Genomic DNA, 144,179 nt, shown 5'->3' on the forward strand with positions numbered 1-144,179 from the left:
GTCTTTAAGAAGTGGCTTGATGCCTACCTGACTGGGGTCAATTGAGCCCAGTTTTCCTTCTGCCTATGCAGGGGGTTGGACTTGAAGATCTACAAGGTCCCTTCCGACCCTACTTCAATGATTCTATGAAGAGGTCCTAAGAGTAGCCATCATCAGCCACAGTGGGGCTGCCTTTGGCAGATTTGGCAAACTAGGCAATGAGTCTAGGCTGGGCTGCCTGGTAGGGTCCCTGAGAGTATCTCTATCCCTCTCCACCCCACAACCCCATGGGACTGTTTCAGCTGGCTTCATACTTCCCATACTCCAAATATTTTGCTCTCTTTCTGTGGGACATGAAACTTTCTTCTCCTTCTGTAAGCTTCTGTAGGCAGGGCATAGAAAATTTCTGTAGCTTGCCAGAAAGGATAGAGAGAGGCCTGAGGGGCTGGAAGGATGTAGCCAGGAGCAGGAGTTGCCTTGAAGGCCTTTGGGGACAAACCTACGTTGAGATGGAGCAGGAGTGGGCCTGAGGGCCTCCAATGAGGAAGGCAGGGCCAGAGCCAAGACAGAAGGAGGAACTGGGTCTGGGCCAGAGCCAGCAAGACAGGTCTGGTCTGCACTGAAAAGGGCTTGTCAGTCAAACTGTAACAGTAACTCCCCCAGTCAAGAAATAGCTTACACTGGTAAAAAGAGATCTTGCTGGCTTTGCTTGTACAAGTTCCATTTATGGGATCAGATTCTTTTGCCAGTAAAACTGCAACTATTTTAGGGCTTATGCTGGCACAGCTGCCATAGGTGACAAAAAAAATCAGCCCCCTGATCTATACAGCTTTGGCAGCAAAATTTTTAAGTGTAGAAAAGGCCACAGTTAAAGTCCTGAAAGGAGGATAGTGTAGTGGCTCTGTGGACAAGTTGAAGGACAGAAGTCCAAACATAAGGGGCAAAATGGAAGAAAGGGATAAAAACACTTAGGACAGGTGTATGCAGTTTTTTAAATATATATTTTGGAAAATTTTTCGTGTACCAGGTCAAATTAGCCAAATCAGTTCCGAATCCTTTAATCGTTCAAAAACCTTACGTGGCCCTACAACTGGCAAGTATCCTGCACCCCAGACTTTTCAGCCTGGGGCTTCAGATACTTCCAAAACCTTTGGCAGAATCTTACATGCAGTCCCAAGCCTGGAGGCTTGGGCTTTGGATGCCTCCGACTTTGTTTGCCCTCAGCCGTATGGCTGCAGGAGCAAGCTAGGGAGGAGTCTCCCATTTCCATAAAATCAGCATGTAGCCAAGATCCTCCCACTGGCCAATGGGAAGCTGCCTGTGAGGGTCTCGTACCAAGTCCTGTCCACATGCAGACAAGGGTGCACCCTCCACTACACAGTGCCATTTTAACTGCATCTTGGCTCAGGCAGGGGCGACGCGTAGGGGGTGTGCAGGGGTGCATGTGCACCCCCTAAGAGCACCGGTGTACCCCCTGTCAGGCCGTACTCCCTGTTTAGCTGGTGGGCAGGGGGGCAGGCAGGAGCACCAGTGCCCCCACTGCAAGTGCCGTCCACAGAGTGGGGCCGCCAGCAAAAGCAGCCATGCTGCTTCCAGAAGTGGCCGCAGGAGTTCTGGAAGTGGCATGGCCACTTTTACGGTGAGTGAGATTGGCCACGGGATTGGCTGCCTGGGGACCCCTGCCCTGGTTGCTGACTGGTGTTGGGGGGCACATGCCCCCCCCCCCCCGGCTCAAGAGGCACCAGACACCCAAGAGCTCAACTACACTTGATCTTAGCCCACAAGAGGCTGAGAAGTGATGTATGCAAATATAGCATCAAGTAGGGTGCAGCTGAGTTGAGAAGGAAATGACACCCCTCTGAATGGCAGCCTGACCATATTAATGATCTTGAACCTCACCTATCAACCATTACTTTGTCTTTATAGGGTACTAAAATTCTGCAAGTGACTTCACAGAGGCTCTTAAAGAGAGAGGGCTAATGGTTCTTTAGGCAGGGAGGGTGTGTGCATTTTTTAAATTTCAAGTCAGGCTCTTTTTAGATTGCTCTGCGGCTGTTGCTTTTAGCATTCATCTTATTAGCCAGTGATTATCAGGTTGTCTTCAGCCACTTACTCGCCAGAGACATTTGCTTTGTGTGCAACTAAGTGGTGCATTAAAGTAACAATGGTAACCTGAATAAAAGAGTCCCAAATAGCAAATTTTGTTACCCTGGTTTGTTTTTAATCAAACTGATAAACTATTCTAGGTTGAGCTGGGGTTTCTGTCATCAGATTTAAAGTTATTAGTGCTAGAAACCAGAGTGATCATCACTAGAGAAGTCTCTTTCCACAACTGGTGGTAAGTAGAGCTGGTTAGTCGCACACGGACCTCATGGCTCTTCATTAGCAATTGACATGTTGCTTTCCCACTCAGTAATGTTTTAGTGAAAGCTACAATGAAGTTCAAAGGAACCTTCTTCCAGTTTCTTTTACACCATAAAAATATGCCTCGACTACCTTGCGACCAAAAGTTATTTACAGATAGTTTGAATAAATGTGGGCTGGGCCCTGTTCACACCAGCCGGAACTGTATTTGCAGACGTTCTTTACCTTTCGTTTTAAAAACAATTCTTGAGGGGTAGATAAGGTTTAAATTATAATAATTCATTTACATGCTAGATGCTGGGACTTCTACACACAAAGGATTTTATTTATTTTTCTGTTTGTGACAATTGAAGTCTCTGTGGCAGACAGACAAAGTTAGTGCTGTGAGTTCTGCTTGTAGTGAATTGAGCTGTTACCAAGAGGCAGTATGAATTGTATCTGATTTGATCTGATCTGAGCAAGCAGCGACTAAGCACTGCTCAGAAATGCATGATGGGAAAAACAAAGCAAAGGAAGTTTCTGTTCTCATCTGATGTTGTTCCAGTTTCAAGTGTTTGGGGAACAGCTTGTACTTACTGCTGTAAACAGCAGGGCTGGACTTGAACTGAATATTTTTAAGAGGCAAATAAGAACACGGGACTAGTTTGTTTTTCCCCCCTTAATTTTTTCCCTGTCCTAGGCTTGCATTTAAGCAGTATCTCAGGTCATAGTCACATCAGAGGCTGTAACAATTAAGCATGGTTGAGTCTGGCACTTATTTGGACAGGAGATAAGGCAGATGTGTTGGTGGCTGACTAAGTTCACTCTTCCCTGTGAGTCTCACTCCACTAAGAAAAGGTCCAGGTTAGTTGAGTCAACTACCAGGGCTCACAGCATGCTTTCAAGCCAGACTCAGGAATCAACTGGCAAGCTCTTGCCAGAAGGAAGCTTCTTGCTTTCCACAGTGCCTACCAGAAGGCAGTCCTGTGATCATAATGCCAGCTAGCCTGAAGGCAGGCTACAGCCTAGAACACTTGAACACACACACCAGTCCCACTGCCACTTTCCACAACCCCTCCAACTGTGTCACACACAGTGCACCTCAAGGAGGCAACCTTGACTAACCCTGACCAACTCTTGCCCCCACTATCCCATCCCAGCATCAACCCCTCACCCAGGGGCTGACTAACCCCCAGCCCACCCCCATAATGAGTGGGGTGCTGGCCCCAAAAGGGCAGCTGCTGCCCATGCCAAAGGAAAGGCTCAGACACAACTCACTCCCTTCAATGCAGAAGATGCTACCCAAGATCTGATATTGAGGTAACCCTAGCACCTCTCAGGTGGTACAGGGAAACCCACCCTCAAGGAAAATCAAGAGGGTAGAGACTCTTTTCTCAGATATTTGGCTAGTTTCACACATACTAGGTATATATCTCTGTCGATTAACAACATGGGCCACATGCAACTTAAAGCCAATACACACTGTTTGAGAGAGAGAGACCTTTACTGAAAGGCTATTTGGAAGCACTGAATATTATCCCTGGGCAGTAGCTATTTGGTCTTGTATACTTTCACATTTTGTGAAAAATCAAACTGTCAATAAAAAGAAATACTCACTGCTAAAATGATCCATGCCTCTTCTGGACTAAACTGAATGCTGCTTTCAATAAAGCTGAACATTTACAATCTGATCTACTGAAGAGGTATTTAATCTCTCTGGCCCATGTGTCGCCACACAGATCCAAAAATTTGGCAGCAAATTTGGCAGAAACACCCAAGTTATTTCTCACTTGCTGTGCTGGGTCAGTGTGCAATGCATAGGTAAGAAAATGTTTTTGAAAGACTTCTTCACCAGTTTTATTAGAGGGACACCAGTAAATTAGAGTTGCACTGATAAAGATTTTCTTAGCTGATACTGATACCTGATTATTCACAAGGTATATCAGCAAATACTGATCCAATAACCAATTTAAAGCCAAACAGCTTGGAGAGCAACTCCCTGCAGGTAAGTGTGTGTGTGGTGGGGAAGGGGTGTGTGGCGGTAGATCGAGGCCCCCCCCCCCCCATAGGGAGGGAGTGGGACAGGCTGGGGGCGCTGCCCAGCCAGGGCAGTGAATGGGACCCTGGGGCACAGCTGAGGGAATCAGCGTCCTGGTGCTTAAAAATGGTGGCAGCCTCTTGAACTAAAGATCATCAAATGAGTTCTAATTCAAGCACCACTGGCACCATTTTTAAGTGTAGGGATGCTTTTAGAAGTGGAGACAATCAGGGCAAGGGCAGAGACGGGCTGTGGGCTTGGGGCTGTCCACTCTGCTGCCTTTACTCTGGGAGCCACGCGCTGATTGTGTGCCCCCTGCCCACCTGGCAGCGGGAGGCACAGCTTGCAGGGTGGGCAGGGGATTCGTGGCCAGCTCATGGCTCCCGGGGCAAAGGCAGCAGAGCACAGAGCCCTGAGCCCACAGTGGGCAGCCTGCCTCCGCTCTGCACACAAATTGGGAGGGGCCATATGCCCCCCATGCTTCCCTCAAGGGTGCACGCAGTGGTGGGGAGCCGCCTACCCACCCCACACTTCCTGGACAAGCTGCCTATGGATCCGTCCCACCCTGCCCTGGCCCTGGGTCCTATTTATCGCCCTGACTGGGCAGCGCCCCCCCCACCCCTGCCCCTCTCCCTACATCACTCTGGATGCCTCCATATGCCTCCCCTGCACCCCTTCCCCTCCACAGACTTACCTGCAGGGCACTGCTCTCCATGCTGCCTGGCTACATTAGTTCAATTCATGCTACAGCATTCCTGGACACATGCATGTGTTCTGCTGTGTGCATGCATGCAATGTCCAGGCAGAGGCGACCCAAGCAGGGTGCGGGGCCTGGGGCAAATCAGCCCATGCAGGGCCCCGCCCCTGCTCTGATCCCACGCACCCCAGACCTGAAGAAGCTGCCGCCACTGTTGGTACCGGTGGCGGGGAGGGGTAACCAGCAGCTGGATGCGGAGCTGCTGCTGCGCCCAGCTCCATGCTGCTGCTGCTCTGCCCAACTCCACAGGGCCCCCTCAAAGTGCGGGGCCTGGGGCGGTCATCCCGATTTCCCCCCCCCCCCCCCCCCAGCCCGGGACGGCCCTGCGTCCAGGGGCCCCGGTCAGAAGGCTTATTATATTTATCGTGACATTATCGGCAACACTGGGCAAGAGAAGCTGATAGCTGATAATGTTTATTTTCCTCTTATATGGTGCCAATCCGATATGCAACCAATATATCAGTGCACATCTACAGTAAATGTTATTTCAGGCACAGCCCCTGCTGACTTGATACTAATTTTAGTATTTAATTCTTTATACTAATCAGTCCTGAGAAGCAAGGCATGATTTGTCCTAAAAAATTAATAAAAATCATGGATTGAAACTTTTTTTTTTCTATTGTTAGATCTCCTGGGAAGGGTTGGAAGAATGCAAAGTTAATCACACACTTATTATTAGTCACAGTGAGACAATAGCTGGCTGAGAAGTGGAAAAAGACAGACAGACATGCCTGTTTTAGGAGGCTTAGGACTATATTAAGAACAGAAAAAGCTTACTAGTGATTTAAAAACAGCATAGGCCTCTTCTTAACATCCTGAGCAAAATGATGCCATCAACACTTCTACAAGATTCAATAATTTGACATGGATTTGTAAAGGCTAAATGAAGGCCAAGTGGTTTATTTTTGTTTGTTTCTTTTTTTTTTGTTTTGCTTTGCTTTTGTATCATCTTCCACATAGGAGTGAAATAGTGTTTATGCTAGAAATTGGTTGAATGACCACCAAAATCACTGCTGTTCTGTGTTAATCCAATAGTAGAAAATCTGGCAATTCCCTTTGTTGTACTTTTTATACGAGTATTGTTCAAGCAATGATTACCTCAGACTTTGGGTAAACTTGGGTAAGGAGGCCATAGAGGTCATGACCTAAGGGATCGTGCTCTGTTAGCTATAGGACAAGACATTCAACCATCATAAAAAACAACCTTTCTATGCCTTGAAATTCTGGAGGTAATGAAATGTAAATACATTAAAAAATTTCTGACAATTGTTCAAATGCCATTCTCTGTGTAAGCACCTGAACCTTGATCTACCTGCTTTGGAAGGATAACAAGCTTGTCTTGAAAATCTAAGTGGTTGCACAAAATACCCAGACTTAATTATCACTGGAATCTTTACAAGATCTTCTTGTTGTTGAAACACAGTTTATACAGTGGACAAGTCCAGACAGCTGCCTGCCACTTGTGTGTATAAGCTAGTTGTCACAGACAATTAGTTCTTGTGATTATTGCTTATTCTAATACAGTAAATCTTTAAACACTAACTGAAAGAGATTTGTGTCCTATAATAAAAATTTTCTCAGTATCCAAAACCTCAGTGCATAAGACTTACTCTCTGGTTTCCATGGTGTTCTAATAATCAAGGTTTTACCATACACTATGTCCATTCAAATTAATAACATTAAAAACTTGCAGTTCTTACCTTTAATCCCTACTCACTCCCATACAAATCAGGTATGCCTTTTGGTTCCTTATAGGTCTTACTAATGATTTCTTACAAAAATCTTTAGTTCTTCCAACTTTTCAGAATTCTCTGAAGAATTTGCTGACTATCTTTCTCCTAACTCCCTGTTATTGTGTTTGTTACAGGTCCATAATAAGTTTCAAACCCCTGCCTCCTAAAGTCAGTATTGCATTGTAACATGCAGCGTCACCAAAGCACAGAACAAGCCTGAGGTCCTGAGACATGTTTCAGATTCTTGCATTGAAATTCTGCTCCAGTTGCATATATTTACTTTTGATTTAAATACAGTATTGCCAATTGTACTGTTGCCTGCTGCCTTTGTTTCTGCTCAGATTGTTAACTTTATATTTACAGAATAAAAACCTCACCCTTCAGTGGAAAAAAATTGTATCAATTAAGGAGTTATAGTTTTATTGATTTTTTTTTTTTTTTTTTAAATACTCATGAAAAGTGATCATCTCATTTATCCATGAAGCAGATTAATTAGAGGTAGCTACCCTGATGAGACATTTCAAACCTGAACTGAAATGTCAGTTTCCAGGAATAAGAGGATGGAAGAGTCTACATGCCCATGCATGTTCAGCCTTCTTCCTGAGACCATCAGCAGATTAGAGTGGACATGAATATAAGAATTGCCATTTACTGGATCAGACCATAGATCCATCTTGCCCAGTATCAGGACCAGAAAGGAGGCTCTAGTTGTGGGGACCTAGGTGAGGGTGGGTCTTCCTCTCACTCTTCCTCTTCTTCTCACTCCTCCACTCGCATCTTCAGGCAGAGTTTCACTGGTCGGCATCCACAAGCTCCCTTGCCTTGTTCAGAGGGCAGTGGGTGCTGGCCAGTGGGCTCTGCTTGGTATTCCCTTTGGATGCCTTATTAACCCGTGGCCCTCACTCATTTCCCTGTTTTCTTGTGATCTGTCCCAAGAAACTTGTTACGGTGTCTTTAGTGGTCACCCTTTTTAAGGGAAACTTCTACTTACTGGTTGGGCATTGGCCCACATTCCCTGTGCCATGGCAAAAAGGGTTGTCACACTGACAGAGAATGAACATTGATTGAAAACAAAAAAAATGGGAAAAACCTCTCAAAGTTGTTTCTATTTCACAGGATTGCATTAAAATAATTATGGAAGTCCTTTTCAATGAAGCCTCCTCCCCACCCTCTGTCCCCCCCCCCCCCCCCAGTTTTAAATTGCAGCTCCAACATTAGAAGAGATACTTGCCTCTATCCTTCAGTGTAGATAAGTGTAAAGTGATGCATCTGGGCAAAAATTACCCCAACTACACTTGCTCTGTGATGGGCTCTGCGTTAGCTGTTACCACCCAGGAAAGAGATCTGGGAGTCATTGTGGACAGTTCAGTAAAAACATCATCTCAGTGCTCACCAGCTGCCAAGTGGCAAACAAAATGTTAGGGATGATTAAGGAGGGAATTGTGAACAAAATGGAAAATGTCGTTATGCCCCATTAAATCCATGGCAGGTTTCCACCTTGAATATTATGCCCAGTGCTGATCCCCACACCTCAAAAAGGGTAAAGAAGAACTAGAGAAGGGCAATAAGGATGATTAGTGGTATGGAGGGGCTTCTGTATGAGGAAAACCTTAAGAGGCTAGGCCTATTCAGTTTAGAAAAGAGATGTTTGGGGGGAGGGGACACGCATGAAAAAGTTTACAAAATATTATATGCAAAAAGAAAGTAAAGAGAAATTTATTTTTTACTCTCTCGCTCAAGAATTAGGAGTCACAAAATGGAACTGGTAGACAGTAAATTTAAAACAAATGCAAGGAAGTTGTTTTTCACACAGCGTGCCACTGAAGTGTGGAACTCATTGCCACCAGACGTTGCGCAAGCTGACAGTTTAGCCAGGTTCAAAATGAGATTGGACAAATTCTTGGAGAAAAGGGGGCAGAGCCGACCCTAGTGGTATGCAGGGCCTGGGGCATATCAGCCTGTGCGGAGGGGGGCTGGTGAGCGGTGGTGCCCTCGTCATGTGCCAGCGGCGCTGTCCACAGGGCCCCCAAAAGCCTTGCCCCAATTCACCCCCCCCCCGCCAAGGGATGGCTCTGAAAAGGGGTACCGGTAGCAATGGAGCATGGGAGTTAGGGGTGTAGCCTCTGATTCAGAACTGCCTTCACCTTAACTGCTGGAGGCTGCAAGTAAGAGGAAGGGGGAGACCTGGCCATACATCGTTCACTCTGCCCTGCAGCATCCGCTCTCTGCCCCTGACACAGGCCTAGTGGACACACAAAGTGGTGTCACGGTCCTTAGGCCCTTGGAGCAAGTTAGTCCCCCAGTTAATGAAGGGGGAACCAGGGCGAGCGCAGTGCGGTCTTCCTCGGTGCCCACTGATTACTCGGGCACCAAAAGAAGGAAGCGGGGATGGCAGCGAAGGTCGTGGGTTCCCGAGCGTGCTGGGGGGGACAAGGAGCAGGGTGCCCACGGCCCCTCAGACAAGTCCAAGGAGCCAGCAGACGCTGCCCAGTGAAACTGCGCAGAGACGTGATCGGACAAGGAACGGGAGATGTCCTTGCACTGCCCCGGGGCCTCCCGGCCAGAGCCGCCTCCCCGGTCACACAGAGCTTGAGCTGAGCCGGGGCGGGGGCCAGGAGGCCTGGGGCCTTGGCCAGACGGGCCGGGGCAGGCTTCACGGCGATGCTGTGAGGCAAACCACTGCTAGGGCAAGCGGGTGGCGCTAACATGGAGCCGCCTGGCAGCGATGGATGAAGGCCGGGGAGGGGGAAGAGGTCCTCAGCCCCCGCCTCTCCCCTCCGAACCCACGGGCCGGTGCGGAGGCGGCGGGAGCGGACAGCCCGGTGCTCCCGCCTGCGGCTGAAGGGACTGAGCGGGGCCGGGCCGGGCAGGCCGACGCGCCGTAACTGCTCCCGCCCTGGCCCGCCCGCCCGCTAGGGGGCGCCGGGGCTGCGCGAGATGGCGGCGCGGGGCGCCGAGCCGGAAGCGGGGCGCGGGCCGGGCCGGGCCGGGCCGGGCGGGGCGGGTGAGTCAGCGGCCGCCGCTGGGTCATGCTCGGACATGCCGCGGCCGAGCTAAGCCCCGACTTGCCCCGAGCGGCGCCGTTTAAAAGCCGGCGGCGGCGCTCGCTGCCCGCGTCTGTCGCCTGCAGGCGGATGCGCAGCGCCAGCCCCGCGCCGCCATGTCCGCCGCCGCGGAGCGCCCGGACTCCGCCGCCGCTGCCGAGCAGGAGGCGCTGGTCAGTGCCGGGGGCGGGGCCGGGGGCGCTGGGGGTCCCCGGGGCTTGTGCCGGCCTCGGGGCATGGGGCTGGCGGCCTGGCTCCAGGCCCGCGCGCCCCTCCTGCCCCGCACTGCCCGGGGCAGGCCTGGGGACCTGGCGAGGCCGCCTAGCCCGTGTCCTGCTCAGGGGAGGATCAGGATCCCGCGGCTGCACCACACAGCAGAGCGGCCTTCACCTGCTCTTGACAGCTGGGAAGAATGGGGATCCCGGCTTGTCCCCTGCCTGTCCGCCCACCTAGTCGGAAGCTGTCTCCTGGCCCCCGCCTGCTTCCCGGGACAAACCCGGGGTCTCACGCAGGCCCATGCAGCGGGAGAGCCTTCTGCCCCGGTTGCTTTCGGAGCCACCAGATAACCAAAAGCCACAAAAAAAGAGTCAAGCTGCACTGTTTTCCCCAGGCTGCCTGAGTCTGAAAGGCTGGTGCGCTGCTGAGCTTGCGCTTTGCCCAGTATTTACTACAAGGAGTAGTATTGCCAGCTCTCGTGACTGTTGGCATTGTTCTTAAAGTCTACGCTTTGGGAATGTGAAAAACTTGGCTCTTTTATATACCTATATAAAAGAAAGAGCTAAGTTTTTTCACATTCCCTACGTGTTGACTTTAGGAACAACGCCAAAAATCACAAGTTGGCAACACTGAAGGAGCAATGTCTCAAGTCGCAGCAAGTGAAGTTTAGGTTGGATAGTGGGACAAACCCACCTGGACAAAGCCCTGGCTGGGATGATCTGGTTGGGGCTGGTCCTGTTTTGAGCAGGGGGTTGGACTCGGTGCAGTATTGCCAATCCCACTGCATCAAAAATCATGAGGCAAACGCTTAAAAATCAAGGAATTTAGAATGTAAATCATGAAATGCTGTTTTTAAAGTGTGTATATGTGTGTGGTGGGGGTTTTTTGTGAAGGTGTGGGGTTTGGAGCCTGGAGAGGGAGGTTTCTGTACTGTGGGTCAAGAGCGAGGGGCAGCAGCAGGGCTGGGGGGGGCTGTGGCCCTTTCTCTGTTCCCCCTGCCTCTTCTCCTGCACAGACTTACCAGCTTGGCACTTTCTAAACACGCCAGAAGAAAAAAAATCCCAAGACTTGATTTGTCTATCAGGAGATCATACAACAGAGTTAATTTGACTTGGAAATCAGGAGTCTCATGATTATTTTTTTTTTTTCATGATTTTTTTTTTTTCCATTGTAGGCAACCTCCTGAGGTCCTTTCCAGCCCTAACTTTTTATGGTTCTAGCTCTTATTGGAGCTACCGCATGATTGATACAGGCACAAGCCAGCTTTCAGTTGTGGCAGGCCTCGGTGGTAAAGTGTTAGCAAATTGCAAGAGAGTAAAAAACATTCATGAAAGAATAGCAAGTGGAGTAGGATCAAAAAGCTACTTTTTAAAAAGAAGGGGAAATAGAAACTTTTAGGCTTCCTCATGGAACTTATCATCAGTGTAAAGCCCAGTCTGCAATCATACCTGAATGAACGGACCCTTGTGTTAGAGCCCCGAGATTGGCAGACTCCTTGCGGACACAGAGGGTATAGCTGTGTGGCACTGGGCAGTACCATCCTGAAGCATGTTGCAGAGGGTTTTGGTCAGTGTGGCTCTAATGTGGCTGTGCTGCTGCTAATTCGGACATTAGTGCAGCATGTCTATAGGCATACTCAGGAATCATGAAGCATAGGCCTAGTTGCAGGGCTTTGTAAACTCCTGTGTACACGTGGTATGTTTTTTCCACTTTTGGTGGGAAGTTCACTTTTTACAGAACTTGTGTGTTGCAGACAGCTCTTGCACGAAAGTAGTTGATGAAAATATGTGTGTATTGGGGTGTCTAATATCAACCCAGTATTTAGGTTAATTCTTTCCTACATTAAAAAGGTTCTTTTAGCTATTTTGAAGAAGCTCAGATACCTTTTGCTGTTTACAGCAGGCCTTTGAAATGTGGGTACAGATGAAGTCATTGGGCTAAAAAGGTTGTGGAATCTCCATCCGTGGAGGTTTTTATTGGGTAGGCAGAGCCTTGCTTGGGATGTGATATAGTTGGGAATGATCTTGCTTTGAGCAGGGGGTTGAACTAGATGACCTCCCTGAGGTTTCTTCCAAACCTAATTTTCTGTGATTCCAAGTGTCTGGGGTTTTGGGGCCTATGCAATTCTTTTTAGGCTGTGCTTCGAGAGCCTATTGAAAATTACTGTTTTCCTTCTGTCATCTGAGAACTTTAGAAAAAAATGTTGGCTGTGTACACGTAAGTATACATAAAGTTTTAAAACTAGATGTGTGCTGCCACTGAGGCAGCAGTGCTACCATTGGTGTTGGGAGCACTTAGAGGCAGGTCAGAACAGGTGTACTTGGTGGAGGGATGGAGGGAGGAGAGACTGACTGGGTTTATCTCCATCAGTGCCCAAGTCTATCATCTAGCATCAAGCAGACTGTAACTGTTACACACCTGGTTGTGATACCAGTAGAAAGATTGAGGATTAGGATAACCGTAATGGCATGTCTTGTGCCCCTCTTTGGACATTATTTCCTATAGAAATTCTTTTGTTTCTGGGAGAGGGTCAGAGAGGTAGTCTGAGCTCCCTTAACCCAGTATCCCCCTATTCCTATGGGATGATAGCCTTCTACTGCGACCAGCTACTGTAGTTGTTCCCGTAGCTCCAGTGAAGGCAGTCTGTGGCTTCATTGCGTTTCAGGGTTCATGGAGGGATGGTTATAGTTGCATGTCATAGGGGGCTTGTATTTACTTTTTTTTAAAGAAAAGAATTAATTTTTTACGTGGTAATTTTCAAATGTTTGACTTTGCAACCTGAGTAACTTTTGTTTTAACATAGCTTTGTATACGTGTCATACGGTTTTTTTAAAATGCTTTAGATGTTTTAGGAAGCATTTATAACTTTAAATTAAATGTTTTTTTTCTTCTATTTATTCAGGTTAGACCAAAACCTTTGTTGCTGAAGTTGTTGAAGTTTGCTGGGGCAGAAAAGGATATTTTTACTATGAGGGAGGTAAGTGAGCAAAACATCCCATTAATCAAGGTGCATAACAGTAAATTGCCTTCTTACAAGTTCTCCTTTATTTATGAGTAAAAACGTGTCTGGTAGTGTAGTTCACTCACTGGATTGGGCATAGGTGTGGCAATCAGGAAACAGTTCTGTTCCTGACTGCAGTTGTCTTGCTTTGTAACCTTGAACAAGTCACTTAACATGTAAACTACAGCTTGCTCACCTGCAAAATGGGGAACTGTACAGAACTATGAGAACTGTGGATGGAAATTGCTGTGTAAGAGAAGTTGCAGACTTCTCAGTGGGTTTGATAATAGGGGATATTGGTTAGTTCTGTGCTACAAAGTTAAACATGTTTAATGTCAATATGTTTGATTTATAGGTAATGTTCTATCTTGGCCAATATATTATGACCAAACAATTGTATGATGAAAGAGAGCAGCATATTGTCCACTGTGAAAATGATCATCTTGGAGATCTCTTTGGAGTACCAAGCTTTTCAGTAAAAGAGCACAGGTAACATTTTTGTATTCCTCATGAATGATCAGTACTGAAGTTAAAGTAATGTGAAGTGAACTTTATGCTGTGCTCTGTAATTTGTTGCATTTTTTTTTTTTCATTAAACCATTTTTATAATTGCATACCACCTTGTCCAAGTCTTCCTCTGAAAACCCAGCTCATCCTAGGTTTATTTCCATAGTTGCCGCACCTCAGAAGATCTACAAACTTCAGAAGTATGCAGTAGGTTTAGACTGCTCTCTGTTCTGAAGAATTTTTAATTTGTCCACTCAACCATTGAGTATAACAGCAACATAATTACAGCATACAGACACTAAACTGTCCATTTAAAAACAATTTGAACCATGACTAGATTCATCAAACTAATGGTTTGGTGAGAGGGCATTTCTAGACAAAACCAAAACTTACAAAATACTTCCCATAATATATATATTTTTAAATTTTAAAAACAAAGAACTTTTGTTTTGGTGAGTAAAATTTGCTGCTGCTTTGCCTTTTCCTATTCTTTAAAAAGTGGGGAAGGCAAAGGTTAAAGTAAGGTTTGTTTGCACCTATTAAATAGGTACTTTGCGTCAGTCTTTCATCAGCCCCATGGGACGCCCATGCCCGCTACTGGGCTGGGAAGTCCGGGTGAGGGTGATCCCCTGCCCTCCATTAATGCTGACTTCGTGAAGGAACATCTTGAGAAGCTGGATACCTTCAAGTCAGCCAGCCCTGACAATCTTCACCCCAGGGTACTCAAGGAGCTGGCGAGCATCATAGCCCAGCCTCTAGCACGGATCTTTGAAAACTCTTGGCGGTCTTGTGTAGTGCCCGAAGACTGGAAGAAGGCCAATGTGGTTCCTATCTTCAAGAAAGGGAGGAAAGTGGATCCGGCTAACTATAGGCCCATCAGCCTGACTTCTATCCCGGGGAAGATCTTAGAAAAGTTTATTAAGGAGGCCATCCTCAATGGACTGGCCGACGCCAACATCTTAAGGGATAGCCAGCATGGGTTTGTTGCAGGTAGGTCTTGCTTGACCAATCTAATTTCCTTCTACGACCAGGTGACCTATCACTGGACAAGGGAGATGAGATTGATGTCATATATCTTGACTTCAAAAAAGCCTTCGATCTGGTGTCCCATGATCGTCTCTTGGAGAAACTGGCCAATTGTTGCCTTGGGTCCTCCACGATCCACTGGCTGGAAAATTGGCTCTGGGGTCGGACCCAGAGGGTAGTAATTGATGGAAGTCACTCATCGTGGTGTCCTGTGACCAGTGGGGTCCCCCAGGGCTCTGTCCTTGGACCCATACTGTTCAACATCTTCATTAATGATGTGGACACTGGAGTCAGAAGTGGACTGGCCAAGTTTGCCGATGACACCAAACTTTGGGGCAAAGCATCCACTCCAGAAGACAGGCGGGTGATCCAGGCTGACCTGGACAGGCTCAGCAAGTGGGCGGATGAGAATCTGATGGTGTTCAACGCCGATAAATGCAAGGTTCTCCACCTTGGGGAAAAAAAACCCACAGCATCCTTATAGGCTCGGCAGTACTATGTTGGCTAGCACTATGCAAGAAAGAGACTTGGGGGTCATCATTGACCACAAGATGAACATGAGCCTGCAATGCGATGCTGCGGCTAGTAAAGCGACCAAAACGCTGGCTTGCATCCATAGATGCTTCTCAAGCAAATCCCGGGACGTCATTCTCTCCCTGTACTCGGCCTTAGTGAGGCCGCAGCTGGAGTACTGCGTCCAGTTTTGGGCTCCACAATTCAAAAAGGATGTGGAGAAGCTTGAGAGAGTCCAGAGAAGAGCCACGCGCATGGTCAGAGGTCAGGGAAGCAGACCCTACGATGACAGGCTGAGAGCCCTGGGGCTCTTTAGCCTGGAAAAGTGCAGGCTCAGGGGTGATCTGATGGCCACCTACAAGTTTATCAGGGGTGACCACCAGTATCTGGGGGAACGTTTGTTCACCAGAGCGCCCCAAGGGATGACGAGGTCGAATGGTCACAAACTACTACAAGATCGTTTCAGGCTGGACATAAGGAAGAATTTCTTTACTGTCCGAGCTTCCAAGGTCTGGAACAGCCTGCCACCGGAGGTTGTTCAAGCTCCTTCATTGAACACCTTCAAGATGAAACTGGATGCTGATCTTGCTGGGATCCTATGACCCCAGCTGACTTCCTGCCCTTTGGGCGGGGGGCTGGACTCGATGATCTTCCGAAGTCCCTTCCAGCCCTAATGTCTATGAAATATCTATGAAACAAAATGAAACGGGTAGCTTCCAAACATTAAAAAATAATCGAGCAAGAGACAACTTTTCCATTTCTATTGTATGTATTCACAGAAACCCCCCTTTTTTTTTTCTGACCAGCTTTGATCATTGGTCACAAAAAATGTTTCAGCATAGATAAATTTAAAACATTATATATGAACTGGTGTACTATACGTCTGATTTACAAATTGTTTATCTTGTTCTCCTCCAAGGAAAGTATATTCAATGATTTCCAGAAACTTGGTAGCAGTTGGTCCACAAGGTAAGATCATTTAGAATGGTTGGTTGTAGTCTTTTATTGTCATGCCTTGCAGAACAGACAGTATTCAATTAACTTCTGTTTTTGGTTGGAGAGTTTTTTGTTATACCAGCACTGGAGGTACTTGCTGTAATGGATTCTCCTTGGGGAAATGCTTGCTTATGACTCTAACCTCCTTTGGTTTCTTTGAGTACACCCTGAAGTTAGCCAAGGTGTTGCTTCTGGCATGGGGTGGGGAGCCTTGCTTCCATCCAACTTTTAGATCCCAGCTGTTGGATCCCTGACCCTCCTTGGCTATCCATGGCCCTGCTTCAAGGAACTACCTTCTAGTTCAGCTCCAGAGAAAGGGACTTAATTATTTCAAAGGGAGGAATGCACCCTGAATGCCCAAGCAGCAAAGCTTAAAGCTATTCAGTAAAGACATTTATTGGGGGGCTAAGGCTACAGAACAAAAAGACCATACCCCTCCAAAGAGTTGAGGAGTCCCTCTGTCATCAACCCAGTCTGCACAGCCTTGGGCACCCCAGAGTTAGCTTGGCTATTCTCCAGTCTGTGCAGCCCTTATTACTCTAAGGTAGCTTCCCTATTCCCTTTCTAGACTCTAACTCACACTGTCCTTCAGATTATTTTTGTCTCTGGAGGGCTGCCTCCTGTTTAGACCTCTTCCATCTATTAAGATGCTTATCTCCAGCTCTTTCTATCTATTACCTCCAAGGGATGTTTTTCAATCCCACCTGAAGGGTCAACATAATTACTCAATTCCTTGTTGAGGGCTTTGTCATGTAGGCCGGGCAACTCTAGTCTTTTAATTCCTCCCTGTAAGGGTTAGGAAAACTGAGACACGTAACATTATTACAGCATGAACACATTTAAACCATAAATATGGCAACAGTCCCATAGTTTGTCATGCTTGCAAAGCATTTATTCTAAAATAAAATCCTTGAGGTTCTGAAGGGCGGAAAATGGGCATGAGCCTATTCGTAGCAAGGTTAGTAGCAACACTTCCACTGACTTCATTGGAGGCAGAATGAGACATCTGAGGCACAGGCTTTCTCTCTGACCGTACTCTCTTTGAATGCTCAAAAATCATAATGAGAAGTGCATGTAAAATGGAATACTTTTTCTAACTGCCTTGACTAATTTGAGATATAACTTGAATAAGTTAAAGAGCTGGAAAAAATTGGCCAAGATTTTTTTTTTTTAATTGGTTAAATCAGCGTTCAGCCAGTGGATGTACCTAGTTTTTCTAAATGCTTGGTGCTCTAGAGCTTAACTTTTAAGCTTATGATTTTGGGAAAAAAAACAAAAAAACCTTGGCCAGAACAGCAAAGTAGAAGGTAAGAAGTGATGGAGATACTCTTTTAACAAAGTTTTATCTTTGATGTGTGCTTGCTGTGCTGGTGGTTTTGTCACAAAAATAATTGGTGGCATCCTCTACCATCCTCTTCTTCCACGCTGACAGCAAAAGAAATGTCTTAAGTATATGTTCTTAGCAATTTTTTTGAAGTGTTTAAAGTGGGGTACTCAACCCCCCAGCCTGCAGGCCAAATTTGGCTTGCAGAGCTGGCAGGGCTCCCAACATGTTGGGAAATTTGGCAGTGGGAAAGCAGTGGCAATTAATACTGCCACCCTGGGTCTGAGGTGGGCCACACCTCCTCCCCAATGAAGCCAGGTTGGGGTGGGTTGCCTCTCACCTTCCTTGCGCCTAGATTGGGCCCTGCTATGCCTGTCACTTGCACTGAATCAGGCCCGTCGGCCAGATCTGATCCATGGATGGACCAGGCACTACCAATCCAGGCCATAGGGCAAAAAGTTTGAACACCAGTAATTCAGTACGATTCCTAATGAGTAGTATAGTACAGTTACGTTGATATAAGTTTAAAAAAATGTTTTATTTTTAATATTCAGCATTAATATTGCACCAGTTATTATTTATACGTTATTGTGTAATACTTTTACTTCTCTCAATATTTTTTTCATCTGTGGAAAATCCCAAAACACGAACCAGACAGGACTGTTATTTTGAACACATTAAAAAGAAGCTTATAATAAGGGTGTGACCTTTAAAACGAGATTTTTATCTTTTTCTCATTTGCAGTGTTACAGAAAAGCCTTGAACACTTCTTAAGAGCATAAACTGATTTATTTTCCCATTGTTTCAAAATTATAGGTTTGTGAAATTTAAGCACTTGCTACATCAGGGCCTACAATTATTTTGTTTTATTTCACTTTTCAGCTTGTACTTTGAGCCTAAAGTATGCACTGCATTATGTATTTTTCTTTTTCAGAATCTACAGCTTCTAACACATCAGAGAATGATGCCAGCTCTACTCTTGAAAAAGGAAATGTTCTAAAGGTGATCTAACTGCTTGATGTGTTTTAACCCCGTGATTTTTAAGTTAATAAGATTATTAGCTTTGGCACTGAGATTTGGATGCAATTGGAAGATTAACAGTAGTATCTTATGCTGTTTTAGTTAACACTTTTGTTATTTGTTTTTCTTTTTTTTAATAGGAAGGCATTCAGGACTTAGAAGAGAAACAGCCCTCCCCACATTCAAGTGTTAGACCCACTACCTCTTCTAGAAGAACCCGCAGTGAATCTGGTATGTGCAGATGTTGAACACTGGATTTTCAATACTTTATATCTGTAATAACATTTAACTTGGGGCACACCTCTGCATGTCACTGGCTGATAGGTTTTTTTTCTTTTTTGGAAATGCCCTTTTTCATGTTAAATTCATTGCTGTAAAAGGTATTGATTGACAGCCCTAGAAACTAAGTTCCTTTGCTCATCTGCAAAATAGGTACAAGATGGCACCACAAGCCACCCAACCAGAATGCTAGTCTTCATCTTCAAGAAATACCATTAGGGTCAGAGAGTAACTCAGTTTTAGTGCCCATTTAATCCACCTTTTTTTCCTAATGCCACTGCCAGTTGTGTAGTAGTTATAGCCTGATATGAACATCTTTTTGCACAGAGGCTGACACCATTATGCTTATTTCTTGTAACTTTGTAAGCAGCCACCAGGAGATAAATTATGCTGTTTGTAAGCTGCTGTGTGTTCAATTTAAGTCAGTGACATAGAGGTGAAAAGCTCTATTGTATCTAGTTATGAAGGGGCACATTTTCACAGTATCTTCACAGATACTTTGAAAATCCGGTCCTTTGAGTCTCTTCATTCCCTTTCATCACTAGCATGAGAACTTGACATTTATTGGCAAATGCATCCTGGAAATGTGATGTTATATCTAATATTTAATGGCTGACTAGCTGGTATGTTTGGAGTTGGGTATAATTTTCAACCTTTTGGTGGTGGTGCTCCATAACTTCTTGTTGTAACTGAAAATGTTTTAGAATCCCCCCCACCAAACTACCTTCCATCACTTACCTGCTTTCTATTGATAATTGTAATTAACTGACTAATAGTAGCCCAAAATCACTGCATGGTGTTTATTTTTTTTCTATGTTGCTCAGGAACATTGTTTGGTTGCTAGTTCTCTAAGGTATCATGTTTGTTTTTTAGTTTGTAGGCACTTATATTAGCCTATTCTAAAACTATACCGCATTGATAAGCATTTCACACTAAATTAAAAGAACATCTTAATGTTGTAACTCAAACTAGTAAAAGGATGGAATTTCACAGTTAAGGATCATGACTGGTGATACTTAGCACAACTTTGCAATAAGGTGCTACTTACTGCAGGCTTGATCATTAACTCTGTTTTTGCATCCATTTATTAGTTTGTTACAGCCTTAAAAGGTCTTTTAATATAGTGTGTTTATGTACAATTTTTTTTAATTTATAGGAAACCTTCCCCTTAAACCGCTATACTTCTTACAGTGGGATGGTAGTGGCTCCTTTGGAGCCGCTGATATTTCCCTGTAGTATTTAGAACCCTTGTGGTGTGGTATGCTATCGGTACATCACGGAGAGATGACAACTTTAATGCGGACAACGATGGACAGGAGCAACGGTTGGGCCTGGGGGCACCTAATTTTGAATGTTGGGGCTCTCAGGGCAAGAAAAGAAAAGAAAGGGACTGAGCCAAGAAGGACCAAGGGAAAGTAAGAGGAGTCACAAAGTATGTACAAGTGTTCTGTTCTCTTTTCTTTTAAAGAAGCCAGTTTTAGAAATCTGTGGAGTTTTCAACTTTTTTTACCATGTAAAGTAAGCCGTTGGCAATAGAGGGTATGTGCAGTAGGCACCAGTAGGGGACAGCAAGCTCTTTTGAAGGATTATTAAGCCAGTTACACAATGCTGGTTGAGAATTTCACTCCACGTTTACACATTGACTTCGCAATTGATCTTATGAGGGATTTTGACAGACACTTAAGTGCCACTTCTCGAAGTCAGTGGAGTTGAACTTTGACTCATTTACCCTGTCCCCAAATGCTGTTCCCCATCTCCTTTATGCTACTGGAAAGCATTTGAAACATGTGAAACACCCAAAAAGCATTGGTTTGCTGCCTTCAAATCAAACGTTTTTATGGGTCCAGTTTAAAACAGTGACCTATGGTTGATATCTTGTACATCATGCATTACCCCAAAGGAGCATTGAGCACGGAATTATTAACTCTTACAAATGAGGGATTATAGCAGAAAATCTGCTATCTATAAATGTACGGTTATATGCCATGTACTTATAAAATGCAGAGCTTTCACAGGTGTCTAAAAATGGTGAAAGCATATAAGATTCTTGAATTATTTCTACTGCCTGTAGAAATTACTGTTCATATGTTTTAATGATGGGGCAGCAGAAACATCAGTCCCAAGCATTTTTCATATTGTTTCTGTTTTAGGAGTAGTCCATTCTCTTTTTGAAATGTTGCATTCCTTTGATTTCCCCCCCCCCATCCCCCCTTGTAAAATGCTGAATGACTTTTCACATTGAATTTCATAAGTAATTTCATTTTAACTGACTCAGCTGCATGCAAATGGTAGACTACATTATATGCCTTTGTCTTACTATGCTTCCTCTATCACACACATGCAGAAGATGATTCCTCGGATGAATGGCCTAGCGAAAGAAGAAAACGGCACAAGTCAGACAGCATTTCGCTGACTTTTGATGAAAGCCTGTCATGGTGTGTAGTAAGTGGGCTATGCAGAGAAAGAAGCAACAGCAGCGATTCAACGGACTCTCCTTCAATTCCTGTAAGTAGGGATTTGTTGCAGTGATATTAAGTTTTCAAATTTCATAATTTGGCATGCATTTATGATTTGAAATATGCACATTAACCAGTAGTATTTGAGGACTTCAGTAATTCTAGTGTTGTATCTTCTTTACATGTATTCAGAAAGAGAAAGTAAAAATGCATTTATTTTCTTCTTGGTACAGGATCAAGAAACTGCTGGATCTGACTATCCATGTGTTATGAGATTGATAGAAGCAAAATCACAAATAGTTAGTTTTGTCTCAGCTGCCATTTTAAGTTCCTTTCAGTTCCCTGTTATTCAGTTGGTGCATATTACCCCATCAGTGACCTGGACTCTGCTGGTGCTCTATTTTCACTGAATGCCAAATTGATTACTGGGTATCATGCTGAATATTAAATACTTGGAGTTGCTGCCTCCCTAATCAGATGTTACGTCGGCTCTGGTGTTTAAAGTTCATGGCTATTTTGAAACAGTTATAGCAAACAGACTGATTTTTTTTTTTCTATTGTATACTTGCCTTCCTTTTAACAGCCATCTCCTTGTTTAATTTAAGGCAAAGACCCATGGTCTTGTATACGTACTTCAAGGTGGACAACAGTTTAAGATTAAACTAAGCTTAACCTCTTTTATCCCTAGTTTCCCATCTTTAAAATGTGAGTTAATGTTTACATAACTTTACATGTTTATAGCAGAGAAGTATTACCCAATCCAAGAAAACTTCTCTTTTAAGGCAACCCTCCTTTCCCCCTCAGTAATTAGATTCTAATACATGGAAAATTAGAAATGTGTTAGAATTTTGCATGTATAGAATCTAATTATTGTGGGGGTTTCTTTTAAATTAATCTGCCCCACCACTGCAACAGGAAAAGCAGTGATGGGGGGCAGGCAGCCAGAACTCTGCCATTTGTCTCCTCCTGATACCTGCTTCTTCCCCACTCCTCCCCTAGTTACCCAGTGTGTCTGTGACAGTTCTGGTCTGGGGCAGGACCAGAGCCAGAGCAGCTCCCCTGCACCCCCTTCATGCTGCAGTCTTGCCCCCTCCCCCTGCTGTACAAGCCACCTTGAGCTACCCTGGGTAGGGGCAGGTAGCAACTCCTGCCCTGGTCCCAGGCTGGTGCTCAAATTCAAGACTAGGCTTTTTCTCCCCCCGTGGTTTTACAGTCTAGCACGGGGGAGGGGGGGCTCAACTCACCAAATTTCTGGACCAAGCCCTGGGCCTTGCACCTGATTCTAGTATACAGGGCTGACACCAGGCTTCAAGATCCAGTCCCAGCAAGCAGGGAACTGGCAGGGGGCAGCACTGGGCCTGAAGGCCCAATCTTAGTGCTCTGGGACAGCAGGCAGTGGTACCAGGCCTCCAAGGACCAGTCCCAGTGGGAGGGAGGCAGCGCTAGGGCCCCAGGGATCAAATATGGTATGCAGGGGCACACTGGGGTGATGCTGAGCCCCCAGAGGCCTATCCCAGTGCACAGGCGTGATGCCCCACCCCCCATCAGGGCCAGTTCCAGCATAGGGGGCTTGATCTGGCCCACAGACTGACCCTGCCTCATTCATCTGGCCTATGGGGCCAAAAGGTTGAGCACCAAAGGTCTAGTTAGTAGGTGGATGTGAAATATTTTTGTTTAATTTACTTAAAAAACATATATTTTTCTTTAATATTTTATATTTTGAAATATATGCTTACATTTCACTTTTCTCATTCTGACTTCCTGGTTCTGAAGAATGGTTTGAATATTAAAATTAAACATTTTTTAAGGATAATATTTATGAATCCATAGAATCATAGAAAATGAGGGTTGGAAGGGACCTCAGGAGGTCATCTAGTCCAACTCCCTGCTCAAAGTAGGACCATCCCCAACTAGGTCATTACAGCTAGGGCTTTGTTGAGCCAGGCCTTTAAAACCTCCAAGGATGGAGATTCTACTACCTGTGTAGGTAACCTGTTCCAGTGCTTCACCACCCTCCTAGTGAGAGTTTTTCCTAATATCCAACCCAAACCTTCCTTGCTACAACTTTGGGTAGTTAAAGGTTGCTATCAGATCCTCCCCCTCCTCGGTCTTCTCTTCTGCAGACTAAATAAGCCCAGTTCCCTCAGCCTCTCCTCAGAAGTTGTGTGCCCCAGCCCCTTAACTAGAGGTGCACCGGTATCAGTCCAATATCAGATCAATACCAATATAAAGATTTTCTAGAGCTGATATCAGCCCAATGGGGCTGATAATTTGGCTGATTAAATGCTGCATGGAGCAGAGCCAGCAGCATGGAGAGCTGCCTCCTGCTGGTAAGTCAGAAGGGGAGGGAAGAGGTGTGGGGGGGGGCAGATCAGTGCCCCCCACAGTGAGGAGGGGGCAGGAGCTGCCCAGCTGGGGGTGGGGCCACAGGACGGGGGTGCGGCTCATGGGGTGGGGGCAGCTCCTGCTGCTGCTTGCACCCAGAGAGGTGAGGGTTTTGTGTCCCCAGATCTGGATGGTACGGGGCCAGCTACAGCTGCAGGGTGGAGCTGGCACTGTGCAGGGCTTTTCTCTGCAAAGGCTGGGCTCAGAGCGGGCTCTGGCAGTGCTGGGAGGAAGCTGCAGCCACCCCAGATTTCACCACAGCTCTGCTCCCAGCCCTATGCCACCGCCCAATGCAGCCTTGGCTGAATGCCCCACCTCCACCCAAGCACTGGGAAAAGCTGGGGCTGCAGTGGTGCGGGGCTGGGAGTGAAGCTATGGAGAAATTTGGGGTGGCTGCAGCCTCCCCCCAGTGCTGCCGGAGCCCGCTCTGAGCCCAGTCCCCACTGAGAAAAGCCCTGCGCAGCACCAGCTCCAGTTCCACCCCACAGCTGCAGCTGGCCCCGCACTGCACAGATCTGGGGGCACACGCTTTTCCCCCTAACTCTCCCAGGGTGCAAGCAGCGGTGGGAGCTGCCCCCACCCCATGAGTCACGCCTCCATCCTACAGCTCCCCTGTCCCTGCTGGGCAGCACCTGCCCTTGCCCCCTCCCTCATCGCAGGGAGTGTTGATTGATTTACCGCCCCCCCACGCTCCTCCCCTCCCCTTCCACTATAATGGACTTACCAGCTGATGGCAGCTGTGTCGGATATTGGTATCAGCTGGTATGCCTCCTTAAATATTGGCTCTTGGTATTGGCACCCCAAAATCTCTGTTGGTGCAGCCCTAGTCCTAACCATTTTCATTGCCCTCCACTGCACTCTGCAACTTGGCCATGTCCTTTCTATAGTGGGGGGCCCAAAACTGGATACATTACTCCAGATGTGGCCTCTCCAGTGCAGAATAGAGGGGAATAATTACTTCCCTCAATCTGCTAGTAACGCTCTTACTAATGCAGTTTAGCCATCTTGGCAACAAGGGCACACTGCTGAATCAGATCCATCTTTTTGTCCACTATAACGTGCAGGTCCTTTTCTGCAGAGCTGCTTAGCCAGTTGGTCCCAAGCCTGTAGCAGTGCATGGGCTTGTTCCATCCTAAGTGCAGAACTTTGCACCTGTCCCTGTTGAACCCCATGAGATTTCTTTTGGCCTTTCCTCTAAGTTGTCTAGGTCACTCTGGATCCTAGCCCTATCCTTCAGCATATCTATTATACCCCCCAGCTTGGTGTCATCTGCTAACTTGCTGAGGGTGCAGTCAATGTGGGTCACTCCACTTGATACTGGCTGCCAGCTAGACATTGAGCCACTGATTACTACACATTGAGCCCGACCGTCCAGCCAGTTTTCTATCCATGTTATAGTCCAGGGGTCAGCAACCCCCGGCACGTGTGCCAAGCATGGCACGCAAGGCTATTTTGCTTGGCATGCCGTGGCCAGCCACAGCTCTGGGTAGCTGCTGCCAGCAACCAAAGCTGGGCAGCTCCCAACAGGGCTTGCAGCGTCCCAGCTGCCTGCTGGGAGCAGCCCAGGTGCCACAGCTCTGGCATCAGCTTCATGCTGACGGCGACTGCACAGGCACCTTAGGGCAGGCTGCGCTGCCCTGCTGTCCACCCCGAGGTGCCCGTGCAGTCGCTGCCAGCACAGAGCTGATGCCAGATCAGCATGGCTGGGGGCAAGGGTCAGTAGGGCTGAGGGACAGGGCCTTTGGGTGGGGGGCAAGGGGCAGTAGGGGTGGGGGGCCAGGGGGTTTGGGTGGGAGGCAAGGGGCACAAGCAGGGCATCGTGCCATGTACCCCTTGCCCTTACTTCGTTTTTCTGCCATGCCGGCACTCCGGCACCTTCTGAGGTAGGCATTGTGGTGTTTTTCGGCACTCTGGCCAAAAAACGTTGCCTACCCCTGTTACAGTCCATTCATCCAGCCTGTCCTTCCTCAGCTTGCTTGCAAGAATGCTGTGGGGGATTGTATTCAAATCCTTGCTAAGGTCAAGGTATATCATATCCACTGCTTTCCCCGCATCCACAGAGCCAGTTATTTCATCATAGAATTGTGTGGTTGCATCCAAGATCCTTGAAAGCATTTGACTGCGATAATTCAAATTGCTTTCAATGCGGCAGCTGAAGTTTCACTTCACTATTATTTCTCTATGTACACATCAAGCAGTCATATTTATCAGAATAAATTAATGAAGTTAAATTTATTTTCTCTCTTTCTCTGTTCAGGATCTTGATGCTCGTTCAGTAAGTGAAAACTCTGATTGGCTTGATCATAGTTCTGTCTCAGACCAATTCAGTGTTGAGTTTGAAGTAGAGTCTATTTATTCAGAAGATTATAGCCACAATGAAGAAGGTCAGGAACTCACAGATGAAGATGATGAGGCATGTATAGTTGTTTTTATTTGGAAAAAAAAAAAGAAATGTAATTTTGTTTTAAAACTCATCCCAGATCATTTGCATAATTGTCTTTGCATCGTTGTCTTTCAGGACTGTGAATTTTTTGTGTATGAGATTAGGTTCTGATTCTGTGTGAAGCTGCAATGTGAGCAGGAGCCCACTGATATCCTGCCCAAAAGTTTGAGAGGAGAAATAGGTTGATAGAAAGGAGTTTTTTGATTATGCTTTACTTTAAAATAGTTTTTAACTCCATGAAGGTAACCTTAAAATTAGGAATACAGACCTTTATAGACATCTAGATTTTGTATTTTTAACATTTTAAATATACACTAGATTACAGCAGTCTCTTTCATTCCTGCTGTAGTGATGAGTGAAATGTTTTCTTATTGCTAAAAATGTCATTCACAGTGGACATTGAGCATTTGAGGATGTGTGTGCATTGCACACCTCTCAGTTAGTTTACATTTGAGAGCAAAAGCTTCCAAAACTTGGACTAACTAGTCTCTAACCATGAAAAAGCAGTGCTTATCCTAAATTCAGTTCACAGAGGAAATATGTGCAGCATCTGCTCATGTATACATCAAGTTTAATTTTCCTGTCTTAAAAATATGTTTTTGTTTTAAATATTCTTAGGTATGCTGAACTACCTGCTTTAAGTTTAGTGGGAAATAAAATACTGAGCAAAATGAAGCTAAAATATACATTCTTTCATCAGGTATATCAAGTAACTATATATCAGACTGAAGAGAGTGATGCCGATTCATTTGATGAAGATCCTGAAATTTCACTAGCTGTAAGTAAAGTCTTAATTCACAAATCTTGGGAGTTAAAAGACCAGGTCCAAAAATGGTTATGAATTTTTGTTTTTGAAGCCTTTGGTGGGTGTGATGATGGATGCCTCGAGTCTGGTACTACCCGTCATCTAGGTAGCCCCTCCCCTCGTCCCGCCTGCCACGACTTTGCTGTTATGATTGATCTGTGAGAGGGTTTCAGTGGAGCTCTTTAGTTGAGGGGTTCCCCGGTGCGGGTATACTCACGGTTGATGCCTCTGTTGTTCCACGGGGCTCTGCCACCCCTACACCCCGTCCACTCACCAACCAATCACGTGCTGGTGGTATGGCAGCCTACGGTGCACTGCAGGCCTGCGTTGGTTTTCCTCCGACTATGTGTACCCAGGCCTAGCGATATCACTGGGCCAGCCTGTCTTCTACTCTCGCTGGCTCCTCCGCTAGCTCTGGCAGTCCTTCTTCTTCCCCTTTTCCTCTAGAAATAATATTCTGCCTGGGTGGGGAGACTTCCCATACTGATGTCAGGTACCCAGCAATCCCTAGGGAGGGCTCCACCTATCTCTGCCCCTATTTTCCTTAGGGTACCTGCTCCGTGCAGGGAGCCTCGGTGCTCCCCCTGATTCCCTCCTCCCGAGAGGGATCCTGGAGCTTCTCTGCTCCCTACTTGGGGTAGGACAAGGAGCTTCCTGCCCCCTGCCTCCGATAGAGGCTTCGAGCCTTCTCCTGCCTCTGTCAGGGGCTCCCAACCTTGCCTCCGCTGCAGCGTGGATCCGTTGCAGCCTTGCTGCTGCCTTTCCAACGGGGGAGCTGCAGCACATTGGTCGTGCTGCCCACCTTCTCTCTCTCGCTCCCCCTGCCCGCGGGTGCTGCTGGGGCTTTTGAACTCTCCTGTGGTGGCTGTGGCAGCCGCCGCGATTGGCTCAGCTGTTTCCCTCACCGGGAACAGCTGCTTAAATAACCGGCGTAATGCCGGCTCATGCGGCTGTAATTGCGGCTGCTGCTGTGGTCTTGGCTCCGCCACCGCCGTCTCTCCCGGAGGTAAGTACCCCCGCCTGGGGCTCTGTCTCGGGGTTGTATCCGCCCCACAACCCTTCCTGCCCTTAGCCTGTGCCCATGATGGCGGCACGCCGCCGTCACAGTGGGGAACCTTTTTTGAAAGCTTTTTGAAAACCCAGATATATTATGTCAACTGGAAGCCCTTTGTCCATCTGCTTACTTACACGCTCAAAGAACTCCCAGCAGATTGTGTGGGGCAGGATTTCCTTTTACGAAAGCCATGTTGACTTTTCCCTGGCAGCTTGTATTTGTCCATGTGACTGCTGATTTTTATTTTTCATAGATTCTGTCAAATAGTCAGTAATGCAAGTGAGACTCACTGGTTGGTAGTTCCCAAACTCACCTCTGGAGCTCTCTTTGAAGATGGGTGTTAAATTGGCAACCTGCCAGTCCTCTGGCACAGAGGCTGTTTGCAACCATAGGTTAAATAAAGGTTGTCTAACTATTCCAACAGGTCTGCAGTTCACCTTTTGAGTTCTTATTTAATCTATTGATTTGTTCTAAAATTTATTCTGTTGTCAATTTAATACGCTTCAGCTCTTCAGACCAATCTACTAGGAAGGTTTGAGAATCCTCCCCTTCTTCCCTCCAATATTTTCAGTAAAAACTCATGCAAATAATTTATTTAGCTTCTGTAGTATAGCCTTATCATCCCTGGGGGGCACTTTTTACATGCTAGAAGCTCCTCAGATTATTTTTGGCCTGTCTAATTTTACTTTTACATTTGACCTTTCAAAGTTTGTGAGCTTTCCCGTTTTCCTCATTTGGGCATACCTGCCTCTTTTTTTGAAGGATGCCTTTTTGCCTTATATGGCCTCCTAACTCTGCTGTTAAACCATTCAGGGGTTTAATTGGACTGCGTGGTACCTCTTTTGATGTATAGCGTACACTTTTTTCCTGAGCCTCTAATACAGATTTTTTTTTTTTTTTAAACAGCTTCCAGGTTGTCGACAGGTGTCTTACATTTTTAACTGCTCCATTTAACTTCTTTCCATCTTTCTCATTTTTGTGTAAGTTCCCTTCCTACAGTTTCAGGGTTCTTTTTAAATGTGAGACTTAAAATATTTTAAGTTATTTTAGAATGAAAAAACAAATGTACTTTCTATTTATAATTCCTCTCCACAGCTCAAATCTGAGTAAGAGATAACATCCAAAATAGTTTGAAGCCCTCTCATTGTGGTGTAGCCACTTGCAGCTCTATAAGGCTGAGGGTGAGATTTGAGTGCAAGGGAGAGTTTCAGCCTTCATTATGTATGCAAAGTGCAGGGCAAACCCCTCTCTACAATGCAGTACTTTCTCTTGGACTATAGAGAGAAGTATTTTATCAATATGTATATCAGTTGAAGTGGGTCCTTTAGGAAATTCTAGCATTTGGTGTCAGATTGTTTTGTGTTGGGTCCTGAATAATAGCCATCCCATAGGACTTAGTTATTCATCCTCTGTGTTGGGTCACTTCTTTGAAAAATTTCTTATGAAATTAAAGGTCACTTTCAGGTTTTCATGAAAAGAGCCTCTCCTTCAGACTAAAGAATAAGGTTTTACAACAGAGTGCTACAGAAAACTACACTCTTAAAATGGCTGCTGTCACTGGTTTGCAGTGGAACTGAAGTCACAGACTGCTCTCTGCTGGTCATTTCGGAGAAGAGCATCTATATTCCATGGTCTTGAGCAGTGGTGTTAACCTAGCCCGATGGGGCCTGTCCATGATGAGAGTCCATAGGTCTGATCCAGTCCAGCATGGTGTCAGTCCATGGGTGCAGTCTGATGCGCCAGCCCAGCACTGGAGGCTGTAGCAATTAATACTGCCACTGTTCCCCTGCTGCCAAATTTCTGGAAATGTGGGGAGCCCCGTGGGCAGATTCAGCCCATGGGCCAGAGGTTGAGCACCACTCGTCTTGAGTAACCAGTGTTCTCCATCTCGTGACAATATAGAGATGTTAACTTGTTCTCTCTGTACTTGGGAACAGTGGGAGACATCAGTTGCTGATTTAGGACCTTGTGTCCATTGGGAGTAATAGAGAGAGCAGCTGTTTTGTAGGCATTCACAAATTTCTCTAAGGAGGGTATTTGTCTTTTGGTTTTTTTTGTATTAATTTATTTTTGTAGCTAAACTGTCAATTAAGAAAAATAATGGTAGAAAATGAATGTTAATCCCAAATATTTATTAATACTGTTAGGGAGAAATAAAAGCTTGCTAGATTACTCTGAGCCACAAACACTAAAATGCATTCATTAGAAAATGGAGTTAAATTAATTCATAAAAATAGTGGTGATTATTGCTAAGTGCAAGCACCTGCCTGATGCAGCACGTGCTGTCAGTTGTGCAGATGTTCAGAATAGGATCTCGCATGCTTCTGGTCTCAGTCCCACTCTGAGAGGTATGCCTGCCTTCTCTGAGTTTGAGAACTCCTATACCCTGCTGGGTTGGGCTCAGCTTCTCCTGAAGTCTAAATTGTGGCACACCTCCCAAAAAGTATGACCCTTACTAGTTTCAACAGTAAGGCCATGTCTTTGCTACAGAGTTACTGCATAGTGACATCCAGAGCATTAAAATATGCCATTTTTGGCTGACAGCTGTCCTGGAAAAAACCACAGTGTAATATCTTGAGATTGCATACATGTTTTGCCTTTTACTAAAGTTTTCCGTGGAGAGAAACAGTTATACTGCAAAACTGCTTGTACTGGTATAGCTTGTTTTGCTTGGTGCGTGTGTTTGCAGAATAAGCTGTATCCGTAAAAGTCTACCTTTGCCAGCGTAAGCCAAATCTGCACTTGCAAAACTCTGCTGGCATTGTCTAACAACTTTACCAGAATAAGTAAAAATACTCTTAATGTACTCAGAACAAAGTTGACATTTTTAATGCTACAGCCTGATGAGTGAATTGGCATGTACTAAGAGGAGTGAGTCAGTTCATGCCCTTAGTTGTTGTTTTGGGTGTTGCGAATACAGATGGTCATCACTGCATCAGTTACATTAGCTTTGAAAGTGTAAACCCATCTCAGTAATTCTACCAGCCAGAGATTTTATTTTATTTTTTTTTAAGTAACTAGATGCTGTGAATTTGAAGAATAGGAAAAGGGTTCCAGTCTTACCTACTGCAGCCTACCAGCTGAAATGGAGCCACAATCTGTTGTTAAGCTAGTTAAAATAGAATCATTACAAGACAGAGCTGAGGTTGGTTGGATACCTTGTGTATTTTCTTACCTTAATGTGTATTCATTTTTTTTTCAAATTTAACCAACACTCATATATGCTTGGTCTTAGCATAATTATATCATAATTTTAACTTCCTCAGAAACGCTTGCAGCTTTTAATTCCATTTGTGAATAGTTTCCCCCACAACACACTCATCCTCCAGTCCCCTTTGGGAATATAGACAGATGAGAGTTTTTGAACAGTGCGCAAATTTGCATTTGAGTGGTAAAAGATGAGGTTTTTGGAGCTTTTTAAGTATATAGGATAGATTTGAGTCTTGTGTCTATGATAGTTATTTTTGGCGCACTGCCTGCATAATGGTATTTTTCAGTGTTGTCATTCCCATTTACTTTAAAAGGGGAGACTTTTTGTCTCTTTCCTCCTACATGGCAAATTGGAAGTAAAGATGATTTCTTGCCTATTTCTGCAGCCTTTAAAAATAGAATCTCGGTATAATTTATTTAAACTTTGATCTAGCCAAAGCTCTTGCCAAACATTTGAAAGCAGTTAGTGACCTTTGTGTTTACAACAGTTTATGAATAAATATTTTCTTAGTAGCAGTTTCTCTAATCTATAAATGTTCTAATGGTAGGAATGCCAGAAGACTTAACTATTTTTTCCTTTCAATTTGCTGAAGGATTATTGGAAGTGCCCTAAGTGTAGTGAAATGAACCCTCCTCTCCCACGGCATTGCCACAGATGCTGGGCTCTTCGTGAGGACTGGCTTCCTGATGAAAAGAACTACATATCAGAAAAGAGCGAATTAAAAAGTTCCACTCAGCTTGAACCTGAAGAAGGTTTTGATGTTCCAGACTGTAAGAAGGTGAAGATGGATGAAGGTAAAGAGCCAGATGTTGAAGAAAGTGATGACACTGCAGTACAAGCCTCTGAATCTCAGGAAAGTGAGTACTCTCAGCCATCTACATCTAGCAATATCTTTTGTAGCAGTCAAGAAGACAAAGAGTCACAAGAGAAAGAGGAGAATACAGAATCCAGTCTACCTATTACCAGCATAGAGCCCTGTGTTATATGTCAAAGTAGACCAAAAAATGGCTGCATAGTACATGGCAAGACAGGGCATCTCATGTCATGTTTTACATGTGCACGGAAACTAAAAAAGCGGAATAAGCCCTGTCCTGTCTGTAGGCAGCCAATTGAGATGATTGTGTTAACTTATTTTGGTTAGGAGGATGTTGAACAGAACAAGTGCAGTAAAGCAAAAACGTTGCAAGATTTCATGGACCAAAACCATTACTTTAATAAAGCCACAAGCTATTTTTGTATGTTTGAAGACTTATTTTGGAGGTTTGCTTCTGAAACGAATAATATTTGCACTGGATTTATAGCTGAACACACTCTACATTTAATCATTTTGGAGGTTCTCTTAAATGGAAATAAGTTTTGTTTCAAGATTTGAGCAAGATTTTCTACCAAGAGTCACATCCCATATGCAAATAGTAATGACACTTGTGTAAGTGGGTAACATACATGTTGTAAAAACAGGAATTCAAGGCTCATCAGAAGAGACTTCTTGTAGAAGTTTTATTCTTGGAAGTCCTACCTCTATTTAATCGCTATATATAACATTTGTAATGAGATAGGGAAGTAAAAGCAATATATTCTAGTCTATTTCTTAGTGAAGACACAATAGAAGATTAGAACTCCAGAGAAATGACTTTTTGGAAAAATAACAGTTTGACTAATTCATCCTTACAATGTAAATTGATATGGATAGGTAAATTAAGGGGAAGTACGTCTGCTGACTTAAAGTAACTTCAAAAAATGTGAAAATTAGTAAAGCATTTCGAATAGTCATCTGTTTCCGTTAAAAAAAGGAATGGAAAGGAGTGATTGGGATGCGGGGGCCGTTATCTTTACAAAAACAAAACTACATTTTAGTCACTATATAACTTGTGGTTTTGACACCATCTGTGGTTGAAAATAGTACATTTCTTGAGCCTAACTTCAAAGTTAGTTTTTCTAATGAGCATAACTAAAATGCATTCATTAGAGTTCTAATGAGCCTAACTTCAGCCAAGACAAAATAGGAGTTAAGGTTTTAAAGGCATAAGCATTTTTAAAGTCAGTAATTTTCCTGTTGTTTATGCCTATGCTGTAAGGTGGTTGTATTTTTCTTGGCTTATTTCTGATAATTGAAGAATTTTGAGGTACTAGACTAGCCAGTTACTTGGTGAAGTAAGACTTTAAAAACCAATTTGTTATGACATTATAGGGAAAATTGTAATGTGTTTAAAACGATGAGTTACAATTTTTTAACTCTTACAATCTTATTAGTTACATTTAAAAAAAATCAGTATACTTTACGAAAAAGGGAAAAATAAAACTAACTACACCTTATGACATGTCTAGGAAGCATTGCATAATTTCTGTAGGATATTTACAAATTGAACTGATGGCATATTTTTGTGCTGAATTCCTAGAGGTAGCAAAAGTGCATTTATATACTAAATAATTTTTATGCAATTAAGTTATTCGGTTTGCTTTGAATAGCTACTTCTGTATAATATCCTTATTGGGAGTTTCTCCTTTCTTTTGCCTGGTGTGGTGCTCCTGAAGAAAGTAAGATTAGAGGAGCAGATTTTTGGGGCCTGTCTAACTTTGAGAGGCAGTGTTCCCATACAGTCCACCGAATAAAGAATGGTGAAAATATAAATGTTTTTGACTTCAGATACTGAGATCCTGTGTGATCACAAAGATTGTACTGCTTATTTATACTACAGCTCTCTTAGCTTGGAAGCTCCAAAACTGGTCTAAAAATGCTTGTTCATTATAAATTATTCTTGTATGGGAAGGGGGTGTCACTGTGTAGATTCTATTTAGGTTTAAAAAAAATAGCACCTCTGACTACAGTAGTCATACAGAATCGGTGTAGACCAAGTCCAAGATGTATAGACGACCAGGAAGTGGGCAAGTAGATGACGTAGAAACGAAGAGCTAGAAACTACACAGTAGAATCTTACTGAAGTTGTTGATTTTAATTTGCACATAAAGAATTTTTTCTTGCCTCAGTTTTTAACAGAGACTGAATTGCCTAGAATGGCTGTAAGGTTTTTTGTTGTTTATTTTTGCAAAATACAGCTCAGAATGTTTGTCTAGAATGTTTTTGAAGTAGGGACATACTGTGATTCAGTTTTTCCTTGCTACTGTTTATCAGAAAACATATTGGATATTTTTTCAGTTTTGCTCATTTGTAAATCCTTACTTTTCAGCATTGCAATGCAATTTTTGTCATTGGTTGGAGGCTCTTCATATTGGTTAGTAGTAACCTTTTCCTCCTGAGTTTTGGCAAGAAATGTTTCCCTTCTTAACAACTTTTATTCTTCTGGTCAGAGTGTTTTTAAAAGTGACGTTTCTCATTACAGTAAAAGATGTTTACCGGCGCACCCCCCCCCCGCCAATTCCCCACTCTTGCCAGATATCTAACGGGGGGAGGCCAGCGGCTGGATGCCGAGCAGGAGCAGCACACGGTGGTGGGTGGCAGCAGTGGCGTGCAACGTCCCCTCTCCCCCCCTTGCATCTGGTCAGCCGGCCAGTAATTCCAGTTAGTAGTGTGCCAGTTATTAAAATGCTGGTTCACACAGCTTTTACTATTTTTGATATGTATAGTTCCTTTTGGCTCTCCGACTTATTAGTCACCCAAGGAATGAATCATAAATACTCCTACAAGAAAACAGCTTGTTCCCCTTTCTTAGAAATATTTGTGGTGTCTGATACACGCCTCCTTTTTCTCATCTGCATATGTTGAAAAGAGCTCACCAAACTTTAGTGGCATGGAGGAAATGTATTCAGGCCACAACAGTAGTTCCAGACTCATCCTTTTGTAATGGATGAGCATCTTTTGATCTTCATCAAGTGATGTTTTCTGAGGGTTAAAGTATATGTTCAGCCTTCAAGAGCTCTTTAAAAGCACAGCTTCTATTTTTTCTATGCTGTTAATAAATAAAGGTGATGAAACTTTCAGCAGCTCCTCTAGAGAAAACCAAGAGGTTGGGGGTTGTAGGTAGTACGGGAAGATAAATGCAGAGTTGTATGTAGTTTAAGGGACATGATTAAGCAGCCACATTGACCATATCAAAAACTGTAATTTTGTATACAACAATCATGACTTTTCAGCAGCTGAATTTTTTATGGGAATTGGGGTGCACATTTATAATTGATGAAATATGGTAGTTTCTTCTACTTAAGCCTCTGCCCTGGAAAGTGAAAGTAAAGCTGCACCAATGCTGCATGTAGGGCCCTAGCTACTGGTTGTAGACACAGTCTTTCTCTACAGCTCCCTTCCTTCCCCGCCCCACCCCGCCCAAGGGGGTTTTCAAGGAAATATTTCCCCACCCTTCATTCTGCCATTCAAAAACAAGGTGCATACTCTGTTCAGGGGTACATTGTACATGAGAAAATACAGTAGAACTTATTTTTGATTGTCTCCTTGATGCCATCCCAATCCTATGCTTCAGTGTAAGAGTTTTATAGTGGCTGCAGGGGAAGTCACAGGACAAGGCAAAAGGATAAATCCAGTATTCCAAATTTGAAACTTTTTGAAGCCAAAGGTCTCTCTTTCTCATTAATTTCAGTTGGAAACAGTTGCTGTGACATTGCACGTTTATTCTTTACTTCCCTTCTCCTTCACCCTATGGCATTTGAATTATAACAAAGTTGCAGCTTTATTCTAAAAAAAACCCAGCAGGTTTAGCCACTGCGTTGAGTCCCTAATCGACTAGGGACTTTTCTTCAGTAAGGTTTAAAATATAGTCCAGAAAAGTATGTGCTTTACCTAAAAGAAAAAAAACTGTCAGTTGGCACAACAACCCACATTATTTGTTACAGGTGTTCAATCCCATTCTTTTCTCTAGTCTTGTGAATTCTTTCTGAATTCAAAGATTAGAAAGAAAATAGACAGTCCCATTTGACCAAATTAAAAAAAGAGAGAGAGAGAAAAAAGTAATTACTTTGTTTTAAAGCACAGTTGGGGAAGCCTTCAAAAACATGTCTTAAAACAAGGAGGAAGTCCACAGTCCCAATCCACAAATGTATTTAGATGCCTGATTCCTCTTGAAGTCAACGGGAGTTAAATGCCTAAATACCTTGGTGGAGGTGGGCCCCAAGAGTTCACTGAGTTCTGTTCCAGTTTCTATAAAACTGGGTAAATTAAGTGAAATCAAGGCAGGTTGGTGGTAACCAATCTTCAGACCATCTCCATTTCTTAATGTTTAAATTATTGGTAGGTAGATTAATGAACTGGGTGTAATAGAACAGGAATAGAAAAACAGTGATAAAGAAACTTCACGGGCTCTGTACTTGCATAGCTCTAAAATTCAACACATTTAATGTTGTAATTCAGTTGTTCATTTATTATTGCCTCTAAGTGGTCAGGTATGTCTGTTTTATCAGTGCTTGCTAGCTTTAATTTATTATTCACATGGATATAATTTATTGTGTACATAAACCTAAAAGCAGGCTTTTTTTGAGATCAAATAGGTTTGCTTTCTGTTTTTGTTTGTTTGGGTTTTTTTATGGAGCTGAAAATTTATGAGAGTAAATGCTATGTATAATATGGAGTGGGCTTGCTTCTTCCATCATCTTTCCTAGGATCCTATGTACTTCATTAACAGAGTTTTCTGTTAATGAAACTGGTAAGTTAAAACTGCAAAATTAGTAAACAAAAAAAAAAAAAAAGAGGAGGAGCTGGAGTCCTCTGAAAATCCAACAGGTCCTGACCAGTGCTATTGTAGCAAGAATTCTTCAGCACCCACCCACTTTCCACAGAACCACGACATCGCTGGCTGCAACTGAGAGGTTGAAGACTGGTTGCTTATAATTTGAAAAGCACATTTCATTCAGTGGAAAACTAACGCAAGCTCAAAGGCTGTGGAAGGAAATCTTGTTCAATAATGAGTTCTGCTTGGCTACGAATAAATGACCAGCAGAGCAGGAAAAACCTGGAAGATCTCCCAGCAAAATCTTTAAAACCATAGAACAAGGATCTTGTTCATCCATAGATTTAACTTTGTATTTAACTGCTGCCTGCCTGCCTGAAATTTTACAAAAGGTACAATGCTTTGAAATGTTTCTCTTAAGAGTACCCAAAAAAAGATGGTCTTTGTGTCTTTTCTATTAACGTTTCAAATTGTTCCTGTAGTGTTGCTTAGGCTCAGGATATCACCAGCATTTGTTTCTGTGCTCAAGTAAGATACAACTTCATATTGGAAATGTGCTGGTTTTGAGTGTGTGAGGGTCTTGGGTAGGGAGAGGGTGTTCCTGTAAATGCATATGCCTTTGTGTTCACTCCATTGTTTTGGAAGAAAAACTCTGCAATTTTCCTTATGGAAATTTGTACCTCAGATTGCCTAAGCAGTTCCAACAAAAGTGGAGTCCTCTGTGCACATCTTATATAAAGGTAAAACCAAACTCCACATTTACACAGTTCTAAGATTAAATTTAAAATTTCAGTGCAGATGGGGTATTTGCAATAGGATTTTTAAAAAAATTTATGCAACAACCTCCTTACAGTCCAGTAAAAATGTTTTAAAAAATGAAGAAAAGCTTACAGTACTTAGAAGTAATAACATATGTTGTTATACTCTAATAACACAGGCACCTTGAAAGTTCCAAGTGAACAAATCTTTGTAATAAATCTTCTACTGTTAATAAAAATCTAGCATTATAGGAATGGAATCTGTCTCCTGATTTTATCAGTATATTACTTTAAGAAGGCTGACTTTTTAAAAGGGTATGGGGTTTTTTTGGCTAAAAATTAAAATGTTTGAGGTAATATGGATGAGCACTACTGTGATAAGAATAAGATAAGATAAATATACAGACTCAATCCCGCAGTGTCTTTTTGCATCCAGAATATCTTGTTGCTCTTGAATACAGAAGCGTTGCAGGATTGGGCCCTTTAATGCTTCACATAAGACTGTTTTGTAGCAATTTCAAATACCTATACAATGAGGCCACTACACACAGAGCTGAGGTAAGGATGATTTTAATGGCTTTTGATATTAAGTATTCTAGAAAGGATTTGCAATAACAAATACAGTGAAAGCCCTGTTATCCAGGTTTTTACTAACTGGCATTTCCAGCCGAACACGCGGGGGCGGGGGGGAGTTCGCCTGCAGCAGCCACCACACTGCACTGCTGCCGCTCTGCATGTGACTGCCGCCACCCACTGTTCCACACGTGGCCAGAAACCCTTGTACCTCAGATACCCAGCACACCATGTTCCCCACTCATGGCAGAAAACAGGGCTTTTACTGTACTCAACTTTGTCTTCAACTTTCCATTAAAATGAAATGGACTTAAAAAGTGCATGTGAGAGAGTTCACTTGAAGAGAAGTCATTTAATTTCTTGGGGGAAGGGGATGAAGGGGAGAATATTATTATTGATTGCCTATTTACATCTTGTTGTTTGAAATAAGCAACTTGCTTGACGAATTTTAGATTTTATTTTCTGTTTAAAAATACTGCAGACTGAATAAAGACCTTTTTAAATATATTCCTGCTACACTTGTCTCTTAATCTTTATACGTAATCAAAGCAATTTAATTCAAAAGATTTGCAAGTTCAGAGTCCATATTTTTCCTGTTAGAACTGAGATCTTAATGCTGAACAAATTCTTGTTGCCAACTAATATTTTCCTTTTTTACTGATTCTTTGGAATCTGTGAGAGATTTTTAAAAAGACACTTCTAAAGTGTCTTTTTAAATATAAGTAGTTGAATCTTCTCAATGCCTTCAGCAGATTTTGGATGCTGCTTCTTGAAGATGTATTGCCCAGGCTTGCTGAGACAGAATCTGAACCATGTGTGTGTGGGCACTGCCAGCAGGAATGTTCTGAGCTCTCCTATGCCACGGGTTTGTAGCGCCATACATGGTATTTGAGAAGCTCATCTTTAAACCCTAACAAAAGTTAAATAATGATCCTCTGCTCCATCCTTGAGAACAGATTAACAACAGAGGAAAACTTATGGTGAGAGGGAGCAAAGTCAGTTACTTTGGACATGGCTGGGTATTTTGTCCATCAATAAAATTGCATTCTTAAAATACTACTAGCTACATATACACAAGTATCTTTGGTAATTACCAGGGATCCTGGTAATTTTCCCTGTTTAAAAAATCCCAAATCCTCTAATTAAAAAACCCCAAATCCATGATTTTCTGTGATTTAAAATGAAACACCACTTATGGATTTTATGCGTACACCTTCCCCCAGATGCTTGATTAAGGCATTAGTAGGCTTCCAAATTGCTTTAAAATTGCAAGCATATCAATAAAACGTTTCCCACATTTTTCTCCTTTTAAAAGAGAAATCTGTAATTACCAGAGATCCAGGTTTTCCACTTGCTGCATTTTTCTCCTTTTAAAGGAGAAATCTCTAGTTACCAGGGATCTGGATTTTCCGTTCACTGGAAAAATGCAGATTTTTTTCCTTTAACAGAGAAATCTGTGTTTTTCCTGCAGCAAATGGAAAACCTGTATCCCTGGTAATTACAACCAATAACAAATTGTATCAAACATATTCAGTAAGTGAGCTAAATTTCAGTATGTGGATATGCAATCTGTGAAGTAACTATGCAAGTAAAAGCTCAGCTAAGTCCTATTTAAGAACATACAGATTTCATAGACATTAGGGCTGGAAGGGACCTCGGAAGATCATCGAGTCCAGCCCCCCGCCCAAAGGGCAGGAAGTCAGCTGGGGTCATAGGATCCCAGCAAGATAAGCATCCAGTTTGCTCTTGAAGGTGTTCAATGTAGGCGCTTGAACCACCTCCGGTGGCAGGCTGTTACAGACCTTGGGGGCTCGGACAGTAAAGAAATTCTTCCTTACGTCCAGCCTGAAACGGTCTTGTAGTAGTTTATGACCATTCAATCTAGCCGTCATCCCTTGGGGCGCTCTGGTGAACAAACGTTCCCCCAGATACTGGTGGTCACCCCTGATAAACTTATAGGTGGCCATCAGATCACCCCTGAGCCTGCACTTTTTCAGGCTAAAGAGCCCCAGGGCTCTCAGCCTGTCATCGTAGGGTCTGCTTCCCTGACTTCTGATCATGCGCGTGGCTCTTCTCTGGACTCTCTCAAGCTTCTCCACATCCCTTTTGAACTGTGGAGCCCAAAACTGGACGCAGTACTTCAGCTGCAGCCTCACTAAGGCCGAGTACAAGGGGAGAATGACGTCCCGGGATTTGCTTGAGAAGCATCTATGGATGCAAGCCAGCATTTTGGTCGCTTTACTAGCCACAGCATCGCACTGCAGGCTTATGTTCATCTTGTGGTCAATGATGACCCCCAAGGCTCTTTCTTCCTTAGTGCTAGCCAACATAGCACTGCCGAGCCTATAAGGATGCTGCGGGTGTTTCTTCCCAAGGTGGAGAACCTTGCATTTATCAGCATTGAACACCATCAGATTCTTGTCCGCCCACTTGCTGAGCCTGTCCAGGTCAGCCTGGATCACCCGCCTGTCTTCTGGAGTGGATGCTTTGCCCCAAAGTTTGGTGTCATCGGCGAACTTGGCCAGTCCGCTTCTGACTCCAGTGTCCACATCATTAATGAAGATGTTGAACAGTATGGGTCCAAGGACAGAGCCCTGGGGGACCCCACTGGTCACAGGACACCACGATGAGTGACTTCCATCAATTACTACCCTCTGGGTCCGACCACGAAGCCAATTTTCCAGCCAGTGGATCGTGGAGGACCCAAGACGACAATTGGCCAGTTTCTCCAAGAGGTGATCATGGGACACCAGATCGAAGGCTTTTTTGAAGTCAAGATATATAACATCAATCTCTTCTCCCTTGTCCAGGTGATAGGTCACCTGGTCATAGAAGGAAATGAGATTGGTCAAGCAAGACCTACCCGCAACAAACCCGTGCTGGCTATCCCTTAAGATGTTGGCGTTGGCCAGTCCATTGAGGATGGCCTCTTTAATAAACTTTTCTAAGATCTTCCCCGGGATAGAAGTCAGGCTGATGGGCCTATAGTTAGCCGGATCCACTTTCCTCCCTTTCTTGAAGATAGGCACCACATTGGCCTTCTTCCAGTCTTCGGGCACTACACCAGAGCGCCAAGAGTTTTCAAAGATCCGCGCTAGAGGCTGGGCTATGATGCTCGCCAGCTCCTTGAGTACCCTGGGGTGAAGATTGTCAGGGCCGGCTGACTTGAAGGTATCCAGCTTCTCAAGATGTTCCTTCACGAAGTCAGCATCAATGGAGGGCAGGGGATCACCCTTACCCGGACTTCCCAGTCCCGTAGCGGGCATGGGCGTCCCATGGGACTGATGAGAGACCGACGCAAAGTACCTATTAATAGGTTGGCGTTTTCCTGGGCGTCAGTTGTCAGTTGCCCCATCTGGTTCAGCAGGGGTCCTATGTTGCCCCTGCTTTTTCTCCGGCTCCCCACATATCTGAAAAAGGACTTTTTTATTGTCCTTGATGCTCAAAGCTAGTTGGAGTTCAGTTGCAGCCTTGGCTTCCTTGGTCTGCTCCCTACAGGACTGGACGAGTGCAGAATAATCCTCCTTGGAGGTGACTCCCATCCTCTATCCTTTGTAGGCCTTTCTTTTTAGGCTCAGGAGGTCTGCTAGGTCCCTGGAGAGCCAGGGGGGCTGCTGTGCCCTCTTGCTGCCTTTCCTCCAAGATGGAATAGACTTAGTTTGTGCATTGAGGATCGCTCCCTTGAGGAGCAACCACTCTTCTTGAACTCCCCTCTCCCCGTGGTCATGGTCCCTTAGGGCCTCACTGAGCTATTTTAGTAGGACTATTACAGGTATGGGATTGTTTCAATTGGAACATAAACACTACGCAGTTAAATGTTTACTGGACTTGTATATAAATCTGTTCATTCTGATTTGCTGATGCCATCAGTGGAAACTGGATTGATCCAAACTTTTTCCATCCAGCACAGAAAAATGCTAAATTATAGCAAAAAATGGCATTGTTTCCCAGTATTTTTAATATGCTAACAAACTTCAGCCTTTGGTTTGGAGTTTATTTGGCCTAAAGTAAGATTATGTGAAGCAGACTACCAGAAAATAGGTACATAAATAATTAATGCTACAGGTCTTGGTTTGCTGTGAACACACATTAATTGCACAGGCAATCCCAAATACAATGACACTGCTAGTGAACAGTGTGGTAAATAGTGTATATTTCATAAGAAACTTGTCAAAGGCCCTGTTATAATTCATACCTGTGACACTCCATTTTATATAATGAGATAACAGTAGACTTCTATGCTCTAAAGTACAATCAGAAAAAGAGCCAACTAGACAACTGTGTTAATAGCAGTAAGGTTGTGAAACATGGTTGGAAGTAATGTAAGAAAAAGACAGCTAAACTAATTGCTCAACTTGAAGTTTGATGTAAGTACTAATATCAATGTACAAAATTGGCAAGATAAAGTTAGCCAATTCAGTTAACTAAATCAACTTTATAGAACTGTAGTGACCTCCTTCCCACAGAAGAATAAAAATTAAAGTCCATGGTATTGCATGGTCATAGTGTTCCACAGTCTCAGTTTTTATTAAAAAAAAAAACAAAAAACCCTGAAAAATTCCCTAATTTATCTTAAAAACAAAAACCTGCTTGACATCAGGATAAAAAGAAGTAAAAAAAAAAAAAAAAAAAAAAAAAAAAAATTAAATTGGGGAAAAATTAGCGGGGGGGGGGGGGGGGGTAAGGCTGGGACTAGGGAAGGGGTGGGGGGAGGGACCCAGCCCAGCCCATCAGCCATTCCTGGGGCTGCAGCAGGGAGCAAAGCGGGGGGAGCTGTAGGTGGGTGCAGGGTCGAGGCTGCTATACATCCCCTGGGAGGGCTGTGGCTTAAGGGGCTATGCCGGGCTCTTCTCAGGAGGCCCATGCCGCTGGATCAGTGGCAAGAAGCACATGGTGTCGCACCCTGCCTTTCTTCCCTGGCTGCTTTCGTGCCTCTCCCCTCCTGTCTGCCCCACCCTGGGAGGGCCTGCAGCTCCCAGCGCCCAGGGCAGGGCTGAAGCCAGAGCCACCAGCATGCAGCTTGGACCCTCCTGCCCTGGGAGAGATTCCCACGGGCTAGCCCGCTCCACCTGGGGTCAGAACCAAGAGCCCCATGCCTCCAGCCACCCTCCCCCAGCCACCGCCAGCCCTCTGCCCCTGCTCCGCATGCAGCCACCGCCCTCCTCCCCCCCAACATCCAGCCAGAAACCTGTGCCTCAAGTAACAGGCACAGCAGCACTTTCAGCTTACCAGTACCACCTGTTTTCCAGTTCAAATCCTTGTTAACCCGCACAGGTGGGGAATGGGCTATTTCCCACTTGTGCCAGTTAACAGGGATTTGAACTGAAAAACAGGTATAAATCGGTAAAACCTTAATGACTTAAAAAAAAAAAATCAGGGAGTTTATCAGTAAAAAAAACTGGTAAAAACAGAATGTGGAACAATACTCAGATCCTTCTGAACATGTAGTGTCCTTTATCAGTGCAGGTAGATTAAGAAAGGGTGCTGAAATAAAGGGGGCTAAAGAAAGGGCTTGCAAGTTTCTTTCCCACTTGCTCTACACACGTTCTCCATAAAACTCACCTTTCTGCTATTTATCCCTTTTCTTTAAATTTAAAGCTGTAACCAGTCCTGTCTGTGTGTGTATATAATAGTCTCCTTAGAGACTCGGGTGCGTCTACACAGGACCAGCAGCTACTTAGTCATAGCGATGCAGTCCCCCAGTAGTGCATCATTATAATTAAACAGCTGCTAAATAAGCATGTGCCGCACATACAGCTCAGTACGGGCTGTTACTGTGAGGTGATTTAATACTTCCAGAAGGAAGTACTAAATCACAGCGCAGTTGTAACTTTGCTATAGTGAGGGATGTAAACCTGCCCCCTGCGTCTGATTTAGATCTTTTATTCATGTAACTCCCCATGACTTCAGTGAACTTAGCACTGATTTTTTTTACTGGTGCAAGACCAGAGCTGGGCCTACTAATATTTTTCAGGCACACATTACTGTTTCACAGTCAGTATGTGTGAGGTATATGTAAAAATACTTACAATTCATTTCTTTTTGTACTGTCTGTATATCAAACTGTACAAAAGTTTTAACAAGTAAGTTCCCAGTTTCTGTACTCACATTCTGTAAAGTCTATGTTGTATAAACTACACAATAATTAGTTCTGATTAAAAAAAATATAAAAATAGTACAGTCTGGTATAACCAAGTTACCAAAACTATTTGGATTGTCCTGCCAATATTTTATAAAAATATAGTAAACTTGATTAAAAATCTGAGGAATTCAATTGTACAATATACATTCTTTTGCAAATACAATTCTTTGCTTTAAAAACGCACTTGTATGTTAATCTGCAAAGCTTCACGCCCTCACTTCTTCCTTTATTCTTTCTTGGCTTTATTCAAAAACTGCACGTAAAAGGGTTGTTAAAGGCAAGAGCAGCAGAGTAGGTCTGAAAGCTATTGAAGAACTGATCTGATAAAGAGGTTCTGTAGGGCACGAAAGCTCCTTTGGTGTCTGAAAGAAATCCAGGAAAGTGAAGTCAAGTTTGAAAGCACTTAAGTTAGCAGTCCCGTCTGGTACTTCCAGTTGCTTCAGTTTCGATGGAACTCCTGGTACTGTAGCCTAGGGACAAATAGAAGAGGGTTCATGCTAGTTTGGTTTGCTCATTTGAGTCATTTTAGTTCTGTAGTTTCCATTGCAAACATTGTTGAGTGGTGCTTTGTATAGCCTAGGTGATTATCCAAACTTGTTAAAGTTATTGAATTAGCCATTTAAATGAGAAGGGTATGACATCTTTTACAAATATTTCAGCCTATCTACAATGACAAATACAGATAATGTGGCGATACAGTCTCATTTGGCAATCTTTTTCAGTGATGATAGTTAATTTTCCTTTTCAGTTAGGATTTAGTTAACTTTGCTTTATTTTATTTGTTGACTAAAAGGATGAATGGTTAACTTGGTCATCAACACGATTTAGAAACCCTTTGGGGGGGGGAAACTATTGGATGACTAAACTTGTGGTCAGCTATCAGAGGAAAGAAATGAAGTCTGCATCAGGTAATAGAAATGAGAATTCAGTCTGAAGAGGCTTATAAGAAAGTGTCTGACGTGCATAAAGCAACCACACTAGTCAGATGTCAGTCTTGTGACAGATGTCACTATTTTCTTTGTTTTTAAAACACATTTCTACTCTGAAAAATAACTATATAAAAATGGCAGTGTCCTGCTTGATCAATCCTTTCCCTGGGTGCAGTCACATCTGTTATTTTTAAAATGACATCTTTTCTCCCTGAGCCTCTCTAGGTAAGGCTGTTTATTTATTATTGGGGCTGATATGATCCAATTTCCGATACACCTGGTAAGTAGTGTGGTGGCAGGGGAGGAGGAATGGAAGGGGCAGGCGCTGCCTGGTGGGGGGGGGAAGGGGGAGGGAAGGTGGCTCCTACCGCTGCTTGCATCCCAGGAGAGCAAGGGGCAGGGGGCTTGTGCCCCCCTGGATCTGCGTGGGGCAGGCTGCAGCCAGGGCTGCACAAGGCTCTTCTCAGTGGGGGCTGGGTTTGGAGCAGGCATGGACGGCACTGGGAGGATGCTGTCTGTATCCACCCCAAATTTCGCCAAATTTCCGCTCTGCTCTCAGTGCCGTCGCTGCCGCCAGCCACCCAGCACAGCCCTGGCCCAATGCTCCTCCTCCAGCCACACGCCAGGAAGAGCTGGGACTGCACCAGGCAGTGACAGCAGCACTGGGAGTGGAGTGGCGGTAAAATCGGGTCAATGCAGCATCCTCCCAGCACTGCCAGTGCTCAATGCAAACCCAGCTCCTGCTGAGAAGAGCCCCATGCAGCCCCAGCTGCAGCCTGCCCCGCCTTGCACAGATCTGGGAAGCACACCCCTCCTGGGGTGCAAGCAGTGGCAGGAACAGTCTTCCCTCTCCCCCCACTGCCTGGGCAGTACATACCCCTGCCCCCTCCCTCACTGCAGGGGGTGTGGATCTGCCCCCTCACCCCCCACCCCTTCCACCATACCAGCTCTCCAGCTGCCAGCTGTGCTCCTTGCTGCTTGAGTGCTGCAGTGCAGCACAGGCAGACAAGGTTCCTTGGGTGAATTTGATACCTTTTATTAGACCAACCCAAATAGTTGGAGAATAGTTATTAAGCAAGCTTTCGGGTTCAAAAACCCTTCGTCAGGCTAAGGAAGTTTCAGCAGTTGGTGTGTGCTCTTCCTGGAAATGACCTGGACTCTGACCAGTCGTGCCTGTGCCCCCTTCCCCTGCAAGGCTATCTCCTTCCTATTCCTTTGCCTCTTGCTAAGAATCCAGAAACATTTCCAGTGAGAGAGTGGCCTGTAAGACACCCTTCACAGAGTCTACAGTTCCTTTTATGTCCATGTAAATGGACTGGTCTTCAGTATTGCAACCATTTTAAGGTTGATTTTAAAGACCACATAGATCAAAGTCTTGATCTTTGGCCTTGCTTGCTGCTTCTTCTCCAGCAGCAGCTCCCCTGTCTCTGGAGCAGAAGGACTTTTCAGAACCAGGTGCAGGTCAGCTATAACTTGGTCAGCCTAACCTCTTTTCTACTTGGTCAGCAGACAAACTTTTATTTACCATCACTTCAACAAGAATAGGCAAGACCCATCTGCTAATGGCAAATCCTCATGGCACTATGGTCCTTCTAGACGAGGTCTCCTTGGAGATGCGTTCCAAGTTCCTGCCCAAAGCTATTAATGTTTCCCCAGCCAACAGACCTGTCTGACAATGTTCTTTCCAAAATAGCACTTCTCAAAGACAGAGGCATCACTTTATACTTGAGATGTCAGGCAGACCTGGTCTTCTAGCTACAGATGACTTAGATCACTCCTGTGGCTCTGTGCTGCCATAGTGGAAAGGTCAAAGGGCACAGGGCAATCTCCAGCTACATGCTGTAAAAGTAAATCTGACTTTGCAGTGTATTGCAAGATAGCAAAGATGGAGCCTTCAGCAGTGGTCAGAGCACACGCTCCACCAGGGTTCAGCTATCATCTGTGACTTCTCAAGAATGCAGATGTGTAGGAGAGAGACAAGGTTGCCACATGTGCCTCTAGTGTTATTGTCAGTGAGTGCTGTCACCATTGAAGCTTCCAGATCAGACTCAGTTTGAGAATGCAGTCCTGCAATTTGTTTTTGCTTAAGAATGTGAGAGACTACCTCCTGTGGAGGTATGGGATCACCTATACTGGAATGGCCCTATGGACAACAGCTTGAAGGAGAAAGAAGTCATTTAATACAGAAAGTAGAGAGGTTTGAGATATCTTCTCCATATACATGTTCTAGATCCTATCCTCTTATACAGAGCCCTAAGGCACTCTGGGATTTTGTGGTTGAATTGAGTGGAAGCATGAAGTGCCCTTTACACACACAGTGTAGACCACATGTGTTGTGCCAGCTCTGTTAAGGCAAACAGAACAATGTGCTCTAGTTCCTGAAGTGAGTAACTTCATTTATCACCAATATTGAGATCACATGAGTCTTTAGCTGGTGCTAAGGTTTGTCCAACTATGCAGTCTTCAGAAAATCCTGAAGAGTTTTCTAAGAAACATTTTTGGTAGCTAATATTGGCAAACAGCTCTGGATACAGTGAAAAGGTGCCATTTTTTTCACAACCCCTTTTTCTCATTACCACCTCATTTTAACTGAAAGCATCAGTAAAAAAAAAAAGATTCAAAATATGCAAAAGCACAATCTGTTCAAGCATCTTACTGACAGGCAGCAGTTTTGTTCTGTCATTCTAGTCTCTGCTGCTACTCCGCCTTTGATCTGTGCCCACATTAGGCCTCTTGAACCCTTAAACTGCTAGTTTCCTAAATGCCAACTTGATCAGCATTGGTTGATGTTGCTATCGAAAGGTAAACAGGCATTTAGGTGGAACTTCTGTCTGTGCAGATACTGCATGTTTATGAAAAAAGTCCTAAATTCCATAGTATTTACTGTCTTGTGGTTTTCAAAACTCTCTGAACATAATTAGGAACCAAGATTTAAGTAAAGCAAGAGTCTTACATTAATTCTATATTTTCCAGGCAGGAGAAGAAGATAATATTCTCCATATTTGTTGGTTTTGTAAGGACACACATGTTGCCTTCCTTCAGCTTCCACGATTGCATTTGGTATGGGTTTTCCAGACCCATCGAAAACTTGACCTTTAACACCTAAGAGCAAGGGTGAGAGAGAGTGAGGTTGCAAATATGACAAGTGTCAGATTCAGTTTCTGGCCTGGCAGGGCAAGCCCTTTCAAAGTTGAATGCACTGTGTGCCAGTTCTATTTATTTCCTCCACTACTAGGTGAAAGAGTTAGTACTCAGGACACGTCTACATCACCATGGTGGCCAGGTCAGGCAGCAATGCCTTCAACTGTGCTTCTCCACATTGGCTGTGGTATAACTGTTGGCACTGCAGCCAGCAGGTTAAAGAGCACTGCTGAGCAATGGCAGCAGATCTATCTGCAGTGCTACATGAAGGTAGCCACTCAGCTCCCAGTTTGGGAGGCAGTCAGCATGGAGCCAGCTAGACTGTGAGGCCACTGCTGCCCTGCATAGGAAGTTTGTGGTATAGCTGTGCCCCAAGTGGGCTGTAACAGAACTAGCTTACTCAGGTTATGCCTTTTTGATCTTCAAGGTCCTTTCCAGCCCTAATGTCTATGAAATTTTATTCCTGGCTGCAGCAGAAATAATCCTCTCCATTTCCCACATAGCAAAGAGGAAAAGCTATACTTCAAAAGCAGGAATTTAAATCATGATTAGAATCATTGGTCAGGAAGCCTTAATTTAATCACTGTTTTCTACAAAAAGTGCATTCTTGTTGTTTGATGTCCTTTATTCATTTAACTTCTTGAAACTCTGCACTTTTAGAGGTAAGGGCTTGACTGTGTACACAAACTTGCAGAGAGACAAGAGGGATGATGGGTAGATAATCAGGTCTGTTAGCTCTCATATCTCCATATACTGCTGTTAACAAGGATGTTATCTTTGGAGATACAAATCCATTGATAATTGAAACTAAGCATCACAGAGATGCTTAATGGGATTTTCTAGACAGAGTACTGGGTAGAGCGGTCCCACTGGGTATAGTGGTTTTCTTTAATCTTTACTAATTTGTAGAGGAGCCTCTGGGAAACCCATAAGAATGGGCCCCTAATAGTCCATGGCCTGTTGTGACCTATTTATAAAAGTTTTTAAAAGGTTACATGACTATATTGTCTCAAATAGTATAATTAGAAGTTATAATCCCTATCCCAAAATTATATATCTTTGACCTTTAACATATCTTAACATATCTATCTTGATATCAGTTTATTTTTTTTAAAAGCATCTTAACAAAAAAATATATATATATATATATAAATCCAATTTTTGTATTTAAAGAAACTAGTTGATTTTTATCCACCCTGCCAAAAAGCTACTCTAAAAAACCATCCAAACACTGCCCCTTAACAGAAACAGCCAGGTCACTGCACAATCTCTTTGGAGTCACACTGCAAAGACAGCTGCAGTCCAGCCCAGATTGTCCATGCTGAATAGCCACACCAGGAAGTGCTGCAGCACCCTGGCTGTTAAACTGAGAAGCATGGTGAATGGTAACTGCACATCCTGGCATGCCATGTGCCATTCACCTCAAAGGCTCTTCTACCACAGAGAGAGGGTGTTTCAGAACACTTTTACATGTAAACTTTCATGGAATAACTGATCTTAAGTAAAACTTGAGGTAGGACCTCTAGGTGTGCTAGCATGTGAAAGATTAGTCACACTCCAATGACAGATCTTGTCAAGAAAGATCTTTTTTTCCCTTGAAAGGAAGTTACAAGGTTTCTGTCGATTTATGCTGTACATGTGTTCCCAGAGAACAGCGCATAAAATGAATCTACTTTACAATGTAACGAACAGGGATAGGTTCCCATGGCAGAGAGGGAGGGAGTGAGTCTGGGACTAGGGAAGGGGGCGGGGTGCCGCTCCTGAGGTTGCACAAGGCAGCAAAGCAGAGGGAAAAGAGTGGCACTCACCCCAGCCCCGGCTGCAGCGGCCCACGCCAGCTGCCTGCAACCACTGGGCTGCAACATGCTCTGCCTGTCCCCACTCACCTCTGCTCCTGGGCTGTACTGTGCCCTGGTACAGGCAGCTGATGTCGGCTACGCCCGGGGCCCAAGAGATGGGGTGAGCCCAGGCGCGGGGGGACAGGCAGAGCACAGTACAGCCCAGCAGCTGCAGGCTGCTCCCAGGGCCACTGCAGCTGGGGTGGGGGTGAGCGGGGCCACGGCCCATTCCCCTCCCCCCACAGACTTACCTGCTTGGGTGGTGGGGACATATATGCTGAGCACATAAGAGTGCATTTACCTCGCATATAACGAATTATGGGTCTAAATATGCTCACCGCGTAAGAACAAATTCACATATAAAGAACCCACAGAAATTGAGGGAAACCTGAATTTGATAGCCTCCTTGCTTCCACCCCCAGCCAGTTCCAAGGAGATCCCATGAACTATGCACTCTCTGAGGCCTGAGACTTCTCTGCTTTACTTGCCCAGTTCCAGCAGAGCATAGTCCTTCCTTGTGGCCTGGAAACCTGAGGCACTATGACAATTAAAGCATGGTGTCATCCTGCCTGCTGGTGTCCAGACCAGTTTCTACACTTATTTTTTTTAAAAACAAATGCTACGTTTCTATAGACCCTGTGACTCTCTAGTTCACTATAAAATACCAGAGCTCTGTTAAATAGAAATCTGCTCCTTCCTTTTCTTTCCAGGACAAGGAATTAGAGCACATGCAAGCAGGTCTGTCTTTGAGCACTGAATGGCCTCATGGATTCATAAGGAATTCACATGGAAACTAGAAACAAGCTACTGTACAGGGCCCAGAATGGAAAGGCAGCTTATACATGGGAGTATAAGCCGTTTATATATGGTTGGTCTCACTTAAAATCACCCACGCTCCTCCATTCCTTGCCGCCCACTTGTACAGTTTTTGACCACATGGGGGCAGCATCGCTACGCATCACTGATAAAAAACCTAATTCCTTAACACAGGCTGTTTCTCTGTAAAAGGAAACCAAAGCTCTAGTCTTTAGTTAGTGAGCATCCCAATACAAAAACTCTCCCATCTCTACCCCCGCTCCAGCCATTTAATGGTTCAGAGCCCTTGGACCCTCCGAAGTGTGACAGTTACCATTTTAGGTGTACCACACTGCACAGAAAATTAAAGACCATTCAATCTCAAACCACAGGTTTAGAAAAGTAGTTTAGGGCTTGGTGCCTCCCTGATGCTGGGGGTGTGCGGCCGGAAGGGCTCCTCTGCGGTCACGAGTCACCACCCTGAGCTGACAGGCAAGGTTTCTGTTTAGACCCTGTTTATGGGAACATGGGCAAATATTCCTCCTCCTCATTCTTGTGCAGATCAAGATGAGTTGCTTAGGTTGTTTCCACAAGGGCCAGTATTACAAGAGATGGGCATGACGGTTAGTGTTACCAAATCTTGCAGCATTTTGTTTTTTTCAAGCTGTGGTATCTTAGTGAACAAAGTACAATTCCAGATCTCAATGCCATGGAAAAACACTTGAAAAAATGTGCCCCAAGTAGATGCTAAAGGATCAGAAAGCACAAGTAATGAGAATCCAGGGTGTTTTCTTTTTAGCCTCAGTTTTAGACCAGTATCTTAAATCTTTTGGTGTGACTGATTAACACATTTTGAACCTTTGGAGCTGGCACAGTAGCCACTGCCAGCTGCCTTGGAGGCCCCCTCAGGATGCTGCATTGTTGCAGGATGTATGCATCTCTCTCACAATGCACAGTAGCATGCCAAATATTGAAGGGATTTGTCCCAAGAGAATAATGGCTGATTTGCCACACAAACATGGCAGTCCCACAAGAAATTGCCAATTCAAACAGCAACTCCTTTGTTGTACCAAGACAAATTTGACACCTAGCCAGGTCTCTAAACCTCCACAATCTCACAGTACTCTGCTCTGCCTCCCTCCCACCTCCAAGGCAGAGGGAGGGAGAAAAGGACAGAAACTGGATCCCTGACAGCCCACCCAACAGGAGCCATCAGGGACACTTCCAGGATGCCCTGTCCCTGTTGCTTAGCACCATCAGGGATAGGGTAGCCAGGGCAGGGGTTACCGGTTCCCAGTTTTTCCCAGGCACAGGAGCCGCTTGGCACCAGGAGCTGCTTGGCACATCTGTCAATACCAAATCCCCTGTAGCTCCTAATCCTAAGGTCTTTGTGCCTCTTCTTTTCCCTCCCAAACCTGCAGTGTTGGAGGGCAGAGCTGGAAAGCAAGGCACATCCCCATTACTGACTGCCAGAGGCTGAAATATTTGTGTGACTGTTCAGAGTGCCTCATCCTCAATACAGCCCATGGGATTTGTCATGGTGTGTTTGTACTCAATTTTCCCGAATCTCCAGGTGAATGCAAGACATTATTTTTAGTGACTTCATCTGTGTGGTAGATCTGCATGAGAGAGAGATTGCTGGAAATTTTCTGATGGAGCAAAGTTTTGATCAAAAATTCTGGTTCATTGGGCCCACAATACTTCATTCAAAACACCTCTGATTCAGCAAACTCTTCCTGCAGTCAAAGCAGGACTCCAAAGGCAGACCTACCTGGCAGATCTGACTGGAAAACCTGTGAGCTCCCTGTGGCACTCAGTAAAAAAAAAAACAAAAACACTTGCAGTGGAAGTGACAACACATCCCTTTCATCAAGCAGCTGCAAGGTCTCTGGATTTGTATTTATGTAAAGAAGGGCTGCAGAAATTGACCCTCTGCATGGTCAGTGGCTTGTGAGGTTTCCAATCAATGCTTCCCATGCTCATTACCTGGTTTCTAAAATGAGAAGGGCACACACAGCTCTGCTATCTACCTTGTTAATTCAACAAGAACCAAGAAAACCTGATAGCAGCAGCTCTCAGTTCTAGCTGGCCACTGGAGAGCAGGTTGTATTTCTATTCCCAAGTCAGAGCAGCTCAGCTTTACTAGCTGTTAAAATAACAAAGCCTACTCACCCAGATGAACTTGTTTAATGTATTCAATCAAAGAAGCCCTATTGTCATTCCAGAACTGCTTCAGTTTTCCTTCTGGTGGATATTTACAGCATGACAGCTCCAATGTAATTTCAAAACACTGTCCCCAGACATAGTTATAATCCTGCATTCCACCTAAAAGTAAGTGTTAATGATTAATGTTGAGAGCAGCAATCAGTAAGAAGGGGGTGAGGAAATGTCAAATCTTCCCTAACCTGCTACATGACAATCTAGCTTTTGTGAAAATGTTTGTAACCATTCAGGGACAGACAAATCCACATTTGGAACAAGGTCTGTCATGGTCAGTAATAAGGAGACTTTTGGGAAGTACAAAGGCTTCATCAAGCTTGGTGAAAAAAATACCAGTTGATGACCAAAAATAGTCTTCTAAACTTGTACAGTGTCACTTCTCTTAACAATATGAAGCCACAGAGTGTGGTTAACCAGGAGCATGTATACGGTTAACTACATACAGAAATAAATCAGTGCATTCATTTCAGTAATTAGCCAGGTAGAAAGCTGTTACATGATAGTGGTATTAGTTCTCTCCTTTCTAAAAGAAAGTGGCAGATTTGATCTTAGCTATTCCAGATGAAACCTGTTGCCAGTAGTGGCCCTACACTTGATTGACTAGTATAGGTAGTAGGATTTTGGCCCAAGAGGCTCAATATATTTGTGTGTCTATGTTAATGCATAAAAACAGGTTGACAGCAGAAGGGAAAGGGGAAGCCTTAGCAGTAGCTTGTCAATCAGCAGTGATCTGTGCAAGCTGATTAAGGAAGGGCTCTCCAGCTAGTTGCATTTTTGCTAGAGAAACAGCAAAAGACATGGGCCAAAGCACAGGGAGGAGCTGAAGACCCAGTCAGTGGAAGCTGGCTGTTGTTGTTTAGATTTGGATCCCTATTCAGAAAGGCTCAGGGCAACGTTCACGTATGTGCTAGTTCAGAGACTCTGCAAATGCTTCTGCTTGACAGTGTCCACAATAACAGGTGCAACATGTTTGCACCTACCAACTTTGCTGGCAGTCAGTTCAGACTTCAAAAAATTGTATTGCAGGTAAAGCCACAGCTGTTATGGAGTGCAGGAACAAGCCTGTGTCCAAGAATACAATAAAAGCAATGAAGATGAGAGGAAAACATTGACACTCTTACCTTCCAATGGATACCATGCATATCCATTTGTAATACCACCTGGAAAGCTTTCCACATTTGAAGTACCACATGAAATCCCTCTGGACATGGTGGCATGGTGGGAAGCATAGGATTTTGCAAGGTATCTGAAAACATCATCATCTTTGGTTGCACTATAACGCTTTGTAGTTACCATATCTGTGTAATGAAGATGGTCATGGTATGACCCTGATTAATGTTACAATGAATAGCTCTGTATTTCACAAAAAATATGAAGCCCTCAAACCTGCCTATCAGTTTCTTGTGTCCCAACATATCCCACAGGAAAAAAGGACAGAAAAAGGGTGTGGTAGGTCTGTAATGGAAATTAGTTAAATAAACACATGCTCTGATGATCCTAGGAAGAGCACCATGCCTCATGTTACAGAGGAAAGCCAGCCCCCTCCTCTTTAACCTCCCTGTCACTCCCCTAGCAATCCAAGCAACCTCAACAGCCTTCTGGTTCTTTCCTGTGTGGCAAAGTGGGAACTCCTGGACTAGCCACAGTGCTAGTCTCCCACCTGCCTCTGGGCATGCTGCCCACCTTTCTCTCCTGCCATGCCTTGTTGTTCAAAAATTAAGGTCTTAATTAGGCGGGAAGCCTATGTTCTCCTGGGCCTATGTATGCAGCTCCAACCACCCCTATACTGCACCCCAAGCCTTGCAGATGTTCCTAACAGCTCTGCTCCAGGCTCAGGCTGGGCTCAACTCATCCCAGTGTTAGGCCTCTCGCTTTCTACCCTATCACGGTCCATAGTCATACTGCCTCCCTCTCTCTGAGGCCTCTCTCACTCCACCACCTCTCATGCGGTCTCTCTCATACTGCCCCTTTGCAGGGCCACTCTCATACCACCCCTCCTTTTCCCGGGGCCACACTCACCCTGCCCTCTCCTGGAGGGTCCTGGGGCTTGTTTCCCTGCACTCCCTAGCCAGCAAGCGCATGGCCTCTTGGGCCTCTCCCATGACCCTCATCCAAGCGAGCACTGGGCGGCTTGCAGAACAGTGGAGTGACTCTGCCTCTTGTCCCTCACTGGGTCACTCACCCAGCTGCTCTGAATTAGGGGCTCCTGACTCGCCCCGTTGTTTGCCCATGGCACTTCCTCAGCCGCCCCACCCAATCGGCCTCTGGCCCATGTGTGGCCTCAGGCCCCTGAAGGCTTACCTGGACCTAACCTAGCCCCCACATTAGCAGGGCCTACCCTCGAGCCCCCTGCTCACCAGGACCCACTTCGCACCCTTTTCTCACAGGGCCTCATCCTGGGCCCCCTGTTCACAGGGCCTCACTACTCACCCCTCTCGGCATTCACAAGTAACTATATCCCGGGCCCTAACTTTGGCCTCTCTCTTTGGGCTCTGAGCCCCTCACTCTCCCTGGGCTCCTTCCCCCACACATGCACATTTGGGGTTCCTAACCTCTGGGCTCCTTGCCTCTTCATTAGGCTCCATGCTCTTTGCTAGGCTCTCCACGCCTCCCAACTGCAGGCTCAGGTGCCACTCACTGGTGTGTCTGGCCCAACACTCTCACTCCTCGGGGTCTTGCACCCCATGTGGGCTCAAGTGGCCAGAGCCATGCCTGGCCCCAACTGCCTCCTATGTTAAATAACCCACCCGAAGGCAGAGGCTGGGGTTTAGGCTCCCCTACTCACCTTCCACCGAGGTGGTAACTGGCATGGCATTTCCTGGGGGCTGTTCTGCCACACACCTCCCACCTTAGAATACTTCCTGGGGGAGGTTCCCCCTGCTGCTTCACCAAGGCAGGCTCCTCTCAGAGCCTGTGAAAGTCCTTGAGTGGCGAGCACCTCCAACGGTGCTCCACCACACACCTCTCCCCCTTAATCATGACATTCAGGGGCTTCACTTGGCTGCCTTCTCTACTGGCTTTGTCCCAGTCTACTGCAGTCCCTGCCACGTGGCAAGCACCCCAACTGTGCCCCGCCACATCAGTTTATATGACTGAAGAAGCACTTACTGTTTGTTTTAATTTTCTTTGCAAAGTCCAATTCACTTAAGCCTTTGTCAATTCTTACTTCATTTATTCTACTTTTTGACCTCTAAAAGATTTTCTTCCTCCTGGGCAATCATTTTTCTCCACTCCACTCCCTCAGCTCTAAGTTTGCAAGGCCCTGTTCAAAATTTAAGGGATTTTGTTTTTTTCTTACTAAAGCTCTTAAAGTAAAAGCACAGGTATTAGCTTACCTGAGTAACCGTTATCAAATGGGTAACTGCCAACAAGTGCCCCACCATGCAAGTTAGCTGAAAGAACAAATGTTTCATTTTGTATCCATTTCATCACTGCTTCAGTCTCTGGTTGAGTTTGGACCCAGTTACTTTTGAAGACATCAGGGAAATTCCTGTTCAGATCTTCATCATTCATATTGTATCTTACAGAAAAAACAAAATCCTATTTGTTTGCATGTAGACATTTCCAACAACTTGATCAATCTTAAATGATTTACAATGCTTTGGTTCTGTGATGTGCTAGTGTCCAGAGGAAACAGGATTATTTAAACAGTGCATAGGTAAATGAGCATGAAGCTGTTCTCACTTAACCATCAAATAAACTGACATAATTCCACATCATAGAAGTCATTGACCTCTGAATACAATAGAATAATTATTCTACCATGACAAGAGTATTTCAAATGAAGACACTGATTCCTTTTCTGTCTCTCAGCAAAAACAATATTGTGGCATAAGTCAAATAGAGAATGCAAAGCGTGTTTTTTCTGCTTGTTTGGGAATGCATGCGTCTTTCCTATGGCTGAGCCACTTGTAATGTCATCATCCTCAGTGTGAAGCAGTAAAAACAATGCACCTACCAAAAGGATGCCCTTTTCATCTCAGAGTACTTGGAGTGCCAACCTGTTTCACCAATCCCATACTTCTTCCTTTCTCCTCTACTGTAAGGTCAGTGTGATTAGCATTTAGCTACGGATTTGTTCCTTTTAAACAATTTCATTTTTTTAGTGTCAACCCCCAGGATGCTTCAGTCACTGGAAACGCCCCCCCACAAAAGACCTACTTGTTTCAGGAGTAAGTTATTTTAAATAGGGCCTACTTTAGTTGTGTAGTGTGCCAAGTAGTATGTGCATCTACATGACAAATTGGTTCCCCCTAACGCTGCTATGGCAGCTAAAGTAAAAGATCCAAAAGATCTTGGTCCTTAGCTACACAAGTACTCCTATGGTATTAGTAAGAGTTGTGTTGGCCACTTTCTGCTTTTCTGTATCTTCCCAAATGTGTTCCTCTGGTTTCCTTCTTCCTGTCATTTCTTCTTTGTCTTTGTCTGTGCTCTCTCTTTATTCTCCTTTTTCTAGGTTTTTTAATTTTCTTCCCTGTTTTGATCTCTGTAGCAAATTGCATTATAACATGCAAGGACTGCAGACAGGGCAGTGTTACACAAACAGTCCTTCTACAACAGATTCCTTACACAGCTGCCATGGGGCAGATCCAGGGTTGCGCTGACAGGGATATGGCCCTGCCCCCTTCAGCAGTGTGCTGCATGGGCAGTAAAGAACGCTCATCTGCCCAGAGACCCTGCTTTCAAGCAGCTCTGGAGCCCAGGGAATGAGTGCCACTGCTTTTTGCTCTTCCACTCTCTTTCCTTCCCTATCAGCAGCAGGAAAATGGAGGAGAGGGGATGGGCAGCAGTAGTGCACAGCCCCTGGACTCCCTCTGTCCCTTCTTTTCCTTGCTGCTGAAATCAAGGGTAATTGGGGTGCTGGGGAGCAAAGGAAGGGCAAAGTGAATCATAACAGCACTCACCCCCTGGGTTCCACAGCTACATGTGAGCAGGGACTCCAGGCAAGCCCCACTCTGACCAGCCAGTAAGCTCATACAGCTACCAACAAAAGCTCTGCTGCCATGCTTCTGGTTCCTCCCCTCATAGCTATGAGTTCAGCACAGTTTGCACTCAGCTCTGTTTCCAAGACTGCCCGCAATGGGATGAACTTCTTAAACTTTTTTTTGTCACTATGGATGTTTTGCCAGCATAACCAAAGCCTAGTCTTTGGAGGCTTCACATAATTTTCCTGTTGTTGACCTAGCATCAGCTCAGCCATCATGGAAGAATGGAAGACATATCAGCAGCTTCTATCTAAATTTGTTGAAAGTCAGATCTGGAACTGAAAAGGCTGCTGTATGGGCTTCAAGCTTTGGGGTGGACAGCTGAAGAAGTGCCTTAAATTATCTGAGTAATACTGTTTTGGTAGAAGCTACTACACAGCATCTCCTCAGGGACAGAGCCCTCTCTAGTGGTCCATTCTGCCTGCAACTGATGCAGAACACAAATCATCTGAGCTGCAGAAAGCATTTTACAGTAGGCTTATGGCAGTGCTGGGAACCAGTGCTTTTATTAAATAAAAGCATCAACAAATTTGTTTCAGAATTGTTATATTGTTTTCTTTGTTGATGAGAGAGATGACAAGCTGGGTTTGAACATCTGTAGTGTTAAACATTTTCTTTTTGTCCAGCAAACTGAAAACAGCCATCCTCTATCTAATCTGAAAATGAGGAAAAGGTCCTCTTGCCTGCCATTAATTCTGTGACTATTTTCATTTTTGGCACCCTAGGGATCCAGAGATGTTGTATTTCTATTTAGAAACCAGATATATGTAGCTTAAAGTTTAAAGCACTTTAAACTGTGATCAATTCTCTCAAAGAACACACACTCACAAGCAAACAGAGGCTTGGATCAGTCCTCTGCCAACCTTCGTGTCATAGCATTATGTCTTCAGAACACCACAGGCCAAATTTATCTCTAAGCTGACATTAATAATTACTCACCTGTTATGGTATACCCCCTCTAACTATTAAAAAAAATGCACACCCACTTCCTCTGCCCACTTCCACACACACCTTACCTTCCTTTTGAGAAATAACAATTAGGTATTTTTGTAGCTTCAAATCCATCTGGATTCATTGATGGCATGATATGAATCCGGGTGTTATCGAGTAGTTTTGTGATGACTGGGTCTTGCTGATCCTTGTCTACCAGGAATTGTATTAAATGAAGCAGCAATTCCCTCCCAACTGTCTGCAATAAGAAGCACAGGTTTAAGGTTTTTTAAGTCAGTGATGAAGAGAAGGATGCATTCAACACAATGCTTGTAGGATCTGGCAAAGATAATACTGCACAATATACACACAATTCTAGCAATCAATCCAAAATAAAAGATGTTACGGTCAGCATTGCTTTGTCACAGTTCTCAGCCTCTAGATAATTACATGTATTTAGGTTATGTGGTTTTTTGTTTTTGTTTTTAAACTTGTATTTTGGTATCTGTTTGGAATGCAAAGACAGGAAAGGTCCAACCCCAGTTTGAAAGGAATGTGATGTGGCACAATCTCCACTCATGTCTGTCATCCCATTTCATGTAGTGTTTGACATGAATTGAGTTCATCAGGGCACATGCAATTCATTCTGGATGAGGAAAAAAACTACTGAGCTACTGGGTCAGAGAGAGGCATGGGCAGATAGAAAGCTGCATTTCTCTCTCTCTCTCTGTGGACATAACCTTGGGCATCTGCATGCAATTACCAATGCCTCTATTTTGTTTTCACTCTTTCAGGGCCCAGAATTCAACCAAGACAACTGCCCCAGTAAGTGCCAGTTCTACCTTCCAGGGAGGTAAGAGTGCTCCTAGACTTCTCTGTGTGTGTACACATGTGCATCCACACATGCACACACACACACACACACACACACACACACACACACACACACACACACACTCAAACTCTCTCTACAGAATGTGTTTTTCAATGTAGATCAATGGCTAGGATTAAATATAATGTATGGGTACATAAATCTAAGTTTTAAACCAGTGTTTTAGAGTTCAGCACAATACAAAGGCTTGTGGAGTCTTGAAAAACTAAAAGAAAGTTAAATAATTGTTAACAGAATTCTGTCTTTAAGATTTAGAACAAAGACTACAGGAAATTGTAGTTGGAGTACTGCGTGCAATTCTGGGCGCCACACTTCAAGAAAGATGCGGATAACCTGGAGAAGGTCCAGAGAAGGGCAACTCGTATGGTCAAGGGCCTGCAGACCAAGCCCTATGAGGAGAGACTAGAGAAACTGGACCTTTTCAGCCTCCGCAAGAGAAGGTTGAGAGGAGACCTTGTGGCTGCCTGTAAGTTCATCACGGGGGCACAGAAGGGAATTGGTGAGTATTTATTCACCAAGGCGCCCCCGGGGGTTACAAGAAACAATGGCCACAAGCTAGCAGAGAGCAGATTTAGATTGGACATTAGGAGAAACTTCTTCACAGTTAGAGTGGCCAAGGTCTGGAACGGGCTCCCAAGGGAGGTGGTGCTCTCCCCTACTCTGGGGGTCTTCAAGAGGAGGTTAGATAGACATCTAGCAGGGGTCATCTAGACCCAGCACTCTTTCCTGCTTATGCAGGGGGTCGGACTCGATGATCTATTGAGGTCCCTTCCGACCCTAACATCTATGAATCTATGAAATTCCAAGAGTGGATGACTATGGCCTCATCTGCTCTCACAGCTACTTGGAACCGTGCGTAAGAGGGATGTATTCATATGTGAGTAACACTTGATGTCATTACAACTAAACTGGAGCTTCTCCAAAATACTTAGAGGTGTTCTTCATTTTTTCCTTTTCTTCCTTTCCCTCCCTTTTTATTTCTCCTTCCTCATTCCTTCCTGTCATGTACTCTGTAGGCACCTGCTGCACTCCCCAAAAGGTTTTATATATATATATATATATATATATATATATATATATATATATATATATATATATAAAATGTGTGTGTGCCAGTTGGAGAAACATTAGGCAAGGTTCTTGCGAATAACTTAAAGCAAACTTTGATTAATGTGATTCTCAGGAGAAAAAAGACCCATCCACAGAGGTTAGGGAAATCTTATTAAAAGCCTGCCATCAACCACAATGTTCAAACACAGTTGTAGGTGAACCAGTGTTGTTCCCTCTCAAATCCTTGACACTCACACAATATGCAACATTTACACTACTGATCTCTCTGCCAAGAAAAACTTCGGGTTTAAGAACATTTATTCTGCAGGATTTTATTTCCTTCAGGGATGCCAGTGATAAGATATAAAGCTGCATGTTCTGGTTGTGTTGGACAGGCCCCAAACACTTACAAAAAAATCTGGCAGTTAAAACAGATGAAGTTGCTTCACAAAAAGACTGGGTACAAGCAGTCAAAGTTAAGGTAAAGCCATAGACATAAAGCTTTAAATTGAAAAACAAAAATGATATTGATTCAAAATTGGAACAGGGGTCTCTTCTGTTAGGAGTTTTCTTATCCATGCTAATTGAGAAAGATGGTAAAGGAAGATTATAGCAGAATCACCATGGGGCTTAATGCTTGGAAGAGACTCAGCAGAACCACTCTGACAGCATGGGGACTTGTAACAGCTGTCATGAAATCACATCTAGGCAGAAGACCTACTCCTCACTTCTTAAAATTAGCTCCTGCTTTGGCCAGGACAGAGAATACACTCTCCTCTCTGGCTAACATCACTTCTCCAAAGGATGCTTTTATTTCCCAGGGATGTCCCTCTGATGATTCTGAATGATTGTAGCTCCATGGCTGGGGTGGGAATAGGCCAAGACTTGTGAGTATATATGCTCCAGCATATTCATTGGCACTAACTATCGGAACAGTCCTGCAAGTTATAGCAAGCTTATGCATGGGTTCCCTTTTAGTGCCATGGCATTTCAATGCCTTTTAGAATAGTATTTCACCACTAAGCTATTTATAGAATTAAAAAAAAAATATCAAGACCAAGAAGCATACCATAGTTATATTGGATGAAGCCAGTGCTCTGTATAGATAAGCATCTCCCTGCTTGAGAGTGGGCACAGGTTAGAGCATTGGAAGAAACAGTACAGGAGAAAGGAGAAAGTAATTCTCCACAACTGTTTGCTCTCAAATATTTCCTACTCTGGCTCATGCAGCAAACAGGGAGCAGATATGCTGTCTAGCAAGAACTCTGCTTCAGGAGCCAAACTGGCAGGGATTGGGAAAGGTTAGCACACGCACTCTGTTGTTCTTCTGGTTACAAGCAACATGTGCCCTGACCATAACTGACTCAGAGTCACATGTGCAGTAGCCAAGTTTAAGACCCTTCACCTACAAATGATACCCTCCTAGAGAGGTTATATTTGGATTTTCATGTTAGCTGACCCTGCACAGGCACTCACAGGACCTCCCTCTACTGTTTGTGTGGGTAAAGGGAGAGGGTTCCCTTACCCCCATGCCAGATTTGCAGCTGAAATGCTTGACTTCTGTCTTTCTCTTTTGTGAATAGATTCTAGGAAGCCACTCATAGCAGCCTGCCAGGGAAAAGTTTTTAAAAAACTGTATATTACCTCACTAACTCTGCATATTTATCCTAGTTTCCATGGAATTTAACTTCTTGTGAGGGGAAAAAAGCCTGTTCTCTTACCAGGGGAAGAGTGCTTCAGAATTTAGCTCATTTTATTGTATGTAAAACTTAACAAGGAGGGAAGCAACAACACCTGACCAGAGCCTACAGAGCATAAGCAACTGGGCTTGTTTCTTAAAAGCAGTATTGGGCTCAGCAGGGGAACAGTTTAGACAGGAAACACAATAGAGTGGAAAAAAGAGAAGGGAGAAGAGATGGCCAAGTCATGGCTCTGCCAGTGGTAGAGGAGGCTGGTTCATGGAGAAGCATGTGAAAGCCCCCTCCCACAGAGAGGACTGCCCCAATCCCTGGACATTAAATTAACTTGCAGTAGGTATGCTGGACAAAAATGTCCAGCATACCTACTGCCTAGGTAATGACCTGCTTGGTGGAACGGAAGCGGAAAGGGATCTTGGAGTCCTAGTGGACTCCAAGATGAACATGAGTCGGCAGTGTGATGAAGCCATCAGAAAAGCTAATGGCACTTTATCATGCATCAGCAGATGCACGATGAACAGATCCAAGGAGGTGACACTTCCCCTCTATCGGGCGCTGGTCAGACCACAGTTGGAATACTGTGTGCAGTTTTGGGCGCCACACTTCAAGAGGGATGTGGATAACCTGGAGAGGGTCCAGAGAAGGGCCACTCATATGGTTACGGGCTTGCAGGCCAAGCCCTATGAGGAGAGACTGGGGCACCTGGACCTCTTCAGCCTCCGCAAGAGAAGGTTGCGAGGCGACCTTGTGGCTGCCTATAAGTTCATCATGGGGGCACAGAAGGGAATTGGTGAGGTTTTATTCACCACGGCACCCCCGGGGGTTACAAGAAATAATGGCCACAAGCTAGCAGAGAGCAGATTTAGACTAGACATTAGGAAGAACTTCTTCACAGAGTGGCCAAGGTCTGGAATGGGCTCCCAAGGGAGGTGGTGCTCTCCCCTACCCTGGGGGTCTTCAAGAGGAGGTGAAATAAGCATCTAGCTGGGGTCATCTGAACCCAGCACTCTTTCCTGACTATGCAGGGGGTTGGACTCAATGATCTATTGAGGTCCCTTCCGACCCTAGCATCTATGAATCTATGAATAAAACTTCTCTTGTTTCTGTTGCACTCCAAATGTGTGTTCATTAAATGCTTGTGGGGGCTCAAAAGCAAAACGGAGAGGGAAGGAACAGAGAAGGAAGGAGATGGCAGGGAAGAATAAACATTTACAGGTAACAAAAGCATCTGTCCTATGGTCCTATGGTGCCATATCATGTCATAGTCTGCTTGTTCAAGATTAGCCAAGGAGGGTTATAATGATTTTCTGTTCCCAGCTGCTGTGTCTATTCTTGTCCTGTTTGTCTCCTCCATCTTCCTCTTTCCCTATTTCTTCATAAGTGGTAGGCAGCCCTTCAAATGTAAACATCTCAGATTACATACTCTACTAATGACATTCATGGGCACGCAGGACTAGTACTTACCAAATGCATAGCAGTAAAAGCATGCTTATGTACAAAACATGATTACAGTCAAGCATACACCACCTAGTTTTATGGCTGTTGCTGTCGTATTCAATGTCCTTAATGCACTCTCCATTGAGTTCTGGACCCAGGCCCTACATGTTAGAGTCTCTAGATATTTGACATTAGGTCCAGATACCACATAGGAAATTTAGGCTGGGATTCAAAATAGGCTGGGGGCAATGAGTCTCACTGAATTGCCTTACTGGGGTAGTATTAGAAGTTAAGTGGGGCAATGTGTAAATCAAAATGAGTCAGTTAGGTGCCTAGAATCATTTACAATCAATGAAGAGTCTTCAGAGACTCCTAAGAGCGATTTAGATTTTAGCATCCTGGTGCTCTGTGTAAAGAAGGAGCAGCAGGCACCTCAATGGGCTATTCAAAAAGCCCAGAGCTGCCAAGATGTAGCCAATAGAAACATTTAATGCACAGTAGTGTGTGTTTGACTGTAGGCCCATATATCAAACTGTCCATTAAGCATCTCCATTTGCGTTGTGGAGTCCTACCACATAGACAGTCATTGAGGGGAAAGACGCCAAATAATCTAGTCGTTAAAGCACTTGCTCAAGAAGCCTGGCAGCAGGCTTGTTTCTGCTTTTCAACTAATGACAAATGTAAAATATAAAAACAGTGCTGGAAGCAGAGACTGGAACCAAGGGGTGCTTGTACACACCATGGGGGTTTAATTCAGTTAAATTCTCCCTCAATTGAAACAGTGGGTTTTTTAAAAGATTGCTTCAATTTAGGGAGAATTAAACCAAACTAAACCCTCATGGCGTGTGCACAAGGTTGGGGGCCCGATCCTTACCTGCCCCTCCGGCAGTAGGGGCAAGGGAGTGGGGAGCGAGCTGTTGGCGGGCTGAGCAGTCCCTGAGCTGCGGGGAAGGGTGGGGGGAGAAGGATGCTTCCTTCCATGCTGGCAGCGCCCGCCAGGCAGCACCCACCTGCTGGCACCTGGCCTGGGCCGTTCCAGGGGGCACTGCAGCTGAGGAGGGAAGCATTGGCCTCCATACAGCCACAGAGGGAAGCACTGGGCCCCGCAAAGCTCAGGCAGGCAGACTCCAGGAAGAAGAAGGAAAAAAAAAAAAAAAGATCAGGCTTGCTGCGTTCTTTTTTTTTTTGCCCTTCAGTGGAGCCTGCCCACACAGGCTGCTGCTGGGCTGCACAGCCTGAGCTGCGCAAGGCCTAGTGCTTCCCTCCATAGCTGTTGCACTTTGTTAGGACAGCAAACTAAAACACCTTGGAGGTGTTTTATCTTGCTACGTACCAAAGTAATTTAAAGTGCAGTATGCCACTGTGTGTGTAAACAGCAATGCCATTAAAGCAGTGCAAAAAGGGCATTTAAGCCACTTTAGAGGCCAATTCTGTGGCTTGTACAAAGGCTCTAGGATTTCAAATCTCCCATAGCAGTGTCATAACCACAATATTAAGAGTCAGGCTCCATTCTTGCTTGCTCTCCTTTTGGTCTCCTGAACATCATGCTATTAGCTGCAGAGTAACCTAGCTTCAACAAGAAGGGTGGCATGCCTATTTTGTAGCCTGGTGGTTATGGCACTCCTTGGGAAGGGAGCAGTGATGGTCCAAACTTTCTCAGGTTAAGGAAAACATAAAGGTCATATGCTCCTCTTTTGGGCAAGTGGTCTAATGACCAGGCTATTGGGCAAAATGTAGGTAAGACTCCCATCAAGAACTGTGACCTGAATTCAGTGCTGTCAATGCAAGTTAGGCGGCAGAAAAAATATGTTTCTCTTGGGCTTAGGTGGAGGAGTTAAGATGCTTCCTAACAATATTCAGATATTGTGATATGCCCAATTGCACAAATTGCTTCTAAATACATGGATGTCCAAGACACTTTGCAGTCCCAAATGGAGACACCCATGTGTTTGGAATTTAGATACCTAAAGAGTTTTATGGCTGCTGGCCCAGGGCTATTTTGAATTTCTCTGTGGAACTTTGGTGGAGTCAGGCATCTAACCTAAAGAAACACTTGGAATTTAACTCCTAGTGTTTTCACTCTGAGGTTTTAGAAGGGACTTGTAACAGGTAAGAGATGAGGCTTTATAAAGTTTAAAAAATGTAGGTCTTTCCTGGGCTACATAACAGACTGGATTAGTGAAAGTGGCAGTTTCACAGGCCTGAGTTAAACAGAACCGAGTTATACAAAGGGAGTGTCTGAGTCCATCTAATTTTTTTTCTGCATATTTCACATACATCTATAACTCTGTAGCACATTTTGGAGAAAGGAAGCCTTTGTTAAAAAAGTCCCCCAAATGAAGGTGTTGGAGTTCAAAACAAACACTCCTAAGGCCTTCCACCCAAACCAGGGAATACCAGATTTGACATTCCTGAGATGTCTAAGGTTAAGCAAAAATCCACAAAACAGAAATACGTATTTAAAACCACCTTTGTCCATCCTGAAGTGATAAAAAGGGAACAAGTCCAATTAAAAAAAAAAAAAATCTTGTAGGTCATCTTTAACAGTGTGGAAGCTGCTAAAAGACTGGGGTAGAACCCAATAAAAGCAGTATGTGCATGAAAAAAACTTCCTTCTAAGATCCCTGGTAAGCATGTTGCTATAAATGACATTGCAGAAATTGAAATTGTAGACGTACCTCATCCCCATGCATATTAGCAATATACTTGAACTCTGGTATGCCAATCCTATGTTTGGTTGGACACCTTCCCAGAACAAGAACCCACAGGTTTCTACCTTTAAGAGGGGAAGGGGAAAAAAAAAAAATCATTTTACAAAAAGTGTCAAACAATACAAAATTAAAAATAAATTAAGGATTGTCCAGTATAGAACAAACCCTGCAGTCTACCCTCCACACAGCTTACAAAAATAGAACTCTAAAATAATATCTATTTATTGTTAGATATCAGAACTGTATATTGTTTTTCCTTCAAAGCTGAAGTTAAATATGAATGAGGTTATTTTCTTGTTTACCAAAACTGTACTTTTTGAAGTATTTACCCATACTTTAAACAAATTTAATTTTTTCATTCATGCTTATTGAGCAAGATAGATCTGAAGATAAACACTAAGAACCAGCTACTAACAAAAAAATTAAAAAACACATCTTTGGGTAATACTTTGCCTGTCCTTAAGTAAACTATTTCAACACCATATAAAGCAAGAGTATCAGCTTGCATAATAAAAATGTTCATGGACTGTTAGTTAGACATCTGGAGACATTATTGTAACCAAATTATTTTTCTAAGATCAATATGGATGAGTCATAAAAATGAGTTAATTGTAATTACCACTAATAGACCTGAACTAGAATGACTAAGAACCCTGATTTCAGTTAGGAAAAAAAATTGAGTTTTGGAAACTCGTGAATCAAGACAAGCCTGAATCTTTTCATAGCACAAAAAGTCTCAAAAGCACAAGATTTTGTTTCAGAAACCTTTTTTCTGAAATTAAAATGCTTTTTGGTGGGCTGCAGAAAAAGTGGAGGTTTTGAATGAAGTTTACTTCATAGCTGTCTGCCAGAGAACTGCAGCAATGACATTGGACCAGGCTCATAACAAGAGCCAGAGCCTGATGGGTAGCTCAGAAACTAAGGTGTCTAGAAGCCCTTTTCAACAGCCCACCTAGTCATGTGGAAAGGAAGCCAGGAAGCCTTTGGAATTCATCTGGGCAGAACTCTTCTGGCAGCTAATATCCAGAATCAATTTGAATTATTTGATTTAAATGAAACTTTGGCTGTGGGTTGGGAGCTGTTTCTTGCATGCAGAAGACACACTAGAACAAACAATGCTTTAGGGTACTCACTTAGGGTATAGGAAACAAAAGGCTCAATTCCTGATCTGAATCAGAAAGAACAAGAACATTGAACCTCGGCCCCCCCTTATTGCAACTGATTACCCTACCCACCAGTCCATTGGTTATTTTGGGTCCAAAACTGCCTTTTAAAATGCTGTTCTGTCCTGATACAGAAAAATAAATAAATAATACATCTTACATTTTCATGAGATGGGCAAGCCATTTTCTGCACAATTCCACCTGGATGTGCTGGCTCAAATCAGGCTTTCAGATAGGCTGTAAGGAAACTGGAAGCCTGAAACTCCTGCTAGGGGAAAGGGGAAGAAGGGAAGTTTTTCGCTGATTTTTTTCTAACCCACTCTAGTGATAGCTCACTGATTTCTGACTAGGGTGCAGTGATACCCTAGGTGCTGAGAGACCCTATTAAGGGTGATGCACCATATTAGCACTCTTAGGTACACAAACACCTACACAATTCACAAGATATACCAGAGATTTCAAGAGAAGAATTTCACCATTATTTTTCTGGTTCAAGTTAAATCAGAGTCCCCCCCAGCATGCTTTCCAGCCCTGGGCTGTGCTGTCTGCTCCAGAGAGCAGGGCTGGCTCTGCCCCTCTGCTCCCTAGCTAGAGCAGGGAGGGCTGGCTGACCAGGGGATGGGGTTTGAGGGGGGAAGTGCAAGCCTGGCTGGAGATTCAGCCCACTCTCCAGGGCTGGGGACGACTGCCCCCCAACCCACAGGCAAACCCCAGCTGGGGTCTGAGGCCAGGGAGGAGGGTTAAATACCTCTTCCCTCTCTCAAACTTTCTGCTGGCTACAACTGTGGACTACAAATCTCAGAGGCACCTGGAAACAGGAAGAGGAAGTGATGTGTAACCCTGACGGGTCCTGCTGCTGTAATTCTGGACTGCAAATCCCAAAGACCTCGGGGGCAGCAGGAGAAGAAGTGAACACACAACAACAGAGCTATGCTCTAGTGATGCCCTGCCCCCCCCCCGGGTTTCTGGCCTGAGCCACTGCAGGTATGTGGCTGCATTTCCTGACTCAAAAGGTAAGTGTCTGTTCACTTCTTTTTCAAATTAATCTGTGCAGTTTAGACTAACCTGCAAAGACTGAATCGATTCAGTCTCAGGCTTTTTGAATGTCTGTACATAGCCTGATAACTGCTATAAGAGCTGCTGGTGCCCGGGTCCAGTTTTACAATCATTACTCAGTGGACTAGCGTTATGCTGGTTGCAGAAACTGCAGAGTTTAAGTGGGAACCAACATGCAAAAGACCTTTGGACAAGAAGTAGAGCAATCAGCTTGAGAAAGTAAAATTAGATTTGCTGAAACTCAGGACTATGTCAACTGCAAACCCTGCCTGAAATACAACCAGAGCACACATTACTTAACTAGAAATACTGCAGTGGTGGTCCACCTCCAGCCCACAGGGCCTTGTCACCTGGCCTGTAGGGCACCCCCATGGGTCTGGAAATTTGGCAGCTGGGGAATACAAGTTAGGTGGCAGAAAAAAATATTTATTTCTCTTGGGCTTAGGTGGAAGCGTTAATTGTTGTGGCTTCCTAAGCCATGGCAATTAACGCTGCCACCACCATTCCCTAGCTGCCAAATTTCCAGACCCAATGGGAGTTCTGTAGGCTGGAGGAAATAGCCTCCACACTGACTTGCACTGGTGTGTGGGGCCACTCTATGGCTGGATTTAACACACAGGGCCACCCTGCACACTGACCTCAAGCTAGATGTGGCCTGCAGACTGACACCACCCAGGAGATCTGGCCCACAGACTAGCCCCACACCATTCTTCCAGACTCTGCAGGGCCAGGAGGCTGAGCACCACTGAGTGAATTCAGATAAGACTTGTCCTATACATATTGTGCAATCATACCTGTACGGTTGTTTCTATTAACAGCCTACTGTTATGCAGCATCTCAGCTATAATAACCCCCCCCCTTCCCCCCAGGAAAAGCCATTTTAAGTGATAGGTACATATTATTCATATTTCAATATACAAAATTAATTATAAATAACTATAATATTCAGAGTAAGAGTCAACATAAAAGTGCATAGTAACAAAACTACTGCTTTGTTTGGTGGAACTGTGTGCCTGCTGTTTTCAATCAACATGCATTTTTAAGCTACTTATCATCAGATGTGTAGTACTTCAGAGTGAACTACTTGCAATTGATTGCTGTTTGTTGATGCATTATATATACACTTTACCCCAAATCAGACTTAATGTTGCATGTATTCAAATCAGAAAATATTTGTGACCATTAGAGCTTCAGTCTGACTATTCGATCATTTGTAGTCATGAAGTTTCAAAAACTTGCCTGCACAAGACATTTGGTGTTTGTTCCCCATCCTAAATACCTGGGTGATCAGTTTGATAACGAATACTGGGAGTCCTCCATGCAAGATACATGTTTAAGGTATTTATTTGATATACAAGCTGATTTTCAAAGAGCTAGACTGACTGGGAATTCTTCATAAAGCACATGCACACACTCCCCTCCTCATCCACCTTAAAAGAGCCCTAAAGTTCACTTCATATTTAGTTAATACAATTCAATCAGGTCTCAACAACCAATACTGTTACTATCTAGGAACACTTTACTGCATAAATAATCACAGTGGTATCAGAACTACCTGCAGAGTTAAGTTTCTACTTAATGTAATAAAAGGTGATAGAATCTAACCTTCAACAGCAAAGGCCAGACACAATAACTGATGGAAAAGAAACCAAGTATTTAAGAGTATTATGCTACTGCCTGTCACTGCAGCAGCTGAGCATCTTCAATAAAAGCATCCCACATCAATAGCAAGTTCCTAATGAATTTCATGGAGTCACTGGCCCTTCTCCCTTTTTTGGCACACAAATATGCTTTAAGTATACTTTTGATGGGGAGTTAAGATGGATTAGGGCTGGGGTGCTCAACCTTCTTCCACCTTGGCAGGCCAGATGGGTAGTGCCCAATCTGTTTCTGGGCTGGATCTGGCTGGTGGCCCCGATCCAGAACCCAGGGTGGGAGCAGTGGAGCCCTATCTGGCTGCGTGGAGTGGGGCAGGAGGTAGCACATCCCCAATCAAGCCATGCAAAGGGGCCCCAACCTGTCCCCAAAGCGGGGAAGGGGCTGTGACCTGGCCCCAACCTGACCATAGAAGGAGAAGAGAGCATGGTCTGGCCCTGATTCAGTTGTGCAGGGAGAAGGGAGTGGCAAGCCCCAATCCAGATGTGCAGGGGGAGGGGGTTATGGCCTGGCTCTGATCTGCCATGCAGGGTTTGGGAATTTGGCAGTGGTGGAGGGTGGCAGTATTAATGGCCACTGCTTCCCTGCCATCAAATTTCCTAACCTGTGGCCAGCCCTACGGGCCAGATACAATGGCTCCATGGGCCAAGAGGTTGAGAAACCCTGAATTAGAGAATAAAAAGGGCCTTTGAACTGTGAGAATCACAGCAGGGAGCCTCTCAAATAAGCAGGGCAGGGTAACACTTTAAAGACTAACTTGTTCAGAAAGGCATAAGCTTTCATAGGAGACCCTGCCCTGTCTTCTGCTTGACATCAGGCTAACACAGCTAATTACCTCTCTCTTCACAGACATTAGACTACTTTCATAAATGTGATCTCTGCCCCTGAACTGCCTGATATCCTCTGGAAGACTGTCCCCATAGCAGGATTTCCTTGACGAAGGATCCTTTGTTCCCAGCAAGAGTATTACCAAGGGGTTTGCAATCTGTACTGTTGCAGTTCACCTGTCACTGTGACTCGAATAGAAATGTAGCTAAAGCTGCACCCATTGCTAGTCATTCTTAGCAGTATAAAAGCATTATTTGCTCTAGCCCTAGAATGAAAAAACTTTAGTAAAACAGATTTTTAAAAAAATAATAACAATAAATGCTTTGGGAGGAGAAAAGGTAATTGCTCTGGCAAAGAGCCACTCCAGTTCCCCCCATGGAGATTCATAAACCAAACTATTTACCATATTTACTTGAATACAAGATGAATTCCCCCCCACAATCAGCATGGGGGGCATGTCTTACATCCATACACAAGGAAACCTCATGAAATAATACATTGTCACCATTAAACTGCTGCCAAAAACAGCATGTGCTCAGCAATGGAAGCCAAATATGAAGTTGATTAAACACAGTCAACATTGAGCATGACTATAAAACACATGGCCCATATTGAGCAAACATGCTGATGAGAACCTACCACAAAGATAGGCTAGAGCAGCCCATTTGAATAAAACACATGGTAGTGCCCATTGCATGCAGTCCCCCTAGCACAGACTTTTTCAAGTCACGGTGAGGACTTAAGAACATGGGGTCAGGAACCACATCCTTGACCTCTGTGGTTAGATTCACAGGGGTGGGCAAAATGCAGCCTGTGGGCTGGATGCGGCTCGCCAGGCCATTCTATCTGGCCCAGGAGACTCCCCCCCCAAATCTAGAAAATAAATATTTATTTGGCCCGGCTGCCTGTCATGTGGGCCTCGATGGCTTGCCAAAACTCCGCCTGAAATAATTGCCCACCCCTAGGTTAGAACATCAAGGGAAGATAGCATGGTGTGAACTGCAGCCCCTTCAATTCCGCTGCACACTTCAGCAACATCCTGCCCTGTCACTCAAACCACAAGAACACCCTCCTCTCCCCAAGTGAGCTCACAGGACCAGAGCTGGATTGTTTTTGGGCCACTTTCAAGAACTGCACATCATCCCTTTTCCCTTTCTCCAGACCAAGCTGAATCACACTCACACCCTCAGTTTGCATAGCACTTTGCTTGCTTCATGGGCACAGCACATAATTTTTGATCAGTTTAAATGCTTAATAAAAAGTATGTTTGGTTTAAAACCAAGAAAAGAATTGTTCTCTGCATTTGCTTGGGCTTTACACAATGGTACCCAGCTCATCCTAAAGTTCTGCTGCCACTGCTTATCATCCCAGGTCCCTGGGACTGTCTACTCCCACCAAACACTGCTTGTGTCTCTGTGTATCATCACTTCTGGGCCAATCTAGAGGTGGTCTCTGAGAAAGCCACCATAGTATCCCTTATTTCTTCCTTCTCCAGAATGTAGCTTCTCAACACAGAACTAAAAAAAAAACAATAGGGCAACTAGCAGCAATGGCCTCAAACGGAGGCAGAAGAAATTTAGGTTGGAAATAAGGAGAAACTTTCTGACTATGAGGATGGTCAGACATTGGAACAGGCTTCTTAAAGAAGCTGTGGAATTTCCATTCTTGGAAATTTTCAAGAGCAGGTTGCACAGACACTTGGCTGGGATGGTTTAGTCAGGGATGATCCTGCCTTGAGCAAGGGGCTGGACTAGATGACCTTGTGAGGTGCCTTCCAGTCCTACTTTCCTATGATCCACTACTGCTATCACCATGATGTTGTTGCACTGCTGGGAAATTTAAGGAAAAGCTCCACATAGATAATAACTGAGTAGAGACGTGGGTTAATCTTTCCAGCACTTATATTTAGACATCTGGATTATAGTTTGTATAAGGGTCATCTAGATATGCTCCCATAAACTGAGCCCTTTAATTATTTTCTGGCATTTCCAGCTTCTAAGTATCAACCTTATCATTAAAGACTCAAATTAATTTTTTTGTAGTTTATATTGCTTAGCTTGTAGTACTTGATGAATTTCCAGGATAGATGATGTGCAACTTATTGCTATGTTCAGTGAATGACTGCTATATTGCAGGGGTTATCAACCTTTTTTGGTTGGGGTACCTCTGATAGCCAGTCAAGAAGTGGGGAGTCCCCCAGTGGCCAGTAGACAAGATGGGGGGGGGAAGTCCCCTGCACAGCACACAGCAGCGAAACCGGAAGTGCCGCTGACTTCTCTGCACCGCTGCCATATACCCTCTGGGGCCTTCCAAAGTACTCCCAGGGATACACATACCCCTGGTTGAAAACCCCTGCTATATATTGGATAAATTCCACAAGTAAAATAAAGCTTTCTTTAATCAACAATATCTAAATACTTCTTATTCTTGCACATGAAGTAATAATTATATACTCTCCTCTGAACTAGTAAATCTACTAAATAGATCCAGAAAGCCTTTCCTCATACCAGGCCAAAACAGGCATCAGTTAATCCATTAATAGCATTTCAAATAAGCAAGCAAGCTTGCATCTGCAACCACATCAGAGTGTAGGATACTTGGACTTTGAAGTGAATGCTGCTACAAGCCAGAACATGTAGTCCTTAGCAGTGTGATCAGATTTCTTGGTTTACTTGCATAAAATACCAATATCCCAAGCAAATCAGTCAAAGCAGAGGGAAGGGGATTAGGACATCAGATCCAACAGGAAGGAAATTCAATCATCTGTCCATGCTCTGGTCAGCCCTGTTGGATCTGCGTCCTTTTTCAATTTGCCCTCGTGTCCGTTTCACCCACCAGCTCCCATTTCTCTATTTGATGTCTACCATCTCAACCTGCACAGCAACGAGTCTTTTTCTTGTTGAAATCAGGAGTAGCCAAGACTCTTAGGGCAGGGCTGTCCAACTGGTTGCCTGCCATGTAGCTTCTGAGGGGTTAATGTATGGCTCCTGGGTTCCTGGTCTGGGCACTGCTCCTCTCCCCACCACTCTGATTGCCACTGGAGTCTCAGAGCTCCCCATCCCTTCTCCAGCTTCTGCTGCCTGACTCCTCCCTTGGAGACAAGGCTGAGGAAGCCCATGGTCAGGTGGCTTGGGGAGACCCAGGGACCTTGTGAAGCACAGCATGAGGGAGTAGCATTGTGCAGCATGTCATCCACTGCACAGCAGGAAGGACACATATGGTGCAGCAGATGGTGAGTGCCTGCAGTGCTGGGGGTGGGAGAGGAGGGGGGAGCAGTGCAATAGGGCACAGTAGGCAGCTTAGGGAAGTGTAGATTGCACAGTGCGCAGCCAGGGACCCTGCAGGCCACTCAGAACTTGGACAACCTTGTCCCAGTGTATGCATAAATGTATATTTGGAGCCATCTCAAAAGGGGAGGGGGATAAGTCAGAAACAATACAAGCATAGCAGGATTTAAACATTGCTTTACTTGGGGCTTAGAGTTGTTCTTACTACATTTGGCTTGTCCACAGGTTATTTTTGGAACATTTAAGGAGCTCCCTTTTGGAAAGGGCTCCAAGTGTGCATTTGCCCATATCTTTACAGTACAACTGAGGGCTGTGTGGTGACCTGAATTCAGTTCTCTTTGATGTAATTTGCACAAAGTGGCTCTGCCCACCCACTAATTAGGAAAGCTGGCCTTGTTTCAGGGATCCTAAAGCACAGCTAAGAGCCAGCAAGAATCTATGTTGATCCATTCATGCTCTTTTAAAAAAGATCATAAAAACCAGACAACAATTCAACATGGTGAATAGGTCAAGTGCAAAAAACTCAAATAAACTCCCTCAAATAAATTTTTTTATTGCAGTCACATTAACTTGTGTCTGTTACTTAATTAATCCTCCCTAGTACTGATTTTCAGATTAATTTGTCAGAGGTTTGTTTTATTTTAGGTAATAGGTAGGGCTGTGCAAAGCTTCAGTCCATGATTCAATTTGGAGAAAATTTGGCCTGATTCGGAGGCTGAATCTCCAAATCCGAATTTGGGAGAAGCTTAGAAAACTTTCTGAATCGATTCGGAGGGTCCAAAAAGATTTGGAGGTGGTCTTTCAGGGGAACAGAAACTGAGAAGAGGGAGGGGGAGCAGGGCGGGGGGGAAGGACTGACATCTCTAGCTGGCCAGTGACTGTGATCTCTCCCTGAGTCCCCTTCCAATCACAGTGTCCTGGGGAGAGGCACAGAAACAGCATATAAGCCTCTGTTTGCAGGCTTTCTGTGACTTTTGTGAGCTGTTTCTGCCTAAGCAACAACATCTGAAAGGTACTGGACTGGCTTAGCTTCCTAGTCAGTCTCTTACTACTTTTTGGTCTTGGAAAAGATTGGATATAGCTTAGGTTACTAATTAGAATCCCTCTACTTATCCATTTCTTTCAATTTATATTTCTTCTTGAGTTCCCTCCCCGAAAAAAACTTTTTGAAAAGAAAGCTGCATTTCCCCTGGCAGTATGATCCATCACTGTGCAGGGAAGCACACATTACACACTCACACGCATACATCATAGAAGAAGAAGTAGTCAGATATTATTACAACATAAAAGAAGTCACACATTCATAGAAGGAGATTATATATAGTTATTAATAGTATTACATATAATTTTTAGTTACATACAGACTAAAAACAACACAGAAGAAGAAATCGGATTAACACAACATAGAAGTCAGACACTCAGTCGAAGAAAAAGAAAAAAGGAGGAGGAGGAGGAAAAAAATAGATATTTTAGATACACTATGCAACAACACAGAACAGTAAATAAAACACAACACAGAAGAAGTCACAGATTCATATTAACATCACAGAAGTCAGGGAGAGTGTCACAGAAGATTACACCAAATTATATATAATTATTAATAATCATACCTAGTACAAATCACACTAGGGACAGCACAGAACTCAGATACAGATTCACATAAGTCAGAGTCATAGAAGAACAAGTAAAGAAGAAGAGAATAGATTTTTAGGTACGCTGTACACAACAACATAGAGCTATAAACAAAACACAACACAGAAGAAGTCAGACACAGTCAGTCATACATCAGTGAAGACGACATATATTCTATTATTAGTTACACACACACATTTTCCAGCACAGGAAAGATTAATATGAAGTGTGCTGGAAAGACAGGCACCAGGTCTTCTGGCAGCGGAGGGAGAGGGACCAGAGAGGGTAGGGGGAGAGCTAGAGCTGCAAGTCCCCCCCAACACCCAAACATAGATGCATCCTCTTTCCTGGCAGCCATGAAGCTTCTGCTGCCAGTGGAAGCAAAGAGGTGGGAGCAGTACCTGATGTCTCTGCACCTGCACCACCTCCCCTAACTCCGGAAACAGGCACCAGCAGCAGAATGACAGTCTCCTTTACCCCAGTTTCATCTCCCAGCATGAGCCTCCCACTGCCAGAAGAGGAGCTGGAACCAAAGGACCTGAGCACACTAGCTAAAGAAATTCCAGGGGCTGAGGAATTTGATTTTGTGCTCTACACCCCTTAAAGTTCCCCAAGACCCAGGTCTCTTTCCTTGGAGGTTGAGGTTGAGGTTGTGGAGGCTCAGGCAAGTGACTCAGCTGAGTCAGCTCCTCCTGCTGTTGTGCTTCAGCCTGCTGTGGAGGGGGATAAGGCAGGACCCCCACCCTCAACTCAGAAACAGAGGAGTAGTGTAGTGTGGGATCATTTTGAGGTGGCAGATGATCCCAGGTTTGCTATCTGTCAGCATTGCCAAAGGCAGATCAGCCAGGGCAAGGAGGTGAAACACTTCACCACCACAGCGATGCTGCTGCATCTCAGGAGGCAGTACCCCCTTGCCCTTCCTCCTCAGCTTGGCACCAGTGCGAGTGTGCCCAAAGGGAAGTCCCCTGCTTGCTCCAAAGCCCCTGTCCCCACAAAGCAGAGGCAGTGGGGAAAAGTCACAGACAAAGAGGGGTGTCTTGCAAGGGCGAACAACATCATCCGGAGCATTAGGGAGATGCTTGCTCTGGATAGCTACCCCTTCTTCTTAGTTAAGCGGCCAGGGTTCAGGCAGCTCATGGCGCTTGTGGTCCCATCTTACCAAGTGCCTGCACGCACCACCTTTAGCAGTACAGTGGTACCCTCCCTGTATGAGGCATGCAGGGAGTACTTGAAGGACAAGCTGCGCAAGGCAGGGCCGCAGGTAGCCTTGCACTTCACCTCATCTGGAGCAGCTGGCGTGGTGATCACACCTACCTCTCCCTCACAGGGCACTGGTGCAATCAGTCAGGGTGTTGGTGGGCTGTCCTTGCAGTGGAGGTGATGGATGAGTCCCACATGGCAAGGGTGATCATGGTGACCATGAACCACATGGTACAGGGCAGGGCGAGCTCACCCACAGGTTCTTGGTCACCGGCAATGGGGACAATATGGTCAAGGCCACCCATGATGGCAACTTTGTTGGCATCCGCTGTGTGGCACACAGGCTGCATCTCATAGTCAGGGACACCTTGGAGGGGGACAGGACTGCTGGTGAGGGCGCCGTCACTACCACCCAGCTCATTTCCAAATGCAGGAGGTGGGCTACTTCCACCGCAGCATCCAGGGGGGCAAGTTGTTGCGAGAGAAACAGGCAGGGCTGAGCATCCTGCAGAACAAAATCATGCAGGATGTGGAGACTCGGTGGAACTCCACATACCTGATGCTGGACAGGCTGGTGGAGCAACAGACAGCCATCCATGAGATGGCCTTGCTCGTGGAGATTGGAATCAGCAGTCCACTTAACAAAGCTGAGTGGGATACCATATCCCAGATCTTGGTGGTCCTCAAGCCCTTCCTTGAGGCCACCGAGACCCTCAGCACTGGCAATGCCCTCCTTAGTCAGGTGATCCCTGTATTGAGGGAACTTGAGACCCAAATGGAGAAGTTCCAGGGGGATCAATGTTGCTGGCTGGGGCAAGCCATTGTCACCAGACATGCAGGCACTGGTGAGGCAGCTGAAGGAGGGCATCGGGAGATGGCTGGATCCCTTGCCAGGCCAGCCTCTGGCTTCTTTACTATTCCTTCCATCCAGGACCAGCACACACACAGACCCAATACAGGTGCTCCCTCAGCCTGACAAAGGGCTTTTCAACCTGAAAGCTTGCTAATATATATTTCTCTAGCTATTCAGTTGGTCTACTAAAAGACACCAGATAGACCCAAAGGACCTTGTCTGCTAGTGCCATGTCCTTAGACCAACACCCCTAGCACCTGTCCCCAGTCAGCTGACCGGAAGGACACAGGGCCCTGGGCAGTGGGCACATTTAAGCCCCAGAGCTGGGGCTGGCAGGGAGAGTTCTCTGGCAGCTGCTAGACAAGAAGCTTCTGCAGGAGAGGAAAAAACAGCTCTAGTCTGCGACAGTTTGGCTGCCTGAGATGCTGCTGGTGCTACTGTGCTGCAGTGCTTACCTGTTGTTATTTGAAGTGGTGGACCAGACTGAGGCTGTAGGGGAGGAGGCAACCTCACTGGGGCACACTACCATGTCATGTAGAGACCCCAGTGCCAGTGAGGGCGCACCTTAACACACACACACACACACACACACACACACACACACACACACACACACACACACACACACACACACAGTGAAGACGTCTTAACACACATGCTGGAGAAGAAGCTCCTGCAGGAGAGGAAAGAAGGGCTCTGTCACAGTTTGGCTGCCTGAAATGCTGCTGGTGCTACTGTGCTAGTGCTTACTAAGTTATTTTATACCTGTTGTTATTTAAAGTGGTGGACTGGACTGAGGCTATAGGGGAGGAGGCAGCCTCATTGGGGCACACTATTATGTCATGTAGATGCCCCAGCACCAGTGAGGGCACACCTTCACACACACACACACACACACACACACACACACAGTGTCACCCACCTATGTCATGGGTTTTGCCTGTCAGCAGCCTGAGGTGCAGGGTCCCAGAAGCCAGAACCCCCTGCACCTATCTCCTTGACAGTTGGCAGGCTTTGCGGCCACAGTGGTGCCTAGCAGGTCTGCAGTTTTCACCCTGCTGCACCTTAACACACACACACACACACACACACACACACCCCCATGCCACAAGCTTTGCTTGTCAGCAGCTTGCAGTGCAGTTTCCCAGAAACCCCTGAACCTATCTCCTTGAAACTTGGCAGGCTTCATGCCCCCAGAAGGGGCTACCATCTTTGCAAATTTCATCTGAATCAGCCAAAAAATGAAAAAAAGTTATAGGTATTTCAGTGATTCCCCATTATACTCTATGGCCAAATCTCCAAATCGGCTCTGAATCTTCTGAAGCTGATTCAGCCAAATCAATTTGGAACAGCAATCCGAATCTCCAAATCAAATCACTGGCCTCTGAATTGGCTGAATCTGAACCAAATAATTCCTTATTTGCACAGGCCTAGTAATAACCTCTTCAGTAGAAGGATGCTGTTTTTCTAGCAGGCCTAGCACAAAACAGCCCTGATCTTAATTAGGGCATGTGGGTGGTAGCATAACAAAAATGGGCGGTAAAACTAACTGTAAAAATGTAAGCAACATAAAAGCTAAATCGCCCTTCTTCAGATAGTTATTAACTACTTATGACAGCACTAGAAGGCTACCCCATTGGCTCCAGTAAATAGTAAATGAAATTCCCTAACCTAAAGAGCTTAGAACAGTGATTCTCAACCAATGTGCAGCAGTACCCTGGGGTGCTGTGAGATCCATTTAAAAGTGTTGTGGGGTGCCATGAAATATTAGGACTTGTAGTTTTTGAATTACATATAGGCACTTAAAAGATAAGCCCACAGATTTCAAATAGGATTCCATAGTGTCAAAAAATACACACACCACTTGGACCTGTTGGAAAGCACCCAGAAAGACCACAATAGAAGAACCGCTCTATCATTTTTCTGTCAAAAACAGAGGAGGCATTTTCTGAGGCATGCTTTGACTCTAAAAAAGGTTGAGAACCACCAGCTTAGAATCTAAAGAGAGCTAACAAATAGGTGAAGGGGACAAACATTTAGGTGATGGTGAAGGGCAGAGAAAAAACAAAACAATATGGCATGCATAATGGCTAGATAGTATTGAGTCTGGCTGAGTCATTATTAGATGAGAACATCTAAATTGGTGTTATGTAAATTGTTTTAAGTAGTTATACCAACTGGTAACAGAACTACAATTTCATTCAAATGAATAACCTTACATATATAAGAAGATCCAACAGCATATATTTTCTTGCATGCAACATACATCTTGTTTTTGAAAGGCAGAATGAAGATTAAAATAAAACAAAAAGTTTCCAGAGTTATGGCTGCATCGGACAGGGACAGAGCTTAATCTTCAGCTGACTCACCCTTCCTTTTCTGCTTAACTAAAGCTGAAACCTTAGATGCTGCTGAAGACTGTCATGAGTTGATCAATGATTTTGAAAAGAGCTAGGGAGTCTCTAGAACTGTAAAATTGGAGGAGGGAGATGAAAAGCAGCTAACAGACAGCAAAATTGCTCTAAGAAAAGGTTACCTAGAGTGAAGCATAATGTGCCATTAAGTCAAATGAGTCCCAGCAGTAGAGCACCTTTGGGGATGCTTGCCACTTGAGGGCTTTCACAGGCCCTGAGGGAAGCCTGCTTGGGCGGAGCAGCAGGGGGAACCTCCCCCAGGAGCTATTTTAAGGGGGGAGAGAAGGTGTGTGGCAGAGCACCTCTGGTGTCTGCCACTTTAAGAGCCTGAAGAGGCAACCACCAGGTGCAGCTGAGCTCTGAGGAGCGGCCATTTTAAGATTGAGGCCAGCAGAGCTGGAGAGAGCACTCTGCTGCCTGGCAGCGAGGAAACAACATCTCCCGGTGGAGCTGCTGCTTCAGTAACACTAGGAGGTAAGGGCAAGAGCACATGGGGATGGCTAGGAAGCTCTTGGTCCTGGGAAAGGCCTAAAACCGCACCCTGCTGAGGACAGGTGGCCTGGTGGGGCTGTTTGTGGTGGAACAGCCCCCCAGAAATGCCAGGTCGGTCAGTTACCACTCCGGTGGAAGCCAGGTAGGGGAGCCTAAGCCCCAGCCCCCACCTTCAGGTGGATCAATTAACATCGGAGGTGGTTGGGGGCCGGCATGGCTACAGCCACCTGAGCCCATTTGGGGTGCAAGACCCAGGTATGGCTACAACCACCTGAGTCTGCGGGGTATGTGAGTGACCCCAGACCCCAGAGTAGGAGGGGCAGAGTAGGGGGCTCAGTGGAGTCGAAGGTGTAGAGCTGGGCATAGTGGAGCACCTGACAGCCTGCACCCGAGTGGCAGGTGGGAGGCCTGGAGAGCGCAGTGAAGAGGCAAGGAGCCCAGAGGTTAGGAGCCCCAACTGTGCAAGTGCGGGGGAAGGAGCCCAGGAAGAGTGAGGGGCTCAGAGCCCAAGGAGAGAGGCCAAAGTTAGGGGCCAGGATATAATTACAACATGTGAATGCCGAGAGGGGTGAGTAGTGAGGCCCTGTGAACAGGGGGCCTGAGATGAGGCCCTGTGAGGAAAAGGGTGCGAAGTGGGTCCCAGTGAGCAGGGGGCTCAAGGGTAGGCCCTGCTAATATGGGGGCTAGGTTAGGTCCAGGTAAGCCTTTGGGTGCCTGAGGCCACACGTGGGCCAGAGGCCAATTGGGTGGAGCAGCTGAGGAAGTGCCATGGGTAAACAACGGGCCGAGTCAGGAGCCCCTAATTCAGAGCAGCTGGGTGAGCAACCTTGTGAGGGACTAGAGGCAGAGTCACTCTAGTGTTCTGCAAACTGCCCAGCACTCACTTGGATGAGGGTCATGGGAGAGGCCCAAGAAGCCATGCGCTTGCTGGCTGGGGAGTGCAGGGAAACAAGCCCCAGGACCGTTCAGGTGAGGGTAGGGTGAGTGTGGCCCCAGGAAAAGGAGGGGCGGTATGAGAGTGGCCCTGCAAAGAGGCAGTATGAGAGAGACTGTGTGAGAGGTGGTGGAGTGGGAGAGGCCTCAGTGAGAGGGAGGTGGTATGAGTGTGGCCCATAATGGGGCAGAAAACGAGAGGCCTAACACTGGGATGAGTTGAGGCTGGAGCACAGCTCAGCTGTTAGGAACATCTGCGAGGCTTGGGATGGAGTACAGGGGTGGTTGGAGCTGCAAACATAGGCCCAGGAGAATAGGGCATCCAAAGGGCAGCCTTCTGCCTTATTAAGAACCAATTAAGAGACAACAAGGCATGGCAGGAGAGAAAGGCAGGCAGCATGCCCAGAGGCAGGTGAGGAGACTACCGCTGTGGCTAGTCAGGGAGTTCCCACTTTGCCACAGTCCCTCTGCTACCTGAATAGTAATGGCTCAGCAGTTGCACTGTGGAGCAGGAATCAGAGCAGGGTGCTTCTACCAAACCCTCTCTGCCACTTACTACAGACACCGTAACAGCTGATTTTTGAGAAGGAAAAAAGATGCATGTTGTATGAGAGCTAACATAGTAGTTTGTGTTAAGGAGCATTCATATGCTGACAAAAATATTGGATTGTTGGTACATGTTATAGAGACTGATACCTTTTGCTTATCTTGGGCAGACTTACATAAGCCATTACCAATTTTGAGTAAAAACAGAAACAAGCATGTTTTGTTCTAACAGAATGGCTCGGTAATTTGACTTTAACGGAAGAAGGCAGAGAGCATTAAATATGTCACTTCCACTATTGCTAATTGTAGCCTGCATTATTTCCTTTATCAGTGAGGCACTGTTCTATTAGTAGGCAAGAAAATGTTTCCAATATTTAATGAGAAAAGGATACACTGGCAGGTAAAACTGGACATCTGAATACCTCTGGAAGCTATAGCTGATTTTATAGAAGTCCCTTTAGGATTACAAATCAACCAAATATGCTATTCTAGGAAAACAAAATAAAAGCCACTTGTTGCATTCCTGGAACAGGCAGCTACTAATATAGTCGTTTCTGTAGTGCAGGCATGTCAAACGAGCCAGATGAGGGTTGCTGGGTCAGTCTGTGGGTCCAGCCCACATGCCACACACACCAGCCCACTCCAAGAAATGCTCTGCATACAGCATGCAGGGTGGACTACACATGGCACACCTTCTCCGGGGCAAAGACTATGTGGCACCACCCCTGCATGCCAACTCTGGGACAAGTCCAGATCGGGCCTCAGGCTGTCTTCACATTCTAGAGCTAGGGTCCAGTGGGACACCCCAGGGTGCTGCATGTGGCATAGGGGGCTAGACTGGCCACATGCACTGCAGGCAGCACAGGGAACTGGGATACATAGATGTTAGGGTCAGAAGGGACCTCAATAGATCATCGAGTCTGACCCCCTGCATAGGCAGGAAAGAGTGCTGGGTTCAGATGACCCCAGCCAGATCCCATCTAACCTCCTCTTGAAGACCCCCAGGGTAGGGGAGAGCACCACCTCCCTTGGGAGCCCATTCAAGATTTTGGCCACTCTAACTGTGAAGAAGTTCTTCCTAATGTCCAGTCTAAATCTGCTCTCCGCTAGCTTATGGCCATTATTTCTTGTGACCCCCAGGGGTGCCTTAGTGAGTAGAGTCTCTCCAATTCCCTTCTGCTCCCCCATGATGAATTTATAGGCAGCCACAAAGTTGCCCCTCAACCTTCTCTTGCAGAGGCTGAAAAGGTCCAGGTGCCCTAGTCTCTCCTTGTAGGGCTTGGTCTGCAAGCCCTTAACCATATGAGTGGCCCTTCTCTGGACCCTCCCCAGGTTATCCACATCCCTCTTGAAGTGTGGCGCCTAAAACTGGACGCAGTATTCCAACTGTGGCCTGACCAGTGCCCGATAGAGGGAAAGTAACACCTCCTTGGTTCTGTTTGTCATGCATCTACTGATGCATGATAAAGTGGAGTTAGCTTTGCTGATGACTTTGTCACACTGATGACTCATGTTCATCTGGGATTGGGCTCGCACTGCATGAAGCACCCTGCCAGACTGGCCCTGTGTGCTGGCTCCAGTGCACACAGATGGCCAGGGGCCCAAACTGGACTGGCCCCACTGCCAGCATGCAGAACCATGCTGGCACCCTGTGCTGGCCTCCTGTGCTCTGTGCAGTGCCCATGGGCTAGATCACATGGCTCCACAGGCAGGACCCAGCTGATGGGCCACATGTTTGACACCCCTGCTATAGTGGATATATAAGATGCCCAGTAATTCCAAGAATTAGCACTGTACCACAAAAGCTTTAAGTTTTAGTTTAAAAAAAAAAAAATTATTTTAGTTATCTTCTGTTATACGAGGGCAACCCAAACATCTTCCAGCAAAAGAACATTACAACAACTGAAAGAATGAATGTAGAGTTTAGTGGCACTGTAGTTGTCCAACCAGTACCTTGGCCCTTTGGGGAGCATGCTCTTGCTTTCTGTAATAAGTACTTAGAATTCCAGAAATGACAGGGCTGCAAGGGACCTCCAGAGGTCATCCAGGAAGTGGGTGGGGGGGTTGAACTAGATGATCCCTATCCAAACTATCCTATACACATCTTTGTTTACCCTATTAGCAAAACTACACAGTCAGCTCTGACACACAAGCACAAGGCATAGTACCCTGTCATGCCATAGGTAAAGTGGGGGGACAATGGCACCCAGTGTCCTGCTGCTGCAAGGATTGCAAAGATTCACTAGTGAGATCCAAGGAAGAGGACCATGCCCCCCACTACAGAAGAAGGCAAGCCCCCCCGTCACCCTCATCTATACCAATATGACCATGGAGTAAAATTGCTTCCTGGCCCTTCTTTAACCATAGACATGAGTAACAAAGCACGCTTACAAATCAAAAATGGGTTGAGAGAAGGTTTTCTGCAAGACATTTGCCCAATAGTGTGTTCAGCTAGATGCACATTCTGAACAGAACCAGGATGACCGTTTCTGACAGTAGTTTTTTAATTTGGGGGGTTCTGTCAGATAACTAACTATATCATTGAGTATCAATTTTGACCTGGAGGGATGTTGGCAGTGGGGTCCCCCAGGGCTCGGTTCTCGGGCTCGCACTGTTTAACATCTTCATCAGCGACTTGGACGAGGGGGTGAAAAGCACCTTGTTAAAATTTGCAGATGACACTAAGATGTGGGGAGAAGTGGGCACACTAGAAGGGAGGGACAGGCTGCAATTGGATCTAGACAGGTTACAGGGGTGGGCGGATGAGTATAAGATGGGATTCAATACAGACAATTGCAAGGTACTGCACCTAGGGAGAAAGAACCAGCAGCATACCTACAGGCTGAGGAACTCTCTTCTTGTCAGCCCAGAGGCAGAAAAGTATCTTGGAGTCATTATAGACTCCAAGATGAACATGGGCCACCAATGTGGGGACGCAGTCAGGAAGGCTAACTGCAACCTGTCATACATCCACAGCTGCATCACGAGCAGGTCCAAGGAGGTGATCCTCCCCATCTATATGACATTGGTCAGGCCACAGTTGGAGTACTGCATCCAGTTCTGGGCACCGCACTTCAGGAGGTATGTGGACAGCATCGAGAGGGTCCAGAGGAGGGCCACTCACACGATCGGGGGCAGCAGGGCAGGCCCTACGAGGAAAGGCTACAAGACCTGAACCTGTTCAGCCTCCACAAGAGAAGGCTGAGAGGGGAACTGGTGGCCATCTATAAACTGGCCAGGGGAGACAAGCAGGCAGTGGGAGAGTCCCTGTGCCCCCGAGCACTACTGGAAGTAACAAGAAATAATGGCCATAAGTTGACGGAAAGTAGATTTAGGCTAAGTATCAGGAGGCACTACTTCACAGTCAGGGCGGCTAGGATCTGGAACCAACTTCCAAGGGAAATGGTGCTCGCTCCTACCCTGTGGGGGGTCTTCAAAAGGAGGCTAGATAGACACCTAGCCGAGGCTGTTTGACCCCAGCAGTCTTTCCTGCCCATGACAGGGGGTCGGACTTGATGATCTGCTCAGGTCCCTTCTGACCCTACCAACTATGAAACTATGAGTATAACACCTTCCAGATTACTGTAAGTATTGTGACATTTACAAAATACTTTGACACTAATTGATATTCTCAAATAAAGACATATTTATAGCTGATCATTTATCTGGATTAGTAGTAGACACTCCAGTAAGCAGACACACAGGTCACTTTTACACATGCTCTGGGGGGTGGGGGGTGGCATTTTTATTAGAGCGGCTCCAAGAGCCACTCTAATTAAAGTGCTGCTGCATCTCCTGTATCAGCATCCCCGTGCTCAAAAATGGTGGTTGCAGTGCTTGAAGTAAAGCTCGTTCCACGAGCTTTACTTCAAGTGCCCCCACCTCCATTTTTTAAGCGTGGAGATGCCGATACAGAAGATTCAGGAGGCTGCTGGAGCGCAGCAAGTGCCACACTGCAGCAGACTCAATTAATCAAGTCTGCTCTGACATGCTGGAATTACAGCACATCGGAGCAGCCCCTGCACTTGTGTATAGGTGCTCCTATTGAGTATGCAGTTTACACTACAAAAACAGCTAAGACATTGGAAACTGAGATCAGATCAACTCGTACTAAGAAAGTGGATATGCTACAGTCACTTACACAGATGTTTATCTCAGATGCAGTCATTAAACCAGATGCTTAATTCTTAATAGGCCACAAAGGATTACCTAAGAATATTCAAAGTGAGTTAGCATTAGTAATAAATAAAGTTATTATTCCAGGAAGTTAGGAAACTGTTGTAGTGCCTACATGGAAATTAAAGACAGAGCTAAACAAATTATGTATTAAATATTACATGGTATTTAAAATTAAACTATTTAAAAGTAAGTAAGAAACATTATGATCAGAAACAGCCTAAAGTGACAAGTGATGAAGGTAGCGGGTGTAGTTTGCCCAGTGACTGAGACTGCTATTACAAGCTGTCATGATACAGCCACCCCAGTGATGGCCATGATGTCCCTAGGGCACCGTGACCATGCAAGCTCTTCCCTATGGGCATCTACTAATCTTGTCTGCCACGTCTTGCTGTCATAAATGGTGGATTGGAAGGCTTCTCTCGAGCTGCTGCTCAGTCACAGCACTGACAGTCTCTTCTAAACCCCATGGATAGCTGGACCCCTTCATTGGGTCCCACAGTCAGGAGGTGCCTTGCGATACCCCCAAGCCTTATGGGCTAGATGTGTGACTCCAAAACCACCCCTTTATCATGCCCCATGTCTCACAGATGTTATGTAAATGTTGTCTCCTTGTGTTGAGGCCTCAGCTTAGTCCAGCCTCAGTAACTACGCCATCTCTGGCGCTGAGATCTGCTCACCCTGCCTATCACTGAGCCCACGCTGGTACTGGGGTCTGCTCACTCCCTCTGTCACAGCGCCCACACTGGTGCTGGAGCCCCCACACTGTAGTGGGCCCCCCAGTGGGGCCGCCTCCTTCCCCAATAGCCTCAGCCCAATCCACCAGTTTATCAGTAATAACCAAAATATGAGCCCCTGGGCTATAACATAATAGAAGCAGTTCAGGGAGTGCTCTGTCCCTTTAAAAGAGTCACCCTTCCTCCTAGCACTACGTACCTTGTAGGCCAGGGTATCTGGTGAGTTCCTGGAGTCCCTGAATCCTACCAGAAGCAGAACAGGCAGTCAAACATCTTCACTTAGCTTCCTTTAAGAGAGCTCCTTCCCCTTGGCTGCTGGCAGAGAACTGACTCTCTAGTCCCAGCCCCAGGGTTTATATGTGCCCAGGGCCCTGCCTCTTCCAGTCAGCTGACCAGGTGTAGGTGCAGGTGCAGGCTAATTCCCTCATTAGCATGCTGCCACAGTAACCTGCACCTGTGGGGTTCCTGCCCGATTGCTAGGGCCCTCTCCCAAGGCAGTTTCTGCCCTTAAAGGAGCAGGCACCTTAGTGCCCTGCAACACAAGCATAGCGTGCAAACTACACACACATATACTTGTCTCTCAGTGCCCTTGCCCACATCTCAGACTTGGCCTGTTGTCTCTTTTAAGTGGAATTGCACAATCCTTCCACACTGACAGAGCTTCATGTGCTAACTACAATTCGCTCAGCAGGCTAAATTTATGTTCAGTACCTGCAGTTCTGCTCCTTGGGAGCTCTGACCAGTGACCGACTCCTAGTGAGCAGACAGCCTTTTAAAAGCAAGGTACTGTGCATTTGGAGGAAGAACTCAGGTAGGGTTGAACCACAGATCTTAAAACAACAGTCTATATTCATTGATGTTTTCCCTAATAATTATCCCCCCTGGACCTTGACAAGGCCACAACTTCTTCACACATTCCCAAGGGACCTGTGCCATAGAAGTGATACTGGTAGCCATTCTCCTAAACAGTCATAGGTCACATATACATTGGCACAAGTGCCCTTTACTGCCACCGACCCAAGTACATTCTTAAAGTCATAACTACAGAAAATATTGCCCACATACAGCACAGTGTCTACACTGTAATTTTATAGATCATTTTTGTACTGTACTGCAATCTCTCACTCAACATTGGTCACTGGCAGAAACAGAATGCCAATCACATAAGAGGCCAGTTAACCTAAACAGGCTTTCCTTGTTACGTACAATAAAAAGGCTTATATTATTACTTTAGTAAATTTGTGAGTTTTGTTCTGTTTCTGCAGTAGTGTTGCTGAGAAAAATTATGTAAGAGAAGGTTTTTAAACACTATATCTCTAAAAACATATGATTTGTTACATTTTAATCCTCTTTTGGAAATAAATGTGATACTACAGAAAAATTATTCAGTTGAGAGCAACTTTTTTCCCCCCAACTATTCAGTTTTAATTGGATTATTTTATTAAATTATATATGTGGAAAAATAAAAGCAAATTTTGCTTGATAGCTTTTGATTATCTTAAATATAGATTTTGCTTCTATGTAGTCTGGCCAGGACAACAGGATCAGTTTGGGCACAGAGCTTCATTAAAAAAAAAAAAAGTGGTTTGACATGAAGTTTATATTGTCACTTTCCAGGAAATAAAGGTCTGCACCTATGGTCCAAGCAACATGGAGTCCTTAACTCAATACACAAATCTCAAAATTCAGACCCATGCCAAAATTGCACAGGAGGACATGGAAATTTAAGTAAGTTATATAGAGAGGAACTTACTATTAGTGTCCTACACATAATATTGTCAGTACTCACCTAAAGGTAAAGTATGGCCATTTATTACAACCAGAAGCTCTAAAAGAAGTTACATACTGCAAAGACAGTATGTTGAAACCTATAAATTCAATCACTTTTCAGCCTTATTTAGCAAAATTGTGTAAACAGTCCACCAGACCAAATTGGTTTTGCAATTTGAAATTCCAATTTAAAACATCCATATTAACATTAGCAGATGTTAGTAAAACTAACCCAATTCCAACTGAAATTCCAATTTAAAACATCCATATTAACATTAGCAGATGCTAGTAAAACTAACTCATTTAAATTTCATTAGCTGTTCCACAATTTTATCCTTAAAATAAGAAACAAGATCCTATATATCCTTTGGAAGTACTAATGACAGGCAAATAAAAGGCTTTAACAAATTCTACAGTAACTGAATTCCAGGCACTACGACTGCCTACAATGAAAGGTATAACCTAACCTTTGCCATAAGAGAAATACTGTCTAGGGTCCTTTGTTTTTCACTTGGTTTTTGAGTTCAATCTGATGCTTAATTGTATCAAAGTGAGCTTTGTACTTCAACCTAGTTTTGGCCCATCATACACTACTGACAAAAAACCCCCACTCATGCATCCAGTTAATCCCTTATAAAAGATTCTCCCATTTTAATTTTGGCTTTTAGTAAAAATGCACCTGTGACTAGGTGGGAACACGTGAGAAAGAATCCACTTACTATGGATATTTCTAGCTGGGTTCCAGTAGGATGATCTTATTCAAATAGGATTTATCTCTGGAAAATTTACAGGTGAAATCAAGTCATGAGTGCTAACTGAACTCATGGTGCTACATGCGGGTATGTGGCCTTGATGCAAGAATTATTGAGCATAATAGCCTGGATTTCCAAATGGGTCCAGTCTGACCAACCTCTCTTTTTTTGCTCTTTAAAAAAAAAAAGATTTTGACACAAAGATTAGTTTCATGTATGTCGTTTAGCTCCCCCTGCTGAACACTTAGCAGGCAGCCTGGTTTGCTTGGCTCTGAGTTCACCCAGGGCATTTATACACATACTTTTTCATTCTTGGATGCACTGGAGATCTACTACTTCGGACTTGATTAATCAAGTCTGCTTTGCACAGGAGCCGACACACACTGCACATCGCTGCTTGCAGTTGTATAAATGACAAAATGCATGTCGGTGTGGAGAAAATGTCGGTGCGCATTCATGAATGCTATGTTCCCCTGGAGGCTGGGGGGCATGGTGACTGCCCGCAGGTGGCAGCAACAGTGGTGTAGCGGCGGCGAGTGGGGAGCTCCCACAGGTGGCTGCAGCAGTGTTGGTGGTGGGGGAGGGTGAGCCCGGCAGCAGCCAGTGGCGATTGTGGACCACCCACAGACACCGCAAGTGGTGTCAGCGGTGGGAGGGGCGGCAAGGGGAGACTGCCTGCAGGCACCACCGGGAGTGGCAGTGGCACTTTTTGCAGGGGGTGCACTGCCTAGCTCAGGGGGTGAACGTGCACCCAAGTGCACCCTCTACGCATCACCAATGTGCACATTTAAACTAAAGCACCTCCAAGGTGCTTTAGTTCAAACGTGCACTGTCACCATTTTCTTCACACTGATGTGCATTTCACCACTTATACAACTGCAAGCATTACAGTGCTGGGCGCTTTTCAGAGGGCCTGGCACTACAGCGCTTGCACGTGTAAAAATGCCCCAAGATTTTGAAAGGCTTTAGCCTGGCTTGGGCCTTGTAGAGAGTAGTAACAGAAGCTGTCTGACACTATTTACAAGGAATGGACTCCTGGAGTACTTCCATCCCAAGCTCTCAAGACCAAGGCTGAGCCCAATTCTCTTTTGAACTGAGGTCAACTATCAGCCTGCACAACATCTTGTGGCAATGAATTTCACAAGTTAGTTAAATGCTATGTGAAACAAGAACTCCCTTTTGTTAGTTTTAAACTTATTATCTAATAGTTCCATTTATGTCCCTTAGTTCTAGGATTTCAAGATATAGTACATTATAAATGTATATTCTCATCATTATTTTTGTAAACATCTATCATGCCTGCACCGAGGCATCTCCTTTTTAAGCAAAAAAAATCCTGACCTATTTAGTTTCTCCTCATGTGGCAACCTGCCTCTACCTCTGATCATCCTTGTTGCCCTTCTCTGTACCTTTTCTAGTTTTTCTGTATCCTTTTAGAAGTGAGGGGATAAAAAGCATATGCAGTATTTAAGGTCTGGGTACACCATGAGTAAAGGGTTAATGATACATTCCATTTTGGTCCAATTCCACCCCTCCCCCCACTTTTAATTTTTTTTTTATTGCAGCATGAATTCACTCTGGGCATGTCTACACATGATATTAGCACAGAGCAATAAACTCCAGCACATATCGTGCTGGAGTTTATTGCTCCCAGATGTGCCATTTGAATGCAAGTCCAAGACCACAGCAGATTGAGCTGAGTTGGAGCATCCCTGGCTGGCAGGTGGCCCAGGGGCTCAGCCTGCCAGGCTGAGACTGCTCTGATCTGAATCAGTGTGGTGTGGAGGCAGCCCCAGCACAGAAGCATCCCTGCGCTCCAGCCAGCCCCATTGGCATCTATACATGCACTGCTGCAGAGTAAAAAAAAACGCAGTTTTTCCTGCACAGTTAATTAGTTTACTCCATCCTAACAGCACTGCATGTGTAGCTGCTGAGACATTTACTGCAGAGCTAAGTAGGCAACTGCAGTAAACACTTATGTAGGTGCAGCTTCTGTGTCTTCAATATGGCGTTTCCCCTGCTGCCTGCAAATGTTTAACCTTCTTTAGTGCTCCTTTTCTTGCTTCTAACTAGCATCCTCACTTTTTTCTAAGCTGCCCTTTTTAAAGTTAAAAGCTGAGCAACAATTGTTACTCCTTGTACCAGGTCCAGTGCACCATTTAGGATTAAATCGAGAATGTGGGTGACCGAGCTTGGGATCCGGGAAGGGTCGGCTGGGTTGTAGCCACAAACCCAGAACGAACAGATGGGTACTTGCGACCGCTGGAGTAGAATTAGGCACACACACGTACTGGTTCAAACAAAGATGGCTTTACTTACACTGTCACGATGTACAGCGTAGGAAGAAAGTTAACTTCAAACTCCAACTTCTGTTACAATCAAACTGAGGAGCTCTTATGAGACGAGATATCTTTAAACCGGGTCTGAACTCGAGCACGCAGGACACGGGGGTACGTCGGGGGGGTCGGTGACGGGGAGTCGTCGGCAGGTGATCAGACCGCCAGGTTCCACTCTGAGATGGGCACGGAGTTCTCCAACCTGGGCGGAAACGACTCCAACCCTTTATACGGCTAGCAAGCCAATTGCCAGCTGCCATGTAGGAATATTTTGAAACCGGCCAATTAGAGTATGTGCATTTACATATGACCAGCGGGAACTTTTCCACGCCGGGGCTCTCCATCATGCCGAGAATTCCCCTGTCTCACCATGCCTTGTGCTAGAAAGTTCCACTGTACCGAGGCACTCAACTAATCAGTTCTGACAGAGAATAGCCTTTTCTTCCTGAGGGTTTCCAGACTAACTATTCCAGAAAAGTCATTTATGGTGCCTAGAACCTTAGGACGTCTATACATGTGCTCTTGGGTGGGGTGGGGTGGGGTGGGGTGGGGTGGGGAGGGGAGGAGGTAGGGGGGCACTTTAAGCGCCAGCAGCATCACGTGTATTCAGCATTCCACACTTTAAAATGGTGATGGGAGCACTTTAACTAAAGCTTTTTCCATGAGCACTTTAACTAAAACTGCTGTTTTGAAATGCAGGGACACTGAATACACATGATGTGGAGGCTGCTGCAGCTTGCTAATTGACATGCTCTAGCAGACTCGATTAATCAAGTCTGCTCTGACACATGCTAATTAGCAGAGCTGTCACGTGTACAGGTGCCCTAAGTCTCTGCATTCCTCCCTGGTATGAGATTTACCCAATCTATATGGGTATATGCTGATATAAAGTTTAACCATTCAGGTTCCATGCTAATTGAAGCAAAAACAGAAGGGGAGGGGTTGTTTTTGTTACTTCTTAAAAAAAAAAAAGCAGGGAATTCTAAAGGGATCATACTTTACTCAAAGACAGCACAAGACATTTAGAGATTTATGGGAAAAACCAACAAACCCTGCACACAAATCTGCTTCAGTTTCCTCACCAGCTCAAGAGTCATTTGACAATTGGTTGGTGATTGTCACCTCCTTTGTGTTCTCTCTCGAGCCAATGAGTACTTAATTGTGCCATGCAAAGTGGAGCTGCTTCAATGAGAAGGATTGAGGAAAACCCCAGAATGCTTTATAACCCAGTGATGACAGAATTCTGGGATTTGTCAACGAGTGCTGTATCCACTGAAAAAGGGACCACTTTCTCTTCCAGTTGCATCAGTAACAACCAACTTAAGTTCTTGCCTCCTGGAGAGGCTTCAGAGCTCTGAATCCAAAACCAGTGGAAAACTCTGGAATACATGGAAGAGCTAAGTGTGTAAAGCTCAACTGGCTTTGGTACCAAAGATGTATACTTCTTCTCGCCATTTCCTATTAACGGGCCTAGGCAGCTTCCCATTCAGCATGCTACTTTCTATGGAACCCACTCTTTACATACACAATTTCCCCCATGCACTTACATTATTTCTATGCTTAACTTACTGCTTTAGATTCTACTAAGTAGCAAGACACCCAAAGGTTAGACAAAAAAATTCTAGTCCTTTTATGAATCTAGCCACTTATTCCTCTAAAATTTTACAATCTCCTGTCAGGTTGACAGCATCAAACCCTATCAAATGATGCACTACTTGGTTACCAACCCCATCACAGAAAGAGGTTTGTTATTCGTTTCAATACGGACAAGTGCAGGGTGCTGCACTTGGGCAGTAGTAACTGGCAACACACTTATAAGATGGGAAACTCCCTTCTTGAGAGCACGGAGGCAGAAGGGATCTTGGAGTCATCATTGACTCCAAGATGAACATGGGCCAACAATGCAAGGTCACGGTCGGCAGGGCTAACCAGACTCTATTGTGCATCCACAGGTGCATCTCAAGTAGGGCCAAGGAGGTGATCCTCCCCTCTACATGACACTGGTCAGGCCACAGCTGGAGTATTGTGTTCAGTTCTGGGCACCCCACTTCAAGAGGGATGTGGACAACATTGAGAGGGTCCAGAGGAGGGCCACCCGCATGATCCAGGGACAGCAAGGCAGACCCTACAATGAAGTGGCTCGATGCCTACCTGGCTGGGGTCACTTGAGCCCAGTTTTCCTCCTGCCCAGGCAGGGGGTCAGAATTGAAGATCTACAAGGTCCCTTCCGACCCTACTTCTATGATATGATTCTATGATTCATTTAAGGGTGTTTCTATTTAAATGGAAAGTCATTAAGATTTAACGATGCCTCTCCCCACCCCATCCTTAGTCCTCTAGCAGATGCAAGAATTACTTCTGATACCATCTCTGTATCTCAGCTTGATTTGGAGGCTACAGAGCCAAGGAAAAAGCATACAGCTTTACCATGAAAACAGCCTCCAAAACACTGAAATAGATGCATCTAAATATAGACCTTAAATACACAACTGGGGATTTAATGAGGGAACCCTGGTGAGTCAATAAAATCCCAATTACCAGTGTTCTACTGAGAGAGAAGCCCCTTATGGTTTCTAAGGGCTTTTAGGGCCTTGTTGCACATTAATTTTAGGTGGCACCTGGAGCTCTTAATCCCTAGATTGGCACCCAAAACTAATGTTAAGCATACTTTAGGTGGCTTAAAGTTACTCCACTCCAGTGCAGGTTTATCTATGATCCATATTACCAGCTCCTGGTTCCATGAATATGTAGCCTCTCTCCACAGATAAGGTGCCCAATTTACAGTCTTCCAGAATCCCAAGATGCAGTGCTCCCTCTCCCTCCCTCCTATTCTGCATGGACAAACTTTCCACCCCCTGAACTCTACTGCTCAGGGGACAGTTCTGGCACCAAGCCAACTCTCCCTCCCACTCCCCGGGGTGCAACCCCATGCAAATAGCCTGCAGAGCACATACCAGCTAGCTACGTTGCAAGCAGGGGCAGCACCAGCCTCTTCCCAGTGTGTGTGTGGGGGGAGCAGGGGGCGAGATGGGCTAGAGAGAAAACTTGGGGGCTGTGCTGTGGGTGAGAGTGGGGCAGGCTCAGCTGCATGGGGCATGTGGCGGTGGCCCGGGGGAAGTGGCAGCACTCAGAAGAGTGGCTATGGGGGGGGGCTAAAGCAAATTTTGGGGTGTCTATAGCCTCCCCTTCCCCCTTCTAGCACCACCCATTTGCAAGACACAGATGGGTCCAGGAGTATAGGGGGGAAGGAAGTGGGGGAGATGTAGAGGGGAAAATGGGGTCCCACAGAAGGGCAGGGGCAGTTGTTCCCACCTCCCAGCCGCCCTGGGAAACACAACTAGTATCTCTGACACCCCAATCCCAATTTATTAAAATGAGATCTTCTTATTTCTTTTTACAGTAAAAGCTCTGTTATCCGTCATGGGGAATGCCAGATAACAATATATGCCGGTTAATTGAGTGGCCCCAGCCACTACTTCTCCCACCACGTCTGGGGCATCCCTCTGCCCCTCCTGTGGCATCGCCATCCCTCCCACTGCATCACCGCCCATCCCGCAGGCCCTGCAGGTCCCTCAGGACAGGGAGGCAAGCCCTGCACAGCCCTACACAGCCTGTTATGCTCCCAGCCCACGAGGGCTCGGCAGCACAAGCTGCTTTGCCCTCAGCTGTGGGGGCTCAGAGAAACTGGAAGTGCCACGGTGGGCACTTCCAGTTTTACTTTATCTTACAAGCCGGCATGCCGGTTAGTAGAGCATGTTGGCTTGTAAGATGCCAGATAGCGCAGCTTTTACTGTATTATTTTTAAGCTACTTTTTATGTCCCTCTGCCCCACCCCATCTCACACCAGCCCTGTAGTGGCAACTCACAGCTATAGCTCCTAGTCAGGCTTCAGCTGTGCAGGTGGTTGGCAGCTGGAGAAGGTTTTCAGCTTTAATGTGCAAGTTCTCCAAACTCAACCTAGCACTGACACCAATCAACATTTTAGAAGCAAAAAGCACAACTGGGAGCTACAGCTGTAAGTTGCCACTATAGGGCTGGTAAGCCAAGACAGCCTTCTGTCCCTGCTCTAGGTGGGAGTGAGAGATGAGTTGTTGAGAGGAAGAGGTGAGAACATGAAGACAGAGACATAATGGGATGGGGGTGGGTAATGAAGTGGGAGGTAGAAAGAAATGGGGATAGGGGAAGGGTGGTGAAATGAAGGAAGTCAGCCACTGAAGGATGAAATAAAAATAAGTAAATAAAGAGGAAGTAAATTTAAGGAAGGGCTCGCATAATAAACTGAGATTTGGGATTGGGATGTGAGGGTGCTGGTCATGCTTCCCAGCATGCCTGGGAGATAGGAGTGGTGAGACAAGGCTCTTTTGGGGAAGCTACCGCCCCTCCTACAGGAAAGAAGCACCAGATCATGGGAATCCAATGCAGCCTCCTACCTTGATTTGTGCCCCGCCCCCCCCCCCAACACACACACACCCCAGGACCCATTGGTGCCCTACAGGCTGTTTGCATTAAGGGTGCACTCCTGGGGGTTGGAAGGTCCCATCCCCAGGGTGGGAGGGGGAGTTGGCTTGGTGCCAGAACTGCCTCCGGGACAGTAGAGTTTAGGAGGTAGAAAGTCTGTCCACACAGGATGGTGGGGGAGGGGACACTGCACCCTGGGATCCTGGAGGACTGCAACTTGTGCATCTCATCTTTGGGGACTGGCCACAGATTCATAGAACACAAGCTGAGTAACACAGACCAGAGAGAAACCTGCCCTGGAATGGTGTAACTTTATTGACTAAAGTGTGCTTCAAACCAGTTTCAGGTGTTAATGTGCAGACAATCCAAGTGTTAAGAGTTCCAGGAACTTCTTAAAATTAATGTCTAACAAGGTGATACAGATGTCAGGTACAGACTTTTGGAAATGGCCTGCAGGGCCCACTGTATAGGCAAAGAATGCAACACTCATAAGGTGGGAGACAGAAAGAGATACTAAAAGCAAGTGAACATGCATGAAAGCAAGAAGGAACCTGACTTTGTACCTTGGTCGCTAAGGCACTCAGCTGGGAAGGAGGCCTGGGTTCCATTCCATGTCCCCAAGATTTTTTTTCGCTGATGTTAACCCCATTTTGCAACAAAAACAAGAACCCAGGACTCAGTCCGGTGATAAGAATACTTCATCTTCCCAGTGTCACATTCCCCCTTGTTTTTTTTTTTCCTCTGGCCCTATGACTGTAGTCTTCTTGGCTGCAGAGTTGACCAGGTTCTTCAAAAGGAGCGGGGGAGGATGTCCCATCCAGCCTGCTTTATAGCCTGGTAGTATTGTCACTCTCCTGGGAAGTGCCAGTACACTGGTTTCAGTACAGGCAGTCCTTGGACTTATGACATAATTGGAAAGAACTGCAGGGGAAGGGCAAATCCCAGCCCCCTGCCCCGACCTGCTGGTGGGGCAGCCAGCAGTGAGCTGCCCCACTGGTGGACTGGGGCAAGGGGCTGGGATCTTCCCCACCCCTGCAGGGCTTTCCAAGTCCTCTTTCCCGATCAGGGAGCTGGAGCTAGGACCTCTCTAAAGTAAACCCACCCCCCAGCATTTGCACACGTAGACACGCCCCATATTTACTTTCCCAGTGTGAGTTAGGGATCTAGGAGGTAGTGTGAGAAGGGCAGTGAAAGCCCCTCTAAAGGGTCCCAGACCCCCACCCCATGCACCCCGGTACTCACCCTAGGGATCCTGAAGAGCAGCAGCTGGGAGGAAGCGCAGGCGGCGGCCCCACAATTCCAGAGCTGCCTACAGCTACAGATCGGCAAGGGACGTGGGCGGAGCCTCTGCAAACCGTGGGCTGCTCAAATAGCAGGCAGGAAAACAGCTGAGGGGTGGCGAATGGCAGGAGAAGAGGACGCCAACCCAGAGATGCTGGGGAAGGAAGAGGAGGAAGCTGACCCAGAGACGCCGGCGGGGAAAGAAGAGGACGCCAACCCAGAGACACTGGAGGAAGAAGAAAGCACTGATCCAGAGATGCCAGTAGAAGGGAGAAAGGATGTCGATCCAGACATTCAGGCAATGAGGAGGAAGGTTGCCCAGCTGCAGGCAAGAGACGGGGAGCAGAGGGCCCTGGCACAGGAGGCAGGAGGCACTGGCAGGAGAATTTACCCAACATGGGGGGCACAGCGGGGCAGGGCATGAGCAGCCCAGCGTGGGAACCATGCACTCTTCCAAGCTGGGGAAGACCAGGAGCAACTCCAGGTTAGCTGAGGGCCAGTGCTGGCCAAACTGAGGAGCTGGACCAGGGTGGGGCACAGAACGGCAGCCCGCCCTTGTAGTCACCCAGGGCATAGGGACAAGTAGGTCCCTCAGCTGTTCCTTCAAGTTTCTTCTTTACTTTGGACTATAAAACGGGTACTGGGAGATGAGATCCCAGGGGGAACCCTCTGGTGGAAATCTGGGTGTTGATTTTTGTTGGAAGCCCTAGCTAACCCAAAGACAGGGCTGGCTTATAGGCACTAATCAGCCAGAAGTCAAGCAACCAGCTACAGTGAAGGGCAAACTGACCAGGAAGGTCTGACCCAGTGGGAGGTGGGCAAGCCACACGAAGAGGGAAAGGATAGTATCCATCCTGGCCATGGATGTGGTAATGGTGGGGTAAAGGGGAGGTTTGGAGCCCCACAAAGCAAGAACAGGGACTGAGGCGTCTTTATCCTCGGTGGGGGGGCACCTGAAGGGAACTGCCTCCCCAGCAAAAACAAAGTCGTGGCAGGTGAGTAAGGGCAGCACCCATACCACCCAGGTGGCATCCAAGCTCGAACCTCACCCTGACGTTGCTTGGGGGCAAGGAGCCCAGTAAGAGAAGGCCGAAGCCTTATAACACCTTCCAGCAACAGGTAGGCACAAATGCATGGATCAATAGAATTTGTTGCTTCTGGTCCTCACATGGATTCTGGCAGTATTAAATTAACCCACTTTGTTTAGGCTTACAGGCAAAAAATTCTACCTTGCTAAATCTGCTTTGCCTGCCTATTTCAAGCCAAACACTGCAATGCACAAATATCTCACCATGAACGGTGCACGCCTCTGGCAGCTGGGGGGGCACGGCGGCTGTGGGAGCACGGCGGCAGCAGCGGGAACACAGAGGCGGTAAGTGGGGGAGCTCCTGCAGATGCCGCTGGCACTCTCAGTGGTTGGGGAGTGGCAGCGGCCACCAGGAATCAGACTGCCCGCAGATGCCACTGCTGGCGGCAGTGTGGCGAGCGGTGACTGCCTGCAGGCATTGCCGACAGTGTCAGTGCCGCTTTTTTACAGGGGGTGCACCGTCACACTCAGGAGGTGCACATGCACCCATGTGCACCCCTACGCGTCGCCCATGTATCTCACTGATGGAAAATAGGGTATTTGTATATAAGCTCTATAAGCTCTTTTTGCTGAAAGCACAGAAAAAAAAGGGGGGGTGAAATATTTTTGTTAGAAACGAACCCAAAATAGCTATCACTCCTCAGATCTGCTACCTTCAGATGATTTTTATCATTAGGTGAAGATGTTTTTAAAAAGTAAGGGTGTTCAATTTTAATCATTCAAAAGATATATAATTTAGGATCCCTAAAGTAGTCATCAGTTTCAACACAATTAGAAGGATGTTTGTTTGTTTGGTTTGTTTATTTGTTTGTTTTGGTAAATTAGTTCCCTCACTTCCTTCTGTTTACGAGACTAAGCACTAGATTATATTTAGATTATATGATCTACATTTAGATGATATGATCTATATCATACATGGATCATATAATTTAGATTATATGATCTACAAATCACTATCATCTTGAATATGGAGGGGTGACCCAGGGAGACAGATTTATTTGGATAAGGTACAGCATGCCCAGACTAATTTACACAAACTGTACCTCCTTATTGAGAGGGAGGAGTTACAATTTACTTTGGTGCATACAAATTAGCAGCAGCCATTAGGTTCCAGACGAGTTACCAAAGTATTTCTCAGTGGGACAATCTTAGATTCCCGCTTACTATAGATGATGAAAACAAACGTTCTACTTATAGAACATACAGACTGTAGTTTTTAAACCTCTCTGCTCTTTGTGCGTGAACCTTATAGTCTTTAAAAAGAAGTCACAATGGATTAAATTATACCAAAGAACATTTTGTATTCATTTTCAAAGTACTTTTATTAAACAGGGACCCAGAGACAACTTCAGCTGCAAATGGTCTCTTTTGCAGAAGTTGAAACTGAAATAATTCTTGAAGCAGTTCAGGGTCATTGCACTTCCGATCCAAAAAGGAAGTTACCAACTTCATAAGAATTACACCATGTACTTTAATGCAACTTTGCAAGTTCCCGCTTTTTTTTTTTTTTTAATTTTGGCCTGTACATAAACACCCAAGCAATATTCACCATGTTCCACTTGATATCAAATTGTCAAGAGGACATCTTATCTAGTATTTTTTCCTATGAGAGAACATTTTAAAAAGTGGTTATTTTGATAATTAATTATGGCATATAAAGAAAAGTTATTTGTAATGCAAGTATCATGCTGACAGCACAAATATTACTGTATTTACCTGAATCCAAGATCTCCACACACCCCCCCCCCCCCCAACGTGGGTCTTAGATTTCAAGACAAGGGAGGGGAGGGGAGTGGCAGGGCTCCCAGTAGCTGCCCCCTGACCTGCCCCTCAGCCTCTCTTCTTCTCTGCCTTTGCTTCCTGCTGCTGCTGCTTGTCTTCCCTTTGCAGCTCTGGCTCCCACTAGAGCCATGCTTTGGTGGGAAGCAGGATGCATGGAGCACAAGTGATCTCCAGTCCAAGCCCAACAACTCTGGCACTGGCTCCCAGGCTGGGGCTGAAGCTGCTGCTGCCACAACAGCTGGTGCTGGCCAGGCTGAAACAAGGTGTAGCATGTGCTCCATGCTCCCTGCCCCAGTCCAGAGCTGAGCCCCAAAAGAAGCCAGGGGAAGGTAAGGAGAATTGGGAGGGCATAGAAACTGGCAGCAGGCAGAGGGTGTGAGACAACAGAGTGGGAAGAATGGGAGAGGTGCCCAAGGCAGGCATTGCAGGACAAGGCAGGCAGGAGGAGCAAGTAGCAGAGGCAGGCACCAGAGATGAAGAGGAATAAGTGGGGAGGTGAGGGGGGAACAAATGGCTGAAGGCAGGATCAGACCACTTGACTCTCCTGCTGACTGCCTCACCACCACCTGCCCCCTGGAGTCATCTTAGATTCAGGTAAATTTGGTACTTTTCTACAGCATCTATCATACACAAACACAGAAAACAAACAAGAAATAAAAAACTTTAATAAGGTCAAGCAAAACAAAACAAATCCTGCTATCATACTGACCACACAGGCTTCACAGGAAAGTCTGGTGAAATAATTGTTACCACCAGACAACACCCTGTTCTTAATACATATACAATTCTGCAATAAGTATCTGGGTCAAACTATAATAGCCATGTAATTATACTAGCCACTTAAGCTGCTGATGTAAGAAGAAGTACTGTATTTCCTCCTACAATTAGATATAGGATGTATTTAACACACAGATTCTTCCGTCCCTGTAAACAACAGCCTCAATAAGGGCTTGTCTAGCCTAGGCTAATACATGGGTTTTGAAATGTGTTAACTAGAACATTAACTGTAGTGTCAACAAGAAAGTTGTATTTTTAACACACAATTTGAATAGCAGGGAACCAAAGATCAAAATTTATGAGCTAATGCATTTTTAAAATACATGTTTTAGGGTAGGCTAGACAAGCCCAAAAGACAGACAGTCTTTCCCCACTTTCCATTCCCACTATGCACAGAATGCCTTGTAAACAGATTTTACAAGACTATTATGTCAAAACCAGCCATCCATTTGGTTATAAAATGGACATTAATTCATTACCTAAAATTCATTATCTAAAATGCCCTAGCTACTGACAAAAACCAGATCAATGCTAGCCAAGAAAGATGACAAAGCTAACAGGTAAGAGTCATGAAAAGAGAAGGAAGGAACCAGGACAACAGCTCTTCCGCAAAAGTGAGGGTCACAGTTTCACTAATACACAATATCCTTACATGTTCCACTTCTATGAAGCTCTGAAGCCCAGTTCAGAACCCAGTGAAGTCAGTGGGAGCTTTTCCTTTGACTTCAATGTCTTTTTCAGTGTCCTGTAACAAATTCCTATATTTGAGACACTTCTGAACATTTTGGATTAAGGCTCGGAGAAAAGATCAGTAAACTAGTAACGTACTATTGATACTTACGGTTTGATCACCTCAGAATTAAGAACAGAAAAAAGTTAGATCTGACAAAGGAATAGGAATAGAGGAACAGACTGAGCTACTGAGAAATTCTAGAACTGGGAAGCTCAATATTGAGAATAATTAGAAGTGCTTGATCCACAGGTTCACCAATGAATAGAGATGTATTTGACTAGATAAAGATGAAAGAGGCACTATTTACTACCATCCCAGCTACGTGCCTTGGACTTGGACTTTCTACAGCTATTGGATCCAGTCCATGGAGCAGGAGCTTTGGCAGCAGAGAGCTTTGTCCACATTGCACCATGTCTGGGTGCTTTGTACCTGCCATGCTACGGTCAGGCAGTGAGAAGTGGTGGTGGGGAGAAGTGGAAGTCGTCCTTTCACCCATGCTGGGCAATTGTTCTACTACTGCAAGAAAATGTTGCCAAGCCCCATATACAAATGTGTCCAAAACTAAAAGAAGAATTTGTTTTCAGTTCACTTCTCACAGGATTCAGGGCAAAGGCAGAGTATATTTTTGCCTTTGGTGACGCAAGATTTTGCTGAAATGTAGAACCACAATAAAACTTGCTGACCACTTAAATGTGCCTGGCTTTGCTCTATTCATAGAAAGATTAACCAATTATTAGGACATTGCAATATCCTCATATCTGCCATTCTTTAGACTGACAGAACTGGAACTCTGCTTGTAAAAACTGCAAGGCCAGAAACACTTTTCAGGTGTTACTTATTTGAAACAAAAGTTTCAAATAAAGGTACTCAGGGCCTCAGTTACACTTGGGTAAGCCCATTACTATCAGTTACCTCAGCATAAATTTATAGTAAATGTTGAAATCAAAGATATACACTGTTGTAATAGACAGTTCTGGCCCTGGCTTTGTTCAAGGAGGCTGTACATAGTTATAATACAAATCACAATCTTGGCCGCTTTTATTTCTTCCGTCTGGGCACTAACTGGCTCTCTCCAAAGCCTCCATTTAACGTGGCCTAGTATGAAAGTGCCAATGCTGGGTGGGGAGTGAAAGAATAATGTAGAGTTCGGCTATAAGTCTGGTTTTAATAAGTTACCCTTTGTGTTCTTTATGGAGGTGAATATAGCTGCAATCATGGGTGGATGTAGGATTTCAGAAAGCGGGGTACAGAGCAGCAATTTGTGCTGCAGGGGTGGCTGCATGCTGGCACCCAGCCTCCCTCCACCCCACACACCAGTGTGGACAGACTATGGCTGTGGAAGCAGCAGCCAGGTATGTTTAAAGTCTCTCAAGCAGGTAAGAATCTTCCCTCCGTCCTCCTCCTGCCTCCATGATCAGTGGCACATTCCTTCCACTCCATTGCCCACTTATGCTGCTGTCCCCAGCTGAAGCAGGGTCAGGGGTACTCCAGAGCCACTCCTGCCCTGCTGCATCCAGGTTGCACGTGGAACCATGCTTGGCTAGAGACAGTAGCAGCAGCAAATGGGCTCCCATCCTCTACACCTGCTCCTAGTCTGGTAAGGAACAGAGGGATTGGGGGGAGGAGGGAAGAGAGGGGAAGGAAGTAAGAGAGAAAGAAACCAGGCAGGGAGAAGGGGAGGAGGAACCCACCTGCTGCCGTTGCCGGGATCCCTAGATAAGCCCAGCTCCAAGCAGAGCCCAGATGGAGTGGCTCTGAAGCTCCCTCTCCCTTCAGCCCCTGTCCCTGCACCCAGGGCTGCCAGAAGCAGTGACGGCAGTGGGTAGGGGAGCAGGGGAGGCCATGCTGCTAAGCATAGAGAGGAAGGGGAGGGAGGAATTCTTATTTGCTTTGGGGACTTAAAAAAATGTCCCCAGGTCCTTCTCCTGTACTGCAGTCATCTGCAGTGCATCTGCACCATTGCAACCCCTTGGATCCACCCAAGCTGTGATTATTTATTTTCATCATTTTAGAATAATACTGTGAAACATTATTTAAATCGCAGTAGCACCCAGAAGCCCCCGTCATGTACCAAACCCCACATTGCTAGGCCACAACTAAACTGTAACAAAGACTCACTGTATACTTAGAAATAAGTAATTAAGTATAGACAGGAGATGGGTGGAGCACACTGAATGAGAAAAAGGTCTATATTATTTGAGTGCTGTATACATAGAAAACATATGGTGTTGTATACATATTGGGGGGGGGAAAGAGGGGAACCAGTCTAGAGCAGGCATGGGGCAGGCCAGGGCCAAGTTTGAGGCTGTATCCATGGGTTCTGGCTGGTCCAATGCTGGTCCACCCCAGGCAGGGCAAGTCGAGCATGGACTGGTGTGGGGTAAGCTGTGTACTCAGCTGCTGCTGGGCACTTGTGGTGGCAGCAGTGGTGGGGAGGAGCCACAGGGCAAGTGGGCTCCAGGTTGTTGTGGGTATGTGTGTGGGGGGTGGTGACTGGCCTGGAACAGCTCCCCAAAACTGCCTATGTGGCCCACTGGTCCAAATAATTGCCCACCCCTGTCCTAGTAGTTAGGACCCACATTATACATGTAGATCTTCCACATGCAAATCCACTGGGCCTGACTTGACATAAAACTAAGGTCTCCAACTTATTGGGCAATTGCCCCAGTAATCTAGAAGTGGACAGATTCAGTCCCCCTTGCTGCAATTGTTCTACTTGTATTTTCTTTTAAACTACTCTAATCACCACATGAGGATGAGCAAGGAAGAAAGTATTTCCCTTCCCATTTTTAATGATGCAGGTACGATGCTCACTTGATAGCACGCTTTCTGCCCTTGCTCTGCTTATGCATGTAGGAGTGGAGGGCTACATTCCTGAACTGATTCAACTTAGACAGGTAGTTTTGGGGTTTTTTTAAATGGCAGTTGTGGAATTGCTTAAACGTTGATTCCAATTTATTAAGTTCTCAGGCTGAAAAAGGTTGTGATTAAATGCAGTCCAAAGACAACCACTGATTATACAGAATGAAATCCCTGGCGTTCATTATTTCCAATGAGGACAGAATTTGGACCTATTATTTGTTAAGATCCCTCATAGTAAAATATTAACATTTGGGAGCAAATCTCCATTGGAATGAATGGAAAAAACAACTTAATGTATTCATTCTATTTCTAAAATCTTCAATTCTCTAACTAGTTTAATTCTTCCTCATTACTATTTGGTTCTTTTCTTAAAGTGAAAGAAAGCATAACTGAGTTTGTGCATACAAGCACTGGTATGGCAACTGGTTCTACAGATGACACAAACAGTGTTTGGAAAGAACCAGAAAAGTCAAGACTCTTAGAAAATGCTTTCCCTGAAAAGTGCCCCTGAGAAAATCTGAAACCACATATTTAACTGTATTTTATTTTCTGCTCTAGTTGGCAGAGATGTTCTAGATCCGTGGTTTTCAAGCTGTGGTCCACGGACCATTGTGGGTCTGCAGACTATGTCTAAGGGGTCTGCAGAAGATGATGCTGATCAATCAAAAGTATGCGACTACCCACACTTACTATTCAAAGAGGTCCGCACCTCCCTTCGAAATTTCCAAAGAGGTCTGTAAATGAAAGTTTGAAAACCACTGTTCTAGATACTCCGTTTCTTCATACCAATCTACCTGAACTGTGGTAAAGTGGTATGGATCTACTGGAAAAAAGTCACAGATTTAATTATTGCTAAGACTATACTTACATATGACATTTCTCAAGAAACTGAAGAACTCTTCATCTCTAATTCTATAGCTTACTTCTTAATTTAATTTTTCCCAATCAAGTGAGAACTCCTGTTGCTAATATCTAATTTCAAAAGGCATGAATGTGTCAATACCCTAATAAAATTCTTAGGGAGTGCTGAAATTGAATGAAGATAGAGCAAACTAAAATACACACAGACAGAAAACCAGTTATAGCTAGAGGCATACTCTCCTGCTGAGTTTGAGACTTGGTGCCAAAAAAAGGAAGGGAATGAAAGGCAGGTTTTCAGCATGTCATACAGAGTATTTTTTGTAATTAGTCTAGTATGTTAGAATAATGAACAACTCCAGGAATAAAATATTTTTCAAACTTATCCTCAAGTTATAAGGCTACCCAGAGAGGTTGTAGGTACAATCTCAGTCATTAGAAGTTTCTAAGACCCAGATAAATACAGCCTTGGCTGGGATGATCTAGTTGGGGATGGTCCTGCTTTGAGCAGGAGGTTGGACTAGGTGACCTCCTGAGGTCCCTTCCAACCCTAATTTTCTATGATTCTAAGCTGGGGGGTGGGGGGGGCAAGAGAAAAAACAAATCCCACACACACACATGCTGCATTACCATCATTATAGCCCTGAACAATAAGAATCTCCTTTTAATCCCTTTGGCTTTTGAAGTCAGCAACCAAAAACATCTAGTTTCATGGTGTGGCCTCAGATCAGAGGTTTCACGATGTAACTTTGGAGAACTTGGCGGCTCACTGCAACAGACATTACCTGAAATGTTCTTGCCACCCCAATAAACATTGCTGGATGCAGTGCAACAGCTAGCAGATGTTGCCAGAATAAAAAAAAGATATGTTTTTGGCCAGGCAGAATTAAGCAGATAATTCTAGGAACTACCACAACTGAGCAAGATGCCAACCTTTTGCAACCCCCTACTTAAGCCAGTGAAAGCATCTGCTCTCAGGCATCAGAAAACTTTTTATAGCGCTATAAAGGTACAGCGCTCTTAAAACATGACAGAAGTACAATGTTTGATGTGGGGAGGCCGAAGCGGGTCTATGAGTCTCTCTGCACTTTCCAGGCTAGGTGGTAGGTGGCACTCCACAGCCTCCTGGGGTTTCCCCACTGGGCAGAAACTTGACAGACATACAGAAGTTATTTAAAGTGCTGTAAAACAATGGTTCTCAACCTTTTTTGTACCAGGACCCATCTGTAAACATCAATGACCAGTTCCAACTCAGTACCCCTCACTCCTGACCTGCTGCCCCCAGTGCACCAGTGTGGGACAAAGGGCATGTGTGGGGACGGAGGTGGGTGTGTGGAGCACACCCTTGCAGGCTGAAGCTCTGCCAGCCCACATGGGAAAACCCACGATTTCCCACGTTTTTCTCTTTTAAAGGAGAATCCATTTCTAAAGTTTGCTCGCGACCGTTTCATATATTCTTGCCACCCACTTTTGGGTTGCAACCCCAAGGTTTAGAAATGCAGCTGTCAAAATATAGCGCTCCAAATTTAATACCTCCATTTAACAAGGGTTAATTGAAGCTCTGTGCCCATTTTTAAAGTGCCGGAAAGCCGTGCACTTCTGTGAAGTCAGGGCAATACGGCGCCTGAAGTGCTGACTAAAGCAACTTCTGTGCGCACCCCGAGGGCTGAGCGAGCGAAGAATGACAGCGCGCAGGAGTCCGCGATCCCGGGGCATTAAAAGAGGGAGGCTTTTCCTCCGCTCGAGGGGTCCGGGGGTCCTGTGCAGGCTGGCGAAGCGGGGACGGAGAAACTGCACAGGGTGGCGTTTCTTTAGAAAGAAAACAGCCATTTCAGAGTCACCCCCTTCCCGCTCTCTGAGGGGCACCCGCGCGCCTACCTTGCACGGAGCGCCCCACGCTGTGCAGGTGCGCGATGCCGGGGTGCTGCGCCTGCACACCCCGCAGGAAGGTTTCCATCTCCGGCTGGTGGTGGTACGTGAAGTTCAGCCCGGCCGCCCATGGGACCAGCAGGGCCAGGCGGAGCGTGGCCGCGACCAGCAAAGAGAGGCAGCGACAGGTGAGGGGCGACACAGCCCCGACTGCAGCGCCCTCGTCCCCCCGCCCGGCTGCGCCCACCGCCCGCATGACCCCGCGCCGAGGTGTCCGCACTGCTGCGTCCCGAGCGCCGTCACAACCCCGGCCCCGCCCCGCCCCGCCCCGCCCCGGGGGCCCCTCCTACCCCGCCCCGCTCCGAGCTGGGGGGGGGGGGGTTCTCACCTGGGAGGCTGGGGAGTGATGGGGGCGGGTCTCGGCTGGGGCTGTGAGAGGTGTGAGTGTGTGTGGAGGTGTGTGAGGGGAGCGGGATTCATCTGGGGTTGGGGGCGGGTGTGGAGGAGGTAATGGGGGTCTCACCTGGGGCTCTGAAAGGGGGGTGTGTGGAGAGGCATCTGAGGGGTGGTGTGGGCAGGTGAAAGGGGCAGATCTCACGGGGGGGGGGCGGGTGTGTGTGTGTGTGTGTGTGTGTGTGTGTGGAGAGGCATCTGGGGGGGTGTGGGCAGGTGAAGGGGGCAGATCTCACTGGGGTTGTGAGGGGGGTGAGGGGGACTGTGGGTTTGTGTATGCATGAGGGGGAGTGTGTGGGGGGAGAAGGGGGCAGGTCTCACCTGGGGCTGTGAGGTGGTGGGTGTATGGAGAGGCTTGTGTGTATGTGTGTGTGTGGAAAGGCATGGGGGGCGAGGGGGGGACAGGTCTTATTTGGGGCCGTGTGTGTGTGTGTGTGTGTGTGTGTGTGTGTGAGTGAGGGAGGTGTGAAGGAGGTAACGGGGGGTCTCACCTGGGGCTGTGAAAGAGGGGTGTGTGTGTGTACAGGCATGTGAGGGGGAGTGTGAGCAGGTGAGGGGGGCAGATCTCACCTGGGGTTGTGAGGGGTGTGTGTTGGGGTGGCAGTGTTTGTGTGGGGATGGGTGCGTGAAGGGGAAGTGTGGGGGGTGGGGGTGTGTATGCATGAGGGGGAGAGTGAGGGGGAAAAGGGAGCAGGTCTCACCTGGGGCCATTGGGGGCGCTGTGCATGGACAGGCTTGTGTGTATGTGTGTGTGTGGAGTGTGTGCGGAGAGGCATGGGGGTGTGAAGGGCAGTGTTGTGGGTATGAGGGGGGCAGGTCTCACCTGGAGCTGTGAGGGAGGGTGTGTGTGTGTAGATGGGGAGGGGAAAAGTTGGGTCATAGCCTCCCTAGCTGATGAGGGACAGGCTCATGCCTGTCTTGGAGGCACCCTGCTGCTGGCAGCTTTCTGAGAACAAGCAACCCAACCACAGCATCCCACCAAAGCCCCCTCCTCTAGGCAGAAGGCAGGGCAGGGTGCAAACCCTTGAGACCAACTGGTTTAGAGAGGCCCTAGGACGGTGACAGCCAGTTGGTCAGATGCACCTACAAGAACTCCTGACTCCCTGAACCAGCTTTGCCTTCGTTGAAGGAGAAGCTGGTGCAGAGTCCATCTGAGGAGGGGAGAAAGGGAAGAGGCTGAACAAGGCAAGCTGATGCTAGGGGTGGGCACTACCTCCGCTTTCCCCGGTAGCTGAACGCAGCTAACACCCACCTTGGCAAAGCAGCTGTTTGGCGAGGGGCAAGGCAAGGAGCTTTCAACCAGCACACTGAGTTGAAAGCTCTCAGTGGAAAGGGCTGGAAAGAGAAAACAAAAGGCAGCACATGTGCCAACAAATGGCATCATTTTAAAATGTTTTATTTAAAGATGTTTTACATATTAAGATGTTTTATTCAAAAAAGGGGAGAAGGGCATGGATGTGAATTCACAAGGAGTGCATCTCTCATATGATCATTTTGGCTCCAAACCTACAAGTCTGAGCCTGGCCCATGTGAGCAGTTCTCTGAAAGTCAGTGAGACTAATTTCTCACCCAAAGTTTCAAGGATGTATAAGAGGTGGCAAGATAGACTGCTGCATTTTTTATCACATCCTATTTTGTTGTTTTTTTTAAAGTACAGAGTTTCATTATTATCCATGTTACAGCTAAAAAGAGGTCTAAAAAGAGGAGGACATCTGACCACTCTCCTGTTGACAGACATGCACCTTAAACTATTACTGCATACATTTACAAAATGTCCTTGAGTTGTCATCTGTGTGATACGATGGCAAGTTTTCCTCTCTTCTTTTCTGGTCCCCCCTTTACAAGAAGCTTTTTCATTTGGTATGTTTAACATTATAAAGGTACCACATAGATATCTGAAATAAAATCTTAACATCTGTGGCTGCACAACTTCCACATATGTTTTACTTGAAACACTGTAACTAGTCTTACTCTTTAGTTGGGATTAGTCATCAAGCATACAATTAAACCCATATGTAAATCTGCAAAGTTATGATGGCAAAACATTTTCCATTAATTTACCCGGTCTTACAAACTTACGGCATTCCAGAACAATTACTTTTTGGGTTGAATGTGTCCATGTCCATACTTGCTTTCTATCTTTAGGTGTTTTGTTGTTTTGTTTCAAATTGAGTAAATTCTATTTCCCTGTTTCTGAATTAACAGAGCATAAATACATAGAAACATCTTTCACTGTGTAAACACCCTAGGCTTTTCAAAACAGGGCTACAATAGGAATGGTTGGAGTTTGAAATATACAACTTGGTATGGACATACACTTATCTTCAGTAAGGAATTTAAGTAGAGTCACTTATTCCATGCTGTAAGTGTCCAAAATACTGTACATAGGTCAGATCTGTAAAGCATTTATAATCCTGAAGCATGAGACAGAAAGAAAGAGGATGGAGCACTACATTCCCATTTCATCTCCCCCAGTGGCATGGGGCAGGGAAAGACTTTAAAAAGCATTCACAGTTCCTACTAGCCTGGCAGATTTCCTGCCCCCCAAAAGGCATCAAAAGGCTTATTCTCACTAACCTTAGTCACAAGGGAACACATATATAATATCTGCATATGGGCCAGGTCGAATACTCTGTATATGCACAAAGTTCAGATTACCCAGCCAGTCTACAAAACTTCAGTTTCATAGATGCTAGGGTTGGAAGGGACCTGAGCAGATCATCAAGTCCGACCCGCTGCCATGGGAAGGAAAGAATGCTGGGATCAAATGACCCCCGCTAGGTGATTATCTAGCCTCCTTTTGAAGACCCCCAGGGTAGGAGCAAGTACTTCCCTTGGAAGTTGGTTCCAGATCCTAGCTGCCCTGACTGTGAAGTAGTGCCTCCTGATGTCTAGCCTGAACCTACTGTCAGTCAACTTGTGGCCGTTATTCCTAGTTACTCCTGGTGGTGCTTGGGTGAACAGGGACTCTCCCATTCCCTGCTGGTCCCCCTTGGTGAGTTTATAGATGGCCACCAGATCCCCTCTCAGCCTTCTCTTGTGGAGGCTGAACAGGTTCAGGTCCCGTAGCCTCTTCTTGTAGGGCCTACCCTGCTGCCCCCTGACAATGCAAGTGGCCCTCCTTTGGACCCGCTCAATGCTGGCCTCATCTCTCCTGAAGTGCGGCACCCAGAACTGGATGCAGTACTCCAACTGCGGCCTGACCAATGTCACATAGAGGAGGAGGATCACCTCCTTGGATCTGCTCATGATACATCTGTGGATATATGACAAGGGGCGGTTAGCCTTCCTGACTGTGTCCTCACGCTGGCAGCCCATGTTCATCTTGGAATCAACAGTGACTCCAAGATCCTTTTCTGCCTCTGTGCTGAGGAGAAGGGAGTTCCCCAGCCTGTAGGTATGCTGCTGGTTCTTCCTCCCCAGGTGCAGCACCTTGCACTTGTCCATATTGAATCTCATCCTATTCTCATCCGCCCACCCCTGTAACCTGTCCGGATCTAGTTGTAGCCTGTCCCTCCCTTCTATCATGCCCACTTCTCCCCACATCCTAGTGTCATCCACAAATTTTAACAAGGTGCTTTTCACCCCCTCGTCGAAGTCGCTGATAAAGATGTTGAACAGTGCAGGCCCTAGGACCGAGCCCTGGGGGACCCCACTGCCCACATCCCTCCAGGTCGAAAATGACCCATCCACCACCACTCTCTGGGTGCGGCCCTCCAGCCAATTTGTGACCCATCTGACTGTGTAGGCATTGACACCACAGTCACCTAACTTTTTAATAAGAATGGGGTGAGAGACAGTGTCGAAGGCCTTCCTAAAGTCCAGAAAGACTATGTCTACCGTGACACCTGCATCCAAGGATTTTGTGACCTGGTCATAGAAGGCGACCAGGTTGGTCTGACAGGACCTGCCTCTAATGAACCCATGTTGGTTGCCCCTAAGCATAATCTCCCCTGCTGATTCCTTGCAGATGTGCTCCTGGATAATTTTCTCAAAGAGCTTCCCCAGAACCAAGGTAAGACTAACAGGCCTATAGCTTCCCAGGTCCTCCTTCCTCCTCTTTTTGAAAATGGGGATCATGTTGGCCCTTTTCCAGTCCTCTGGCACCTGGACAGAGCACCACGAGTGCTTGTAAAGCTGTGCCAAGGGTCCCGCAATGACCTCTGCTAATTCCCTCAGCACCCTGGTGGGGAGATCACCTGGACCTGCTGATCTGAACACGTCCAGCCCCACCAGAAGTTCCCTAAGGTCCTCTCTGACCCTAGGCATGGCGGTGCCTCTCCTGAGTCCACCTGGAATCCTGGTGGGGGGAAGTCCTGGGCCCTGCTTAGAAAAATGGAGGCAAAGAATTTGTTAAAGAGGTCAGCTTTATTGTCTGGTGCAACCGCCAGATTGCCAAGCATGTCCTGCAGGGGCCCCATGTTACCCGGTGCCTTCTTTTTACTCCCTATGTATTTAAAAAAGGACTTCTTGTTATCTTTGATCCTGATTGCTAGTCCTAGTTCTGTCTCCGCCTTAGCCTTCCTAACAGCCCCCCTACAGTCTCGAGCAATAGAGGTACAATCCTCCTTTGTGATGGCCCCTCCCTTCCATTGGGTGTACGCCTCTTTTTTAGCTTTCAGACATTCCTGAATGCCTTTGGTGAGCCATGGGGGCTTTTAAGCACTCTTGCCCCCTTTGGTTCGTGTTGAGACTGTCACCCTTTGGGCTCAGAGGATCGCCTCCTTAAGGAACGAACATTGGTCTTGGACTCCAAACTCCCCTCCCCTCTGGGACCTCAATGCTTCCCGGACTAATTTCCTTAACTCATTGAAAATGACCCTCCTGAAGTCAAGGGCTGCTGCCTTGTTGCAGGCCTTTGACACCCTGCACTGGATGGCATAGAGAGGTAGTAAGCTATGTTAGTCTGAAGTCAAGCAGAAGGATGAGTTGAGCTGCACTTATAGAATAACTGAATCAGAGATGCATAAGCTTTTGTGAATAAGATCTCAGTTCATCAGATGCTGTGAAAAGACATGCAGAAAGCAGGCTATCAAGTATGCATCTGTGATTCAGCTAGTCTTACGCCATCAAGAATTTATTGCCAGGTTTTTTTGTTGCCAAGCAATAGAAATTTCATAGTACACCTAATTTTAATATGCTGTTTCTTACAAGAGCTGGGTGAAATCCATGGGCCAAAACTTTTATTAGCAAAAAGAAAAGAAAGAAAAAAAAAGAAAAGAATTCATATTCAATGGGCACATCTACATGTGCAATTAATATGACTGAATGTAATCTGGCTCAATTTGAGCCAAAATACAGTAATCCTGATGTCACTGTCTGCATGTATGTTTAAGTGTAGTTATTTACTGTGCTGTTGGATACCACTTGTATCTGACAAAATTATCAGGCAGCACAGTAAATTAGTCTATTGTGCCCTAATTGCTATGCATGTGTAGACGGTGACACTGTACTACACAAAAAATTAATCTGCTTCACAATAAAGTGTCTTGTGTAGATGTACCCATTAACACCAACACATTTAGTCAATACTTATTAGTTTTGTCAAATTTTTCACCTTGAGAAAACAAACATTCTGAAAAAAGTTTCAGCTTGACATTTTTCAATATCAAAATTTTTTTTTCAAAATTTCCTTTGAATTTATTTAAAATACATAAAACAACACTCAAAAGTTGTTTCAACGTTTCACATTGGGTGGAACAAAACTTTTGTCCACATAAAATGGATATATTTTTCTTTTTAACCAAAACATTCAAAAGTTTTCACCTCATTTCAACCTAAAATGCACATACCTCTTTTTCTGAGATGTGTCAGAGGAACTTTGCTATGTTTTAATGAATTGGATCTTTTTTTTCTTTTCCTGCTTTGAATCATGCAATCAAGGACAGAAGTTATCCAAAGTCAGAAGCAAGATCTTCTTTAAAGTTAAAGTTTCCAACTCAAACTGAATTTATCCCTGCTGCTTCCCAGCAACTCCATCAGCACTTCATGGCCAGATCCAGACATGCAGGCACGTATGGTTTGTGGTGCCACAAACTGCATGTGTTGCATGCTAAACTGTGCCCCACACTGCTAATTTGCAGCACTGGGGCAAAATTTGCTACCAGGATTTCCTGGTAGCAAAAAAACCCCAGAAAAAATGTGTCACAAAGCACGCTAAAGTGCTATGTGCTGGGACAAACAGGGAGACAGGGCAACAGGCAGCTCAGGACTGCCTGCTCCCCTGTCTCTAAGCACTGCGGAGCCCCTGTCTTGAGGCACCCTGCACCCCAGATAGCTGCTCCCTGGCTGGCTGGGGTGTAAAGTGCCTCGAGATGGGGGACCTGTCTCCAAGTGCCTCAGCGCAGGGGCTCCACAGGATGACTGCTCTCCACGTGCCTCTCCACAGTGGCTGGGGCTCAGGATGCCTCAGTTCGGGGGCTGCCTGCTGCCCCAGCCAGTGTCCTCTACCCCAGTGCAAACTGCACAAGCAGGGGTGTGCACTGCAGCACAATTTGTGCTGCTACTATCTGTGCTGCAAACACACATTCCTGCTCTTGTGGGTGTGGCTCATCAGTGTATCTGAAACGAGTGGAATGGCAAAGGTTAGGGGCACCCTTGCAGTTCAGTATAGTTTGTTGTAAATGTTTATTGCTATTGATAACATTTAGTACATATTCCCTTTGAATATTCCCATGTTTATAATTTGAGGGTATACATTTGAATTCCTCATGTCAGTGTGGTCAAGGCAATAGAGCACTGAGCTAAACAGAGAGTCCCGGGGCTCTTCCTGGTTCTGTAACTATAAACAAGGCACTTAATCTCTCTATGCCCCTAGTTCCCTGTCTTTAATATGGTGATAATGGTGGTTACTTTCACTGCTAGAGCCATGAGCACTCTGAGATATGAAAAGTACCATAAAAGTACTATTATACTTTTATTTTACTTATATTATACTTATATTATACTATATTATACTATATTATTATATTATACTATATTATTTATATTTATACTTATACTTATATTCTAAGTCTCCTTATTTTTATGTCACAGGCCTTACAAAGTTATTTAGATTCAAAATAATGGTTTTAAATATTCTTACAACTAGAGCTTTTCATTTTACCAGAAATGGTTACTCAGTTCAAGTTGACTTCATCTTGTTCTTATGCAATTTGTTTATTAGATATGACCCTGCTCCTGGGGTCTAATATATATAATACATATATAATATATATAAACCTAATATTAATTCATGTTGAGCACTTTAAACCTATCATAATTGATAAGTGGCAGCAAATTCCTACATTTCTCTTGGACCATAGACAGGAAGGATTGTACACTTACAACAACGATGTATTACAAACTGTGGATGCAATTAAAAAAAATGTTTCCTTGTGCAAGAGCCATAGAAGAAAACATGTGTGTTTATCAGCAGTTCATTGTGCAAGAACATGAGTGAAAGATATGAAAGCACTATGGGATTACAATACATACAGGACATGTCTACACATGACGCTACGTTGCTGTAGCAAAGCACTACAGTGACATAGCGTCCATGGGCAAGAACCGTGATGCCGCAACTACATCTCTATAGCAACATGTTCCCCCATTATACTGTGTCGCTAAGGCCTATGGTAACTTACTGACTAAAAATAACCATGCGCGGTGCATGCAGTGCAGTACAGGGTGTTACTGTGCCATCTTTTAGTTCTTCCAAAAGGAAGTATACTAAATGATGATACAGTAACAACATCGCCATAGTGGCACGTGTAGATGCACCCAGCGTGTCAGAAAACTGTTTTTTAGCGGTCAGTGCACTTTAATTAAATTATCTTTTTATAATTAAATATTAATTGCTTCTTATAGTAAATATATTTGTTGTAGAAAATGAAGACTTACTGCAAATGAGGACTATACAAAAGATACTTCATGGTAACCCAGGAGTCCAAAAGCAAGAATACACATTTAAGATAACAAGTAAGTCATTTTTATACATGTAATAAAATTAAGGTAGATCCTATTTAGAACAGAATTTGGGAAATTACCCTCAAAACAGCTTTTGTATATACAGCAGTATATACAAAATTATAATTCTCCAAATCCCAGTGTTAGGACATCTGCATAGAACTGGAAATGCTCCTCTCTCATTCCCCAAATTAAATGAATAAACACTGAAAAGTGGAAAGCCTGCAACCTAGCCAAATTTGGTTCAACTTTTCTAAGGTCTAATTCTGACATTAGGGTGACACCCTCCTGCTGAATTTATCCTCCTAGTAAATTTACAACCAACTTAAGGTAATTGTAATGTAACCCTGGGTGCGACACTACATGCGCCCTCACCTGAATAATGGGATCCTGGGGTACCCGGTAGCCAGTAGCCTTGCCCAGCCCCCCTGGGAAGCTGCTGCAGTGCCCCCGAGCAGAGAGCCTCCCCTTACAATCAACACCCTTGCAGACAGTTCTCAAACTATTTACAAGATTTAATTATTTACAACATAACAAATAATCATTAAATAAGCACATGGATATACCGACTACTAAACCCTCAAGAACTTATTTACACAGTCTCTCACTTGCACATAGTGTTCTGGGGATCCCATGTGCACTGCCCCTGGTGGGGTATCTCAGGGAGCGGGACTGTCTGTGTCCCTGCACGTGGTCTGTGGATGCTCCCTGGTGCTGGTGCCCGTCTCCGTGTTCCTGGGGTCTCCAGGCAGCAAGCAGCGGCTCCTCTGCAGTTCCTGCAAGACAGCCTTCCCCTGCCTTTGCCCCCTTCCCTGGTTCTGCTGGGAGCAGTGTCTGGGCTGCAGGCTATAGCAACCCTCCTACTGCCCCACACAGCCTCACAGCCCCGGCAAATGCAGCCCCTTCCTGGGCTTTGCCTGCCCCTGGGGCCCCTCACCCATCAGGGAAAGTAGGGCAGACTCTGGCAGTCCCCATCCCAGCTCTGCTGTGCTCACCCAGCCACACTGGTTGCAGTCAGGTCTCTCCAGGCTTGGATTCTCCACACCAGCAGTCCCTGCCTGATCCTGCCACCGCAGCTTCTCCACTCTGCTTCCCCAGGCCTCTCTCAGGGGCTCTCCGAGGGACCACTGTGCTGAGACTCTGAATCTGGTCTCCAGCCTGTCCCTCAGCCCCCTCTCTCTCTCTTATCCCCCCCCCCCCCATGGGAAAAACTGCTCCCCCTTTTATCCAAGCCTCTCAGCCAGTCCCAGCTCAGGGCCCTTCCCGGGCTTTTGCTAACTGCTCTATTTCAAAACTTTGCTGGGGTTACATCACCCCTCCCACTTCCAACAGGGCTGCTCCCAAAGCAGCTTCATTTGTCCTCAGAGCCTACAGTGTCCCCTCTGGGACAAACTCTGTCTCTCTGCCAGGCAGCCCTTCCCATTCTGTTCAGGTGGGTCCATTTTTTAAAGGCCGCTACAGTAATAGAAAACAGAACATTTACATATAGATGGCACTAACAGATTTTGGTCTGGATTATTTTTATAGAATTTTTATAGAATCTGGATTTTTTTTAAATGGGTCTGTTGTTGTGCACCAAAGTTAATATAATTACTTTGGGCATGTATGACTTAAGATCCATATCCAAGACCTTTTCAGTGCCTTTAATCACAACTTTGAAAGTATGAAAACACCCAGCACCCAGTATTAAAAGCACCCAGCACAGGAATGCCAAAGAAGCTTCCTTCTCATCAATGATTGGATTTATCAATGATTTGGATGGGGTAGTGAAAAGCTCACTAGCCAAGTTCATATATGACACCAAGTTATGGGGCAGCGTCGCCAGGCCAGAAGACAGGTTGCAGATACAGGCGGACCTGGACAGGCTTGAGAGTTGGGCAGACCAGAACCAGATGAAGTTTAACACTTCCAAGTATAAGATGCTCCATCTGGGGGCAAATAACCTTCAGCATACCTACAGGCTCAGAGGTGACAGCTTGACTTGCACCATGGTTGAAAGGGACCTAGGGGTAATGATTGACCATCACATAAGCATGAGCCGTCAGTGTGACACGGTGGCCAGCAGGGCAAATAACACTCTGGCATGCATCAACTGATGCATCTTGTGTAAAACTAAGGAAGTGATACTCCCGCTGTACTCAGCACTGGTGAGACTGCAGTTGGAGTACTGCATCCAGTTCTGGGCACCACACTTCAATAAAGACTTGGAAAAACTTGAGAGGGTCCAGAAAAGAGCCACCCATATGATCAAGGACTTGCAAGGCATGCCATACGAGGAAAGGCTGAGGGACCTGGGCCTCTTCAGCCTAAAGAAGAGACGGTTGAGAGGGGACTTGATAGTGGCTCACCTCTATATCAGAGGAGTGCATCAGCTCAGTGAACAACTGTTCACTAGGGCACCCCTGGGGAAGACCAGGGCCAATGGATATAAACTCCTGGAAAGCCGCTTCAGGCATAATACCAGGAAAAACTCCTTCACAGTCAGGGTGTCCAGACTGTAGAATAAACTCCCTCCAGAGGTGGTGTAGTCATCTACCCTGGAGGTTTTCAAGAGGAGACCAGACAGTCACCTCACTGGGGTCACTTGACCCAGTTGTCTTCCTGTCTAGAGTGGGGGGCAGGACCGAATGATCTACAAGGTCCCTTTCAGCCCCTAACAATCTATGAATCTATGAATCAAACAAAAATATAGTATTACCATTTCTTTTAAAATATGCTTAATGGACAATTAAGCTGTTAAGATATGCCATCTTTTTAAGTTCTGAACAAGTTAGCCTTGTAACAACAGTAAACTGCCAGTGGCATTGACCTTTTTTTTCATAATTACTTGCTGCAGGTTCTTGCACCTTTCTCTGAAACATTTTCTAGTGGTCAACATCAAAGATAGGATATGGACTAAATGGACCATTGTTGTGATCTAAAATAGCTATTCCTACAGAAGAAAATTCCCTGCTTTGATTAAATCAAAAGTATTCAAATCTTATACAAAAAAAGTTTAAAAAATAAGTTGTATTTTAAATGTAAATATTTGTATTGTGCAATCTAATTTCTGTAACCAAATATTTCCATTTAAAACAATGATGTATGCAAGATGTCTATGTTTCTAAGGGCTGCTTTACATACTATCATAATGGCACAGTTCAAGTGAGTGGGAGAGAAAAACAGGAAGTCTAGATCATATTTGGAAATCCTTCAGGGATAATCCTAAGAAGTCAGAGAAACATTTGATTCTCAAGCAGAGGAGGAAGTTACAAACAAAATGACAAAATTATGGGTCACTGTAAATAGTTAACCTCAGTTAAACAGTTTAAAACACCTTTGATATGTAATTACAGCCTTATCACTTTTGAAATTATGCAGTCTTTACTACAGCTATCATAGTTGTGGAGAAATCAGACCATAACTGTATTTAAGAATGTTAAAAAAATGTTCAAGGTGGTGAATTGCTGCCATTCCAGGTAATTACAAGTTCAGACAAGTTAAATTATTTGAGTTGCGTGCAACAGAATATAACACGTTATTCTCAACTAGGAATGGAGCAGAGGAAAGTTTCAAACTTAAGACATATTTTGTTTCCAAGTTAGATTCTAGAAACCAATTTGATACAGTTTGGGAAAATTATAATGCTCTGATGTCTTTTCCAGTCACACCTCTGGGACAATCCATTATTAAAGGCCAGATCTTGCATCTGTTAAATTCAATGGCAAAGCTGATCCTACACCAGTCAGTGATGTAGGATCATGGCCTAAACATATTAGTTATGTTGGAACTGATTAGTTTGGAACTGTACTACAAATGTATTAGTTTGGAAGTGATGTTAACATTGTCCCCAGCACTACAACAGACAATGGTTCCTACAGGAAAAGAGAGAAAGAGAAATCCTGCTGCTATGAAATGGTGGTGGATGACCACATACAGTGTTCAGCAGGGCCATCCCTAGTGGGGTGCGAATCAGGGTGACCACCCCAGGCCCCATGCTTTGGGGGGCCACACGGAGTTGGGTGGAGCAGCCACAGTGACTCTTACTGCTGCCGGCTTTGCATCTGGCTGCTTGCCACCCACCCCTGCCACCGAATCCACCACCGGCTTCCTTGTGCCTGGGGCTGGAGCCCCGCACAGGCTGATTTGCCCCGGGCCCTGCACCTGATCAGCCCTGTGCCCCTCTGCCCCACTCTGCTTATCTCATGCTGCTCCATGCTGCCCCGTGCTGATTCATGCCAACCCAGTGGCTAAAAACAGACAGCTGGTTTGTCTCACATTTGAGTGTCCTGTCTCACACCAAACCCCAGACCTTACAGGTGGATAAACCCATTGCCCTACATTAAGTACTTGTGAATTATTTAAACACTTTGCCTAGGGACAATGGTGGCTAATTCAACTTAATTGCCATTTAGGTCTAGTGTGTAAATGATGAAGTCACGTCTGTTGTGGTGTGAGTTATATCCCAGTCTAACCACGGCTGCATCAAACCAGTTGTCTGTTTTTAACTTACCAGTCCCATGGTGCTCCATAATGCCTGATGCTATTTGCACTGCAGTCTGTTCCCTGCTGCTCCACACTGCCACAATTGGATCCATACCACTCTGTGATGCCCAGTTGGCCCTGAACTGCTCAGCACTGCCCCAGTCAGCCTTGCACTATCCTGATTGGCCCTGCACATTCAATTTAGAGTGCAGGGCCTTGTCCTAGACAGGAGGGGAGCTGCAATTAGCTGCCACTCTCCTCTAATGCCAAATTTTTGGACCTGGATGGAGTCCCATGGGCTGGATAATATGGCATTGCAGGCTGGATCTGACCTGCAGGTGGGGGATTGAGCACCTCTGGCACTGTAAAGCAATTAGTGCTGCCTTTGAATCAGTCTAAGAATTATAACAATAATCAGCCATCTGACAAACCTCTTCTCCATCTAATACATGAGCAGGTAATTATTTCAGGTGGAGGGCCGCTTACTGAGTTTTGGCAAGCTGTTGAGGGCTGCATGGGTAATCCCTCCCTTTGAAAGGTGCCCCACCCCCTGGTCGCCATCTTGGGAGCATAAGTCCACCCCCTAACTCTTGACCTTTACCACCAGAAGTCCCTCTCCTTGCCCCCGGAAGTACTACTTTCAGCAAAGGGTTTTTCCATCTTGGAACCAGAAAAATACCAAATTATATTCTACGAAGTGAATGTCTAAAACATTCATTAATTTGATTTTTTTTTATATTTTTGACAAAAATATTTTTGTCCTGATTTACATGTGTTTGTGTAGTGTATGTAGAGGTGATTGCACAATAGCTTAAAATGAAGTCTTACGCTTGTATATTGTCAGTCAGCCTCACCTCCATACTTGGCAAAGTCTTTGAAAAAATTATCAAGGCTCACATATGTGAGAGCCCGGCAGGACAAATTATGCTGAGGGGAAACCAGCACGGGTTCGTAGCAGGCAGATCGTGCCTGACCAATCTAGTCTCTTTTTATGACCAGGTTACAAAACGCCTGGACACAGGAGGAGGGGTGGATGTTGTATACTTAGACTTCAGGAAGGCCTTCGATACAGTATCCCACCCCATACTGGTGAACAAGTTAAGAGGCTGTGACATGGATGACTACACAGGCCAGTGGGTGGTGAATTGGCTAGAGGGTCGCACCCAGAGAGTCGTGGTGGATAGGTCGGTTTCAACCTGGAAGGGTGTGGGCAGTGGGGTCCTGCAGGGCTCAGTCCTTGGACCGATGCTCTTTAATGTCTTCATCAGCGACTTGGACGAGGGAGTGAAGTGTACTCTGTCCAAGTTTGCGGATCACACAAAGCTATGGGGAGAAGTGAACACGCCGGAGGGCAGGGAACAGCTGCAAACAGACCTGGACAGGTTGGATATATGGGCAGAAAACAACAGAATGCAGTTCAACAAGAAGAAATGCAAAGTGCTGCACCTATGGAGGAAAAATGTCCAGCATACCTACTGCCTAGGAAATGACCTGCTTGGTGGAACAGAAACAGAAAGGGATCTTGGAATCCTAGCGGACTCCAAGATGAACATGAGTCGGCAGTGTGACGAAGCCATCAGAAAAGCCAATGGCACTTTATCATCCATCAGCAGATGCATGACAAATAGATCCAAAGAGGTGATATTTCCCCTCTATTGGGCGCTGGTCAGACCGCAGTTGGAGTACTGCGTGCAATTCTGGGCACCTCACTTCAAGAGGGATGCGGATAACCTGGAGAGGGTCCAGAGAAGGGCCACTCATATGGTTAAGGGCTTGCAGACCAAGCCCTATGAGGAGAGACTGGGGCACCTGGACCTCTTCAACCTCCGCAAGAGAAGGTTGAGAGGCGACCTTGTGGCTGCCTATAAGTTCATCACGGGGGCACAGAAGGGAATTGGTGAGGTTTTATTCACCAAGGCGCCCCTGGGGGTTACAAGAAATAATGGCCACAAGCTAGCAGAGAGCAGATTTAGACTGGACATTAGGAAGAACTTCTTCACAGTTAGAGTGGCCAAGGTCTGGAACGGGCTCTCAAGGGAGGTGGTGCTCTCCCCTACCCTGGGGGTCTTCAAGAGGAGGTTGGATATGCATCTAGCTGGGGTCATCTAGACCCAGCACTCTTTCCTGCCTATGCAGGGGGTCGGACTCGATGATCTATTGAGGCCCCTTCCGACCCTAACATCTATGAATCTATGAATCTATTGTGGGGGCGGGTATAGGTTTCTGGGGGGCTGTGGGTATGTGGGTAAGTGGGGTGAGGGAGCATGTGGGCATATGTGTGGATATGTAGGTGTGTATGGGCTTGTGGGGGGCTATGTGTAGTGAGAGGGTGGCTGGGGGTGTGTGAGGGGATTTGGGGGTCTACATGTATGGCAGTGCAAGGGGGGCTGTGGGTGCATTTGTATGGTGGGGTGCGCATGTGGGACTCACCCTATGAACATACACACACATACACACACACTCTGCCCCTGCCTGTACACACACACACTCTGCCCTGCCTACACAAACACACTTTGCCCCTGTCTACACACGCACATTCTCTGCCCCTGCCTGCACGTGTGCACACCACCCCCTGTACCGGCACAGCCCTGTGCTTCCCGGTCCAGCCATGCAGCCAGGAGCCATGTGGTGCTGGAGCAGGGCAGGGGCGGGAAGCAGGGAAAAGGCTGGGTGTGGGGGCATCTGGGCTCCTGCCTCCTGCTGCCAGCTCCCCCTGGGTCCTACTGTCCCTGGCTTCTGTTGTCTTTGACAGACAGTCAGGAGCAGATAAATATTTTCTAAATTTTTTAGGGGTCCCATGAGCCTGATAGAATGGCCTGGTGGGCCAGATGCAGCCTGCAGGCTGTATTTTGCCAACCCCTGATCTAATCTTACAGGCAGCAAAAAACTTTTCAAATAGAAAATAAGGACTTGTATAGGACAAGGCTTTCTTAAATTTTATGAATAGTGTTTTTTGTTCTCTGCAGTGGATTGAGGCATTACTTTGTATTTAAGTATTGAGCTTGACAGAATATGTTCTGGTGGTTCTTAAAAATGTTTTAATGCAGTATGCTGGTTGCGTTAATAGAATTACACAATAGTTTAATTTTCAATTTTCTATTAAATTGATGCATACCTCCATACTGATACTGTTTCCTTTGTCTATCAGTATTCAACTGCATTAAATATTCAAACGTTATTGATATGCTAAAAAATCTTGAAATCCTCAATGACTCATTTGATTGTACATTCTTTTTGCTAGTTAGAAGCATTATCAAATACTAGAAGTATTCTCTATATTTGAAAATGGATTTTTTGAGAAAATTACTTCAAAATAATTTTTGGTTTAAGTTTTATAGTAAGGGTTCATTTGAATAATACTATAAAAAGTCAAGTAATATTGTTCAATTTTCTTCTTATCGCACAGAGTTGACAATTCAAATATATATACACTTGGTCCCTTGAATAATTTCAGTTTTGCCACTTTTTAAGTAGCTATCAACCTATAATCAGTTTTTTTAACTTTTTCAGCCATGTAGGTAAGAATAAATGCTTTTGTAAGTGGTAATTAGATGACTGAATTGCATTTGACATTTTTGGAGCATGATAATTTGATTTACTATGCACAGAATTGAAAAAAAAACTGGCCATCTTTCTTTAATAGCCAAATTTGTTGATATATTCACCAAATTGTGGTTGGAGAATCTCTATTCTTCAGGGTTTTTAAGACAAAGCCTTGGCTGGGATGATCTAGTTGGGGGTAGTCCTGTTTTGAGTAGGAGTTTGGATTAGATCAGTGTTTCTAAAACCTGTGGGTTGTGACCCAAAAGTGGGTTGCAACAATATATGAAAGGGTCATGAACAGACTTTAAAAATGGATCATATCTTGCATACATTTAAAAAAAAATAGATGCTACTTGTGCTTCACCATATGTTAATGCTGTGCATGCCAATAAACAGAGACCTGGGTTTTCCGTTTGCCATGGAAAAATGCAGAAAAATGCAGATCTTCTCCTTCAAAGGAGAAAAACATAGTAAACTATGGGTTTCTCCCTTGCAGGCTGGCAGAGTTGCAGCCTGCAAGAGGCTGCTTGAGGCTGGGGGTAGCAAGAGGAAAGTGATCAGGCAGGGGCACCACATGCATGTACACACGTGCATGTGGCAGTCAGGCAGCATGGAGAGCACCTCCTGCAGTTCCCAGCAGGTAAATCTATGTGGGGGAGCACAGAAAACACATTGGGGAGGCTGGGGAGCACAGGTGATGAGTCGGGGGGCGTGAGGGGGCACATGCTTTCCCAGATTTGTCTGCCCACAGTGTGCATGGGACTGCAGCCTGGCCAGACCAGCATGGGCAGGAGCTGCCTCTGAAGCCCAGCAGGCAGGATCTGGTTTGGGAGGGTGGAGCCAGGGCCGTCCCTAGCGGGGGGCAAATTGGGCCAACTGCCCCAGGCCCCATGCTTAGAGGGGCCCTGCGGAGTGGGGCAGAGCAGTGGTGGCATGGAGCTGGGTGGAATGGTGTCTCCATGTGCAGCCGCTCACTATCCTCTCCCCTGCCACCGATGCTTCTTTGGGTCCGAGGCCTGGGATCAGAGCAGGGATGGGGCTCCACATGGGCTGATTTGCCTGGGGCCCCGCACCCTGCTCAGGTCAGCTCTGGGTGGAGCAGGGTGGCGAGACTCATTGCTGCCACTGCTGGGACCCCCACATCGGCCACGCTGCCAGCAGCGTGAGGAGTAATGGACGTGGGGGCTGCGCTGTCCTCACCTCCTGCTGCCAGCTGCTTACACATTGGACTGTGGCTCTAACCTGCTGCCATGGCCTGGCTGGCACCTTCACTGCCACTCCCTTAAGGCCACGGCTCTATCTCAGAGGGAAGGTGGGGTGGTGGGCAGCCAGGGCATGGCAGCAGGGTAGATCCATAGCCTGGCACATGAGCAGCTGGTGGCACAAGGAGGTGATGGCATTGTGGCCTCCCACCACCCCCCAGTCTGTTACTCCTTTCATTGCTGGCAACAGAGCTGGCACAAGGGTGCTGGCAGCCACAGCAATGAGTCTTGTTGCCCCATTCCTACCTCCTACCTCAGTGGCAATGTATAGGGGGTGCATGGGGATGCATGTACACCCCTTGAGAGCACTGATGCACCCCCTGACAGGCCACACTTGCCACTTAGGCAATGGGTGGGAGGGCCAGGCAAGAGTACCAATGCCCCCCCTGTGAGTGCCGACCAGGGAGTGGAAGTGCCATGGCTACTTCATGATTCCCCCCCCATGGGGGGACCACCCCCAGTTGGTGAAATTGGACTCCCCTGGTCACTGACTGGTCACTGGGGCGGGGGCATGTGCCCCCCCCAACTAAAGTGACACCAGTTGCCCATATCCTACCTCCCACTCCAGGTCCCGCCTGCTGGGCTGCGGAGGTGGCTCCCGCCTATGCCAGTCCAGCCAGGCTGCAGTCCCATGTCTGCTGTAGGCACAAAAATCTGGGGGGAATGTGTTCCCCCATATCCCTCCCAACTCCTATAGCCCCCCCCACCCCACCCCATATACTGGGAGGCTGGGGCCTTGGGGTGGGGGGCAGTGGGCAGGAGTGAAGGATACCAGCAGGGTTGGGGGATGTGGAGCTTTGGATCAGCACCAGCTCTGGGTCAGCACCAGCAGGGCTGTGGGTCAGTGGGGGGCATTGGCAGGGCCAGGAGTCTCTTTTCTACTTAAATTATTTACTGCGTCAGGACTGGCCACTGATGTTTACAAATGGGTCCTGGTACAAAAAAGGTTGAGAACCACTGGACTAGATGATCTCCTGATGTCCCTTCCTACCCTAATTCTCTGTGGTTTTATGATTGAAATGCCATGAAAGCAAAGTTAATATAAATATAAAATTCAAGCAAAATAACTAGCTTCTGTAACAACACACTGTAGTGTGATACAGCTATCTTTTCTATTAAATTTATAAATAGTTAATGGAACTTGAGAATACTTTGCAAGTAGTTTAGTTTGTTTTTCTTGGAAAAAGCCTCAGTTAAAATTGATCCATTATGTTACAACTTTTAAATAATTCATAATCACACATGCTGAAAGTATGAATCTACAAAATGGACTTGAAAGTAAGTCTGCGTCCCTGGTACTAACTGAGGGAAATTTAGAACCATGTAAGAAAGTGGAGAACTAATCAATTCACATAGTACATTTAGTTGCAGGAATCCACAAAGGATCTTCAACTGTTATCTTTGGAGAGCATTAATTTGCGATGGACAGTAAGTGCCGGTCCATCTTACAAAAAATGTCATCATGTAGTAGATTAGTAGCTAAAGGCCAATTCCAGCAAATGTATTTTAAAACTTGAATCCTATTTAGGCACCTAATCTCCCTATGAAAATTAGAGAAATCAAAGACCTATAGAAAATTTGGGTTGGAAGAGACCTCAGGAGGTCATCTAGTCCAAACCCCTGCTCAAAGCAGGACCATCCCCAGCTAGATCATTCCAGCCAGGGCTTTGTCAAGCCAGGCCTTGAAAACCTCCAAGGATGGAGATTCCACAACCTCTCTAGATAACCTGTTCCAGTGCTTCACCACCCTCTTAGTGAAAAAGTTTTTTCCTAATATCCAATCTAAACTTCCCTTGCTGCAACTTGAGACCATTGCTTTTGTTCTGTCATCTGCCACCACTGAGAACAGTCTAGCTCCATCCTCTTTGGAGCCACTCTTCAGGTAGTTAAAGGCTGCTATCAAATCCCCTGTCAGACTTCTTGTCTTCAGACTAAATAAACCGAGTTCCCTCAGTCTCTCCTCATAAGTCATGTGTCCCAGCCCCCTCACCATTTTTGTTGCCCTCCGTTGGACTCTCTCCAACTTGTCCATGTGCTTTCTGTAATGAGGGGTCCAAAAGTGGACGCAGTACTCCAGATGCAGCCTCACCAGTGCAGAATAGAGGGGAATAATTACTTCCCTCAATCTGCTGGCAATGCTCCTACTAATGCAGCCCACTATGCTGTTAGCCTTCTTGACAACAAGGGCACATTGTTGACTCATATCTATTTTATTTTCACTGGAAACCCCATATCCTTTTCTGCAGAGCTACTGCTTAGCCAGTTTGTCCCCAACCTGTAGCAGTGCAAGGCATTGTTCCATCCTAAGTACAGGACTTTTCACTTGTCCGTATTGAACCTCATAAAATTTCTTTTGGTTCAATGCTCCAATTTGTCTAGGCTATTCTGAATCCTAGTCCTACCATCCAGCACATTTCCTACACTCCCCAGCTTGGTGTCATCCACAAACTTGCTTAGTGTGTAATCCGTCTCATCTTCCAGATTGTTAATGAAGATACTGAGCAAAATCATCCCCAAGACCTACCCCTGGGCACTCCACTTGATACCAGCTGCTAACTAGATATTCAGCCATTGATCACAATCCATTCAGCCCATCAATCCAGCCAGTTTACTATCCACCTTACAGTTCATTCATCCAACCCATACTTCCTTAGCTTACTTGCAAGAATGTTATGGGAGATAGTATCAAAAGCCTTGCTAAAGTTAAGGTATATCACATCTACTGCTTTCCCCGCATCCACAGAGCCAGTTAGCTCATCATAAAAGGCAATCAGGTTGGTCAGGCATAACCTGCCATTGGTGCATTCATGCTGACTGTTCCTGATCACTTTCTTTTCTTCCAAATGCTTAGAAACAGATTCCTTGAGGACCTGCTCCATGTTTTTTTCTGAGGACTGAGGTAAGGCTGACTGGTCTGTAGTTCTCTGGATCCTCCTTCTTCCCTTTCTTAAAGATGAGTACTATATTTGCCCTTTTCCAGTCATCTGGGACCTCCTCTGATTGCCATGAGTTTTCAAAGATAATGGCCAGCAACTCTGCAATTACATCAGCCAACTCCCTCAGCACCCTCAGATGCATTGCATCCAGCCCCATGGACTTGTATGCATCTAGTTTTCTAAATAGTCCTAACCTGTTCTTTCACCACTGAGGGCTGCTTACCTCCTCCCCAAACAGTGCTGCCTGGTGCAGTATTCTGGTAGCCGACCTGTAAAAACCAAGGTAAAAAAAGACAATATTTCAGTTTTCTCTACATCATCTGTCAATAGGTTGCCTCCCCCATTCAGTAAGGGACCCACACTTTACCTGACCTTCCTCTTGTTCCTAGTATATTTGTAGAAAACTTTCTTGCTACCCTTCACATCCCTTGCTAGCTGCAACTCCAATTGCACTTTGGGCTTCCTGATTTCATCCCTGCATGCCCAAGCAATATTCTTAGACTCCTCCCTAGCCATCTGTCCAAGCTTCCACTTCTTGTAAGCTTCCTTTTTGTGTTTAAGCTTACTGAAGAGTTCTCTGCTAAGCCAACTTTGTTGCCTGCCATACTTTCTGTTCTTCTTGCACAGTGGGATTTTTTTTCCTGTGCCCTCAGTAAGGCTACTTTACAAATATAACCAGCTCTCCTGAACACCCTTACCCCTCAGACTAGCCTCCCAGGGGTTCCTGCCCATTAGTTCCCTGAGGGAGTCAAAGTCTGCTTTTCTGAACTCCAGGGTCCATACTCTGCTCCTCTCCTTTCTTCCTTTTGTCAGGATCCTGAACTCGATCATCTTGTGGTCACTGCTGCCCAAGTTGCCATCCACTTCTACATCCCCCACCAATTCTTCCCTGTTCGTGAGCAGCAGGTCAAGAAGAGCATGGCCCCTAGTTGGCTCTTCCAGCACTTGCACCAGGAAGTTGTCTCCAACTCTCTCCAAAAACTTCCTGGATTCCCTGTGCACTGCTGTATTGCCGTCCCAGCAGATGCCAGGGTGATTGATGTCACCCATGAGAACCAGGGCCTGTCACCTGGAAACTTCCACTAGTTGTCTGAAGAAAACCTCCTCTACCTCATCCTCCCGGTCTGGTGGTCCATAGCACACATCCACCACAACATCACCTTTGTTGCTCTCCCCTCTGACCTTAACCCAGAGACTTTCAACAGACCTATCTCCAGTTTCACACTGAAGCTCTGAGCAATCATACAGCTCTTTTACATACAGTGCAATTCCTCCTTTTTATCTCCCATGCCTCTCCTTCCTGAACAGTTTGTACCCATCCATGACAGTACTCCAGTCATTTGAGCTATCCCACCAAGTCTCTGTTATTCCAGTCACGTCATAGTTCATTGATTGTACAAGGACTTCCAGTTCTTCCTACTTGTTTCCCACCCCCACCCATACTGAAGTAAAAGAAAAAAATAGACATCAGTTCACAGCAGAGCAACCTTGTTAAGTATTTTACAATGCAATGTCTTTTAGTTAGATGGTATTTCAATCATATTTTGGGAGATTACCAATCAACTGCATGTTTTCATAGCCACATGGGGGCTGGTTCCAATTAGTGTGACTGTGTGGCATTTCACTGTATATAGAAAAACAGTATATAATAATCAGTAGCAGTGAGAGCCACCTTTAGCAATGAAAAGGCAATTCAGTATATAAAATATGCATACAAATTTTCAACAGGGAGTGCCAAGTGTGGTTGCAAATCCTGTAATGTGAACACTTGACCACCAGAAATTGAAATTTTAACTCCATTAGAATTATGTCTTTGTATCATTGTATGTGCATTTGAGAATTCTAAAATGTATTTTAATGAAGTTGGATTGAGAATCTGGTTAACATCTGTTCACTGAATTTGTGGAATTTAAGATGTGACTACACATCATTGTGGAACTGTGTACTTGTATAATCTGTATATTTCAACTAATGTAGAAGGATTTTCAGAGATGCTTTATAGTTAATATCTGTTTGCTGTTAAGGGGTATTTTTTTAAAATATGACATTGGATTTGATTTAATCTTAGTTGGGGAATCTGTTGGTTATGCAATAGTATTTTGCTCTTTTTCCTTACATATTATCTTAATGTCATACCTAACTTAAAAATACATGTCATAGTCAATAACAATGGGATTACAGCACTCAGTGCTGACTCCTTCATATCATTTAATATCCTTAATCAACATATTTATTTCAAGTAAACAATGTTGTTCCCTGAACCAACAAGAAATTAATGCTTTTTTTCTTAGTTTGTATAATCCAAATAAAAGCAATTTTGGTGCATTCCACTAAACCCTGCATAACATCTCTTTATGATGGCAACCAAGTAAACAGTACAGTCAGGATCCTCCGTCAGGATCCTCAGTCAGTGAGCAGTATACATCATTTTTGCACAACATTATAAATTTAACTCTATCAGTTGGGGAAAGAAATAAAGTACAAAAATATTCTTTATTTACCAGTCAGAGTTTTGGAAGTGAATGTTTAGCATTGTGATAAACCAGTATGTGATTTTATTTCACCTCACAGGGAATGGTTGATAGATAAGCTCCTTGATTAGTTTGGTTGCACTGTATAACTATTAGATTCTCTTTGACTAAATCATGCAGCTGTGTCAGTCTTCATTTCCCTAAATCTCAGCAATGAGAGCCTTGTGGCAATTATATCAGGAACTTCTGGTTCCAGGTAATAGATAGATATGATAAGGCAGCTGGTAGCTCCATGTGCCTATGCTAATGTTCTGTGCTCAGAAGCCAGAAATTTTTGTGCTCTGAGCTGAGCTCTGTCCCTAATTCATTCTGCATGTTTTGGCAAATCATTTAACTGCTATGCTTCTATTTTTTCTCATTAATAATATGGGAAGAATAATAATAACTAACTATCTCTTGGTTATTTTCTGAGTGCATTTTTAATGTTAATAAAGCAATTTTGTAATAGTGACATGTTGTTTAAATGTTAATGAGTACCATATTAATAAATGATGATACTGTTGTATAAATAGGGCTTTTGCCAGATTAATGTTACAGCATCCAAGTATCATTCTTAATGGCTTGTTTTGGTTGAGTTTGGGGTTAAGAGAAAACTGTAAAACTTTTGTAGCTACATCAGATAAGTCCTCCAAAGCAGTTGGTTATAAGTGGCCATATTAATGTTTTCCCGGTATCTGCAAATTCAGTCATCTGCACAAATGGTGATACAGTGATAATATTTTGTAATTACCCAATGCCTGCAAGTTATGAGGGAAAGTTGCTTCTAAATCTATAGGGGGTGAAAAGCTAGAATCTTCTGTCATTTATACTCTGAGGGTGCGTCCAGATGAGCGCGCACGTGCTTCTTGCAGCATCTCAAACCCCTTTGAGATGCTGCAAGAGGCATGTGCGGGAACAAAAAGATGTTCTCCGTGATATCCAGGAGTAAAAAAATACCCCAGGGGAAAAAAGCGGGGCAGGTCTCAGTCCTAGACCATGCCTTGAGGCAACCAGAGGCTCAGTCCTCCACAGAGATATTCTGGTAGCCAGCTCAGTGCTAAAGGAGTCTGCCTGCCTGTGTGGGGCAAGCAGCAGTGCAGGCTGTAGGGACCTGGACCCAGCTTTGTGGCAGGTAAGCATGGGCTTTGGGCGGGGGCTTGGAGAAGTGGGGGAGGGACCATGGGGGCGGCCTGCCTGGCCCCAGCTCCCTGTTTGTCCTCCCTGGCCCTGTTCATCCCCCGCAACTCCCTGTTCATTCCCCCCACCCCTGTGCATTCCCCCAACTCCCTGTTCATTGCCCTCGCCCCATTCATTCCCTCAACTCCCCGTTTGTTCCCTCCACCCCTGCTCATTCCCCCAACTCCCTGTTCGTACCCCCCACCCCCTTTTGTTCCCACAACTCCCTGTTTGTTCCCCTTCTCCCTGTTCATTCCCCCTCCCCCCATGGAGACAAGCCCCTGGAGATGAGCTGGAGATGTTTCCCTGCTCTTCTCCAGCCTCCTGCTCGTTCTCCTGCTCATCTCCAACTTCCCGAGGCTGGAATTGAGCAGGGGAACGTCTCCAGCTTGTTTCCAGGGGCTCATCTCCAGCTCCCTGCTCATTTTCCCTGCTCTCCACTTGTTTCCCCTGCTCTCCTCTCATTTCCGTTGCTCTCTCCTACTGTCCCCTTGTTTCACCTCCTCTTCCCTGCTGTCCCCTCGGTTCACATGCTCTCCCCTGCTGTCCCCTCGGCTTATTGCATGGGCACAGCCCAGCTTGGCAGTGCATTGTGCAGAGCTGCACGCTGGAAGCTCTGGCTGTCACACGGGCCAACACCACTCAGCTCCAGGGACTCGCAGCTGCCAGACAGCGTGCAGCACCCGGCCAAGTCAGGCTGCACCTCCACGAGGTGCAACACCAGCAGCGCATGCCAGGTGGCTGAGGCCAATCCCTGCTGCCCCCTGCTGCCCCTGCCATGTGGGGGGCCATGCCATGAGGCCCCAGCGACCCCGACAGCTGCTGTTGCAGCCTGTGAGCGCAGGGATGCTGGGGCTGGGCAGGGCAGTGATCGGGGGCTGCCAACAGGTGGGAAAATGATGTGGCGGCTGAGGGAGTGAGTGGGGGTGGGGGCAGGTGGGGGGCATGTGGCCCCTGTTGAGTGTCTGTGGGTTCCTGTTGGGGGACTTTGGCCCCTATTGAGGGAGTCTGGCCCTGTGGGGGGAGTAGTCTGTGAGCTGTGCCCTGCGAGGGCCAGAGGACCCACCCCTCCTGAGCAGCCCCCCCATACACCCTCCCCACCCCTACAGTCCCCCCACAATCCACCCACAAGCCCCACACCCTTAAGCCATCCCCACAAACCCTTCACCCACATACCTGACCCTGTCAGGAGTAAGGGGACTGGGATGGGGGGCAGGCTGTGGGTTGAGAGTGAGGGGCAGGGGCAGGGCACTGGCATATCAGTGCTGCTCCGCGCTGTATGTCCTGGTGAGCAAAGGGGGTAGAGGCGGCTCTGATTTTTCTATAATTAAAAAGCCAAAAGTCAATGCAAAACTGTATAGATATTTAGAATGTATTTTATTATGATGATAGAGGCACTGGTAGGCTTCCAAATTGCTTTAAAATTGTAAATATATCAATAACACATTGCCCAACTGATTTGCTCTCTCTCTCTCTCTATATATATATGTATGTCTAGTGGTCTTTTGTTTTACTTGTGGAAGAACATGGATTTGGGGGTATTTTAAAGAGTGACTCTGGGATTTTTTATCAGGGATTTTTCAGTTTTTAAATAGGCATCACCAGAATTCCTGCTAGTGAGGCAAGTGGCAGGACCCAGGCAGAGAAACCTGCTCAGAGCTGGCACCCAGGACCCAGCTAGAGGTGTCTGACCTCCTGGCCACTTACTGACCTCCTGGCCAGAAGGGAATGCTTTGACATCTCAAAGCAGGCCACCACCCTGAGAACATCTTCCGGGTGATAGCTGCTCAGATGGCCAGGTGGTGGCACACACAGTAGTAGTGCTGCACAAAGGCCAACTGGTCTGCCACAGCCCACTGGCAGCTGGCCTAGAGGTGTAGATGTCTCTAATGTCTATGCAGTCCCCATCCGGGTCTGGCAGGCATGCAGCCTTGGGACCACATGCTGTCGCAGGTGGCAGCAGGTCACAACCAGGCAGCAGCCCCCACTGTGAGACTGCTGCAGTGGGTAGAGGGTGCAGGGAACTCTCAGGGCTGTCCAGCTGGCAGAAGGGGTAGTGTCCCCAGGTACCCACTGGCTGGGTCACAGGTGCTCCTAAGAGTGAATAGCCCTGAGCTGCTTGCAGGGCAGCTTTTTATATTGCTGGTGCCAGCACAAGTGCTGGCCCCAGGCTCTAGCTCCCCCTGGTTGCAGATCCAGGAGGAACTAGGCAGAGTTATTTTGCCCCAAGTGGCACAATTTGCCCCACACCAAAGTGCATGTCTGGGCACATGCACTGAGGCAAAAAGCCCCAGATGAAATTTTCATTGCTTCTATTTGAGTTGCTGCAAGCACATGTGCCTGCATGTGTGGACGCCCCCTGATAGTGTCAATGGGGCTGGGCGGGGCAGGGATTGGGGGGGGGGCTCAGGGGACAGGTGGGGGGGGCCAGGTGAAGCAGAGATCCGGGGGGCTGGGGGAGTGGGTGGGGCCAGTGGGGTTCCCCCTCCATGGTCCTCTCCCCCCTCCTCCAGCCCCCCGACCTCCTACTTACCAGCACAGAGCCTGGGTCCAGCTCCCTGCAGCTGGCACGCTGTCTGCCCTGTAGGGGCAGGCAGTGTGCTTCAGCACCAGGGTAAGGGTGAACCATAGAGACACTTTGGCAGCCAGAGTGCCTCTGTGGAGGACCCAGCCTATGGTTGCCTGCCCTGCCCTGCTTTTTTCACTCCGTTTTTTTTTGACCCCTGGATATCCAGGGATCTAATTTTGCTGCCGTGCTGCAAACTTGCAATGCAGGAAACCTTCACCCGTTCCCTCACATGCTTCTTGTAGCATCTCAAAGGGGTTTGAGATGCTATTAGGGGCACATACGGGCTTGCCTCTATGCACCCGATGAGGTTGGGAGGTAAACAGACTTGAGTGAGGTATCACTTTAAAAAAAGAACCATCAAAGGATATCCTCTGGTGACATTTCAGTGGGGGTCATGGAGCACCCTACCAGGAAATGTCAAAAGGCAGGATGAAAAAGCTAATTGTTAATGTCCCAGCATCCATATTCTAGTTCAGATTTCACTGAATCGAGCAGTTTGAAAACTTCTTCAGCAGTTCACAGGAACAATGAGTGGGTATAACTAATTTAAGCCTAAACTTTGTCTTGTTTCATCGACTATTTGTTACGATGAAGCTAAACTTTTCTTTTTCACATGCAGAATGTTTTGAAGCAGCTAGAAAGGAACATAGGTAGACCTACTGTCTGAGAAAAAGCCTGTGATTTGGGAGAAAGCCTGACTTCGTTTTGGGCACAGATAGAAGTACAGCTGTAACTCAGAACACTTTGCAGGAAGCATCTGAGCTACAACGACCCCTTAACTCAAACAGAATTTTGCTGTTGGGTCCTGGGGGTGGGGCATCTAGCTGCTGGCTGGCAGTTTGCAGCCAGTTTCCCCTTGCAATGGCCCCTTCTCCTTGCCAGCAGCCGCTGTTTTCAGAATGGGAGGAGGGAAAGGGGGCAAAGGGGGCAAAGGTTTTAGGGGTCCCCCAGCTGGCACTGGATGGCAGGGCGGGTGAATTGGAACCCCCCCCCCCACACACACACACCTTGCGGGGGCTCCAATACACCTGCCCACCCTCCAACAGGGGCTGAAGAAAATACAGAACAAACTTCCCCTGCTCCCTGTCCCCCCTCCCATTCTGAAACCAGCAACAGGCTGGGAGGGAGTGCAATCCGAAGTTAGTGAAGACGCTATGTTTTGAAATGTCTTCATCTGAACCTTATGCAATGAGGGTTCAAATTTTTTACCCAATAGGCCATTTTTTAAGTGGTCTGCAGCCATGCAGTTGTGTTTGGTCACAGCTGTAGACCACTTTCTGTGGCCAGATCAGGTGAAAATTGTCACTTCTATCTGTTTCCCCATTATGTCATGCAGTTCTAAGCACACTGTTAACACTTTAGCAATTATAATCACATTGGACTGAGATCTCTTTTAGGAATAGAAAGCTTTGTGCCATTTTACTGTCCTAAAGCCAACCATTGGGCCATTACTTTTGCCTTTGGCATGTAAAGAACTGCCACAATGTCTTGTATGATGTTTTGCTCCTTTTGCTTGCATAGAGGTAAGTCCAGAGCTCATGTAGCTGGGCTGTAGTGGATCTGGGCAGCCTGATCTATGCACATGGCTGCTAGAGGGTAAGAGCCAGGATACCTGAATTGCAGCAGGGGGGCACTGGGCAGCCTGGGCAGTGTAGTGGGAGAGCCAGGGGGCCTGCCCACTCTTCTGGGATGCAGCCCTCAGGTCTGGAGCTCCTGGCTGCCTGGAAATTGGACAGCCCTGACTTAGAACATGCTTAAGGCTCCTGTGGTCTACATCAGGCACCAGAAGGGTGCTAGAGTGGCCCCAGGATCAGAGAAGAACAAAGTGGACTTCCCCACATCTTAAGCTTTTCAGTCTCAGCCACAGAACTGGACAGAGAAGTCTCAGGCATCTAGCTGCCTCTGAGCATGTTTACACGTGCATTAATATGCAGTGGTTACTGTACATTTAGTTTAGTCTCTGTAATAAAAGGTAGTAAGTAAATGCTCAGTAATTGGTGCTACTGCGCAGTAGTGCTGGTACACTCATTTTAGGTGATGCTAATGTGCAGTAGACAAATTTTACTGCACATTGGCACATTAGTCTACTGCGTTTCTAACATCTCATTTAGACATGCCTACCGTCATCATTCATACATATTATAAAGTAAAGGGTCTGGTCCAAACCCTGTTAGAAAATGTACTTAATTGAAACAGCTTTGTTTAATTGGATGTCAGAACAATACATTATCACCTTTTAGTTGCATGCTTATAATAGATAAGAGAGCAGAACTGTGTAATAGTGAATTACCCAGTCCTGGGACACAGATAAGTTGCATCAGTCATCATCAGGACCCTGGCTGTACTGTCTTCCAAGAATCTTCTGTTACTCTATTCTGCCTTTTCTTAAGGGATCCCACACTGTTCCAATTCTTTCCCTGTGTTAATTCAATTTATGTTATTAGACTGACCTAAAGAGTTTTAGTGCAGAAGTGAAGGATTAAGACAGGCACATTCAGTACCACAGATCAAAGAGGCACTGGTTTATTTGGATAAAAAGCTAATTAACACTATGCAAAGCAGTTACACCCCATTTTGAGACACTATTAAATACTTAAAGGAAAAACCCAAGAAATATGTAAATGTAGCAGGCTTACCTTTTCGGAGATTGAGTCCCAGGATTGTGGGTCTGCTGTTTGGTTGGTGGAGCCCACCCACCAATCCGGAGGCAGCACAAGAGAAGCAATGCCCCGCCCTTTTCCAAAGGGAGGGGGCTAGGAGCAGCTGGACCTGAATTGGAACTGCGCCAGCCTGGTCCGGAAAACTTCAGGAGTGAAGCCCCTGAAGAGTATAAGAGGGGAGCATGCTCAGCAGGCTGGAGAGAGATGACAAGGGACAGCAAGGAGAGAGGAGCTCCAGAGACAGCCATCCTTGGGACCCTGCTTGAGTTTCAGCAGCGCGCAAATTGGCGCACGGGGATCAGGCTCTAGGAGTCGCTCGAGATGGCTTGAGCCTGTGAACCAAGCAAGTGGCTGGGCAGTCGGTGTACAGATTGGCACACAGAGAGCTGGCCCTGGGAGCAGCTCAAGGCTGCTCAGGCCCTGTATGGTGTACAGATCAGTACACAGAGAGCTGGCCCTGTGAGCAGCTCGCAGCTGTTCGGGCCTCACCCGATGCACAGGTCGGCACACGGAGAACCACCTTGGAAGCAGCTTGTGGCTGCTCATGTTAGCCCGAGCCCTAGGCCGAGTGACCGGAGCCCTGCAGTGCGGCTCCACTTGTAACTAAAAGAGCCCTGTTGCCCAGAGCAGGGCCCGGGAAAGGGGAGAACCCCCGGTGTGAGACCAGGGAGTTGGAGCCTGCAAGGGCTTGGCTCCCACAAGAGAGAGCCCTGGGTGCCCAGTGCAGGAGAGCTGAAAGTGCCGCTGGGGAGAGGCTCCTGTGGGATCGACTACCAGGGGCTGAGCCTGGACTTCTCCAGAGAAGAAGCATGAGTTACTGGGGAAGTGGTCCTGGCAGGGGAGACTGACACTGGTGAGGAGGGTCTGCCGCGTCCACCCTCCATTATGGGATGGGTGTATCCACATCCCAGGGCCCTGAGGGGGAGGGTCTTCAGGGAAACCCCTCAGGGAGGTGTTGGGTGCACTCCCTGTTTTGAGGTTGTTGTGTTAAGGGCTATATAACTAGGGGTATTCTTTAAGGGGGTTTATATGGTTTATGTATTTTAATGTCTCAGTGTGTATATTGGTATTGTTATTTGTGAGGGTTTAAAGAAATATTATAGTTAAGTTACTTGGGTTATATAGGTTAATACCCCTACGTGTTAATTGTGTTGTATAGGTTGTAAGTTATTTGGTTCATATTTGGTACTATATGTGAATTGTGGAATATTTTATATAGTATTCTATGTTAAGCTCTGTAAATATTCTATATTTTATGTTAAGCATCTGTATTTATTTTTGTAACAAATTGTACATAGTTAAGTATTTGGTTTTGGCCTAGCTCTATAGAGAGGGGAGGAAACCGCTTTAGCAGCTGACCCCTTCCTCAGCACCCTGCCTGACCACCACCACTGTCATCTGAGGACAGGGCACACACCCCGGGTATATCCGGGCTACATATAGTTATTATAACTGGAGAGAAACTGGCCAGACTTCTTCCAAAGTAAGCTGGAATTGTTGAGAAGAGGTAGTTCTTATGTTCTGATTCTGGCTTGTGTATATGTGTGAATATGTGTCTTTGATACCTCTCATAGTACTTAAAAACAACTCATATAACTAACCATAAAAGGCAACAAATGAAAAGCAACATTTAGGTACAAGGAAGGCAAGCTGTGGAAAACCATTAAAGCTTCAGAAAAATAGGGCTTATCCACAAAGGTGAATAATGTTTGTTTACAAAGGGCAAACACCTGAGTAGCAGTTTTATGGGTTTTGGCATCAACTTCATTGCAAAGAGCAGCTTTAGGGCACCTTTTACAGGTCCCCATTCAGGATCTAATACTCTTGTCGCCTTCGTGAACTGTATCTCACATAGACGTCCCTTTTGATTCATGCTGAACCTTTTGTTGCGTTGTACAAATTATTTAGTAATTTATTTTGTAAACAGATCCCTAGAAACTTTGGTTCCTTATCTCAGAAACCATGTATTTCTAGATAGCAATTTGAGGAATGATCTTCTGCTTATCTGTGTTTTGCAGAACATGCACCGCATCCATTATTCTGGAAAGGGGAGAAAAAAGTTTCTGAAGAACTGGAGGCCAATTACCCTGCTAAATGCAGACTACTGTAATGGGAGTGAGAAACTGGAGGGAACTAGAAAAGCTCAGACTACAAGCAGTGGAGGGAGAGATCAAAGTTATAAGGATCACAGTTGAGGCAGAAGGGAAAGGAGATAAAGCATAAAAAATGGTGACAGCAGAGGTATGACAAGTATTATGGCTGTGGATGAGAAGTACACTGTCCTTTGCTGGAAAAGTGGCAGAAGTTAAGGCCCTTCTACTGCCAATCATTTTGCCACAACTGTGTTTCCACCATCATGGTGACAGCAAAAGTGCAAAGGGAAATATGTATATTCTTTTGGAAAGCAAAAAGTAAAAGACTAGGCAGAACAGAACTGTATAAAGGTGGTAGGGTTGGAGATGGTGGGGGGTGGGGATTGGTGGGGTTGGAGACATAGGGTTGTTCATTTACACAAACTACGTAAGTGCAGTGTATAAAGCAGCAACAAAGGGGGAAGAGAAAGCAGCATTCGTTAGCTGATCTTTGGCAGGTACGCTCTTGAGATGATGGGGAATGTATAGGGGCTCTTGGAAGAAGTCATGGGCGTGGCAACATCCTGCTCATTACAGAAGAATGGAAAGTTTTATAAGGATGTAAAATATAGGAGACGTAGGGCAGTGGGGCTGGAAGTCCTGAAAGATCACAAGAGGATGACAAGAACAGCGAAAGAGAGACAGGATGGCATCAGTGGTGGACCTTACAGAAGGACAAGTGAAAAAGGATGTGTAGGGAGGTGGCTGACAAACAACAGAAAGGGAAGCATGCTGATCTAATGTGACTGATCATACAAAATATCTTGCTGGTGAGGGAGGTACAACATAGATGAAGCTTGGTGAGAACAGAAAAGTGTCCAAAGGAGAGGTGTCCAAAGGAGAGGGGCATGTGTTTTGGGAGTGTACATATGAAAAGGTTGTGTGGTAAAGGGTACATCCTTTTTTGAGTGTCACAAAAATAAGCCAGTCCTTCACATAAGAGATGGTATTGTATGGGCTCATACCAAAGGTGCCTAAGGAAACAATATTTAAGGGTACTGTTAGCAAATGTTAAAACCAGTATATCGGAAGTAAGAAACCTCTGGGTTTTTAAGGTGTGAGCTTCCACTGAAAGGAGTGCCTGAAGGTGGGGCTGCATGAACTGAAATACTGTATCAATCAGGGCAAAGAAAAGATTGGAGAAGAGGAGGTGGAGAAGACGTGGAGGAAAAAGATCTGGACACACTATTTTCACTGAACCAACATCAAAGACTGATGAGAGGGGCAGAGAGTTTCAGGTGGTTACTGAGGTAATCGGGTTCTTTGGTTTATTTTAGAGAGAAGGTAATTGATATTCATGGGGTTCTGTATGAAGAAATAGAGTTCTGTAAAAGCTTTTTTAAAATGGAAAGTGGGTGCATAACATATGTAGTTGCATGTTTTTGATATATAGGTTTTTTGTGATATGAAGTCTTGGTAAAAAAAGGATGAAGTTTTGTAAGTGTAGAGTGATAACTGTGTTTTAAATAACATTTGTAATTAAAAAAAGTTTCCCATCAGTATGTTTGTTTATTATGAGCCATATGTTTTATAGCCATGCTCAGTGTTGGCTGCATTTTAATCAACTTTATAGTTAATTTCCTTTACTGAGCACATGCTGCTTTAGCAATTTAATAATAGACAACATATTTAATGTGGTTTCCTTGTATGCAGTTGTAAGACAAGGAAATTTTTCCCCAGACTGATTGGGGAAAAAAAACATGTCTTATATTTGCGTGAATGCAGTATTAATACTTATATTATTTCAAATGAAGGGCAGCTGTTACACGCATGAGTTTCAATGAGGTTTAACTCAACTCACAAGAGTACTGATGCCAAAACACAGGAATGTATGTTTTCATAGACAGAATTACTCTAATATTAGATGTTTAGTATAAAATGACAACCCAGAATTAAAAAGTATGAACCAAATGCTAGAAAAAATGTGTAACAGCAATCATTTATGAAAAGAGAAAGTATTTGGGGTGTGTGATATATTGAATATGTCACAAACAAGATCTCAACAGGAATAGGTCTGGTCCTATTAGAATTTGAAGCTGAATGATGGCTTTTATTAAAAAAAAATCTCTGCATAGAACACAGAGCTCTCTTATTCCATTAATAAAGTGGATTATTTTAAATTCCAAACTTCTCTTGACTAGGGTATATTTGTCATTTCCAGAATGGCTCACTAGTCTAGTACATGAAGAACTTATTGTAGCTCTGGTTTTTTTAAATAGATAATGTGAAAATTGTTATCCACACATACTGAAGGGATTCTTTGCAACAAATTAACTTTTTCTATGTAACTGTATCCAGCTTTTCTAAAATGCTCAGAATTTCTGTGGGGACAAAGGAGCAATTCTCCACACCTCTCTGGGGCCAATGAAAAGCCCACTGAAGTCAATGGAAAGACTTCCTTTAGGTCTCATAAGATGTTCTCTCAAATGGGGTTTGTTTTGGTGGCCATCTTTGAGGAGAAATGCTCTCAACCTTCAACTAAAATTAGCAAAATACAGGATTATCTTCGTGTCTGCAGTACTAGTACATACTGCTGCTCTTGATGAACATCAGCTCCATTCACTAATTTCTGGATGTAGCCCAAATTTTTGAGTACTGTGAGCAACTATCTTCATTCAGTTCTGTCAAATGCTTTCTGCATATCCAAGGAGATCATCAGGTCATAGTAGGCTACTAGATGTATAAGGTCGACTGCTATAGTACATGGAATGCCACCCAATGATACAATTTCATCTTGTTCTTTTTAACAAGAACACATTCAGCTAGAGAACCAGGATACCTACTGACAGCATGATATTCATGTAACCAACAGATAGGCTATGAATCACAATAATTCAGAACTTTCCACTTCAACTTCTATACATTAGATTAGAGTGGTGGCAGGATCATCAATGCATGTAAACAACTGACTGGAAACCATTCTGATTTTGGCTCAGATAAGCTCTTTTGCAAGTCTCTGACTTTGTTTCAGTCTAGAAACTCTCAATATTTTGTAATTATTTCTTCCTATGCCAAGAAGGGCATAACCATACATATATTTCTTTGTTTTGGTGTTTTGAGTAGGACAGTAAAATATTTAAAAGCTTCACTGACAATGCTTATTAGCTGAATGAAATTTAATAATACATTTATTTGTGGCAACACATTGTTTTTATTTCAGGACTTACACCCAATTATACCTGTAGCTGTAATTAAATGTGTGAATGTGTAGTTATATGTTAAGACTTGAGGAATACACTAGTCAACCAGGTTTTTATGCTGAGCATTGTTACATTGCTGTCAGATGTGTGTTTGCAAAAATAGTTTCTATAAAACATAAATAAAATCAGATAATATTGGAGGGATGTTCTTCATATTGTTTGTGCATCTGTTTTAATTAAATTAGTTTAGAAATGTGACTAAGTGTGAGACAAATGAGCAGTTGGAGTGTGTTTGCAAACCGGGCAGTTGTAGGCCTCTGTGGTGTAAATTTAAATGGACTAAATGAGCTTAGAGAGTCAAAGGACTTAATAACCTGTCACTGCATAAGATTATAACAAAACGATTCAGACTTTTTAAAACAAAGACCCCAGTCTACTTAATTCAGTGGCAGGCATAAAAGAAAATTAATGCCAAGGTCTGAAAGTGTTTAGATTAAGATGCACAAGAGAAAGAAATAGTCAAAAGTAAGATGTGAAGCATTTTGAAGCTGATATATAGTTGTTAGGGAAGGCAAGCTTAATGGAAGTCTATTAAGAGTTCCTTTACTATCTGGTCAGGTTCTTATTCTGTTAAGCAGTCCTTCTGAGTGGAGAGGACTATCTCTTTAATATTATCTACTTCCTCTGACATACCCACAGTCAGTCTCATTATGCCAAGCAGATAACTCCTTGTAAAGAAGAGTTCTGTTGTTGAATTGCAAGTTGATTCCTGTTTTGACAAAACAGAGAGATACAAAGATACAATAGTAGGTGAAATAGAAAGTAGAGGTTTCCCTCAATTTATGTGGGTTCTGTATATGAAAATTCACTCTTATGAGATGACCCTTTTTATACCCCAAATTCATTATATGCGAGGTAAATTCACTCTTATGCGATCAGCATAGGCACACTCCTCCCTCCCCCAAGCAGGTAAATGTATGAGGGAAGTGGA

At 45.4% G+C, this 144,179-nt stretch overlaps 2 protein-coding genes across 3 annotated transcripts; one reads left to right on the forward strand and one right to left on the reverse strand.

The window, feature by feature from the left end:
* The first annotated feature begins 9,839 nt into the window (after nt 1–9,839).
* Nucleotides 9,840–38,598, forward strand: MDM2 (MDM2 proto-oncogene). Its single transcript, XM_006267065.3, has 10 exons — nt 9,840–10,067; nt 13,013–13,087; nt 13,467–13,600; nt 16,077–16,126; nt 18,412–18,479; nt 18,638–18,728; nt 21,121–21,281; nt 25,875–26,030; nt 26,761–26,838; nt 31,723–38,598. Exons 1-10 carry the CDS (start codon nt 10,011–10,013, stop codon nt 32,269–32,271), a joined length of 1,419 nt encoding a protein of 472 aa, XP_006267127.1. The 5' UTR covers nt 9,840–10,010; the 3' UTR covers nt 32,272–38,598.
* Nucleotides 38,599–42,064: 3,466 nt separating this feature from the next.
* Nucleotides 42,065–108,675, reverse strand: CPM (carboxypeptidase M). 2 transcript variants are annotated; one of them, XM_006267071.4, is made up of 8 exons: nt 108,406–108,675; nt 66,826–66,923; nt 59,158–59,330; nt 56,492–56,676; nt 54,278–54,454; nt 53,109–53,261; nt 48,116–48,264; nt 42,065–44,703 (listed from the first exon to the last, which is right to left on the reverse strand). In XM_006267071.4, the coding sequence occupies exons 1-8, from the start codon at nt 108,650–108,652 to the stop codon at nt 44,476–44,478; spliced, it is 1,410 nt and encodes a 469-aa protein (XP_006267133.1). In that variant the 5' UTR covers nt 108,653–108,675; the 3' UTR covers nt 42,065–44,475. The 2 variants fall into 2 exon arrangements, with proteins under 2 accessions (XP_006267133.1, XP_059582061.1); XM_059726078.1 differs by lacking the exon at nt 66,826–66,923 and having other exon boundaries at nt 108,406–108,465.
* Nucleotides 108,676–144,179: the final 35,504 nt, after the last annotated feature.

This window comes from Alligator mississippiensis, chromosome 4, assembly GCF_030867095.1.
Source record: "Alligator mississippiensis isolate rAllMis1 chromosome 4, rAllMis1, whole genome shotgun sequence".
Lineage (NCBI taxonomy): Eukaryota > Metazoa > Chordata > Crocodylia > Alligatoridae > Alligator > Alligator mississippiensis.

What these genes read in the sequence shown, in the direction of transcription:
- CPM (XM_006267071.4), bottom strand. Translation starts at nt 108,652, where the DNA reads ATGCGGGCGGTGGGCGCAGCCGGGCGGGGGGACGAGGGCGCTGCAGTC. An exon ending in CGTGGGGCGCTCCGTGCAAG is followed by an intron (nt 66,924 to 108,405) that starts GTAGGCGCGCGG and finishes CCCCTCTTAAAG; the next exon opens with GTAGAAACCTGTGGGTTCTT. An exon ending in ATTTGATAACGGTTACTCAG is followed by an intron (nt 54,455 to 56,491) that starts GTAAGCTAATAC and finishes TTCATTACACAG; the next exon opens with ATATGGTAACTACAAAGCGT.
- MDM2 (XM_006267065.3), top strand. Translation starts at nt 10,011, where the DNA reads ATGTCCGCCGCCGCGGAGCGCCCGGACTCCGCCGCCGCTGCCGAGCAG. An exon ending in AAGAACCCGCAGTGAATCTG is followed by an intron (nt 18,729 to 21,120) that starts GTATGTGCAGAT and finishes ACACACATGCAG; the next exon opens with AAGATGATTCCTCGGATGAA. An exon ending in TCACAGATGAAGATGATGAG is followed by an intron (nt 26,031 to 26,760) that starts GCATGTATAGTT and finishes TTCTTTCATCAG; the next exon opens with GTATATCAAGTAACTATATA.